At 31.1% G+C, this 144,179-nt stretch overlaps 8 protein-coding genes and 1 pseudogene across 11 annotated transcripts; 4 read left to right on the top strand and 5 right to left on the bottom strand.

Annotated features, from left to right (window-relative positions):
* Window positions 1-25,374: 25,374 nt before the first annotated feature.
* Window positions 25,375-26,175, bottom strand: LOC146886089 (secreted RxLR effector protein 161 pseudogene; annotated as a pseudogene).
* A 31,485-nt stretch (window positions 26,176-57,660) lies between these two features.
* LOC114185787 (oxysterol-binding protein-related protein 3A-like) lies at window positions 57,661-61,318 on the top strand. The gene is made up of 10 exons (XM_028073703.2): window positions 57,661-57,947; window positions 58,388-58,481; window positions 58,954-59,070; window positions 59,183-59,255; window positions 59,334-59,452; window positions 59,678-59,799; window positions 60,027-60,203; window positions 60,343-60,487; window positions 60,564-60,742; window positions 60,844-61,318. The coding sequence occupies exons 1-10, from the start codon at window positions 57,835-57,837 to the stop codon at window positions 61,088-61,090; spliced, it is 1,386 nt and encodes a 461-aa protein (XP_027929504.1). The 5' UTR covers window positions 57,661-57,834; the 3' UTR covers window positions 61,091-61,318.
* Window positions 61,319-76,908: 15,590 nt separating this feature from the next.
* Window positions 76,909-81,668, top strand: LOC114184366 (telomere repeat-binding protein 5-like). Of its 2 annotated transcripts, none has more exons than XM_085672871.1 (11): window positions 76,909-77,094; window positions 78,134-78,298; window positions 78,388-78,665; window positions 78,840-79,213; window positions 79,348-79,518; window positions 79,631-79,693; window positions 79,789-79,868; window positions 80,208-80,446; window positions 80,592-80,906; window positions 80,994-81,057; window positions 81,154-81,668. In XM_085672871.1, exons 2-11 carry the CDS (start codon window positions 78,218-78,220, stop codon window positions 81,301-81,303), a joined length of 1,815 nt encoding a protein of 604 aa, XP_085528997.1. In that variant the 5' UTR covers window positions 76,909-77,094; window positions 78,134-78,217; the 3' UTR covers window positions 81,304-81,668. The 2 variants fall into 2 exon arrangements, with proteins under 2 accessions (XP_085528997.1, XP_085528996.1); XM_085672870.1 differs by having other exon boundaries at window positions 79,348-79,524.
* A 14,235-nt stretch (window positions 81,669-95,903) lies between these two features.
* LOC146886088 (uncharacterized) lies at window positions 95,904-96,986 on the bottom strand. The gene has a single exon (XM_085673301.1). The coding sequence runs from the start codon at window positions 96,984-96,986 to the stop codon at window positions 95,904-95,906; it is 1,083 nt and encodes a 360-aa protein (XP_085529427.1).
* A 3,999-nt stretch (window positions 96,987-100,985) lies between these two features.
* LOC114185246 (GRAS family transcription factor) lies at window positions 100,986-104,779 on the top strand. 2 transcript variants are annotated; one of them, XM_028072866.2, is made up of 3 exons: window positions 100,986-101,113; window positions 101,513-103,855; window positions 103,957-104,779. In XM_028072866.2, the coding sequence occupies exon 2, from the start codon at window positions 101,574-101,576 to the stop codon at window positions 103,785-103,787; it is 2,214 nt and encodes a 737-aa protein (XP_027928667.1). In that variant the 5' UTR covers window positions 100,986-101,113; window positions 101,513-101,573; the 3' UTR covers window positions 103,788-103,855; window positions 103,957-104,779. The 2 variants fall into 2 exon arrangements, with proteins under 2 accessions (XP_027928667.1, XP_085530132.1); XM_085674006.1 differs by lacking the exon at window positions 100,986-101,113 and having other exon boundaries at window positions 101,123-103,855.
* A 2,049-nt stretch (window positions 104,780-106,828) lies between these two features.
* Window positions 106,829-113,932, bottom strand: LOC114185717 (uncharacterized protein At5g02240-like). The gene is made up of 7 exons (XM_028073595.2): window positions 113,489-113,932; window positions 111,798-112,069; window positions 111,675-111,711; window positions 111,477-111,574; window positions 111,263-111,324; window positions 107,321-107,444; window positions 106,829-107,214 (listed from the first exon to the last, which is right to left on the bottom strand). The coding sequence occupies exons 1-7, from the start codon at window positions 113,754-113,756 to the stop codon at window positions 107,095-107,097; spliced, it is 981 nt and encodes a 326-aa protein (XP_027929396.1). The 5' UTR covers window positions 113,757-113,932; the 3' UTR covers window positions 106,829-107,094.
* Window positions 113,933-117,065: 3,133 nt separating this feature from the next.
* LOC114183881 (uncharacterized protein At5g02240-like) lies at window positions 117,066-119,476 on the bottom strand. 2 transcript variants are annotated; one of them, XM_028071046.2, is made up of 8 exons: window positions 119,131-119,476; window positions 118,643-118,914; window positions 118,545-118,568; window positions 118,322-118,358; window positions 118,132-118,229; window positions 117,869-117,930; window positions 117,389-117,512; window positions 117,066-117,313 (listed from the first exon to the last, which is right to left on the bottom strand). In XM_028071046.2, the coding sequence occupies exons 1-8, from the start codon at window positions 119,315-119,317 to the stop codon at window positions 117,194-117,196; spliced, it is 924 nt and encodes a 307-aa protein (XP_027926847.1). In that variant the 5' UTR covers window positions 119,318-119,476; the 3' UTR covers window positions 117,066-117,193. The 2 variants fall into 2 exon arrangements, with proteins under 2 accessions (XP_027926847.1, XP_027926848.1); XM_028071047.2 differs by lacking the exon at window positions 118,545-118,568 and having other exon boundaries at window positions 119,131-119,466.
* A 2,885-nt stretch (window positions 119,477-122,361) lies between these two features.
* LOC114185919 (uncharacterized protein At2g37660, chloroplastic-like) lies at window positions 122,362-123,203 on the top strand. Its single transcript, XM_028073874.2, has 2 exons — window positions 122,362-122,644; window positions 122,861-123,203. The coding sequence occupies exons 1-2, from the start codon at window positions 122,458-122,460 to the stop codon at window positions 123,001-123,003; spliced, it is 330 nt and encodes a 109-aa protein (XP_027929675.1). The 5' UTR covers window positions 122,362-122,457; the 3' UTR covers window positions 123,004-123,203.
* A 10,931-nt stretch (window positions 123,204-134,134) lies between these two features.
* LOC114182996 (Haloacid dehalogenase-like hydrolase (HAD) superfamily protein) lies at window positions 134,135-137,239 on the bottom strand. Its single transcript, XM_028069812.2, has 9 exons — window positions 137,109-137,239; window positions 136,161-136,235; window positions 136,000-136,065; window positions 135,817-135,914; window positions 135,680-135,717; window positions 135,505-135,592; window positions 135,065-135,403; window positions 134,907-134,972; window positions 134,135-134,430 (listed from the first exon to the last, which is right to left on the bottom strand). The coding sequence occupies exons 2-9, from the start codon at window positions 136,219-136,221 to the stop codon at window positions 134,278-134,280; spliced, it is 909 nt and encodes a 302-aa protein (XP_027925613.1). The 5' UTR covers window positions 136,222-136,235; window positions 137,109-137,239; the 3' UTR covers window positions 134,135-134,277.
* Between the last annotated feature and the right edge of the window lie 6,940 nt (window positions 137,240-144,179).

The following is a 144,179-nucleotide window of genomic DNA, read 5'->3' as shown; positions in this document are numbered from 1 at the left end:
CTCCTCCAAAATATTTAACTCGACCAACGTAAAAATATTAACTCAAACATAAATACTTGCAAACAAAATAATCCCAACTTAATCACTTTTCTATTATTATTATTATTATTATTATTATCATTATAAGACCTTAATAAGTTCCTTTTAAGTCATGAAGTTGGTTTTCAACTCAATCTCTAACTATATATTTTGCCTTCTTTATAATCTTTATTTTTCAGGTATATATTTAATTTTTTTCAAACACTTGTTTTTTAATCACTTCTCATTCATTAAAGAAGTATAATGCAATTACCCTCTCTAGTTTATATAGTCTAATTTAGTTTAATATCTAGTTGATAAGAGATGTTTAACAAATTCTTTTACAATGAGATTTAAACATAAAATTAAATGTTTATGGATAATTAGACAGTAGTCTAATAATCATTAATACAATAAATTTAACAAATTTCACTAAAAATAAATATAAATTAGATATTTATAGGTGATACAATAATCGGTAATTCAATAAATTTTACTAAAAATAAATTTCAATAGTATATCAACACATCTCTCATATTCTTAAGAAGTTAATTTAAGTTTAATTTAACTTTATAAAACTGGCTTGTAAGATAAAATTTATATTTGTTTCTATAATATAAATTCATCTTATTTTCGGTCATTGTAGATCTTTAACACATTCCTTTAAACCAAATCATGTATATCTTGAGTCTTGAATTAGATATTTAATTAGTGATTAACTCAACAAATAATGTTTGTTAGAATAGATTCACGAGAACTCGGTATAAAATTAACTTTTAAAAGATATTTACTCTCATTTATATATTCTATAAATTTGTCTTTTATTTATTTAATGTAAAATGTCCAACAAATATCCCGAAAATATGAAAGATAAAATTTGAAAGAAAACAAAGAACAAAGTAATGACAAAGATTAGACACGTGAAGCAAGGAGTTGTGTTGAGGAAGCCATGTAGGATTATTGGGTTGCATTGGCACATTGATTAGGGTTCATTGATGAGTCTCACACATCCACAACGGTGCTAGGGCATCTTCATCTCTCTTCTCATTAAATCCAAAGGGAGGAATGGGTGCACAGTGACACGTAAGCCATGGAAACTTGAAAAGTGACCCTATCACCGACGAACCAGATCTTCCAAATCTTCCACGTCACCATATTGTTCAACCACAAGTTACCAACCTGCATGCCAAGACATGTGAACGTGCCACCAAGATCGCAGCCCCACGTTGTTTTGTGTTAGCCACGTGATGCTTTTTCCCTCCCACACTTTTTTCTCTCTTCTTCCATCTTCTTATTCATTTCTATTTCCATTCAATCTTCTTAAACATAGAAACAAAAGAAAAAAGTGCACCAAACATCTACATACACACCAAAACTTATTACTATATCTATGGAACACCTAATATTTTATTAGAGTTGACTTAATTCATAAGATTCAAATCGTAATAGATATTTACTTTGTATTGCATACCAAGTTTAGTCGAAGCTTTTCACATCTTTTACTACAATGAGACAACTTTCCATGGCACTAAAAACACTAAAGTTTTGTTTGGTTGACTTTGCATTTATGGTCTTTCGATCGAGTAAATAATCGGAAAGACACAATGACAATTACATATATGAGTTTTTTTTTTTTTTTGTTTTTCAGATCCTTTTGGAGTCAATGTAAAAATAGATTCGTTAATTTTCTTTTTATAAAATAGGGTAAAGTCGTCAAGATACAAGACGACATTACAAGTGAAGTCGTCTTGTATCATGCTGGTTTCCTTTTTTTTTTTTGAAAAAAAAATCGACCTCATGAAGGTCGGTTTCAACGTTATGAAAAAAGTAAAGTTGTCAGTATGTATGACGATTTCACTTCAGTTATTGTCTTGAATATGAGTTTCTACAAAACGAAAGAACTTGCTTGAGAGATTTTGTTTATCGTTATATAACATCATATCAATTCTCCCAAGAGTACCTTCTTGATTGCTTAGATAGAGTGCAACAAGATTGCTTCCTTACATTTTTCTCAATACATCTGCAACTTCCTTGCACTTTCTCAATTGCATATATTAAGGCTCTTTGAAAAAGTATTTCTTTTTAGTAAAAAAACAAAATCCCTTTGCACGTTTGAAAAAGAAAAAATAAAAAAATTGAAATGAAGTCATCATGCGTTTTGACGACTTCACTTTTTCCATTCAACTGAAACCGGCCTCCATCAGTTCGACTTTGCTTTTTCAAAAAAAGAAAAAGAAAACCGGTTGAATACATGACAACTTCACTTGTAATGTCGTCTTATATCCTGATGACTTCACCCTATTTTGCAAAAAAAAAAAAAAAAATTCAACAGAAGTATTTTTACAATTTTAACTTTAAAGGGACTCTAAAATACAAAAAAACAGTTCAACTCAATATAGAAAATTAACACCATTTCAATCTAAAATTTTGAAATAATGAATTTATAGATTTTTATTTATATAAGACTATTTCAATATAAAATTTTAAAATAATGAATTTATAGATTTTTTTATATAGTGTTTAACTATTTTTATTTTTATTCAACATATAGATATAGACTTACATTTAGATTGTTAACCGTATGATCTCTTTTAGATCTTCCGTAACGATACTGTTTTTCTTACTACTATATAGCAAAGAACATTTTCCAGCTTCGGTCTTAAGAACATGACTTTGTTCTCAATTTGATTGATTGTGTAATCTTTCTTACCATCATCTAACTTTGTTTCTCCTTTTGGCTACGACAACTTTAGATTCTTAGGGTCTAATTGGAAGAGACCTAACATTATACTAAAGGGTGGTGAAATGTCTCAAATTGTATGATTTGGTATCATCAAATACACTTGATAATTAATACCAATAAAATATTTTTCTGTTAAAAAGTATGAGTAATGTAAATCTAATGTTTTATTAGAAAAATTCAACCACGTATTTCTTAAAGAAAATTAATACATAGAGACAGATACGTTGATTTCACAAATAAAAATTATTAGATGTAGTTCTATTATTCACTTTATCTTTTCTCGTGCTGTAGTTACCGACAGATTCGTTGATTTCACAAATAAAAATTAGAAACTTCTAGCCAATGTTATTGGTGAATGCCAAGAACTAAGCACAAGGAAGAGCAATTAATCTATTTTATTCCCTAGATAAAAATAAATCATAATTAGGGAACATTAGTTCTTTACACATTTTCAAGCATATCCCATCGGTAATTGGTAAAATATTAGTTATAATACATCTCCAATTAATAATAAAATAATTAATTATACAAATATAAAATGGTGTTTTTAAAGTTTGACTTTTGATGTTTGAACATACGAGCCAGCTGCCAAAATATGCTCTTTGGAATCAAAAACCTTAGTTCTGGTTTACGTCTAATATGTTATATATATATATATATATATATATATATATATATATATATATATATATATATATATATATATATATATATATATATATATATATATATATATATATATATATATATATATATATATAACAAATATAGATTTTTCTTAAATTAAATAACTTTTTTTAATCACCGGAAAATATTAAACACAAACTTTGACAACATGAATAATGATTTGTTGGACTTCAAGTCTATCAAATTGTAAGAATTAAGATAAAGTACACTTTATTATTTTAACTGAGGCCAAAAGGTTAACATTTCTTGTATTTCAAGAGTGTAAGATCTATAAGCCTTCTTTTTAATGTGTTAATGTGTTAATGTAACTTATACTTTTCTTCTAATGCGATTTTATAGTCTTTTGTACGGTTATACTGTTAGAATAAAAGTTTTTTATATAGAATATTTTCAACGTTTTATATTGCTTACGAAATTGATATAAATAGGTAAAAATTAAAGATTTTTTCAACATTAATTGTTATACAAACTACACAACATCTATGCTTCGTTTATAAAAGAAAAAACACTAAATATAATTTTTTTTTATATTTGTCAACTAAATCAAGTCTAAAATTTCTTCAAATAAGTAATACTAATTAAAATTCAACAACAATTCAACTTATATTTGTCATTGTCACCATCTAGTTTAAATCAAACTTAAAGGATATATGATAACTAAACACTATATATGTTTTTGAGAAATGTCTATGCGTGGATCGCTATATAAATTTGAGAAATAGCTTTTAATTAAAATAAATTAATAATATCACTAATTTTAAAATGTGGAAATTCAACCCACACAAAAAAATGTACGGAGATTAAATATTCCTTAAACTTTTAATGTTAGACTACAAGGTGATCAAAATTTACAATAATCAATATTTTATACATGGAAGACACATAAAGTTAGGTGTGGATGCATAGATTCCTCCTTTTCTTCAAACGAGACACGTAATTATTATTGAGAATAGTTTATTTTGCTAAATACCCCCAAACACGTGGTGGTTACTTCAATCACATTTATGAGTTGGCCAAACACAAGTTACACCTTTTTCTAGGTTAACAAATTTTATTTAAATAGAAAAAAAGAGCAATTTTGAATGAACCAATTGTAAAAGTGCATTAATTTAATTACTCATCCTATTGAAAATTACATTTGATTATTCTCCACGCAAAAACCTGTACTTTAGGGTCCAAAATTTCCGTACCAAATCATATGAGAAAGAAAAATGTCCATATTTATAACATGGCGAAGAGAGAGATGTGTATATTTATAATGTGTAACCACCTTTGATGAATGATAAGATACATCGTCGGTGATATAACCACACACTATAATCAATCGACAACTGCATGTATGCATCAAACATACTAACATGCAATTGGTTTCTACAATTGACTTTCAATTAATTTCAAGCCAATTTTTTTTTTCTAAATTGACCTTCTGGTTCCCTTTGACTTTGTGTTTGCATTATATATTATTATTAGTGTCCCATTACTTGATTATGTATGCTTCCCCACTAAGTAATCATCTTCATTAGTGTTCATAATAATTAGTTCATTAAAGAATTATAATTTAGTTCATATTGACAGATTAATTATGATGGCTTATCACTTAATTACACGGAGAAGAATTCCATTTGAAGAAATGTTTTTTTTTTTTTGTGAGAAACAAAAAAAATATTAAATAGCGATGAATAAGTTGTCTTCAACTATATACTTAGTATTATATATACATCAAAAAGAAAAATTAATAATTGTTTTATCCTACAAGGACATACATACGTACAAATTTGTTTTCACAACATTGTTCTTACCATAAACATTTCATCACTATTTTTAGAGGGAACTTACCCTCTTCATGTGATGTACTAAAAAAATTCAATCTAGTGAATGAAAATTATCTATAAAAAAATTCATTATAACTATATTCCCCTTTCAAATTTGGATTTTGGGAGTATGACTATGGCACAAAACCAAATATCTATAACACATGCTTTCCAATTGGACTCTACTGCTGTCTGAACCATAAGGTAGAAAACATATCACATCTAAACTTAACCAAAGTATTACTAGGATTTTTCATATATCACATCTAAATTTGTTATAAACTTTTGTAAGAAAAAACTTTTTTTTTCTAAAAATTTTAATTATCAGTAATTTGTTTATAAATAATTATTTTTTATAAAATTATAAAATTCACAAATATTTTCTATAATCATTTATAAGTATTTGTAAAAAAATTGATAAAAAGTTCTTCTAAATTACTATTTATAACAAAATTTATAAGTATTTTTTTAAAAAAAATAAAAAAAATAGTAGAAAATGTGTATTTTTTAGTAGTGAAATAAATGAGTGTTCATCCTCCTTGTACACAACCTAAGAAAAGATGAATAATAGTATACCACTAATAGACAATGTATTCCATGATTGATTATTAAACACCATAAAAAAACTTATACTATCAATACTTTCAGGCACATAATAGGACACAAAAATCAGTTACACTAGGAAAAAATTACTCTAGTACATTTATTGGTGATCTAGCCCAAGCCTTAAGTTGTACTAAGCTAAATACTACCTTTGCATCTAATTTTGAGTTCTTGAAGATAATATTGTTCTGATGACACCAAATGTCCCAAATCATAGTCACCTACATGCATTTCCAAATTCTACTTTGTGTAGCACTCAACCCAAATGAGGAGACAAAAAAAAAAAAAAAAGAAGCCTGAGCACCCAAAATTTTCTCTCAAGTGGGTTAGGGACATGATCAATGTGGACTAGACCTCACTACAAACTTTAAATAACTTTTAAAAGCAACACTTTCAACTTAGATCAAAGGTCAAGAAGAGCTATCTCAGACTAAAGGTCAAGACAATCCAGAGTGAGTAGAAGATCGAGACTTGTCAACCTGAGTTGAAAGTTGAAAAGGCCCATCGGGGCAAAAGGTCAAGACGGGTCAGCCTTAACCGAAGGTTGAGACAGACCTACATGAGCCAACACAGGTCCGAAGTTGAAACAGATTGACTAAGACTTAAGGTTGAAATGACTATCACAGGCTAAAGGTCGAGTATGGCTAAACTAGATCGAAGGTCGAGATAAGGTAGTCCGATTCAAAGGTCAAGACGGACCAGTTTGGGAAGAAGGTCAAGATGGGTCGGCTTGTGCCAAAGGACGGGTCGAGTTGGGTTGGGTCAAAGGTCGAGATAGGTCTATTAGGGTCGAAGGTCGAGACGATCAACACGAGCTGAGGTTGAGATGAGCCTAGTCGGGTCGAAGGTCATGACAACTCGGTTCAGATAGAAGGTCAAGACGGGTTGGTCAAGGTCGAAGGTCAAGCGGGTCGACCCATTCCAAAGTCGAGGAGGGTAAGGCTGAACCGAAGATTGGTACAGGCCGACTAGGTCGAAGGATGAGATAGGTCAATCTAGGCCGAAGGTCGAGCAGTCGAGTCAGGTCAAAGGTTGAGATAGGCAGGATCGGGTTGGTGGTCAAGACAAAGTAGGTTGGGTTGAAGGTCAAGATGGAATGGGTTAGACCGAAGGTCAAGATGTCCAACACAGGCTGAAGATCGAAATAGGTCGACCTAAGCCGAAGGTTGAGACAAGTCTGCCCAAATTGAAGATTTAGATGGGTCAGCCTAGCTGAAGGTAAAGACAAGTCGACCTAGACCGAAGCTAAACACGAGCTAGCTTGGGTCGAAGGACGAGACAGGCCAGCACACGCTGAAAGGCCAGGCTTGGTCGAAGGTCGAGACGGGTTAGACCAAATGTCGAGACTGTCATAGGTCGAGACGAGTCGATCCATGCCGAAGATCAAGATATGTTGACGCGTGTCAGAGGTCGAGATAGACTGGCCTTGGATGAAATTCGTGACGAGACGTCTCGAACTAAAGGTCGTGAGGGATTGACATAGACAGATGGGCATGACAAGTCGTTCCTCGTCGAATGTCGAGGTAGGCTAGATTGGGATGAAGGTTGTGACGAGTCTACTCGAGCAGAAAGTCGAGACAGACTGATCCGAAATAAAGTTGGGACAACCAAGCTCCGCCCGAAAGTCTATTTGAGGTGAAGTTTTGGCTTTCATATTGATGGTTGCTTATATTTTTATTAATATATTTAAAATTATTAATACTTTTTCATGTTAAAAAGAAAAACAAGCGTTAAGCAAGTCCCATAGGGTTTTTTTTTTTTGGGATTTTGGCTGTCTAAATTTTTCCAATGTGGGGCATTCGGCTCCTGTAGTCTTTTTGGCTCCGGTCCCTATAGGTGAAGATCAAACTATGTAAAATTGATGAAATTGGCAGCTCTAGTGAAAAATTGTGCCGATGGTAGAACCTTATTTTTCTAAATAATATTAAATAGATAGTCGTCCTCTCTTATGGTTGTATTGTGAAGGCTTCTATATGTTGATTTGATTGTGTATACTTGGGCTTCCTCGCCCTTCCATTTCCCAAGAGGATCGTCTTCCACCTCTCGCATTCAACCATTGGCATCTCCAAGCCAAATTTCATTTCCACTGCTCTTTAGACCAAAATCTAACCTCACCTAATGTGACTTCTTTTATAAAGGAACTCAAGTAGAGTCTAAGGAATTTCTCCTTTAGCCAACTTTTTCCCTAATCAAATATATTTCCAAAACCTAATTTTATTTCCCGTACTTCTCCCACACACCCTCCTAATATCCCTCCACCACAACGAATCCATAAATGCAATCATTCTTACAATAAATGTATATGGCAGAGATTTAGATAATAATAATTTTCTTAGAATAACAGAAGAATTCACTTGAGTGTCTACAATGAAGGAAGAATAATAAAATATATTTTTGTTTTCATGAAAGTGTTGATAGAATTAGGATTGGCTACGTGTTTTGAATGCATGAGTTTAAGATAAGCTTATCAAAGGTTTTTGGTCGTATGTCTTGATTCGCCTTATCAGGTTCATTTGATGTTGCCTGGAAGTTATGGTGAATCAAGTTTCGAAAACTTGAAGAAAAGCATGCATTCCAAACTATAGATTCCCTGTATTGTGATGACGATATTGTTGGCATCTCTTGCAACTTGTATGCAACTTGACCAACCACACCACACAACTTGATTTTTCGCCACTTAAATAACCCAATAGGAAATTATTCTTTTATAAAACAACATTCCCTTTACTTTAAACTATCGCAATTTTGTTATCATTTAAGTAAATGTTTATGTTTAGTAAAAAAAAGAAAAATACATAAATAAATGAAATTAATGGAATGAAGTAAGTCTAATTACAAACAAAAATAACACAAAATAAAGAAAAGTTATTAGTGAATTTTTTTTTAAAAATATGAATTGAGACACATACGTTATTATTTTAAAATAAAATGTTTTTGTTATAAAAGAAAATAATACATATTTCTCTTATAAAATAACAATCCATCAAAACAATGAATATATCTAAATCCTGTAAGCATCAATAGATTTTTAAAAATGAATAATATAGAATAAAAGATTAAAAATATTTGTAAGAATTACTGTATTTGATGTTGTCTTATATATGTTACTTTAAATATGTTGGATTTATACAAAAAAAATGAATAATTATTAATAAATCTAATTAATAGTAGTATCATTAATCGTTTAATCATTGCCAAGTATCCCCTGAAGATTATCAGTTCATATATATATATATATATATATATATATATATATATATATATATATATATAGTGTTATACAAATTCATTTGAAAATAATAGTAAATACATTATTGGTCTATCACATAGTATTTTACACATTTATTCACTCTAAATAGACTAATAATTTTTTTCCCTTATCATACACATGAATGTTCATGTTGGTGTTGAGTAGTTCGGTTAAACAAACACATCAAAAGGTGTGAAAACAATTTGTTAAATATTATATAGAAGAAAAGAAGACGAAGCAAATCTTGATGAAAAAGACAAGATGAATGAGAAGAAAGAAGCATGTGTGAAGCTCTGAATAAAAGGAGACAACAGCCACCGTTTGAGAGTTGAAATTTATGGTATTTATGATGGGTTTGTGTTGTGGAATGAATTGACGGAGGAGTAGTGAATTGGGATTAGGACGTTGCATGTGCTTTCTCTCTTCTCCGCATACAAATATTTAAGGAATTGATGCAATGTTTGTGACTGTTTGGGCCACTTCCTATTTTCTTTATTCCAACGGTATTCAATTCCATTAACTTTCAATATATCAGGAATGAAAAAGTGTATCAAATGCACCATATCTTCAATAATTTTCTTTTATGTATTTTTTTTTTCTTTAAATCTCATGCTCATGGGTTTAATTAAGTTTTGAGTTTTTATAAATTTAAAAATTTTTAATCGAGTTTCTATTCACTATTTTAATTGAGTATCTACAATAGATTTCACTATTAACTATTGAATATAACGCGACATTTATTTTAATCACTAAATTTTAATATAAACATAAGTATTTAATTTTGTAAAAATATTTGTACTTAATTAGTTTTAATTATATAAAATAATAAATTAAAAAATATACTTCAATTATTAAAAAAAATGGGGTAAAATTGAACCAAAGACACAAAAGTGGGAATTAAATTGAAACAATGAGGTATATATGGGTACTAAATTAAAATCAGTACAATGACATTTGCCACGTGACATTATCTTATCATGTGGCACTAACATTACCATGTGTCACAACATGGACTTGACACATGGCAACCAAAAATATTTGCAAAAAAAAAATTAAAATTTAGAAAAATAAAGAAAACCAGAGAGTGACATGTTGCATGCCGTTAACGGCGTTAATTTTTTTTTTTCTGAAAGGAACCTAATTGAGACACTTTTTTAAAAGTGGGAACGCAATTAATACTTTTTTCCCTCGGGTACCAAATTAACACATTCCTACCAAAGTGATATCATCCGAGTAATTAAACCTTAAATATACTAACTAAAATAAATATTATAAAATAAATAAAATAAAATTTGATTTAATTGATGTTATTCTTATTTATTTTTAATATTTGTATTTATTTAACACTAATTTTATTTATCTTTTTGTTTATTTCAGTTAGTAATGTCTAAGTGTTATGTGAAAAACGACAAGTGCACCGATTACACGTAGCAAGTAATAAATATCGTTATCTCCACATGGACTTGTGCAACACATGACAACTCTCACAATTCACAACTTAATTAGACTCATAAAAACATTAAAAAACTCTTTTTGGTATTTTATCAAAAGGTTGGTGTTCAACAAAATTTTAACATAAAATATTTACAATTGTCAAAACTGTATTTCATTCACTTCATTCTCATTCATTCACAAACATCTCAATTCCATATTCGTCAAAATCAACTCACAATATTACTCAAATCCTATTCCTAGTGACTTTGAGCTTATGATAACTCATCAAGTTTCAATTCCTTGATCCTCAACAAGTGAAATCATGCATTAAGTTCAAGAGTCTTAAGATTACTAATGAATCATGTTCTATCTCTAGATACAAGATCCATTAGGTATTCAATTTTAGTTTTATGTTCAAAAGACATTTTTCAACACCTCAAGAACAAAAAATCATGCGTGGGTGGCCAAAACAAAGTAAGCATTAAGCATGGAAATCAAATACTAACATAGAAATGAAAAAGCATGTGGATTAACATCACACAATACACAAGAATTAAGTTCATTACATCTAATATCAACAAATAGGTTTAGCTCTCCATGGTGGAGAACCTAGGTTTCACAAATTGAAGAGATAGGAAAGAAATGGAAACCAAAGAGAAGATGCAAGCCCTTTCTTAAGGTTCTTGACAACTGCTCCATGCTCCAATTACGCCTCCCATTCGTGTCTCCATCTCCAATTCACAACCATTTTCCTCTTCAACTCCAAAAAGGGGGGAAAACCACCATGAATGGAGGGAGAAGACCCAAGGAGGATTGGGAGAGATTCCAAACACTCTTAGCAACCTCCAAGAGGATCTCCAAGCACCCAAAAGTGTTTCTTTATCATAAAAAATGAGGAATGGTCCAAACCCTCGCGAGAAACCATATTAAAAACCCATTTTTTGACATGTCAACGACGCCACTGCTCACCCTTGTCTCAGCCGCGCTCAGCGCCAGGTTTTACTAATTGAATGACGCTCAGCCCCAATTTCCACCACTCAACCTTATGGCTCTCAACCCCAATTCGCTACCGCTCAACCTTGTGGCGCTCAACTTCAGTTTTTCACTACTCAACCTTGGGCAATTTGACAGCATTGTGTATTTGAAGCACTAGGCGTGATTCCAGTGGCGCTCGACGCAGGTATTTTCTTCAAAATCAATATTTTCTTGTTGAATCATGACTTCTTGAGTTCTTGCTTGTTTTCCTCCACCACAGATGTTTCCTATTAACTTATTTAACATATTTAAAAGAGAGATTAGAGACAAAACAAACATAAAACAACTAAAATACAAAACAAAACACACTAAACTTGAAGATGTAACAAGATAAAAACTAGTAAAAAGTTAATTTATTCATGACAATAAACAAACAAAAGAAATAAAAATGGATATTATCACTAAATATACATCAATCTTTATGATATGAATTTATACATATTCGTAACAACGAATAAAAATCACTAATTATATATAATCCAAAAGAGGCAAATTTAAACATGATAAATCTTTTAACTTACAACTTTTCTTTCTCACCTTTTTTATATAAATCGTGCCACACTCATCTCTTACATTCACTGTCACTAATCACATCACACTCATTTAATTCATCCTTACTTATATTCTTCGTTAGTCTCATCTTCACTGAAAATTTTCTCCTTCATCTACTACAAATATTTTTCTGTTTTCATTTATATTTTATTTTATTGAAGACGAATTGTACGAGGCATTTTCTTTTAAATTACCGATACTAATGTCAACCAAACCATTACAAATTAAATTAATATTAAAAATAGATTATATATTAATTTCAACTTAATTGACACTAATACATTTTTATTTCAATATTTATTTAATTTAATATTGATCTGACTAACATTATAATATTTTAATTAAAAATCAATTTAATACCTGATAAATTGGTGACTTTGACATTACTTAAAGTAGACGTTAAAAAATCAAATACTAATAAATTAATGACTCTAATTTGATAGTCACATGTATGATATAAATCCGGACAATATATAAATATATTTAAATATGTTGTTGGTCGTTTAATATTAATTAAAGATCGAAATTAGTTCATTTTTAAAATTTTGGTACATATTAGTCTCTCAATCTTGAAATATATGTATTTAATCATTTTAATCAAATTTTGTTAAATTTATTTCACGTTTCAACCGTCTTTCACGATATCATTTAGGTTGTTGACACATATCCATTTCAATTAGTTAAGAAACTATCACGAAACACGTTTGAAATGTCAAATCAACTTAACAAAATTTGATTAAATAATTAAATGTCTGGTTTGTCGATTTCAAAATCCAGTGGCTTGCAAGAAGATGCATGTATAGTTTTATTGAAAATCACGTTAAGAAACGCGACAAATGGGTCTGTAAGGAGTTAATGCAATGTCTACTATTTTAGGGCATTGCGCCGCAACCATATCTCTTTCACCATTTCACACCAACCAACCATTTCCATCACTTCTAATAATTCAACATATTTTAAACCTAAATACAAACATTGCATTTTTATTCTTTAAAGCTAAATATTTTAATGAATTTTTGTTCAAATTTATTTAAATTATCATATAACATGTAAAGGTCTTTCATAATCCCTTTATCCAATAAAAAAAAATATTAATCGGATACCTTCCTTCTTTCATTTCTTGTTGATCTGTTATCTTTCCAATGTATTATTCGTTCGTGAATGAGGCCAACCAAAACCCACATTAGGGTGTTTGGACATTTGCAGATAACAAGTGCAAATTGTGTTTGATGTCTAAGAAAGCTATTGAGACAAACTAGTGTTGTTTTGTTTGAGGTGGTCACTCAACCCCAGATATATCATGGGATGGGAGTCCAAATGTTGAGTCCAAAATTATGACCTGATATATAAAAGTTTAAAATTTTCACATGTATAGTATATATACAAGAATTTTAATATATTTTGTGAACAAATAAAATATATAACTATGTTGAATATAATAAGGAAGTACATGAAAAATGTGTTAAAAAAGGAATGTTTGTATTTAGGTTTAAAATATGTTGAATTATTAGAAGTGATGGAAATGGTTGGTTGGTGTGAAATGGTGAAAGAGATATGGTTGCGGCGCAATGCCCTAAAATAGTAGACATTGCATTAACTCCTTACAGACCCATTTGTCGCGTTTCTTAACGTGATTTTCAATAAAACTATACATGCATCTTCTTGCAAGCCACTGGATTTTGAAATCGACAAACCAGACATTTAATTATTTAATCAAATTTTGTTAAGTTGATTTGACATTTCAAACGTGTTTAAAGGGATTATGAAAGACCTTTACATGTTATATGATAATTTAAATAAATTTGAACAAAAATTCATTAAAATATTTAGCTTTAAAGAATAAAAATGCAATGTTTGTATTTAGGTTTAAAATATGTTGAATTATTAGAAGTGATGGAAATGGTTGGTTGGTGTGAAATGGTGAAAGAGATATGGTTGCGGCGCAATGCCCTAAAATAGTAGACATTGCATTAACTCCTTACAGACCCATTTGTCGCGTTTCTTAACGTGATTTTCAATAAAACTATACATGCATCTTCTTGCAAGCCACTGGATTTTGAAATCGACAAACCAGACATTTAATTATTTAATCAAATTTTGTTAAATTTATTTCACGTTTCAACCGTCTTTCACGATATCATTTAGGTTGTTGACACATATCCATTTCAATTAGTTAAGAAACTATCACGAAACACGTTTGAAATGTCAAATCAACTTAACAAAATTTGATTAAATAATTAAATGTCTGGTTTGTCGATTTCAAAATCCAGTGGCTTGCAAGAAGATGCATGTATAGTTTTATTGAAAATCACGTTAAGAAACGCGACAAATGGGTCTGTAAGGAGTTAATGCAATGTCTACTATTTTAGGGCATTGCGCCGCAACCATATCTCTTTCACCATTTCACACCAACCAACCATTTCCATCACTTCTAATAATTCAACATATTTTAAACCTAAATACAAACATTGCATTTTTATTCTTTAAAGCTAAATATTTTAATGAATTTTTGTTCAAATTTATTTAAATTATCATATAACATGTAAAGGTCTTTCATAATCCCTTTATCCAATAAAAAAAAATATTAATCGGATACCTTCCTTCTTTCATTTCTTGTTGATCTGTTATCTTTCCAATGTATTATTCGTTCGTGAATGAGGCCAACCAAAACCCACATTAGGGTGTTTGGACATTTGCAGATAACAAGTGCAAATTGTGTTTGATGTCTAAGAAAGCTATTGAGACAAACTAGTGTTGTTTTGTTTGAGGTGGTCACTCAACCCCAGATATATCATGGGATGGGAGTCCAAATGTTGAGTCCAAAATTATGACCTGATATATAAAAGTTTAAAATTTTCACATGTATAGTATATATACAAGAATTTTAATATATTTTGTGAACAAATAAAATATATAACTATGTTGAATATAATAAGGAAGTACATGAAAAATGTGTTAAAAAAGGAATGCATTAGATAAATGCAATATATTTTATAGGATAAGGTACCTAGAAAATAACATTAATATATGTGTTATATAATAATGAAAATAAATTTGAAAAATTTAGGAATGGCGATGACCCACTTAGGCATAGTCACAAACACACCACGTGCATTCTGAATTGTGCATGGTGAATCTCAGTGTTTGTCGAGACCAACCTTTCAATTCAAAACTTGTTTTGGCTTACGCAAATCTCGTGAGAACCGTGGAATTGTTAAATGCAAGTTCTAAAATCCCAATCCTCTAAATTCCTTCACAGGTAACATGCGTTTGGTAGTAAACAGAAACGGTACTTATCCGATGGATATAGATTGTAGCTCAACACATATTTTCACAATCAGAAAATATTCAGATAAAACCAAGGTTAAAGATGAAAGGAAACAACTTTTATAGGAAAAAATTATTTGTACAAAGGGAAAAAGGCACATATATAAACCACACGTACAGAAGCTAAAAGGAATAAAAATTAAGGAAAATTAATCTTAAAACAAATTAACAAACCCATAGGCTCCTCGAGATGGAGATTTTTTTTTTCCATCTAGCACACTTTTTTTAAAATATAACCTAGATAGCATAGTGTGCACAATATTTATATGGTTAGCACACTTTTATTTTATGTTCAGAATTCGGTTTGCGGGCAACCGAATTCTGAGTTCAATTTTGTTTTTTTTTTTTATACCAGTCTGAATTCGGTTTTAGGGATCCGAATTTTGTACTGAGTTTTTTTTAAATAAATAAGAATTAAGAATTTTTATTTTTTAATAAAAAATACTTTTAAGAGTTAATTTTTTTTATGAAAAATATTGCATTAGAGGTTAAAATTATTTTAAAAAAAGTAGATTTAATAGTGTATTTTTAGTTATTTTAGGTACTATTTGAAACAATGAAAAAATAAATAATTTTTTTGTCTTTTTCAATTTGTTGATTTTAAAATAGATTTTGTATTGTGTAGTAAGTTATTTTATGCGCAATTTGAAAATATAAAAGTCAATTTAATTTATTTTTTTACTTTATTGATTAATTTTCTTTTTATAATAGTGATTTTGGAAAAAAAATCATGAATTATAATAGAGGTAACTAAAGTAAAAATAATTAATATATAATGTTTAATGTGGTGAAAGGATGTGTGAAACCACTATGCAGTATTTTTGCTTACCCATGACTACATAAGTGCTAACCTATGGTATACATTTTGAACATGTGTGAAAGGATGTACAAAACTTATTTCAATCTCCACTCTCTTCATTACCGGTGGGGAGTATATGTTGGTAAGTCAAGAAATAAAATTTTTGTAATTTAATTAACAACATATGAATTAATTCCCTTACTATGTGTCAACCCGTGACTTAATAAATACTAACCCAGGTGCAATGCTTTGCACATGAATTTTTTCTTTCTTCAATAACTTCAATAGTGGCACTTTCATGCCTTGAGTTCATATGATAAAGTTAAATCTTCATACTCATATTTCTTCAAGTGAGTCTAGTTTGTCCCTCTTTGTTGTTTGGAAAAGGAAAATAAATGTGTCTATATTTCTTGTTCACTACCAGTGTGCAATATTTTGCTTACCCACTGTTACATAAGTGCTAACCTGTGACATACATTTTGAACATGTGTGAAATGATATACAAAACCTATTTCAATAAATATAAACTTCATTCAATTCAATGGCACATCTTTTCTTATTATCTTTTATTCTTACTTATTTTACATAAACCAAAAACATATAAAAAATTAATTTCATATACAATAATGAAATCGTTTTAAATTATTTTAATTATTTCCTTCATTTCTAAATTAATTTGGACAAATTTACAATGTTTAAAATATAAAATTTTTAACAATTATCCAAAATTAAAAGAAGCCTATAATTCCAATTTTTGTTAACACATATTACAAAAAAAAAAAAATCATATTTCACAAATTATGAAACAAAATTTAAAATTAAATTGAATTTTATATTCTGAAATTACACATAAAATCACTTACTATACAATACAAATTCATTTTTTTTTAATTTACAAATTCATAAACACAAAAAATTATTCTTTATTTTACTATTTTTTCAAATAACACCTCAAACAACTAATAACACATTACTAATTCTATTTTTAAATTTTTTTTACTCTTATCTATTCTTAAAAAAAAAAAATTAATTATACCAATTTTAAAATCAACAAATTCAAAAACAAATAAAATTATTTTTTATTTCTAATAACTAATAACACATTAATAATTCTATTATTTAAAATAATTTATTTAATTATTTGTATTTTATTGATAACAAAAATAAAAATTAATTATATTTATTTTTAAAAAAAACTTTATCTTTCCCTTATTTAAAAAAAAAATAGTACAGAATTCGGGTCCCTAGGGACCGAATTCAGACTAGTATAAGGAAAAAAAAAACAAAATTGAGCTCAGAATTCGGTTGCCCGAAAACCAAATTTTGAACATAAAATAAAAGTGTGTTAGCCATGTAAATATTGTGCAAAGACAGTATGCTATCTGGGTTATATTTTGGAAAAAGTGTAGATGGGAAAAAAAATCTCGAGATGGAAGGAATGTTGTTAGCGCCTGTCTTGAAGATAATTGACAGAAAACTAATTTTGGACAAGACTTTTTGTAAAGACATAAGCAATTTGGTAGTGCTTTCAACATCAAGTCTAAGATGTCTTTTCCAACTTGTTCTATGATGAAGGATTGTTGACAATATATATATATATATATATATATATATATATATATATATATATATATATATATATATATATATATATATATAATGGAAAATGAAAGAATTAGAAATATGAAAGTCAGCTAATAAATTTCGTAACCAAATAATTTCAATGGAAACATAAGCTAATGCTTTGTCCTCATGCAAAAGATTTGTTGATAGTCTTTTGACGTTCTGCAATCCAGGAGATTAAGGAATTCTCTAAGGAAACACAAAACCCAGTTGTAGAATGTTTATTGTTAAGGCATGATCCTCAATCAGCATCCACATTGGCATGAAGAGTAGTGCGAGCTTTAGATTTGAACATAATGCCTTGGCCAACAATGTGTTTTTGGAAGCAGAGTAGGACAATAGTGTTGGGAATTTTAGGGCTTTTGATAATATGAGAGATATAAGAGATATATGTGATATGTTATACGGAGGAACATGTTTTTGTATTTTATTGATATACTCTATATATAGAGCAAAATATAACAAATATCAAGTATAAAATATTTATAATATCTCACTCCTAATCTAAAATAATAACAAATTTCTAAAACTGACACATATCTCTAAAACTGAAATATTTTCTAAAAACTAATTTAAATAAAAAAAGATATTAAGTAATATTCTCAACATTCCTCCTTGCTTAATATCTGTTTATTTTATATCTTCAGATTTGATTCTCCATCTTTTGATGCTTGATTTTCTCCTCTTTTTGTGTTTGCAATATTTGTTTTTCTCCTTCTTCCATGGCATCACATCTTTCTTCAATTTGGCATCATCCTTCATATTTCTTCTTATATCAGCATCATCTTCTTTTTCTTTGTTCGGTGTGGATTTCATTGGAGTGGCATTGGACCTTTTGTGAATATTAAAATGTGAACCTCCATCTACTTTCTTCACTTGGACATCTACTTTCTTCCAAAGATATTTATCTTCTAATTTTGATCCTTCTTTCATGTTCACTTTCTTTGTATCAAATTCCTCCTTCATAAAATCCAGCGCAAATCTTTTGTCTTTCATGTGGACTTTAAATACCTCTATGTTGTTTGCATTTTTGATCACACATACTTTATTTTCAAAGGAGACCTTATAACCTTTCTCTAACAATTGAGCAACACTTAACAAATTCTGGGTAATCTCAGGAACATATAAGACATCAAAAATTAATTTGATACCTGAATGAGTTTTAATTGAAACTGTTCCTGTACCTTTCATAGCAAGTTGTTCTCCATTCCCAATTCTTACCTTGGAAATATTTGATTTATTCAGCTCCTTGAAAATTTCTCTATCATGAGTCATATGGTTTGTGCAACCACTATCTATAATCCAATCTTTTGAAGATTGGTTGGTTGTGACACATGATGTTGTAAAAAGTAGATCTTCCTCTGATTTATCCTCATCTGATTTATTCTCCACAATTTGAACATCTTCTTCAGAATCTTTAGATTTGCATACCTTTTCCACATGTCCCAATTGACCGCATTTGTGACATTTGACATCTGGCCTCCACCAACACCAATTGGGTTGATGACCTTTTCTCTTGCAATGGGGACAAGATGGAAAAACCTGTGTGTTGTTGTATTTGCTCCTTATATTTTTCTTGACTATGAGAGCATTATCTTCCGTGTAATTTAAATCACCTTCAACCGCCTCATGATCTTCTCTCATCAATCTTCGTTGTTCTTGTGCTTGCAAGGCATGTATCACCTCTGTAAAGGTGATTGTAGACAAATCTTTTGTGTTTTCTAAGGAAGCAATAGATGCCTCATATCTTTCCGGCACCGTCACCAGAATTTTCTCAACGAGTCTGGAATCTGAAAACTCCTTTCCCAACAATTTTATCTTGTTGGCAATACCCAACAATTTGTTTGAGTATTCTTTAATCGTCTCTGACTCTTTCATTCTTTGCATCTCAAACTCCCTTATCAAGTTCAAAACTTTCATGCCTCGAATCTTCTCGTTCCCTTCATATTCTGCTTTCAAGTATTCCCATATTTCTTTGGGAGACTTTAAAGTCATGATCCTGGTCATAATCATTTGTGAAACACCTGCGAACAAGCATGATTTTGCCTTTGCCTTTCTCGTTTTCTTTTCTTTATGCGCTTTCATTTGAGCCATGGTGGGATTTTCAGACAAGGGAACATCATCTTCCTCCACAACTTCCCATAGATCTAGCCCCTCTAGATATGTTTGCATCCTTACCGCCCATAGATCATAGCTTTCACCATCAAAGAGTGGAATAGCGACGTGCGACATATTTCCTTCCATTCTATCGGCAGTAAGAACAATGGCTCTTGATACCAGTTGTTGGGAATTTTAGGGCTTTTGATAATATGAGAGATATAAGAGATATATGTGATATGTTATACGGAGGAACATGTTTTTGTATTTTATTGATATACTCTATATATAGAGCAAAATATAACAAATATCAAGTATAAAATATTTATAATATCTCACTCCTAATCTAAAATAATAACAAATTTCTAAAACTGACACATATCTCTAAAACTGAAATATTTTCTAAAAACTAATTTAAATAAAAAAAGATATTAAGTAATATTCTCAACAAATAGCTACCATGTGTTCAGAGTGAGGGTTGGATATATATTGGCTTAATTTATGAACAAAGAAACATATATTAGGAGAGAAATAGTTAAATATAATAAACATTATGTAAAACGTCTATAAATTCCAGGGTCAGAAAGGAGATTCGGCGACTCTTCATTTCGGTAATTCCTTGGCAACAAAATGAATAGAACCAAGGAGAATGGAAATCATCGAAGATATAATGTGTGTCGTGAGTAATAATCTTCGCAAAGATAGAATCATGAATGTGGTTGTACTAATACTAATAAAGGATACTCTTTTGATACTTTTTTAATAGATTAGGAATTTATTTTCTTCAAAAATGGATTTGACTTTGCTTTTCAGATGCTTAGGTTCAGGTGCTTATCCTCGTTTTAGTGATGTACAAGCCCACTTGATGAAACGAAAACCAAATTCATTATGTAAATTTAGATTGAGAAGCATGGGAATGGATGATGGTTCGCAAACAAGCATGCCACAATCTTCAAGGAGGGATAAAATGTAATGACGTTGAATATTAAATCCCCAAGAATGTTTCAAATTAAAAGTGTTCTGAAGTTGAATATTAACATGATTGATGTTATTCATGTTAGGGCCAACTATAATAATATCATCCACATTAACAAGAAGAACAATAAACGTAGTGTCAAAACCTTTTATAGTAAGGGAATAATCATATTTAGATTAGAAAAAACCAAAAGAAATAAAAGTTGTAGGTTTGAAATGGTGATTTAAGCTAAGAAGGGGGGATTGAATTGACTATTAAAACTTTTTCGAAAGCTTAAAACTCTTTTCAATTGAATCAAATAGACTGGAAAATTATGATGTAAAAATTGCAAACCTGTACTCTTTCAATCGGTAAAAAATTAAAACAGCAGACTAATTTATTCCTGAGCTATGAAACAATCGATTAAAATGACAAATCAGTCAGCTAAAATACTGGGAATTTATGCAGAATGCAAAACTCGCAAATTTAACTCAAACAAAAATCTTTTACATACAAGACTTGTTCCAATAAATATTTCTAACAATTATACAACCTCAGATTACACAAGAATGCATTAAAACACAACAAAAAGTGGATTACTTGATTTTCTTGAGATTTTAAAGTGACTCAAAGTGAGTGAGATGAGGGAAAGAGAGTTGCACAGTTGTTTTTATACTAATTCACTCAATCACAGAGTTACATCCAATTTACCTGGACAACTTGAGCCTGGTTTCCACTATATTCAAAAGTTTTACAAATCAAACACCAAGATTTGACTTTTGAACAAAGAAACTCATAAGACTTTTGACTCACAAAAATCTAGACAACTTCCCTGCAAGAATCACACTTACAGACCTGAAATCACATTAGGCAAAACAACTAGAGGCACAAGAACATCCAAACCTGATAGTGGCTCTCCCTAGCCAACCATACATGTGTTCTTCAAGCTACGCACAAGCCAAAATGCCTCCAATATTAAACACGATCTTCAAACTTCACGTTGTAGTTGTGTATTGTAGAGAGAAAGTTTTCCAGAGAAGAATGACAAGATTTTGCGCTCAAAAACTCAGAAACTTAACTCTGCTCTCGAAAACACAGCATATATAGTCTAGTTTAATTGAAACCAGTCGATTGAATTTTTTGTACAGTCAGCTGATTTCACTTAACTTAAGTGAAATCAGTCGATTGAAAAATAATTCAATTAACTGAATGCATTCATATTAGAAATTATATACTGCAAACCTTTTAACCTGCTAAAACTCATTTTAACATATTAAAAGTGACACACCAAGACTAACAAGGCATCTAACCTATGTCATATAGCCTACCAACATGATATAACACCAAAACATTACATTTAACATATTATTTCCAGACTTAACACACTAAAAACTTAATCTTCAAGCGAATCTTCAACAATCTTCATCAATCACATGAGATCTTCATGTACATGGATTTATCAATTCTTTGCTCCAAGCTTGCTTGTGCCAACAAGAGTATCATGAAACCTATCACTACAAGAAAATGTTTTATTAATAACTACTTTTAGTGACCAAAAGTTGTTAGTCACTATAGTCACCAATTTATATACATATTTGTAAAATAAAAATTATGGGTACTAAAATAGTCACTATTATGAAAAAAATTTATAATTGGTTGTTAAATTGGTTACTAATTAATTATAGACTAATTTAGAAAGTAATTCTTTTGGTAACAAAAACATTGGTAGCAGCCATGGAAACAAGAAGAAGAAGAGAATGACAAGAATGCAAGAGAGAAAGAAAAAAGGAGTGGAAGCTTTTAGATAAAAAGAATAGTTGCTCTTGATACCATATCAAATAAAACAAAGGTTCAAGAAGAAAGGAAACAACTTTTATTAAAAGGCAAAAATTACTTGTACGAAGGGAAAAATGGCGTATATGCACACTTACAAAAGCTACAGGTAAAGAAAAGAAAACAAAAACCGAGGAAACTCATCTAAAAACAAACTAACAAACCTAACCAATAAATATGCATTAATAACATCAATTAAAAGCTGACACTATCAAGCAAAAGTAGATGCTAGATAATTCGTAGTGTCAAATTTGCATCACACCCGCGTACAATTCTAAAATCATGAATGGTAATTCTTTTCACCAATTTCTAATTAATGTTTTTATTAAGGTAATTTAGCGTTGTGTATTTTTATTTTAAAATTTATTTAATTTAACATCGACTTGGCCGATGCTAGCGACAATAAATTAAAAAAAAAAGGATATTGTAGAGTACCTCCATATTCAACAAATATAAACAAAAAAAAAAGTTATAATGATGAAAGAAATGAATGTCTATAAGAGAGATAAATGTCGATGGAATAAATGAGTATGAAATAAGAAGATGAAGAGAAAATGTGGATGAAGGAGAAGAAATATGAATGAAGATAAGGTAAAAAATGCAGATGAATGTGTCTAGATGAAAAAGATAAGTTTGGATGAAGGAGATGAATGTGGGTGAAGGAGATGAATGTGATGAAAGATATGAGTGTGAGAAAATTTATAAATATGAATGAAGAAGATAAGTGTGATGAAATTTATATAAAAAGTGAGAGAAGAAAATTATAAATAAAAATATATGTCATCTTTAGTTGGATTATTTAAAAATAATATACAGTTAATATTCAATATGAAAAAGACAAATTCAAAATATGTAATTTAAGACTAATTTAATTGATGCTAACCTAAAATAAATATAAATGTTATAAATAAATAAAGATAGTGTGTAGTAAGTCCATGTTAACATAATTTCTTTTGTTTTCTTTTTTTGTTATAGTCAGTGTCTTCTAAATTAACGCTAACATCAATTAATAAAATATAAAATAAATAAAGTTAGCGTCCAATGAACCTATACTAGTCTTATTTATTTAAATTTTTTGTATTTAGTGTTAGTCAATACTAACCTTATCTTTTTTAATATTTATTTTAATTTTTTCTATAAGTAACGTGTATTTAATCAAAACTATAACATAAATAAATATAAATATTAAAAGTAAATAAGGTTCGTGTTGGATTTATTAACACTAGTCATATTTCTTTTTAATATTTATTTTAATTAATATACTGACGCTAATATAAGTATTTCATTCATAAAAAAGTTGAAAAAATAATTTTATATCTTTTCAATTCGTTTTAAAATTAATTATTTGTGTCATACTGAAATTGTGCGTACTTTTTTTTAAAATATTTATAAATTATTTAAATTTTAGAAACAGTAGTTATTAAAATGGTAAAATTGAAAACACAAAAATATGTATATAGTTATGGATGTAACTATAGATAAAATAATTTTTAGTTATTAAAAAGTAATATTGTGTAAATAATTTTTTATTATGAATAATTATTTAAATTTAAAAAATAATAATTAAAAAGATAAAATTGGAAAAACAAAAAACACTAAAGAAGTGTATATATATATATATATATATATATATATATATATATATATATATATATATATATATATATATATATATATATATATATATATATATATATATATATATATATATATATATTATAGATATACGTGTAAGCATAAAAACGCAGAATGTGATCATATTATTAATATTCCATACTGATAATCATACGATATTCCATAACGATGATATTATAGAGAGCACTAATGATACACTGATCTTCCTCCTGTAGAGCACTTTTATTTTCCTTTGGTTTTCTCTCTTGATAGGTATAAGGAGAAAGGAACAGGAAAAGTACGTTATGACTCTGTGTGTGCTCTCAGAAGGGGACCACGACCATTTATAATCTGAATTACTTAAGTTTTAGTATTTCTAATTTGGCCCCTCATCAAATTAGAAATTACTAACTGGTCTCTACACAATATTTATTTTCATGACATATGCCTTTAGCCAAATCTTTAATTTAGTCAGATCACTTTATTATTTGGCTTTATAAATAATGGCCCTAACACATTTAATTATGTGTCATATATATGCATGACCCAAAATTACTAACAATCACCCACTGGTCACAAATATATATGTCCTTACAACCTTATAAATGTGTTAGACTTTATGAGCTCAAAATTGCCATTATATTACTCGAGCATACTCCAAAAGTCCCGTCCATTGATTATATCAGTATGTAGAACCAAACCAGTTTTTCATTGCATCAATCGCAACTAAAATCAACAATGATCACTAATCCTGACACAACCAAATGACATGGATTCATCATGAAATGTGTAGTATGAAAAATTATGTGAAGGTGATCTATATATACACTTCTATTTTCAACTGGTCCAAACTTTAACTTAATGAGATCAATATAAAAACTTAATGTACAAAGTGTAAAATTAAAACCACATATATAAATAACCAAATATATCTGAAAGTTTAATGTATGCATACAAGAAATTAAACATAGAACATAAAACATATAAAAATGACTATCTCCCACTAAACCTTAGATTCCTCAAACTTAAAACACCCATGTGAGCAACATGCTCATGAAAGACCTTGGGTGGAAGTCCTTTAGTTAGAGGATCTGCAATTATGGAGTTTGTCCCTAAATGTTCTATGGAAATCTGTCCACTCTGTACTCTTTCTTTAACAACTAGGAACTTAATGTCGATGTGCTTCGACTTAGTCGAGCTCCTATTGTTGTTGAAATACAATACAGCTGATTTATTGTCACAATATAACTTAAGTGGTCTTTCAATGCTTTCCACAATTTTCAGCCCTGTGACAAAATTTCTCAGCCATATCCCGTGATTAGATGTCTCATAGCATGCTACAAATTCTGCTGCCATGGTGGATGAAGCTGTAAGGGTTTGCTTGACACTACGCCAAGAAACTGCACCACCTGCCAACATAAAAATGTAACCTAAAGTAGATTTTAAGCTATCTTGACATCCTGCAAAATCTGAGTCAGAAAACCCAGTGATCTCTAACTGGTCTGACCTCTTATATGTGAGCATATAACCTCTTGTTCTCTTTAAATATCTCATGACCCTCTTTGCTGCTTTCCAATGGTCCATTCCTGGATTGCTTAAGTATCTGCCTAGAACCCCAACTATGTTTGCTATGTCTGGACGCGTACATACTTGGGCATACATCAAACTCCCTACAGCTGACGCATAAGGAATCTTCTTCATTTCCTCAATTTCCAAATTTCCCTTTGGGCACTGATTGAGACTGAACTTATCTCCCTTAGCAACTGGAGTATCCCCGGATTTACATTCATGCATGCAAAACCTTTTAAGAACTTTATCGATATAGCTCCTTTGTGATAATCCTAGAATACCCCGAGATCGATCTCAGTGTATCTGAATTCTTAATACAAAGGAGACGTCACCAAGATCTTTCATTTCAAAATTCTTTGACAGAAATTTCTTAGTTTCGTGCAATATGCCTATATCATTAGTGGCAAGCAGAATGTCATCAACATATAAGATCAGGAAAATAAACTTGCTCCCCTTAAACTTGTGATACACACAATCATCAACAAGATTCATCTCGAAGCCAAATGAGAGAATTACTTGATGAAATTTATGGTACCATTGACGGGATGCTTGTTTTAGTCCATAAATGGATTTAGTCAATTTGCAAACCATATTCTTTGGGTCTCCCGACACAAAATTTTCTGGTTGCACCATATAGATCGTCTCGTTAATGTCACCATTGAGAAACACCGTTTTGACATCCATTTGATGAAGCTCCAAATCATAATGTGCAACAAGAGTCATAATTGTCCTAAAAGAGTCTTTTGATGAAACTGGAGAAAAAGTCTCTTTAAAGTCAATCCCTTCTTTTTGAGTAAATCCCTTAGCTAAAAGACGAGCCTTATATCTCTCCACATTACCATTAGAATCCCGTTTGGTCTTAAATAACCATTTACAACCAATGGGTTTCACACCTTCTGGTAATGGGACAAGTTCCCAAACCTTATTGTCTTGCATGGATTTATACTCTTCCCTCATTGCTTCAATCCATTTTTCTGAATTAGGATTCTGTATGGCTTGATGGATGGTGATTGGATCATCTTCCATCACACCATTGTTAGGATCTTTATTTTCTTGGAGAAATACAACATAATCATCTGAAATGGCACTTCTCCTTTCTCTCATGGATCTCCGCAAAGGTGCTGGCTCATGAAGCATAGGTTGTTGAGGATCTTGAGTTTGTTCTTCACGAACAACCAAATCATCTTGAGTATGAGGTTCATCAACAATGTTTTGTGGAGGTTCCGAACTTACTTCATCAAAAGCAATTGTTTGAATCGATTCTGGAATTATTACCAATTCTTCCTCCAAAACAAATTTCCTAAGCTGATTCTTCCCCCCAAACTCAATATCCTCAAAGAATGTAGCAGTCCCTGTCTTAAAAATTGTCTTTAATATGGGATCATAAAATTTATATCCCCTGGATCTCTCAGAATAACCAATAAAGTAACTACTTACTGTTCGGGAGTCCAATTTCTTTTCATTTGGCTTATAAGGCCTTGCCTCAGCTGGACAACCCCACACATGGAAATGCTTTAGACTAGGCTTTTGCCCAATCCAAAGCTCATAAGGTGTTTTAGTATCTGCTTTAGTTGGTACTCTGTTTAGAATATAAGCTGCCGTCTTTAGTGCCTCTCCCCAGAGTGACTCTGGTAAGGTGGAATGACAAATCATACTCCTTACCATATCCTTAAGAGTCCGGTTTTATCTCTCAGCTACACCATTCATACTGGGTGATCCCGGCATGGTGTACTGTGGGACAATTCCACACTCCTCTAGGTACCTGGCAAAAGGTCCTGGACGCTGTTCACCTGATCCATCATATCTGCCATAGTACTCATCACCACGGTCAGATCTAACAGACTTAATTCTTTTGTTGAGTTGATTTTCAACTTCAACTTTAAAAGATTTGAACACATCCAAAGATTGTGACTTTTCATGTATAAGAAATAAGTATGCATATCTTGAGTAATCGTTTATGAATGATATAAAGTATTGTTGACCATTCCAAGAAGGTGTAGGAAATGGCCCACAAATATCCGTATGAATCAACTCTAAGACGTCTGAAGCTCTATATGCACCTAATCTCTTCGCTTTGGTCTGTTTGCCCTTAATGCATTCAACACAAAGATCAAAGTTTGTGAAGTCAATGGACTCTAAGATTCCGTTTGACACAAGTCGTTCAACTCTATTTTTAGAGATGTGACCTAAGCGCTTGTGCCATAATGCTCCTGATTGAGTATTGTCAATTTTACGTTTAGTACCATGAGATTCTGTATTGAGGGTTTCATTATAGGTGATCACAGTATTAAGCAAATATAGATTATCATAAGCCAAAAGTGAACCAGTTCCAACAATATTTGAATTAAAAGACAAACTAAATTCATTGTTTCCAAATGAACAAGAATAACCGGATTTGTCCAAATAAGAAACTAAAATTAAGTTCCGTCTAAATGACGGCACAACAAAAGTGTCTTTCAAATCCAAATAAAAACCAGTACATAATAATAATCTGAAATGCCCAATAGCCTCCACCTCCACCGATTTGCCATCTCCAACATATATCCATCTTTCAGAATCAGTTGGCTTCCGGTAGTTCAGGCAACCCTTCATAGAAACACTGATGTTAGTAGTAGCACCTGAGTCTAACCACCAAGTGTTACTAGGTACTGACGCTAAATTGACCTCAGAACAGACCATAGCAAGACTATGCTTTAGACTGATGCAGTTGAGAACAATTTCCATGTTCCTTTTCCAGTCCTTAAAAATTGTTCCGTTGAGGATCAGAACAGAATTCATATTAGCAGATACAGAAGCAATTGTAGCTGTATATAAAACAAGAGGAATTAACTAATTATGCTCACATAATAAAATAAATCATTATAAATATATATTCAAATAATGGTTTAACCCATCCCAAAACACCCAATGCACCATTAATATCAAGTCTTTGGACAGTAATATCAACTGTTAGGGGATATCTGGTTGTAATGATCAAACATTGATAATAAAGCACGTCCAACAACAAACCCATCTTTGGATTAATTTATCATCGACAAAGCAAATCCTGATAATTATCACACGTTTATCATCACATGTGTGTATGCAATTCGGCCAAATATTAATCTTCCTTTGGGCCGATCAATACCCGCATGAACGTACATAAACACCAACATTTAACATTTTTCATGAACTATCTACTCAAGAGAGGTCACTTTGGTGACTTCTTGATTCAATTAATTCATTTAAAATATTAAACAAAACCAAAATTTGATTATATATTTATTCCAAAACCAAATATATTTAGTCCTTCATCTTTAAAAATATGTGAATTTAGTCCTTTTAACCAAATTTTGTTAAGTTTATCTAACGTTTCAAGCGGTCATGATAGTATTTAAATTATTTACACCTTTAATGTTAACTCAAATATTATCATAAAATGCATTTAAAATGTCAAATAAACTTAACAAAATTTGGTAAGAAGGATTAAATCTACGTATTTCTAAAGATGAATGACTAAATTGATATAAAGTTTCAAAGAGGGACTATTTCCAAAATTCACTTAAATTTGAGGGACAAAAAAATATTTAACCCTAGAATTAATTGTCCCAATTTCAACCACTTTATTAAAAGAATGTGTTTGACTTCTTGCTATTAAATTTCACCCAATACATCTGCTTTCATATTGTTAGACTAGGTGCGGACCTAAACCTCTAAGTTAACGGACAATTAAAAATTATTTAAATCACAATCTAGGAATCTTTTAAATTAAAAATAAAAAATTAGCGAAGGTAAAATTAGGAGAAAATATATGATTAAGAGAGGCAACATAATTTTTTTTCCAAATATTTGATAATAATTTTAACAAAATTAAAAATGTGTTTACAGACTCTCTCATATACAAGAAAGATCCATCATTGAGTACAATGATCATCATTTTTTTCATTCTTTGTTTCAAGATATCTTTTAAAAAAAACTTAGTATGTTCTAAGTGTGAATTAGAAATCAAGAAATAAAGACCTTTAGTCACATCACATGTCATGACTAAAACAATAGAGGTAGCACAATTCAATTATGGAATTATCATTTCTCAAAGGAAGCATGTATTAGATATTTTAGAGGAAACTAAAGTAATGAATTGAAATCTCATTGAATCGCTCATGGATTCCAAATTTCTAGCTAATTAGGAGAAGTCGTTGCTTGGTCCTGCAAAATATAGAATACTAGTTGGGAAACTGAACTATCTCATAGTTATACATCTTGGCCTTTTTCTTGCAGTCAGTGTGGTAATTTAGAAATTCTTCATGTATAGGATATTGAAATGTAGTTATTCGCATTTTGAAGTATATTAAAGGTGTCCTTGGAAAATGTCTTGTTATTGTTGGTTCTCAAGTGGGTAGTATTAACCAAAGTCTCACATAGAATAATATGAATAAGAGAGCAAGAAAAAAATATTATAAAAATAAAGAGTTGTTTTTTGAATTGTCACCACATCTCAATAGGTCACTTGTGGGGCTCAGGTAAAGTGTGTTATTGAAGTGTTTTCAATTTTTGTCAAAAAATTACACAAATTTGTATTTTGGGTTATTAAGTTACATATTGGCCTACATATGTGATAGAAAATCTCCACCTTTAGATATTGTGTCTTTATTTAAGACAATTTTATTTTCTAGAAAAGCAAGAAATTGTAGTAGCAAGGTCTTTTGCAAGAGGATGATATAAAGTTACGATCTTTTATTTGGTTTAATGACACTTATTTATGATAATCAAACTATCCTGCATATTTTCCCAAACCTAGTATTTAAAAGAAGAAAATATATTGAGGTGGTTTTCACTTTATTTAAGAAAAAATTGCATCTATGATAACCAAACTATCCTGCATATTTGGTTTAAATAGTTACATAAAGAATTGAGATTTTGGATGTTCATGCAAATGACACTTATTTATGATAACCAAACTATCTTGCATATTTCTCAAAACCTATAATTTTTAAGAGAAGAAAACATATTGAGGTGATTGTCACTTTATTTGAAAAAAAAAAATTGCTTCCGGAAATATCACCACAATTTGTTAACATCAAAGATTATATTTATAACTACACAAACTTAAGTTAAGGAATAGGTCAAATATAACTAATACATGCTCCTATGTAGGGGTGTCAAAACGGGCTAGCCTGACCCATTTTAGCCCGCCTCACCCTTGACCCGCCAAAACACAGGCTAGGTTGGGTTGTCCCGCCACAACGAAATAGGTTGGATACTGCAACCTGCTCCGCCTCAGGACAGACCGACAAGCTTGGCTGCCACTTTTTTTTAAAAAAAATTAATATTTTTTAATTTTCTTTTAACTTTTTAAATATTTTTGTTTGTAAAAATATATATATATATATATATATATATATATATATGTTTATATAATATAAAAAAAATATTTTTTAATTATTTTTAATTTTTAAACATAAAAAAAAAGGGTTGGCAAGTTAGGATGGGCTGGTCCGCCTTTTGCCCGCTAGTTTGACGGGTTAGATGGACCTGACCACAACGAGTTGGTGAGTTGGAAACTCTAACCCTACTCGCTCTCTTCTTGACAGAATGACAAACCAGTCGACAGACCTGACCCACTTTAACATGGCTACTCCTATGGTAATATTGACAGTGTAAAATTATTTTGTATCTCTTCACCATACTTTAACAATCTTAAATAATAATAACTAAATTGTATTATTATACAAGTTTACTAGATGCGATGTTTCGTTAACAAACTTATCTTCTATATTGAACACACTTAATATAATCGAAGATAATCATAAATATGCAAATATTTTTAAATTACAAAATAACAAATCTATACAAAATGTGATTTATGCTTGCCAAATTATTCGTTATTAGAAAAGATAAAAGATGAAAAGAAAAATTATGCTCTAACTGTATAAATAAACTAATTTTATATTATAATCAAATCACGATACCTACAATAAATTTGTTAACTTAATTATTTCAGAAAATATATTATTGATATGACTACATAGGGCTGTTAGTAAAACTCGTTTCTATCTGGGCCAAAGCCCTTTATGGATTTGCCTTTAGGACTACAGTCTTTCCAAACTTTTTCATTCTTTCAATTTCTTTTTAAATTATATATGCTTAAAATTTGTTAATTATTTATTTTTAATTTTTTTTAAATGCATATCTTCTTAAATTAGATAATAGTATATTGAAAAGTTAATAAAAATAAAATTAGGTATTTTTTATTTTTATTATAGAGTATAACATTTAATGTTAATAAATTATAAAATATATAATCAAATATAATAAAGAAAATAAATTATTAAGATAATTTTTATTTTTTATTTTAATTGTCTTTTTAGTTTTTCACATGTTGTATTTATCTTTCATTTTTACCTAATTTCATTTTGTTATGTTGTGAAGAAACAAAAGAAAGTTAAGAAAAAATTTATTATCTATGTCCTCATTTTTTGTATCTTCTCCTTCCATTCTTAAAAAGAAAAAAAGTAATTTTCTCCGGTCTCACTTGGCATTGAAATATGTTTAATATTTACCACTATCTTTTTATCTCATGACCCTTTTATATATATATATATATATATATATATATATATATATATATATATATATATATATATATATATATATATATATATATATATATATATATATATATATATATATATATATATATATATATATATATATATATATATATACACACACACACACACGTATTTGAACAATACTTGATTTAGTGTGTTCCGGAAGGTAAAATATGAAAATTCACTTATTTGATGGGGTGTAGGAGGAAATTTTCTGGGATACAGAACGAAATAGCCCACTTTTTTTCTCTCTTTTTTGCAGGGTCTTTTTTCATGCACCTCCAAAATTTCTTCTACACCTCCAAACTTTCTTTAAATTCCCAAAAAACCCTTTGACCCGCAGACACCACACCCCCAAAATTATGTCGACTTCCGAAAGTCAAAATATATAACTTCCGGAAGTCAAACTATATAACTTCCGGAAGTCAAAATATATCACCGGAAGTCGATTTCCGAAAGTCAAAATATATCACCGGAAGTCGACTTCCGGAAGTCAAAATATATCACCGGAAGTCGACTACCAGAAATCAAAAATCATCACCAAAAGTCAAATTTCGGAAATAAAAAATATTACAGAAGTCGACTTCCGTATATAAATATATATATATATATATATATATATATATATATATATTATTTTATTTTATTTTTAAAACACGTATTAAAATTTATAAAATATATAAATTTAAAAAAAATTACTTTAAAAAATAAAAAAATAACTAATAAAATACTAACTAAAAAATTAAAAAATAGTTTAAATTCAAATAATAAAACTTTAAATTAAAAAAAATAATATATATATATATATATATATATATATATATATATATATATATATATATATATAAAAGTCTGACTTCCGGTTTGTATATATATATACAAAAGTCTGACTTCTATTTTTATATTTATATATATATATATATATATATATATATATATATATATATATATATATATATATATATATATATATATATATATATATAAAGTCAGACCTCTGTGTATATATATATATATAAACGGATTTTGATTTCTGTTTATTTATATATATATATACATATATATATATATATATGGAAGTACGACTTCCGGTTATATATATATATATATATGGAAGTCGATTTTAGTAGTAATTTTTGAGTTTCGAAAGTCGATTTCTGGTGATATATTTTGATTTTCAGAAGTCGACTTTCGGTGATATATTTTGATTTTTGGAAGTCGACTTTCGATGATATATTTTGATTTCTGGAAGTCAATTTCTGATGATATATTTTGATTTCCGGAAGTCGTATATTTTGATTTTCGAAAGTCGACATACGTAAGTATTTTTGTGGTGTGATGTCCGTGAGTTTTTTTAAATGGTCAAAGGGTATTTTGAGAATTTAAAAAAATTTTGGAGGTCTAGAAGAAATGTTTGGAGGTGTAGGAAGAAAGACCCTTTTTCCATGGGCCCAAAACTCCATATTTAAAGTTAAGTTCATTCCTATTATTTGACCTCGTTTGAACTCTTTTAATTAAATGTGAAAAGCAATAAAACTGTTTAAGTGGATATTTTCATAGTAGTCTTTTTACATTTGGAAAAGTACTTTTAGAGCTTTTACTTATTTATTTATTTATTTTCATTCTCCAATCGTTGAAATATATTTTATTATTTAAGGTTATGGAAATACCTTTTACAATATATTCTATTTTCTTTAACATTCATAAAGGTGGTTTACAAGAAATGAAAATGAATTTTGAAATATGTTTCATTGTTTAAGGTTATGGAAAAACCTTTTACAATATATTTTATTTTCTTTTAACATTCATAAAGGTAGTTTACAGGAAATGAAAATGAAAAAAATATTTTAGAGAGCACCTTTAAAAATGCAAAGAGCATGTTTGAAAAAGTACTCAATTCAACATTTTGTTTTTTACATTCTAAAACGTGCTTTTAAAAAATTGTTTTCTTATTAGTATTTCAAAAGGAAATATCTAGTATACGTTTTATTTTCTTATCATTCTACAAAGTCCTTTCTAAAATTAAAACATGACATAATAAAAATAAATAATTTTGTGCGGTTTTATTCCAGTAATTTTTATTAATTTATAAAAAAGTAATGTTTTATTAAAATTTAGAGAAAGAAAGTGAAGACATATTTAAAATATTTATAAAATATGAGAGTTTTTTGTTTATAATTTTTAAAAATACTTTTTAGTTTTATCAATTTAGTTTTATTAATATTTATGAATTTAATAAATATTTTTATTCTCATAAAATTTTGTTTGATATTTTTTATTTTAAAATATAAAAAATTATAATTTATTCTTAAAAATTTGATATTAAAAAAAATATTAAATATTTGATAATATTATATTTATTTTATTATCTTTTATAAATTTTTATAAAAATTAATTAATTAATATTAAAATAATAAGAAAGCCGATATCATAATGAATACAGGTATTTTCATTATTATGTGGAAATATGGATGGAATAAAAATGTTATACATATTGGATAAGGTGTGAGATGAGAATGAATTTCTTCTCAAAATGAACTAGTGTAAATATAGGCGTTATCGTGTCTGTGTGTATGCTTTTTTTTTATATATATGTGATATTATATTAATAGGTAATAATATTGTAATGTTATTAAGTTAATATATAAACTAAAATTATATTTATTAAAAATAAAATAAAATATATCAGAAGAGATGAAAGAATAATCATTGATAAATAAAGAAGAAGAGAAAAAGAGAAGAAGTAGAGACAACCGATTTTAAATGATAAAATTGGTATTTTAAAATATGGACACAAAAAAAGAAATCTCCATTTATATATTGTTATATATATATATATATATATATATATATATATATATATATATATATATATATATATATATATATATATATATATATATATATATATATATATGACGATGAAATTTGTTCCGATCTATCCGCAATATATCTGTACAAATACTCATTAACGATATTAAGGATTTCCTTTTTTCCAGAAGTATATATTACTTCTCCGAAAACACGAATCTGGGTATCTAATTCCCACCCTCCACCCTATCTCACACCAAAACTTCTGAAAGTCTATATTTTCATGACAGGGTGCATGAAAATATTTGATATAGTGTAGGAAGAAACAATCGAAAAAGAGTTGTCCATGGATTTTTCGAAGTACAAACATGTCATTTTTGTTCGCACTCTCGCTCTTATCAAATTATTATTCAAATTATCCTATTTTTTCCTTTGATATAAATTTTGAGGACAGGTTCTAAAAGTTTTGTGAATTGAGAATAATTTTGTTAAACTTTTTTATGTTTAAAAATGACACGTTTCTTTAATATATTTGAATAAAACTAATTCTAAGTTTAGTTTTAAAATATCATTTTTTTAATATAAATTAACTTTTAACGTTTTTTTTTCACTATAACAAAATATTTAAATAATGATCAATTTTAATGACAAAAAATAATTAGTAAGTATAGTAACAAATTTAAATATTAATTTATAACTAAAAGTTATTGGTAACAAAAAATAGTTTCTATTATAAATAAAAAATTATAATGGGTCTCTAAATTGGTAAATAAAATAGTTTCTATTATGATTTGGTCTCTAAATTGGTCACTAACATTAGTTACCAAAGGTTAATTTCTTGGATCATGAGCATACTGAACCATCGTTGCAAATGATTATTTCGCGTTTGGAGGTTGTACAAGATCTTTGGATTTATCTTCTTATTGACAAGAAAGAAATTTCAATGTAACTGTGACAATTTATTTCCATGGCTAAATCCAATTTCACAAATAGTTAAAAATTATTCGAAATGACAGTGATACAAAATGTTTCTAAATGGGAACATACTTTCGCGATCATGGTATAGTGCTTGAAACTTCTTGTATAGGAACTTTGCAACAAAGCAGGCAAGTAAACATATTCTAAATGTTGCATGTGCCTTGTGCTTTCAAGTTAACCTTCCTATTCATTTTTGGGGAGATTGTGCTTTAACTACATGATATCTAATCAACTGTACTCCCACAATTGTGTTAAATCAGAAATCTTCTTATGAACTCTTGTATGGTACACCTCCTGCTCTTAATCATCTTCGAGTTCTTGGGTATGTACGACCCAAGAAAAAAATTAGAAAAAAGGAAAACACATAGAAAAAATGATGGCTTGTTTGAGATTGTGGATTTATTTAGATTAAGTATTTTATTTAATTTTGATATATGATGGAATAATTAATTGATTGATTTAAATTAAGTGTTGTTTATTTATTTTAATTACTTACTTAATTATGGAATGTAAATTATATATGTATATAAATAATTGGTGCGCTTTATGTCATGAGAATGCATCTAGTTCAGTGGCTAGCGCTATGAACTTGGATGGCGAAATTTATTTAATATATATTCTTTTTCTTTCTCATTTAAGTGGTGGGGCCCGTTAATTTTCAATTAGTTTTCTCTCTCTTCTTTCATGTTAGGTCATGTGTTCAATTTTATTTTCTTTATCTCTTATACATATATTTTTTTTTTCTGTTTCTTTTGAAAATATGTTATTGTCATATATTAAATAAAATAGAAAGGCCAAACGACCAAGACTTTGGTTTTGTTTCCAAAATTTTAACAGAAAGATTATGTTAGGATTAGTAGAGGAGAGTGTGATATATATATCCTAAGTTATTTAGGGTTTGGGGGGTTAGAAAAGGAGGAAAGAAAGTGGCAAGGCAAGGAATCGTGAAGGTGAGGCTACGGGAGAGACGTAAATTTTGGAGGGACTTCTACACAAAGTAGAGGAAGTTGACATTGTTTTTTTCTTCTTTTATCTGTTGTATTTGGTATATGAGACTTGAAAGAGTATGCTTAAATGTATGGGTGTTGTTCCTATTGTTGTTTTTGAAACTGAACTTGTATTCTTTTTCTCTTTTGTGATTTAGTGCATGGTTAAGTATTTTTGGTTGTGTTTTACACTGTTGTGAACCTGATCAATGGTTCCCGGTTTACGTAAACAGTGTTTGCATGTAGATAGCAGGGTCACGTTGGGTTGGGTTCACGGTTCTCCACGTTTTCGTTCAAGGGCGCATGGTTATATGTATGTTTGTACATGGTGAATGCATGGGGTTGTATACCTTACATGGGGTTTTATTGTTCTCTCTAACTCTTCTTAAAGCTTGATACATTGAGTGTTTTATTTGTGTGAGAGCTGCAACGTGTGGAGTAGAGTATAGGTTCAGTTCTTTATTCAATTTTATTCATAGAAGTGGTGCAGAGGTTGTTTTCATATAAAGTTTTGAAAGGTGCGGTTTTCATATTTTGTTTGTTACACTTTACGTGATATCTATTCACTTTTCTCTTTCTCCAAATAGTTAAGCTTTTCTCTTCATTCACGTGAGTGTCACCAAGGTTTTATAGAAAAGTGTTTGTGGGTTCTCTTTCTTTTGGTATTGAATGCATAACCATATAGTGAGAGGGTTATCTTGGAGTGCGTTGAGAGGGTAACTGGAAAGGGGAAACTACATTGCATAGGCATTCTAGTTTTTTTTAGGTCTCAGTACAACCATGTTAATGTTGATTGTTTTACCATGTTGCAGTCCTTTGTTTTCACAAATATTATCCATCAATGGTTCTATAATTGTTTAGCACTTTGGGCATAAGAAACTATGATGGTGTGCATGTTTACAGTGTAGAGAGAATTCCAAATTGTTGGTCATGCATCTAAGGGTTAAAATATAGTAGTAAGTGATTGGACAACTCACGTTATGTAAGGGTTGGTGCAACCACTTTATTTTTGGTTCTTTCTTTCTTTTTGCAAATTTCATGTTAATTGGTTGGTAGAATATTTTAGGGCCCACATGCTTTTTATTTCTTTTTTTTAACCACACATGATATTACTTTTCTATTTCCTTGGGTTGTAGGTGCAGACCATGCAAATGCATAGTATAGTATAACTTAGTGTTTAGTGCTTTGTCTTAGTTTGATGTGATACTTGTACTTGACCACTTTTATGTAACGTGCATTGGGTTCTTTTAATGAGTGGCTTTGTTTGAAATTAGAATGAGCCATGGCTTTAATATTGAGAAGTTTCTTTTTCCGTGAGAATTAGAGGAGGTTGCGTTAGTTTTTTTTGTTGTTTCAAACTCTTTTCGTTGATTGTTTTTGTGAAATATTTACCTTGGCATGGTGCATGTTTTGGTTCTTGCTTTATTGCTTTTATATTTTACTATGATATATTACATGAAAGGGTTGCATAGATAGAAAAAAAGAAGAAGCAAACCAATAAGGTTGGAGATTTTTTTCACGTGTTGTAGCTTGGTTCTTAAGGACAATGCATGGTTCTATTTTAGATGGGTACAAATTTTAGTTTCATTAACATTTCATACCACATGCTTTTTTCTCTCTCATCACATGTGCTTGGAATAAAACCAGGGGGGCCACATATGCATGCCTTTTGTTTCCATTCTTGATGTTTTCAGACTTTACATAAAAGCTAAGTGCATATATATTAGTGTTTTAATTGTTGCAACTTTGATGTGCCAACCATGGCTCACTTTGACTTTATAGTTTTTGTTTATTTTCTTGGATATGTGTGACTCACTTGTGGCTTTTATGAATTCATATTGCATGTTCAAAGTCACGTTTAAGTTATGACAACTTTTGGTTCTCTTTAAATTCTTATACCATTGATGAGATGAGTGCGTTGTTTGGCTTTACTTTGTGCCTTATTTTATGTGCTGATTATTTTGTTGAACGCAAGTTATAAAGCCATAGTTGCAATGTCAATATTATGTCTTTTGCTTGGTTACATGTAATATTCTAGTTGCATGGTTGTACAAGTAAAATGGTGGCTTCGTGCTTTAGTTGCTTGTTGTTTTATTGGGGTTTGAAACCACCCGTTGAGTTCATTGTTGGAAGGTATTGGTTGGTAAGTTGATGAGTTTTTGTTATGGAACTTTATTTTCTATGCATGATGTAATGGAGTGTATTTTGTTGACAATCTGTAATTTTCATGTGTTGTGTGTTGAGAGTGTTTTGCCTATCTTGAAGAGTCTTGGTGGAATTAAATGTTGTGTGAGGTTTTCCTTATCTAGGGACCTAGTTATGACTATTTTGCCTGTGTGAAGCAGTGAAAATGGGTCCTCTTCGCATGTGTGAAGCAGTGGTAGAAGATTGGTTCGAGTGTTCTACTTTCTTGCCTGTGTGAAGCAGTGAGGAGAGGAAAGATGTTTTACCTTATTTTGGCTCGTTGCGAGTATAGTGCCCGGTGTGCGATGCATCGACGATTTTACTCATAATTCCTTGAGGAATAAGGGAGACAGTCTGGCTGCGATAGTGGGACACGTCGAACCATCTATTTCTAGGAAACTAGATGTTGTTGTGGGGTAAAAGGTCGTGGAAAACAGAAGCTTGATTATGATTACTATGTTTAAGAATTCTAGATGAATGTGATAGTCTCTTGGTTTGATATGGTTGTTTGGATGTTGGGGGTTGTGTGTTCAAAATAAAGTTTGATTGTGATCTTAATGCTTAAGTGTTACTTGAATGAGATGTTGAGTATTATTGTCGTGTTTTATTTACAAAATTCTTTTATATATCATTGTTTATGGTTAGTTTACCCCTATTTGGTTGTTTGTGTGTTTGTTGTATGTGCGATGATCGTATAACGTGTGTGTTATATGGGAGCAAATGATATTACAGATAATTTTGGCATGAAGTAGATTGACGAGAGGCTGGGGTGGACTCAGGAGTTTTTATAATTTATTTAGTTGTTTTAAATCAGATACTACAAACTATGTAATTTACTTTTGTTCGTAATTGTTATTTGAATTTTTTTGACAAAGTGACGTTTTGAACTATGTAACTTAAATCAAATTAAAAGTTTTTTTATTAATACATTTTCAATGATAATCCTTTTCCGTCAAACGCATTCGTTTTCTAACTTTCCATGACATCCCAAAATTGGAGTGTTATGTAAAACTAATTAAGGATCTTTAGAATTTAGGATTCTCACACGATAAACATAATAGAGCATTAACCTTGATCCATGAGAGATCTTGTGAATATGCGTTCTTCAACCTTTAATACTGTGTGCTCTTCAACCACTGTTACCCAATCTATCTCTTTGCCTTTCTTTCTCTTCTCACAGGTTTTTGATGGGTTACTGTGAAAAGAACCTTATGGCCAGAGACAGAACCCCAATCCCTTTTTAAACCAACGTCCATCAAGTTGGTTTTTATTTTATCTTATCTTTATTTTATTTTATTATCACTTCTCATAATAATAACCAATAAGTCTTTAGATTTTATTAAATCACAATTGGGCCCATCATAATATTTCAAATGAGTCACTAATAGAATTAATTCGTCAATTAATTCTAACATTCTCCCACTTGACTCATATGATGTCATAACATTATGTGATTTAATACATAAACATAATGCACATTAAAAGACCTTATAAATTGGTTCCATCATTATTCATAATTAAAGATACAGAAATAATAAGAGTCATGGCGGTTACACATTATTCGGTCGACATGATCCCTTCCATGTACTACTATATCATCCATTTCTCCTTAATATGACCTTAAAAATGAGAAGTCCATAATGAGTTCAAACATAATGTCATTTTACAAAACAATAACATAACATAATTTGTTTTTTTCATCATAATTTGCATGCATAAACATAAAGAAGAAAACAAAGATTTCAGAAATTTATACATTAGGGAGCTTAGAGTGTCACATAAACATTAAAAACATTAACATTCAACATTTAACATTCACTACCCATATTCTTTACATAGCCAGCATACAATTTGGGCGGTAACCCTTTTGTTAAAGGGTCAGCAATCATAAGATCTGTGCTAATATGTTCTATTGACATTCTACGTTTCTGAACTTCTTCTTTAACGGCAAAATATTTCAACTCCATATGCTTAGCACCTTTGGAATACTTGTCGTTTTTAGAAAAGAAGACTGTTGCGAAATTATCACAATAAATTTTTAGGGGCTTGGAAATACTGTCGACTACTCCAAGTCCTGAAATAAAGTTCCGCAACTAATTAGCCAAAATTGTGGCCTCAAAGCATGCCACAAATTGAGCTTCCATGGTGAATGCAGCAATGACAGACTGCTTCGCACTTTTCCATGAAATTGCTCATCTGGTTAAAAGATACACATAACCAAATGTAGACTTTCTTGTATCCACACAGCCAGGAAAGTCTGAATCTGTATAACCTATCACCTCAAGGTGATCAGATTTTCTATAAGTAAGCATGTGATTCTTTGTTCCTTGTAGGTATCTTAAAACTTTCTTTGCAGCTTTCCAATGCCTGGAATACTTTAGTATCTACCAAGCATACCAACTGCAAAGCTAATATCTGACCTCGTACATGTTTGAGTATACATCAAACTCCCAACAACAGATGCATAAAGGATATTTTCCATCTATTTTTGTTCCAAATCATTCTTTGGACATTGCATGAGACTAAACTTGTCTCCTTTCTGTATTGGAACTTAACCACGAGATCATTAATTTATTGTTCTTCTTGATTTTTTTGAGTTTTTACAACATATGGAACAACAACTCTTGATAAAGAAGTACTAGTTATAGGAACTTGTACTCTAACTTCCTTAATCTCCACATTTCGTGAAGCTTCACTCCCACTAGTTTCACCATTCTCAATGAACCGAACATTTTAAGTTTCAACGATTCTTGTACTATGGGTAGGACAGTAAAACATATACCTTTTTTATTTTTCTGGATAACCAATGAAAAATCCACTGATTGTTCTTTCATCCAGTTTCTTTTCTTACGGATTGTATATTCTTACTTCTGCTTGACAACCTCAAACATGCAGGTGTCTCAAACTGGGTTTCCTACTCGTCCATAACTCAAAAGGAGTCTTTTGAACAGCTTTACTAGGAACCATGTTCAACAAATACATGACATTCTTTAAAGCATACATCCACAATGATACAGGTAAACATGAATTACTTAACATACTCCTAACCATATCCAGTAAGGTTCGATTACACCTTTCTGATACACTATTTTGTTGTGGTGTGCTTGACATTGTGTATTGAGCACAAATACCACGTTTCTCAAGGAACTTAGCGAACAAACCAGGATGTTGTCCACTTTCATCATATCTTCCATAATATTCACTACCTCTATCAGACCTTTATATATCGGTGTGTATGATTTCAAGAAGCTGAGTGCTTCTCGTGACTCCTTTCTTTGTGTGTTTTGTTTGTTTGCCTTTAATACAATCCACACACACATTCAGATCTGCAAAATCTAAATCCGGAAGGATTTCATTCTTTACTAATCTTTGCATTCTTTCTTTGGAAATATGTCCCAAACGTTTATGCCACAAGTAAGCAGATCGTTCATCCACTAAACTACGTTTAGTGCCAACATTGTGATGCAAAGTCATAAGAGTTTTAGCATATAAATTATCCAAATTCAATTTATATAAATCATCATAAAGTGTACTAGATTCAATCATAAAAGTACGCTTAAACAAACTGAAACAATCATTTCCAAACTTAAAAGAGTATCCAGCAACATCAAGCTTAGACAAAGAAATTAAATTCCTAGTGATACTAGGTACATAAAAGGTATGCATAAGGTCTAACTGATATCCAGTGTTGAGGATTAGACGATAAGTCTCGACCGCTTCCATTGGAACTTTCTCTTTATTGCCCATGAAGACAAACTTCTCATTTGGGTTTATAGTTCGGGTTTTAAGAAATCCCTACATCACATTAGAAACATGAGTCGTACATCTAAAATCAATTCGCCACGTATTATGGGAAACTTCGGTTAAGTTTGATTCAAAACATACGTAAGCATTATGTTCACCTTTCTTTTCGAACCAAGCTCTACGCTTTATGCAGTCCTTTTGGAAATGTCCAGACTTCCCATAGAAATGACATTTGTCATTTTTCTTTTGGATTTTGGTTGAGGACTCATCAATCTTTAGTAGTCCTTTACCCTTTTTCATGTTTCTTAATAACTTTCTTTCTAACAGCTCCTTGATTCTTCACATATTGAATAGAGTGACTTCCTAAGTTCTTCAATCGGATCTCCTTCTGAACTAGCATATTGTGCAATTCATGCACATTTCACTTGTCTTTCATGGTGTTATAGTTCATCTAGAACAGACCATACTCAGACGGTAATGAGTTCAGAATGAACTGCACGAGAAAACCTTCATCCACTGCCATTCCTAGAGTCTTAAGTCTTGTTACGATATTTGTCATCTCGATCACATGCTCATGCATGGTACGTGAACCAGCAAACTTCATGGTGGTTAACATACTCATCAGTGTCACAACGAGAGATTTATCAGCAGTTTGGGAGCGCTCTTCCACAAATTTCATAAATTCTTTTGCGTCATCGGTTTTGGGAAGAGCTGACTTTATATTGCTTACTATGCTCATTCTCATAAACATTAAGCTAAGTCTGTTTGATCTTGCCCAAGCTTTGTAATGGGCTTTCTCTTCATTACTACTAGCATCCATGATAGCAACCGACTTTTCAACTTGAAAAGCTAGATCAAGATCCAACACACCTAAGTGAAATTGGACTTGCTCACTCCAGTCAGGAAAATTCAACCCATTAAAGACTGGAACAGACGAAGCATGCGAGTGTAAAGATACCGAAACAGAGACTGCAATTAACACATGCCTAGCGTTAATGCTTTGAGTCATAAAACTAAATGTAAAAACAGATTCAGATATAAACAATCATACTAATGTTCTCCTTTGGGAGATCCACTAATACACAAACATAAGCATAATGATGTTAATCACATTATAACATTATTGATAATTAAAATATGCATCAACTAGAATCACCTACTACCTTTGGGTATATAAATAAAACTAGTGACACATACAAAATTATCTACAATCATGCACATTAATTATAAGAACAATTAATTAACCTTTGGGCAATCCTAAAATGTCTTATAATTAATGAATTTCAATTAACTCATAAATTTAATTATTCATAAATTAGCATCCATACTAAGGGTAATTGAAATAAAAAACATTAATAATTTGAAATCACAAAAACTTTAAAATTTTAGCCACTTTGGTGACTAACAAATTTATCATACTTAATTTCAAATAAATAAATACACATTTAATTGCTATAAACTTTATATAGCATCTTCATTAATTTTAATTTAACAATAACAAACATAAATATTATTGCAAATTAAAATAAAATTATTAATTATTTATATAAACAAAATAATTAATATTAATTTATTGGTGACATAAACCAATAAAAAAAATTATTCATCTTAACTGATGCGCGATGCACGTTCACACCAATAAAACTAAAACTTTCAATATCATTCACTTTGCCATTCACACAGTAACGGTTTTAAGCCATTTACACATTACTGCATTCATTACTTTATTCCAAATTAAAATTAAACAACTTTAATACTACAAACGTAACAGTAACGACACACATGATTCCAATTAGTGGCAGCAGCAAAACGGGATGCGGGGATGCGATTGTTAATGGCAGCAGCAGTGTTCATACACAACTTAAAAATATTCATAAAGGCATTACAATTATAAACCCTTGAGTAATAATTAGAGTTCATGAAGATTGGGGATAAAATAAATTAGGGTTTATAACATTAAAGGAAAACATCATAAAGGAGAAACATCACATAATAGAAGAATCATAAATCCTACAACCTTGCTCTGATACCACATGTAAAACTAATTAAGGATCTTTAGAATTTAGGATTCTCACATGATAAACATAATAAAGCACTAACCTTGATTCATGAGAGATCCTGTGAATATGCATTCTTCAACCTTTCATACTGTGTGCTCTTCAGCCACCGTTACCCAATCTATCTCTTTGCTTTTCTTTCTCTTCTCACACGTTCTTGATGGGTTACTGTGAAAAGAACCTTATGGCCAGAGACAGAACCCCAATACCCTTTTAAACCAACGTCCATCAAATTGATTTTTATTTTATCTTATCTTTATTTTATTTTATTATCACTTCTCATAATAATAACCAATAAGTCTTTAGATTTTATTAAATCATAATTATGTCCATCATAATATTTCAAATGAGTCACTAATAGAATTAATTTGTCAATTAATTCTAACATGTTACACTTGTGTTATGCCCATAATCAATATCATGGAGCAAGAGCAGGAAATGTATTTTTATGGGTTATCCGTATGGTAAGAAAAGTTGGAGATTGTATGATATTGAGTCAAAAATGTATTGTCTCATGCAATGTTATGTTCTATGGATATGAGTTTAATTTTGAATCAATCATATCTCTTGAACATGATTAATCCTTATGCAATGTTCCCTCTCCTTCCCTTTCTACAGATGTGATTATTGTAAGACCCGCGAATTTAATTAATTAAATTAATAATTAATTAATAAATGCGGGAGGCTAGTGCATTTATGACATTAAATTATGTTATGTATGATGTGGAAAAGTGCTAGCTCATGTGGTTGAGAGTACTTTGATTGTGTGAAAGGACTTGGGTCCAAGTCGTATGGATGCCAATTGTGTTTAGTTTTGTTATTGTTGTTTTAATGGTATGTTGCGCCGCATTTTGTACGAGATAATGCTTGAATAGTGTGTGGTAGCAAGAAACATAAGTTGGCTTGGTGGTTAGCTTTGACTTGGCATTGGGAAGGTCATGGGTTCAAACCTTGGTGAGTCAAATTTAACTCTTTTTGGCTTAAACTTTAGTTGTGGGCTGAATATGAATAGGTGGAGAAACCTAGCAGAAAGTGGGCAGCTAAAGGGCTGAGAAACAATCAAGTCATAGCCTTGAAAAGCAATAAAAACCCAAATTAAATCATATTCCCGTTTTTTTAATTTACCAAAAATCATATTCCCGTTTTTTTAATTTACCAAATATTAAGACCTATAAAAGGCACTTTTTGAGAGGAGAACAGGGTTTGGAAAGTTGTTTTTCTGAGAGCTCTAGAGGGAGGACGAAATTTGAGAGTGAAAGGAGAATTGGGAGTGAAGTAGAGAGGGGAAACGAACGTGGTGGTACTGTCAGCCCTTGGTGATCAAAGGAAATCCTTTAATTTCAAGCTTAAAGCAGGGAAGTTTCAGGTTAGGGGAGCTGAACCTGAATTTTCGTTTTAACTATCGTATGCTGGTGATTCTGATATGTTTTGTACCCTGAATTTGGGGTTATGGGTTTTTGGGGACTGTTTCATGGAAATTGACCTAAATGCATGCATATAATGGGGTTGTGTTCGGGGTATTCTGTGATTATGCAAAGTTGGATTGTTGGGGCATAACTTCGTGTCCAATTATGTTCATATGCCTATCTAAGTTATGCTGAATGAATTGGTATGTTTGTGTTGTGTTTTGAGTCTCTAGTGCAATGCTGTATGCGTGAATCAGTGCCAGAACCTACAATTTTCGCTCAGGCGAGCTAGGCTCGCCTAGGCGAGACATGCAGGGACTCATAAACCTCTCTCTGCTCGAGTAGTTCGCTCAGGCGACGTGATTTGGTTTTGGGCGACAGACCAACTCGCTTAGGCGAGGGTGACTCGCCCAAGCGAGAATCCGTGGGTGTCTCGAGTGCATTGGTTGCGTAACTCGCGTAGGCGAGGTTTGTTTCTTAGGCGAAATCGCATCTCGCTCAGGTGAGAGACTCTCGCTTGAGCGAGAGTTCGAAGAGCATTCTGATGGGAGTTCACTTGCAGCCCAAGCGAGAGAGGTGAGTTTTGGGCAAAACGTGATCTCGCCCAGGCGAGTGTGACTCGCCTAAGCGAGGGTACATGGTTGGTTTTGTGTATGGTGCTCGCTCAGGCGAGGTAACCTAGCCTAAGCGAGGTGAACTGGAATGCTTAGGTGAAAGTTGGATGTTTAAGCCCAGAGATGGATGAATGATAGGTTTAGAAGCAATAAATTTGTAACATTGGATTGATCGAAGTTGAATGGTGATGTGTGATCTATAAGGCTTCTAAGATATCTAGATGGTGAGCTTGTTGGTGTTCCATGGGTTGTGGCCCGGAACGTATCCTTGAGTTGTGGCTCGGGATAGGGGTTAAGCACGTGGCATTCTATGGGTTGTCGCCCGGAATGACTTCCCTTGAGTTGTGGCTCGGGATAGCGAATGAACACGAGGAACCTTGAGTTGTAGCTCAGGTTGGCGAGTGTGCCGGTGTGAGTGTGCTAGTTGTGGCCAGTACGGATGGGTCCAGATGGATTGCCCTCCTCAATGGTTGCTGACGAGTTTGGTAGTCCTGGGACGTTACGGACTATGTTCGTATTTGGGAACTCCACCTGGCGTTACGGTGTGTGATCCGTAACATGGTTTCCGCACGTGCTCTATCAGTTGTGGCCGGTAGGTGTGGCAGCAAGACACCTGGAGATACTCAATAGAAGATATAGAACACTGCTTGCATGGTTATGGCCATGAGAAGAACTCAAGCGAGGTTTCCTTATGTACTTATTATGCATGGTGGTGGCCATGTGGAGGGAAGGTAACGTGACTTCCATTAAGTGCACCGGTGCACATGGTGGTGGCCATGTGATGGAAATAGAGTAAGATTCTGTGGGAAGAGAAAAGATACTTGATATGGTTGTGGCCATGCAGTATAAAGAAGAATTGTGTTGTTGTTATACTATTTGTACTGGTTAACATGTATATGTAAATGTGATATATATTTTGTATGTTTTAACTGTTAGCTCACCCTATCTGCTTGTGTTTGGCGATGATCGTGTACGCGGTACACGTGAGCAGGTGATGATGCAGGTGGAGCTGGTGAGGCTTAGCTGCGGAGAGGGGCTGATTATGGGGATTTTTTTATGTTCATGTTTTTTTCACTCTATTTTAACATATGATGTAAAGGCTCATGGCCTACTTGACTAAACTCACATTTTTGTATGTATAGACTTATTGGTGATTTTAATGAAGTTTTTACTTTTCCCGTGTTTTGGGAAATGAGGCATTATTAATAAATGAGTTTTTACATAAATGATGCTGATGTATTATTTTTGTTTTATTTTTGTTAAATCCGTAATATCCGGTAGGGATGTTACAATTATTGATGATGATCTTCCTCTTATATCTCAATCGCACTTGAATGCGCCACTAAACACTAAATCTCTCTCAACATCAGATAGTCTCTCATCTATCTCATTGACTCAGGAAATGCTACAGGGGGTACACTTGAACACATAACCACAAAGATGCTTTGGCTCGTGGTCATCACACAAATATACCTTCAAATATTTTACGTGACTAAGTTACCAATACCGTTCACAAGATTGATCCCTCACCCCATTCAATCACTCTATCAAGCTCCTTTGGTACGCCTTATCCTATAGCTAATTGTGTCAGTTGTACTAAATTCTCTTCTTGTCACAACTAGTTTTTGGTAGTTATTAATAAAGAAATTGAGCCCAAAACTTTCGTTGTTGTTGTTCAACATGACCATTGATGGCATGCAATGCAATAAGAAATTCAAGCTCTTGAAAATAGTTAGACTTGGTATGTAGTGCATCTACCTTTTAGGAAAAGGGCTATTAGATGTAAGTGGGTCTTTCAAATCAAATATCATGCAGATGAATCTATTGAAAGGTTTAAACCATGCCTTGTTGTTTTAGGGAATAATTAGGTTGAAGGTTTAGATTTTCACGAGACCTTTCCACCATCTGTAAAGATGGTTACATTTCGTACTTCATCAAATGGATGTTCATAATGTTTTTCTACACAGTGAACTTGATGAGGAAATATACATGAAGTTGCCTCCTGGCTTCCAAATCTCGTGATTCCACTAAAGTCTGCAAGTTACGTAAATCTTTATATGGCTTGAAACAAGCCCTTATTGTTGGATTGGTAAGTTGAAGAGTTTCCTGCAACAATATGGATTCACATAATCTTACTCAGACTATTCTCTCTTTACACTCCATCATGACGACCTTCACCTCAATGTATTGGTTTATGTTGATAATCTCGTTATCTCTGGTAATAATGAAGCACTTATTACATCTTTTAAAGCCTACTTAAGTCATTGCTTTCACATGAAAGATCTAAGAATCTTAAGTACTTTTTAGGCATTGGAATGGCTAAAAGTCCTATTAATATTTTGATTTAATTAGTCGATTGATACTCATTTTCATTCGGAAAATTTTGTTTGGTACCCGCTTTTAGAAAAGTTTCAATTTCATCCCAACTTTTGAAAAAATGTTTCAATTAGGTCCCTTTCAGAAAAAAATTATTAACACCGTTAACGACATACCTAGTGTTAGCCTCTGATATTTCTTTTTAATTGTTGAATTTTATTTTTGATTTTTAAAAATTTTTTTTGCCACGTGTCAGATCCTTAGCGTGACACGTGGTATTGTCAATGCCACCTGGCAAGGTACTGTCACGTGTCAGTATCTTTGCCAAGTGTCAGTATCTTTGCCAAGTGTTAATATCTTTGCCAAATGTCAGTCTTGATTTCAATTTAGTCCCTACATATGTCTATTTGTTTTAATTTAGTTCTCATATATGTTTATTTGTTTCAATTTAGTCCGCACTCTATTTGTTTCAATTTAGTCGGAATACTTTTTTCAAAATAGAGAAATATTGTATCTCTTTTAAGACAAAATTTATTATTTATATAAATGTTATATTGATATTTGTTATTAAAAAATGACTTACAAAATTAAGTATTGATATTTATATTAAAGTTTAGTGATAAAAGTCATGAATAACAAAACATGGATTAACAATTAAGAAAAAAAGTAATATGTTATGACGTTATTTTTAATAAAAAAATGAGTATTATTGAAATTGTTATACTCATGTTTTGTTATTTATAACTTTTACTACTAAATTTTAATATAAATATGAGTAATTAATTTTATAAGTCATTTGTAATAACAAATATCAATATAACATTTATATAAATAATAAATTTGGTCTTAAGGGAGACACAATATTTCTCTATTTTGTAAAAAAATATTCGGACAAAATTGAAACAAATAGAGTGGGAACTAAATTGAAACAAATAAACATATGTGGGGACTAAATTGAAACAAATAGAGATATGTGGGGACTAAATTAAAATCAAGACAATGACACTTGGCAGGAACACTGACACGTGGCAGACATTCCAACGTTGCATTGACAACGCCACATGTCACACCAAGGATCTGACATGTGGAAAAATTGTTTTTTTTTAATTCAAAAAAAATTTAGAAATAAAAAAAACAAAAAAAAAACAGAGGCTGACACATGGTACGCCGTTAACGGTGTTAATCATTTTTTTTTCTGAAAGGGACCTAATTGAAACACTTTTTCAAAAGTTGGGATGAAATTGAAACTTTTTTAAAAGTGGGTACCAAACAGAAACTTTTGAACGAAAGTGAGTACTATTCGACTAATTAAGCCTAATATTTTCTTGTGCCAACAAAAATGCACTCTTGATATCGTTACCAAAGTTGGTCTCTTAGGTGCCAATCCCATTAGTTTCCCTTTTGATCAAAATCATCATCTTCCTCTGGCCATAGGGACTCCTCTATCTGATTCAGTTCAATATCGAAGACTAGTTGGGTGTTTGATTTATCATTCAGTAACTCTGCCATATATTTCTTTTAATGTCCACATGCTCACTCAATTTATACAAACTCCTACTTAGGAACATATTATTGATGTTGCTCTTTGAGTGGTTTATTATCTGAAGGGTACTATTGGTCAAGGGCTCATGCTCTACGTAGATTGTGATCTTCAACTCTACGATTGGTGTGATGTAGAATAGGCTACTTGTCTCTTACAGAGACATTCTCTTACAGGTTGGATTGTCGTTCTTGGGAATTCACCTATTTTTTGGAAAACTAAGAAGCAACACATTGTTTCTCGTTCTTTTGTTGAAGTTGAATATCTCTCAATGGCCACCACCTAGTGTCAGGGGCGGATGTTTGTGGTAGCAAGGGTGCCATGCCCCCCCCCCCCCCCCCCCCCCAAATTTTGAATTTTTTTTATGTATTAGGTATTTTAAATTTTTTTATATTATAGATATTAGGTAATATATTATAAATTAATGATGATTAAATCAAATATTTTATTTCTTTCATAAACTTAATAATTAATGTTAATAAATAATAAAATATAAAATCAAACATAATAAAGAATAAAAAGATTTATCAAGATGTTTTTATTATTATTTTTCATTATGGCTTGAGCTTCTTATAAATTGCTTTCATTTCTCATTCTCACATGTTTCCTTTTATTTTTGAAGAGAAAAATATCTATCTTTTTGCTCTTATTTCTCTTCGTTCTCCTTCATTCTCGAGGAGGAAAGGAAGGAGGTAATTCTTTCATCTCACTTGATAGTGAAATATTAGTTTAATAATTTATTTCATGAGTCTCTTTTATATTAATTTTTATTTTATGAATATAGAAGTAAAAATATTGTACTGTGGGTTTTTTTATAACCAGATTTTAATTGTGGTTCCATTATATGACTTGAGTTTCTCACGAATTGTTCTCATTTCCCATTCTCACCTATTTTCTTTTGTTTCTGAAGATAAAAAGATCTATTATTTTTGTTCTCATATCTCAGTTGTTGTCTTCTATTCTCGAAGAAATAAGGAAGAAGGTAATTCTCTCTTGTATCACATAATAGTGAAATATTAGTTTAATAATTTATTTAATGAGCTTGTATATTAATTTTTTATTTTATGAACATAGAAGAAAAAATATTGTACTGTGTGTCTTTTATAACTGGATTTTAAGTGTGGTTTGATTATCATCGAATTTTCCTTTGGCATTTTCGTCTCTCATTTTTTTATTAGATTATGACAAATTATTTTTTAGTCTTTTTTTTAAATATGTATATTGATGAAGAATAAAAGAATAAATTCATTTTTTGAAAGTGATAAAAGGGAAACTACCCGTGAAGATGAAAACAAGACAAATTAACTCTTCCAGATATTTAGTTATAGTCTTGTTTCTTTTTTAGTTATCGTTATACTAATTATGTATTCATTTTTATTGTATTAGTGACAATAATTAAATGTATAAATTTTGAACGTATTATTTTGGTTTTCCCAACAATGTCGGTCAAGATCCGCCACTGCCTAGTTTGAACTTATGTGGTTGAAAGGTCTTCTACACTCTCTATGAATTTGTCACCTTCGTCCTATGTAGCCGCACTGCATATTGCTGCCAATCCAGTCTTTCATGAGCCTACTAAAGACATAAATATTGATTGTCATTTCATACGTAATGCAATTTTGAATGGTACTTTTGCAACTTGTTATGTTAACACTTTCAACCAACTTGCTAATATTTTCACCAAAGCACCGAAAAAACGATTGATTGATTTCTTTCTTCCCAAGTTGGGCATCCAAAATTTGCATGCACCAACTTTAAGGGAGTTGTTAGGCTAAGAACTAATAACTTGGGCTTATTGGTGTTATAGTTGATTGTTGATATCTAGGAAAATTAAGTGATTGATGATATCTTAAGAATTTATGTGGTTCGTCGAGAATCATGAAATCCATTTGTGGAGTTGATATTCTTAAGCAAAATTTGTGGAAAGGAATTCATGAAAATAATGCACCCACTCTACAAACATAATTTATATACCAACTTGATCTAAATGAGTTAAATGAATAAGTAAGTTGATTTTTCATTTTAGTTACTAATAATTTTTAGTTTATAAATTGATATATAAATTATTGAAATGACTAATTATTTTTAGTCACTTAATCTTTATTTACTTTAACCTCATTATATTAGATAATATTTATAATATCTAAATACAAAATAAATTATGATTTTGTTGTATAGAGAAATGTGATCACGATTTAGATAAATACTTTTGTTTTTTGATATAAATAGTTTATATTATATAAAGTATTTTTGTTTTCTTAAAACATTCTTGTTTTTTTATATCATATCTCATTTTTTCTAAGATTGGGAAGGGTAAAGTGAAGTTTTTATAAAGGCTTTTTTGACATTCAAATCAGTAGAAGTTATAAGTGAGTATATTAAATGCTCATAAATAATAAGCTTAGGTCTACAAGTTTGGGCAAACACTGATTTGTTGTTTTATGTTTTATTTTATTTCCAATAATATTAAGATAAAAGTATTAAAAGGTATAAATGAATTCAAAAATGTTATTCATTATTTAACATACAAACTTTATTACTATTAAATTATTTAAATTAAAAAAAAATCTAAGAACAATATATTATAATAATATTTTTAGTTTAAATATTTTTAGAAATATGATTTGTCGACATGCAATATGATTAGTGAAGCAAAAACCTGTAAACAAAATACAAGATATTTTGTTAATTTCAATGGTTGATTTCCTGTCAAACCTCTTTGACACGTTGGTTTTAAATTCTTGAGTCAATGTAAAAGAAGAAGAAAAACTCTTTCGAGAAGTATCACTCTTCTAGAACAAGTAGAAGAATTTCAATTTCATAAAAATCTGCGTCATTTTTATGACCCCACACACAACAATAAAAACAAAGACAAAAACGACAGAGCCATTGCTACAGTCTAAAGTTTTAAATTAATTCATGATGTTAATTTCGATAATTAAAATGTTTTTTTATGTCAAATTAACATCTTTTCGGTAAAAAGTCAAATTAATATATTTATTTCTTAAGAAAAAAAAAAGCAGAAACGGTGCAATAATTGTAGTGTGTTACAGTAGAAACAAGTGCAATTGAAAATCAAACTCGTTGAAGAAAAACCATTACTTTATTAATGCAACCTATTCAAACAAAAATAGTAATAAAAATGAAAATTTATAAGCTAAATATAGATAATATCAATTTTTTTAAATTCTTTAAGAGATTTATAGAAATTTATTTATGCATAAATAAATTTAAACTTATAAAAACTAATTTTATCTATTTATATATTATTTTAAAAAAATATATATAGAGAAATTTATCTAAATAATATATATTTAATTAATAGATAGTTGATTAATAGGTTGCGTTATGCATTTCTTAATAAAGAAGTATTTGTCCAAAATAGACGGAAGTGTTTAATTTAATACACGTTGGAGACGCGGAGCAAAACTCAAATCCTATATATATATATATATATATATATATATATATATATATATATATATATATATATATATATATATATTATAATATTACTTTGCTTCTTCTTTTTTTTTTCAATTCTTTCCAATAATTATATTATATATTATGGCTAACTAGGTTTGTTATTTGATTTTTTTTAAGTAGTCCCGTAATTTTTCGAATTCTCAATTTTGATTCTAATTTTTCTAAATATTAATTTTAGTCTTTTTCATTTAAATTGTTGTTAGCATTAAGAGAGAGAGAGAGAGAGAGAAAATTTGACCTAATAAATTCACAATATGTGGCATTTGTTATCTAAACACACTTGTAATAAATTCAACTATAACAATACTACCAATGTAATATTATTCTTCAATTTCTAATTGTTAACGTCTTAATTTATTATATCACGTTATCACTTTCTCACACTGGTAACACTACTTTAATGGAAGCAATTATATAATAAAACTGTGATTAAATTAGAAACTCAAAAGTCGAGGATTACATTAAAAAAATAAACAAATATGAGAAAGAAACCTATTAAACCATGTATTATATATCCTCCTTGCTTTTTTTAGCACAAAAATAGAAAACGACATTAAAAAAAAAATAGAGATATACATTCTTTCTTTCGAAAGAAAGAGAAAAACATGTAGTTACTTAATTACATTTGAATTCAAAGGCTTTATTGAAGCATGTAAGGTTTTGTTTGAATATTTTGAAATTGTTTTCATGACTTAAAAATTCTTTTAACGTTAATGAGAGCATTTTCTTTAATTTTATAATAGATTTTACATTAAGGCTTAGCCAAAAAAGAGATAATGATGGAGCTAAAGGTGAAAACATTTTATAGTTTAAGAATATATTTATTAGGGATATGTCTTATAGTTTCTCTTTCTTTCGTACTAGCAACCTAACCCTATAACTATTCTCACATGCTACGTATAACTAAATTTTTTTAGACGAAAAGGTGAATTGAAGAATAAGTCATGGGAATGTTATCCCAACTTTCTTGTTATATGGGTATGATTTGTTAGAACTATTTTGATATTGTCTTTTCTATTTTGTACCGAAATGTCTATGATAATTTTTCATAAAAAAGAGAGAAAGGAAATACAAATGAAGTTCATAACTATTGGTAAAAAGTTCATTGATGTAATTAGAGTTACAAATAATTTAATGAGATGATTTGGTGATTTTGTTAGAATGGAGAAAGGGAAGAATATTTCAATAGTGATCTAGTATATTTGGAGGTGAATGTGGAATGACTAAAGGAAGATAGTAAATGTTTGGTGGATTCAAGAAAAGATCTATGGAAGTTAGGAAAAATAGAAGAGTATTTGTAGTCAACAAGGAAGCTATAGTAAAGATGTTGTATTTGAGTTTTTTAGGAATTTATCAAGCAAAATTCCCTTATCTAAATGTAGACCTAATTGAGTGTTGACATGTTAAAAATAGTAAAGATGTCATACTAATTGTTATTTTATCATGTAGAGAATGTTTATGAATATCTTAGCAATTTTTTCATTATCAATTTTCTTAGAACATTTTTAGGGCAAAATCTTACTTTGAGATCTCATACAATTTTCCTTCTAGTAATAGATCCAAGTTTAAATTCTTGAATAAATTTTTGTAACATCTCATATTGATTTCTTTTGTAAGAATTTTAATTATTTTGAAAATATTATGTAGAAAATTGTATTTTCCATGAAGGAGATATTATCTTTTCCTTTAATATAAGATATTGTAAATAATAAATTTTATACTTAAGATCTTTGTCAAGGATCTACCATCAAAAATTACTTTTATAAGAACTAAAAATCATTTACAAATCTTGTATATTATCATGTCACTATTTATTAAGAAGTTAACCTTTAACATATCAATTTGATCATAGTTTTTTTCTTTCCAAAGAAAACTTTCTTAGTTTTGTAACATAAAAAATTCATATACAAATATATGGAGATTTTTCCTCTAAGATATTATTGTGTACCTAGAAAGAAGGTGTGTGATAACTTCAAAGTAATTAGTTGACCATTTGACTAAATAATGGATAGAGTTGCAAGTTGATGTTACCATATTTCTAGGATCCTTAGTTTATAATTTATCTACTGACTTTGATTATAAGATTTACCTTTTAGAAAGAGTTCTAACAAAGAAAAATGAGTAAATGTACATTAATTATTTTGACAAAACCTAATATTATGGATGACAAAAATAATTGATAAATATTGATGAATAATATATCATGCATTAAATTTCCAAATTTTATTAATTATTTAATAAATACATTTAATACACTCTGTAAGAATATCCTTGTTATCATTCCGTATTTATCACAAAAAGTATAATTTTATTAAAAAAATATACATTTTAAAAAAACATCTTTACTGTATGTTTGAGAAATATTAATTTTCCTATTTTAGTTCTTTTACATACAAACTCTTTCTAATTTCAGCTACTTATTTGAAACAATAATTAAAATTTGTAGAATATTTTTCCAATATATAATTATTTTATGAAATAAAACATTTATAACAAATGGTTATTCCTTTACAATTTACAAAAACCTTATTTTTAATTTTCAAAAGAAAATTAATTATTCTAAAATGATTCTTTTACCAATTTTACTCAATGAAAAACTAATTCTTATCAATTATAACAATAATTAATTGTTAAAATAATTTACTTTCATACTTATTTCAAACTAATCTCATTGTTACATGTACGTAATTCACATGATGACACAAACAAAGAAGCCGGCAAGAGTTTGTGATCCTTCTCATTGCACTCTCAAAACAGCCTCTCATGTTCCTCGTAAAGCCGCCAATTTGGATTTTCTGAACTCAACTTAATCCATCACTCGCACGCGCTCTATAGGCGCGTGCTGAACAAACTCTTCTTTGATTTGTATTCTGTTCTCACTTCAACGAAGAAACATCCCCCCACTTTCCATTCGGTCTGGTTGGACTTTTCAAATTCGAGAACCGCCAACCAAAATCACTGCTTTCTTTGCTGTTCTCTACATATTATAATAATATTACTATTGTTTTTTAAATATTCATTATTCACTATTCCTTCTTTTCATAAATAAACCACATTTAAGTGCAGCATACCCTTTTTTATTTGTCTCAGTAGATCGGGTTTGCTACTATTTCTTTCTCCAACAATCTTCTCTTCTCTCAATTGGGTTTCTTTCTTTGATTCAATTTTTACCATGGCTCCAAATGATCCTAAGCAAGCTGCTGCTTCTGGTGGTGGAGGCTTTTTTGCTTCTATTGCTTCCAGTTTGTCCAATTTTGGCAGTGCTATGTCCAAATCCGTTAATGGGTATGAATCCTTTGGAGTCTGGATTTTTGAAGTTGTTGAATTTCTCTGTTTTGATGGTGTTTTTCTGTAATTCGTTCATCTGGGGTGTCTCAAGATAATTGATTTATCCTTTTATTGAACATTTTAACACTGCTAGATGCAAGAGATGCTTGCTTTGGAAGATCATCTTTCTTAATTAATTTTTGATTGTTGGGTTGTTGAATTTATTATGATATCACTGTTGTGTTTTAGCTTACGGATGTTTCACACTTATGGATGCATGGATTGATGCAAGAGATTATTGATTGTTTTAATATATTCTGATCTAGTTCAGAATTGTGCATTCGAGTTTATCTTTCGGTTTAATATGTTCTTGATTTGGCTGTTGTTGCTTCTAGCTGCCTGATTCGATTTCATGGTCTAATAAGTTTTTTTTTTTTTTTGTTGACACCATTATTCAGTATGATGGCCTATGAGGGACTGGAGGTTATTAACCCAGAAGGAGGGACTGAAGATGCTGAAGAAGAAGCAAAGAAGGGACGTTGGAAACAAGAGGTATACCACTTATTCTATTTCTGTGTTTGAATTTGCATGATGAAGTGAAAAAAAAGTAAAGATCACTAGCTTGCACACATACTGTCTAAACAAAATATGGAGACAGTTAGGGGATGAAAACATATCTGAGTCAAAGAAAATTTATCATGCATGGACTTATTCCTTTATAAAAACTGAAGTTAACTGAATCTAGGTTTATTGATCAAATTGCTGCTTGTCATCTTTTTTCTAAAAGAGAGATGAGAATGGACTTATTGACCGTGATGTTTTCCGCTTTAGCAAACATATGTGGTCTAGTTTGCATGTTAGGGTGAGCTTCTTATTGGCATTGTTGACAGATAATATGCAGTGTAAACCAATTGCATTTTAATTATCTGAATGAGTCTGTTTTTATCTCAAAATGAACTTTGGAGATTTTTTCCACCCTTTTGTAGTTTTGTCATCTCTGGATGTTATGTCCTTTACTTTACAGGAGAGAGATAGTTACTGGAAAATGATGCAAAAGTATGTTGGGTCCGATATCACATCAATGGTGACACTCCCGGTTATCATTTTTGAGCCAATGACAATGCTGCAGAAAATGGCTGAGGTATGAGTCATTTGTATACATTGCTGTATTTCGTTGCTACTACGTTGACACAAATCATATTTTAGCAAGTTTCCTGCTGGTTCAATTTCATTGATTGCAATAAATTTCACAGCTTATGGAGTACTCTTACCTGTTGGATATGGCAGACAAGACTGAGGATCCATACATGAGACTTGTATATGCTTGTACGGATTACTTTCACCCTGTCTCTGTTATTTCTGTATACATTGCATGGAATATGAGCTTACAATTGATTTTTGCAGCATCATTCTTCATATCTGTCTACTATGCATATCAGAGAACATGGAAGCCATTCAATCCAATTCTTGGTGAAACTTACGAAATGGTTAACCATGGTGACATAACATTTATAGCAGAGCAGGTGCATTTAAGTTTCTGTTTATTTTTGTCAGTTCTTCAAACAAAATGCTGAACCAACAAATTTTGTATGCCTCTTCCTATTTCATTTTGCGGGGTGGGGGTAAGGCATGGCCTCCTTGATATGCATATTGTAATAGGAGTATTCAAAATTTTCAGTTACTTTGTGAAGCTTCTGTATTAAGTATGGTTCTGACTTGTGAGTACATGTAAAATTAAACTGCTGCAGGTCAGCCATCACCCCCCAATGAGTGCTGGGCATGCTGAAAATGAACATTTCACTTATGATGTGACATCGAAATTGAAAACCAAATTTCTGGGCAACTCAGTTGATGTATATCCTCTCGGAAGGTGATACTTCTCTACCATTTTTCACATATCTTCCTTTTTACTTATATTTGTGGAATTGGATTCTTCACTGAATCTTATGTCAAAGGATGTTTCATATCAGTTTATTACCTCAATTTATTGTGTAGTTTTTTTTTGTATGCCATAAGTCTACGGCAACTAACTTCATTAGTGAACATTTTTCTTTCTTACATTGTAGTCATTTGTAACATACTTTTACATGGATGCAGAACACGTGTTACCCTAAAAAAAGATGGTGTGGTTCTTGATTTGGTGCCTCCTCCTACAAAAGTTAGCAACTTGATTTTCGGGAGAACGTGGATTGATTCACCTGGAGAGATGATCTTGACAAATCTGACCACAGGGGACAAAGTGGTGCTGTATTTTCAACCATGTGGTTGGTTTGGGTATGATGACTACTTTCTCTTGCCATTAAATCTTCACTTTTAACCTATTACTTGCTCATCATACCATGTTTTTATTCCATAACTTCTTCGCTGCTGCTGTCACACATTATCTAACTTGAAAAGATTTTTGCATTTACAGTGCGGGTAGGTATGAAGTGGATGGATACGTGTATAATTCTGCTGACGAGCCCAAGATACTGATGACTGGAAAATGGAACGAGTTTATGAGTTACCAAGTTTGTGACTTAGAAGGAGAACCACTTCCAGGCACTGATCTGAAAGAGGTTCGTTATTCAACCTTCTACAGTGAAGTTTAATGCATCTCTTTTTTTCTAAATGATGTTGCTCCACTCTGCACAGGTTTGGAGAGTTGCAGATGCCCCTAAGAAGGACAAATTTCAATACACACATTTTGCGCATAAGATTAATAGCTTTGACACTGCTCCCAAGAAGTTGTTGGCATCTGATTCTCGTCTTCGTCCTGATAGAATGGCCCTTGAGAAGGGTGATCTATCCACATCTGGTTATGAGAAGAGCAGGTAACAAAGACGAACAAAAGTTTTAAAATTTGTAATGTTTTCTATAAGGACCTCAGAGATCCTAATTTCTTACCTTGCATGTGCTTAAACTTGTTTATCAGTTTGGAGGAGAGGCAAAGAGCTGAGAAGAGAAACCGAGAGGCCAAGAACCATAAATTCACACCAAGATGGTTTGATTTGACAGATGAAATAACTACAACACCTTGGGGTGAATTGGAAGTGTACCAATACAATGGTAAATATACTCAACATCGTGCTGCTGTAGATACTTCTGAGTGCATTGATGAACCTGATAGCAGACCAGATTTCAACCCTTGGCAATATGATAATTTGGAAGCTGCTGAATGATAAGCTTCCTTGTGGAATTCTTTCTATTTTTTTTTAAGTACCATATTGTTTTTGAGATTGTAATGTATCATGATTTGAATGCTTGAAATTTGGTTTTGCTTTTGGGGTTGTTTTGTTATACTAGATATTGTAGTACCGTTTGATTAATGAATAGGAGCTTTGTAATCATCAGTCCACTATTCATGGATAAATTTTAGTAGAGAAATTGGATAAGCACCCTTAATTTTCCTTTTCTTTTCTTGAATTTGGGACTGAAATGCTATTTTTTCATGCTTGATAAACCTTGAAGCTATGTTGCTTGTACAGGCAAAATTTATTTTATTTAAATAATTTTTTATATATTTCAATTGACTGATATTGAAATTGGTATTTCGACCTTTTTTTTTATGTCTAAATTGAAAAAAATTTCATCACTAAATCAGTTTCTAAAAACATGTATCGCAAATGTGACAATACATGGAAGGAAATAGATGTGAAGATATTTTTCGTACTTTTGGCATTAGAAATTAGGGTAATTACTCTTGGTATTATTTCACCCGTGATTTTTATAGAGTCAAAATTGATCCTTACATTTAGAATATATTAATTTGTTAGATAATGATATTTTGATCAATTTTTTTTCACTCACTTTTAATTTATCATTCTAATCGTCTTTTAGTTATCTATTTTTATTTTTTCTAGTGGTGTGATGTAATAATTTAAAGGTGATTGGAGTAGTGAATTAAAAATAGATAAAAAAGCGGGTCAAAATATCATTACCCTAATTTGTTTAATTTGGTTTTCTCACTTTTCACTTTGTATTTTATTTGCCCTTAATCTAAATATATCCAGGAACACTAGACGATTGTTACCGGTTGGGATGCTAAATGTATCCCTTATTTCCCTATTTTGTTTTTTAAATCACTTGCATTTTTTAAAACAAAAAAGAGTAAAACGATGTGGCATTCAATATATTTTATCTATTAATTCTTACTCTATTTATTAACATTTACTTAATCTTTATAACTATTCTTATTGTAAAATATCACCTTTGGAATCTCGTTTGATTTTAAATATTCATTTGCAACCAATGGATTTTGTGTCTTCTAGTAATGTGACGAGTTTTCAAACCTTGTTACATTCTTTATTCATTGCTTCATTCCACTTTTTTGAGTTGGAATCTTGTACGGCTTGATAGAAGTTGATTGAGTCATTTTCTATCATTCAATTGTTTTTCTTGTGTTCTTGGAGAAACATCACGTAATCATTTGGAATAGAACTTTTCATTTCTCTTATAGATCTCCTTAAAGATATTGGATCATAACATAGGTTCTTGAGGATCTCGAGTTTTATCTTGAGTTTGTTCTTCACAAACAAAAAAATTATCCTGAATAGAAATATTTTGTAAGGTTTCAAACTTGCTTTATCGAAAGCAATTGTATGAATTGGTTCTAGAACTGTTATCAATAGACAAAGTCTTTAATCTTGTTGTTCATCCCAAACTCAATATTTTCAAAAAAATGTGGTAGTTTATGTCCCAAAAATTGTCTTCAATTTGGGATCATAAAATTTAAAGCCTCTACACTTTTCAGAATAATCACTAAAATAATTGTTTATTGTCGAGAGTTCAATTTATTTTTTATTTGGTTTAAAAGGTCTTACTGAAGCTAGACATCCCCATACACGAAAATGATTCAAACTAGGCTTTCAATCAACCCAAACCTCATAAGGTGTTCAACAGCTTCCTAGGTTAGAACTCTATTTAGAATGTAAGTTGCAATCTTTAATACCTTTCCATACATCTATAGTAATCTTCTATGAATTGTATAAAATTATATTGACCATTCCACAAAAGTCTAGGAAATGGACCACAAATGTCTATATGTATCAATCCTAAGATGCTTGTTTGTAGTTCTATATGCACCTAATTTCTTTGTTTTGGCCTGTTTGTCTTTAATGCATTCAACACAAACATCAAAGTTTGTGAAGTTAATGGAATCCAATATCTCATTTGACACAAGTCGGTCATCTCTATTTTTAGAGATGTGACATAGGAGCCTATACCATAACGCCTGTGAGTTAGTATTGCCAATTTTACGCTTAGTACCACGTGATTGTGCATTAAAGGATTCACTATAGGCAATTACAATGTCAAGCAACTATAGATTAACATAAGCCAAAAGTGAACCAGTTTCAACAATAACTGGATTCTAAATGAACACAAATAATCATATTTGTCCAAATAAGAAATTGAAACCAAATATTTGTCTAAATGATGGTACAACAAAAGTGTCTTTTAAATCCAAATAAAATTTAGTGCTTAATAATAATAATAACAATAACAACAACAACAATAATAATAATAATCTAAAATGTCCTATAGCTCCCACCTCATTCGATTTTCCATCTCCAACATAGATCTATCTTTCAATATTAATCAACTTTTGGTAGCTCAAGCAACATTCCTTGAAACCCTAATATTAATGGTGTTACCAAAATCTAACCACTGAGTGTTTTGAGGTATTAAAGCTAAATTGACCTCAGAATAGACCAAAATAAGAAACATACCATTCTTTGTATGTCAAGCATGATATTTGGTACATTTCTTCTTTATATATGTTCAGGCTTACCGCAAATTAAAAAAGGAAAACCAGTTGTGGCCCTAATTTTTTTTTGTTGAACCCTTACTAGCTTCATTCTTACAATCTTCATTTTTATTGTCCTTGTCTTTATAGGTGTTTACAAAATGAACAATTATTAGATGTGTGCATGCAATTCGGTAAAGTATTAATCTTTCTTTAGACCAATTAATACTCACACAGATAAACATGGATAGAAACATTCAACTTTTCTATGAACAAACTACCAAGAGAGATCGCTTTGGTGATTTTTTGATTCAATTACCTCATCTAAAAATGCTAAACTTTTGTACAACATATACCAACAATAACTAAAATTTTAACATTATTCTAATGGAAAAAACAAAATGTTCAAACAAAGATTTTATACATAACTGTTTAATTTAACTTATTTTTGTTTTTGCAAAAAGGATTGTATATTGCAAAAGAGAAAAGGGAAAATCGACAAAAAACTTATATGGTATGTCCCTCCTTTCCCAATGGAGATATATACAGCTTGATACCGATCTCCATGTAAAACTTTGCAGTTTAGTAGATTTGTTGGTTCTGGTACGATTATCTTCTCTAAAAGGTACAATTTTATTACACACACATAAGAGGCTTGTGTAACATCCCTATTTTTAATAAACTGTATTATTTATTTTAAATAAAACACTTAGAAAATATTCTATTTTTACTAATGTTTTGTATTTTATTATGATGTAGTTTAAACATTAAAAATATATTTTATCATGATGTAGTTTTTACTTATTGAAAATAACAATAAAAACAAAACAAAAAAATAATATATATATATATATATATATTAGGTAAAAGTATTTTAATTAAATAAGTGTGTGTAAAAAAAATAAATATGAAGAATCTTGTAAAAGAGATAAAAAAAATATAGAAAAGAAAAAGAAAAAGAAGAAGAAGAAGAAATAAGAAGATAAAAAGAAAAGAAAATAAAAAGAAAAATAAAATAAAAAGAAGATAAGATGAAGAGATAAGCATTATCTCTTCATTAATGTAGGTAATGATAGTTTTGAAAGAAAAATCTAAATAAGCACATGACTTTCTTTTATATATATATATATATATATATATATATATATATATATATATATATATATATATGAATGAAGAAGTCACGTGAAGGAAAAAAAGTAACAAGGAAAGAAAGAAAGAAAGAAAAGGAGAGAGAGAAATAGAAAGAGAAAGAGAAAATAGGGTAAGAAAGTTTAGAGTAAAGATTCAAAGAGATCCTAGTCCTGTTCAAATATTATCAGTGAGTTTGCCCTTCAATCAATAAGGTAAGGGGGACTGAGGTTAAGCTCTTTTTATATTAATCTTGATAAACTCATGGGTTTTATATTAATCTTTTATTTATTTTGACTCATATATTATTCTATTACGCACTGGTCCTATTTATTTATTTTATTTTATTTACCTTCAATTATACACTGGTCCTGTTTATTTATTTCAATTAATACATCTCCAGTTATGCACTGGTCCTGTTTATTTATTTCAATTAATATATCTCTAGTTACGCACTGGTCCCGTTTAATTTATATTTTTGTTATTATATTTATTTATAATGTTATAATACTTATCTAATTATTTATTTAAAGTTCTTGCTTTGATTCTTATTTTATCATTATTTTATAATTAAAAAATAAAAATAAATGTGAAGTGAAAGTAAATATTATTTTATTCAGTAAGCTTAGATAGAAGAAAATTGTATGTACATTTTATCGTTGTTTTATATTCTTTGTGTATAGTTTATACAATGACATGATTTGATAGTCATCACATTTTATGACCTTTGAAAATATCCAAGAGTATGTCAATTAAGTAAGCGTTAAGTATGGTTTCAATAAGTTGAGATTAAACCAGTGTTTATATTTTGGAAGTCATAGTTTGGTACACTGCGGGATGAAAGGCAGGGACCATGGTGGGGTCTAAGGAAGTTTTACCAAGTAGGTGAATATCTGGATAGTTCAGAATAGCGCACTGGACTAGGATATTCATAGGCCAAACTTGGGACTATCTGATACCTGCTTGGCATCACCAAGGTTAGGTAGTGAGTATATATCTCTTTTGTGAGCCGATGAATGGCTAATATTCTCGAGAAAGAAATAATTATGATTGTACCAATGTTTTATGAGAAATACTCAACTACCTAATCACTTCCCAAATTAACTTTTGATGTTCATAATGGATCATCAGAAGTGGAATATGGATCCATATGTCTGGTAAAACAAGATCAAGTTTTATGGTTGTAGGTCCAAATCTAGGCCCCCGGTGTTTGCATTGTTTGATGAGTTTATTAAGATCGATATTCAAGGCTTATAAAGACCTCACTCCTTTCATATTTTTCTTTCATATGTACCTGTTGCATTAGCAGAAGAGGAACTTGCTTAGTGAGAGTTGTTCGGGATATTATTGGTTGATCTTCTAAAGATTGACTCATGGATCATTTCTATTAATATCTTTAGGAGATATTAAAAATATAGATAAATCTTCTATTCTGATGTAGGACTCTTAATATTTTACAAATATATATTTTTGTAATATTTCATGAACAATTATAGAGATGTAAACTATATATATGAATATGAAGTTATGTTATCATTAATGTTCTCTCAAGGATAATCTTATGGTAAAAAAATAAATAAATTCCATATTTTTTTATCAAATAATAATTATTTAGTATAGTAGTCGGGACGTCACATTTAGTGGTATCAGAGCAGTTCCTTCTATCAAGACTTTGGGTATGGTGTCTTCAATGTTTGTAGTCTCTACTAGTAAGTAGAGGTGCAAGTTTTTTGTTCTTACATTTTTCTTGTAAAAGAGAAATGCAAGATAAGTAGACTAATAAAAGTAAGTAATAACAACAATTAATACTTGTAGTAAGGATAAGTTTTAACAATAGTTAAAAAAAATCTAAAGAAAACTAAGGAAATTGTTCATTCTTTCAGGAAAAGATGGATAACAGACCAAACATTACCAATGAGTTATTGGAAAGAATGACAATTGTCCTGGAAAATATGAGCCAAAAACAAAATGTTGTACCCATGGAAAATCAAGGATTAGAAACCTTTCGTAGGAACAATCCACAAAAATTTAAAGGAGGATTTAATCCTGAAGGTGCTCAATCATGGATAGCAGAAATTGAGAAAATTTTCATCGAAATGACGTGTGCGGATGCAAATAGAGTCACGTTTGCTACATTTATGCTCGTTGAAGAAGCTGAAAACTGGTGGAGATTTACAAAACAACAATTGGAGGATGAAGGGAGACAAATTACTTAGGAAGCCTTTAAACAAAAGTTTCTTGAAAAATATTTTCCAGAGGATCTTAGAAGGAGGAAAGAAGTTGAATTCCTTAATCTTCGTCAAGGAATCATGTCTGTAGGAGAATATGCAGCAAAGTTTGACGAGTTGTCAAAGTTTTGTCCTTATTTTCATGATAGAGTTGATGAACGTTCTCGTTGTTCCAAGTTTGAAAGTGGACTGAGACCTGATATTAAACAAGCAGTTGGTTATTTAGAGATTTCTTCCTTTCCTACTCTTGTAAACCGTTGTAGGATTTATGAGGATGATACTAAGGCAAGGCAAACTCAGTGGAGGCAAGGAGGGCCTTTGAGGCATAAAAGAAATGATTTAAATAATAAGAAACCCTACCAACGTCCATCTCATGCTTCGTGGAACTCTTCAGGACAAAAACATTCCTATCCTACCAATAATTCAGGCATAACCAACCTTATCAAATGTTTCCACTGTGGAGGACCTCATCTGTCAAGAAACTGCACCACGAGGACTATAACTTGCTTCAATTGTGGGAAGTTGGGTCATTATCGTAATGAATGCAAAGAGTTAATTAAGGAGCAAGGAAGTGGGGGAAGCAACAACATAGGAAAGAATCAACTTGGAAGACCAAAGACAACCGGAAGAGTCTTCACAATGAATGGTACTGAAGCTGTTCAATCTGAAGATCTAATCCAAGGTAAATGCATCATAAATGGTCACCTCGTTAATGTACTATATGATTCAGGTGCTACTCATTCTTTCATATCACATGAATGTGTCAAACATTTAAAGTTACCTGTCTCTTTATTGCCATATGATTTAACTGTGTCTACTCCTACCAATGTTCCAGTCACCACTTCACTTGCATGCACAAATTGTCATATTTGTATAGGCAGTAGAAATTTTTCTGTAAATCTTATATGTCTACCCCTGTCTCATTTGGATATTGTTCTTGGAATGGACTGGTTATCTTCCAACCATGTTCTCCTAAACTGTCACGATAAGACTTTAATTTTTGAATCACACATAGGTAAAACTTTTGACTCAAAAGAATTAAAACAGAGTACTACCAACCACAATGAAATCCCAAAAGGATCTCAAGTATACATGATCTTAACTTCTTCAAAAGTCAAGGAAATTCTAGACATTAATAAGTTTCCTGTTGTTTGTGAGTATCTTGATGTTTTCCCTAAGGATGTTCATGGGTTACCCCCACAAAGAGAAATAGAATTCACTATAGACTTAGTACCAGGATCAAGACCTATGTCTGTAGCCCCTTATAGGATGTCACCTCTAGAGTTAGTAGAGTTGAAAAAACAAATAGAAGAATTGTTTGATAAACAATTCATCAGACCTAGTGTCTCTCCTTGGGGTGTGCCAATATTGTTAGTCAAGAAAAAGGATGACACTATGAGGTTGTGTGTGGATTATTGTTAGCTTAACAAAATCACCATTAAGAACAAATACCCTCTACCAAGGATTGATGATTTGATGAATCAATTGAGAGGAGCTGTGGTATATTCCAAAATTGACTTAAAATATGGCTATCATCAGATTCGAGTCAAGGCGGAAGATATTCGAAAGACAACATTTAGAACAAGAAACGTTATCCAAGTGGAAGAATGTTATATTTTATATAATTTTATTATATAAAATTATTATTCTCTATGTTGTTATTATTATGGATTAGCATTAATCAATAAATTAAGTTATTGTTAATGTTAATTATATTGCACATAATTAATTATTGTATGAGTAATATATATAATTTTGGGTTTTTTGATAAACGATCCGTGATGGGTTGGATTATTTAGTAAACGGTCTGTGATGGGCTTGAATAATCAGATACATTTTGAGAGGTCCTTGGTCTCTGCTGAGAGGTTATAAAGTTGATACCTATTAGTCAGTTTTAAAAATAGTAACAAGGTAAAACACTCTTACGTTTTTAGAATACCTATCAAAAAGAGAACAATACAATCTCATACTACGTGCTTCCATGGATCCTCCATTAATTCCAGGCACACCATCTTTTCACTCGTCCTTGAATATATTTTGAATATATTGTATTATTGTATTTTATATAAATTTTATTCCTATCATTTGAAACCTATCTACACCTAGAAATAAGTGTCTTCTTCTCCTCCAAAGATACACAATTTCACACATATTCTTTCATTCACATATGTTCTCTCATTCTCATTTTCTTTATTTTCTCTTTTCTCTTAGATTATGTATTATTTACTCTTTTAGAGTTTCTTGCTAGTTATGAGATCTTTAAAAATGTCTAAGAAGTTCTTGTTGTATACAAAAAGCCCACTCATTCACAACTACAAAAGTGCAATTCTACAAGGACAAAAATCGAGCACTAAATAAGGTAAATCGGTCGCTAATACAATTTGTGACGGAATTAGCAACCAAAATTGCAAAATGACTGGTGATCAATTTTTCATTTGATCACTAATGAGTGACCAAAATTTTGATTATTAATTGGTCGCTAAAAAGGTTGGTCGCTTTAGGAATATGGGACCAATTTAACGATCGATAAAAGACACAAATGTTGGTTGCTAATTTGGTAGTAAAATTTAATAAATTTTGTGATCAATTATTTTGGACGCTAATGGATGAATGTGTTTTGTAGAATGGAATATTTTTTGGTTACTAAATTGGTCGCGAAATTTCTATGAATGAGTTATTGATATATTTTAGTTGTTAAATTTCAAACTCGTGTACACAAATAACGATGAAAAAACTGATCCCTAATTGTTGCAACAATAACCATTGTTTTTGTCATATTTTCCATTTTTTTTCCTACATATAAACAATGTGTTGACTAACTTGTGAATGCTAAAAATTTAGTCATGCTAAAGTGTAATAAACTACATTGCATAATATAGTAAAAAGTAATGCATACATTAAAAGTATTAAATAACATGATCTCAAATAACAAAACAAAAATAGTTTTAAACAAGTGTGAAATATTAAAAATCACTATATAAATAAACACAAAAAACTAATGGTCTCCTAGTCTATCATCATTGATATGATCTAATATATCATCTCTGTTAATAGTACGATCACTAGGACTTGGCATGAGATTCTTGATATTCATATGCTGCAAAACTAGTTCATTTGCTCCTCATATTGGTATATGCACTTAGTTTGTTGCTCATGGTTTTTCATCAAGTGCTCCATTTTTTCTTGTAAAGTCCTCTCCCTAACATTATGTTTAACATTCAACTTCTCAATAGTCTCATGCATTTCATCCTTTTGATGTGTCACTAAAGCTTGGTTGGTAAAAGAGCGAGCACATGAAGGATTAACAAACTTTTTACTTAGTGTACCAAGTCCATACACATTCCTTTTCTTACTTTCTCCTCCAACAATATTAAAATATATTTCATTCTCATTAATGGAGACAATTGGAGATTTTGTGAAGAAGAGCCTTCAGGCATGTGATATAGTTGGGCTTCTTCCCTATATTTCTTATATTTCTTTTGAAAATGAAGTCAAATATAATTATTGTGAAGAAAACACGTAACAAAGACTAAATTATAACTTAAAAGTTAAACATATCACATAGTCACAAGTCTTGTCATTAACCCATTCTCTAATCTTTAGTTTCTTTGTTCTTTCCACAACTTCTCAAGCAGTTAATTCTCGTTCTAGCTCCTTAGACTACGTATATTCAACATCTTAAGTTTAAGGCATAAATATACATTTAGTCTCTATTTTTGTTGATTTTATTCAATTTGGTTCCTATTTTCGTTTTATGTTCAATTAGGTCCTCATTTTCGTCAAATTATGCTCAATTTGGTCCTTTTCACTGACGGTGTTTAAATAGTTAATGTTTTTGAACAATACATGCCATGTGTCAGCTCCTGTTTTTTTTTTTTGTTTTTTTTTTTAATTTCTTTTAACTTTTTTTAATTTCAAGAAAAGTATCCACGTGTCAAGTCACAATTGTGCCACGTGTCAATGCTAGTGCCACGTGTCAGTTTGTAGTTATATTATTTATTTTTGTTCAATTTAGTCCCGATATTTGTTATTTTTGTTCAATTGAGTACTATATTCGTTATTTTTGTTTAATTTAATCCCAAATTTTGTTAAAATAGAACCATTTAATTTTTAAAATTGACATTATTATTAGATATTTTTTAAATTTAATTATAAATTATAATATTTAATTATTAATTGAATATAATTCTTAGATTCAATTTTTAAATAGAATATAATTATTTAAATATTATTAAAATATAATTATTAAAATTTTAAAAATATATATTAACATTTGTAAAATTCACATTTAAATTTAAAATATTTAATATTTTTATTGCATTTTAGATATTAAAATCTAAAATATTTTATATGTAAATGTTAATTTTACAAATATTAGTTTATTTTTCTAAAATATTTTGAATATTTAAAATATTTTTATATATCAATTTTAAAAATATTTTAGAATATAAATATTAGAAAAAAAAATTAATAATTATATTCTTATAATATTTTAAATAATTATATTCTATTTAGCAATTAAATATAAGAATTTATTCAATTTATCATTAAATTTAATAATTTATAATTGAATTTAAAAAATAATAAATTCAAAGGTGAATTTTATAAAAGATATTAATATAATTTGTATAAAAGATATTAAATTTAGTATTAATTTGAAAGGGATAAATATGATTTATTTTAACAATAATTGGGACTAAATTGAAGAAAAATAACGAATATAGGAACTAAGTTGAACAAAAAAAATAATACTACTACAAATTGACACGTGACACTAGCATTGACGCGTGGCACAATTGTGACTTGACACGTGGACCATTTTTTTGAAATTAAAAAAATTTAAAAAAATTTAAAAATTTTAAAAAAATTTTAAAAAAAAATTTTAAAAATTTTAAAAAAATCAAAAAAACCAGGAGCTGATACTTGGCATGTATTGTTCAAAAATGTTAACTATTTAAACACCGTTAGTGAAAAAGATCAAATTGACCACAATTTGATGAAAATGATGACCTAATTGAACAGAAAACGAAAATAGGGACCAAATTGAATAAAATCAACAAAAATAAGGACCAAATGTATATTTAAGCCTAAGTTTAATATATCATATTTAAATTAAGTATACAAAAATGTAATAAGAGAGAGAGTAAAGTTTCACGAGGAAGGAAAGTAAAATTGGTGACCACTTTTTTTTAATCTTCATAAAAAAAATCATTTTAATTTTCATAACCGAAGACCTTATATTACACTCATTTTAAAATGATATATTAAAACATTAAAGCAAAAGATAGCATAATATTCAATTATTAGTCTTTGTTTTGGTCCAAAAATGTCAAGTTTCTCTAGTTTCTTTTAGCCTCAATTTGGTATCGACTTTTAAAATATTGATGCAATGTGATCTTTTTCGTTAAATTTCTTCAAATGGATAAAGAATTTGTCATCAAAATTTGAAGTTTTTAATAAGAATAATTTGCTTTGTTGGTGTAATTAACATAATCCTAGTATCAATTTTAATGAAAAACCATTGGTCTGCTTCAAGAAATTTAACGAAAATGATAAAATTCCACTAATTTTTCAAAAATCAAGACCAAATTGAGACTAAAAAAACTGAAGGATCAATTTGACATTTTTAAACAAAAACAATGACTAAAGTAGTAATTAAACCAATTAATAATAACTAAAAAAATTTAGCCAATGGAATAAATTAATAATAACTAAAAAAATTTAGTCATTAAAATAAAATAAAATAAACTAAAAAATAATCTCTAGTCATATCTTTTCATATGCTACTAATACAAGTATATATCATGCAATTGCTATTAGATTTTAAAAAAATATCTCATTCAATTTTTATTAGATTTTAAAAAAATAAAACTGGTAAATATGTATTTATGATGAAAAATTTAGTTTGTAAATTGCTAATTATTTTTTATAATTTAAGGGAGCAATACCCATGATACTTAATGGAAAGAAGGGAAAATAATACAAGATGAGATATTAAATGATCATGAAAAAACAAACAAAAAAATTAATGATAATTTTTACATTAACACAAAAATAATATACAATTAAAAATTAAAAACACAATCATAAATATTTTCATTGACTAATACAATACTTAAATCGGTCGTAAGTTCAATAGCAAACATAAACTATTTACTTTAACCACCAAATTCAAATTGATCACTAATATAACATTTTTTTCAATCGGTAAATCGGTCGCTAAAAACATTATATTTAGTGAACCAAAATTTTCGGTTGCTAATTATAATTTTAAACATATTTAGTCACCAACAATTTTTCGTAATAAATTTGGTAGCATAAATAAACTTCCTTTTTTGGGACCAAATTTAAACAAGTCGCTAACTTAATATATTTTTTTTCAATTGCTAATTCAGTTGCTAAGTACATTACTTCCAATTTTATAAAAATATCCACTGATTTAGCAAGTAAACTTTGGTACGGATATTTTTGATCGTGATTTCAATCGCTAACCAAGTAATTTTCACTAAAAAATAATTTGTCACTATTTTGGATTACATATTTGCAACAAATTTCATTTGGTGGCTATTTCACACTTGTTTATTTCTTGTAGTGATTCTAGAATTGAAATTGAAATAGATGAGATACCCAATTCACATGATTTTTTGAGAAAAGTGAAAGGATTTTTTGTAATACTAGTAATGTGTGAAAGAAATCTTAATTTCAAGTTTCCACAATCATACATGATTAGATGATGGTGGCTCTAATACCACTTGAAGGAATTTTCTAACTGATATTAATTGTGCATAACAACATACTTTTACCCATATAAGTATAAAATTCATAGTACAATCATATGTTAATTCTTAATGTTCTCATACCTTGATTCATGATGAAAATAAAATGCAAAAGCGTATCTGATGTGGATGATGACATTAACAAGGAGTATGTAATCTTTCAAATGTAGAAGGTTTAAGGTATTGTTTTTGTTTTCTCTCTTAATGGGGATAAAAAAAATACATCAAGTAGAGTACATAATATTATCTTCTCTACAAATAGGAAACATAACCCATTTTGTAATTTCCATAAGTTATATTCTAGATTTTAATAATTCCTATTGGTCCCCTCATCAAATCAGAATACTACTTTATGGTATCTACACAATAACCTTTCATGACAATTATGTCATTATTCTTAAATTTAATATTAACAAACCACTTTATAATTTTAACTATAAACAGATAATTATCCAAACATATTTAAATTTTATATATGTGATCCAAAACATTCTAACAAGAATGCAACATGCAACGAGAAAGTTGGTGGATTCAACTATGATTTTCACAGGAAAGAAAGAAGGAGAAGATAAAAAAAAGAAAATTCCACTTTTATTGTGTATGTGTGTGTTTTTAAGGGTCTAAATGGACATATTTAATTTGAATTGAAAAGAAAAAGAAGGGAAAAATATATAGAAGAAAAAAGAAGAAAGACCCAACATTTAGTTATGACGGGCTTAAAAAAATGTGAATTCATAATTTTTAAAAGAAAATGTAAGAGAACATAATGAGATAAATTTAAATTGTTATTATTCATAGTAAATAATAATAAAATAGAAAAAAAGCTAAATGTTCACTACTTTATTAATTAGGTTTTTTTGAGCTTATTTAATAGTTGTTTGGTATTTAGTAATGGTTACATATATTTATTATAGGAAAATTAGTGTTTATATACAAATAAGTAACTCTCTTGAAGGTTAATGTTAATTTTTTTCTTTAGTAAATGCGGATGATATATTTAATTATCTCAATCACTAACATAACTAAACACATTAATTCTATTACCCCAATCATTAGCATAACTCAAACAAAATTAACATAACTAAATTTGTTATACTAAGGCCATAATGTTTTTTTTTACTATACTACAAACAAAATACAAAAATACTTATTATATAGAATTGATTATTTCGTTTTATTTTATTTAAATGGTACCCTTTCTTCTACAAAAATTTCTCTCTAGGGAACCCAGGCAAAGGAAGAAAAATATTCATTCGATTCTAATTTTTAAATTTTCACAAAAAAAAAAAATCTAAATTATTTTTTGTTTCCTTAATGGTTTAACTTCTTTTGTCTAATTTATTTTAACCAATGATAGAATAATTAAAATATTGTCATGTATTATTCGTGGTTCTTCCATTCTTATTGTACAAAACTTACATAACAACAAATTAAAATGATTTCATTATTATTGAATTATAATGTAACGATACTTCACCTTGGGTCACATATCCATGTCTGATACTTTAGGATATTTTATTGATACTTATTAATAAAGTATCAAATTTATTAGTTGTAGTACACTACAAAAATATATTTGAATAATGACCAATTTTAGTAACATCAAATAATTAGTCATTGTATAGTGACCAATTTAAAAACTAAAAGTTATTGACAACTAAAATAGTTCCAAAAAAATATAACTGGTCTCTAAATTGATAATTAAAATAATTTTTATTATGAATTAGTTTCTAAATTGGTCACTAACATTAAATACGAAAGTTTTGACTACCAAACTAAATGGTTTCATAATTGCTCACTAAACATTACCTACCAAGATTTTCACTACCAAAATAATTGTTCTCCAATTAGAAAATTGGTCTCTAATTAAGAAATTTGTCTCTGACATATTTTTTGTTACTTGATCATTATTTAAGAATTTTCTTGTAGTAGTACTTTTATGATGATAATATTTTATATTTTTATGGTGACAACTTTAGTAATATAATTTTTAATTTGGATTAATAATAATCATATATTTATTATGTTTTTAAGAATTATTGTACATTTTTCAATATTCATATATTACGTATTTATCACGTATCATATCCTATTATTTTTAAAATTAATATATTAACATATCAAATACACACCATATTTGATACACGTATCGTATTTGTACATCATAATTAATGAAATATCACTATTGTGTTGTCTTTTCATTATAATTTAAGAATTTTGTTAGAAATCTTATATCGATAATTAGATATACCACTAAATTATTTTAATATATAAATGTATACAAAATTTAATTTATTAAATACATTTTTTAAAATTGAATTAAATGTAAAGTTCGCATTCATAATATATTACTAAAACTTATCAATGATTTATCCTAAAGATTGACTGAATTTATCAATCCTTTTATCCTATTTTTTACGTGTGTATTAGAAATTACACATTAATTATAAATATTACCAAATTATAACATAATATATCAGTATAAATCTCACTATACTGAATTAATTTTATGAAGTTAGGTTGTGCACTCTTATAATATACCTCTTATTTTTGTCATTACAATTTGGAAATGTGGTTTAACGTTCACTTATGTCACCTTTAAGAATAAGTGTACAAACTTATTGTATATGATACTTTTTAATTGAATAAAAACACAGTTTTCTTTAACTTGGTTAATGGATCTCCCGTTTATATTTTGTGACATTAAGTTTTTATCTTAACCCGACATTCCTCAACTGTCTTTAAAGCTGAAAAGAACCAAAGCTCATTGTTTTGATTGCCAATAACAAATAAAAAGGAATTAGTCACGTTTTTATATTAGTTTTTAAACAATGATTTTGAAGGTTTGGGTTGGGAAATAGGGACAAGGAGTGGCTTATGTTTTGAAACTCATTCAATCATTTGTTGTTTTTTTTGTTTTTTTGTTTTATGTGAATGAGATAACAAAGGAACCCAAATGAGTGGAGAATGTTCCACGTGGTAAGCAAAGAAGTGACATGGAGAGAGGAGTGAGTGGATCACCCGAAACGAAGGAACCGTTCCATCCAAAGTGGTTTTGCTGACACAACCTTCTATAGCCAATCTAACATCATGTTACAGGATGGTCCCTTCCTAGGATATGAGTGGTCAAACATTTGCATATAGTTTGTTGGGGTTGTGAGGGGTTTAAGAACAAACACCAGTTTGGGTGGTTTTCAGGAGGTTTTGCTTCTTCAGACAATATCCCAACACTATTATTTATTGCCTTTCATCAAAACTTCTTTACACACATTCATCTTTTGCTGCAAAGCTTTTTTCATTCATGGGTATTTTACTGTTTTTCATCACTTCTTCAATACACTCACTTTCATCATTTTTTCTTCCTTAGTATTGGAATTTGCATTGCTCATCTTCCTTCTACAATTCTTTTTTTTTCTGGGTCCTTTCTTGTTTGATTCATTTCATTGATGTATATATTCCTAGCTTTTCTGCTTTTTCTATCTATATTTTTCTTTTAATAGTATAATTTATCTCTCTCTCTCTCTCTCTCTTTCTCTCCCAACATGCAAAGTGCAATAAATTTGTAAAACCTGACGCATGTTGTCTCCTTAAAAGATCTATTTCATCAATGTGTTTTGTTCGCTGGTTGTTTGTGTTATTCTTAAAAAAATTTCAATAAGAATATGTTTTGGATGATTATAATCCTCGTGCTGCAATTGGCTTTTGCTTTTCTGTGTTTGAAAATTAATTGAAAACATCTTCGTTCTTTTAGTTTTTGTATTTCTTTCTCTTTTTTTGAAGGGTATTTTATATTTTATCTCCTTGATTTTCAAACTAGGAAAAAAAAGTTATTTCAACATGGGTTGAAGGGGGTGTAATTCTAATGTCCATTTAAGTGCAGGTGTTTCAATACCTTCCTTTTCTTGTTGATATATTTCATTATGATAAAAGCTTGTTTTCATTCGGAGTTTCAAGAATCTACTAACTTCTAACGTCATTATCATATAATCCAATCCCAAAAAAGTTATTTTTATGCATGTCATCATGTCCTATTGTTATTCCTTTAATTTGGGCATTGATATTTAAAGCTTCTTTCTTTTTTTTATTGCCTATTTTTATCTCAGTGTCATCTATCCTTGTTACTTTGTAAATTGTTTCAGATTTTACGAATTGTAGAAAATCTCTTGCTTGTTAGCTTTCTTAATGAAGAGGCACAATAAGAAAAATGTTACTTTGCTTGCCTTTGCATGGACTAGTTTCTAACTAAATGAATTAATGAATTAAAACCCTTTAACATTTTGCACATGCAACTAGGTATAACGAAGACTCGTCAAACTACTGACTGAAATTTGATTATGCTGACAGGTTCATTTCTTGGTGTTTGCAAAACCAAAGGAAGTCAATTACATTTTATCTTATGACTTTTCCTCATAGGAATGATTATCTAAAATGATGTTGCAGAAGAAGGTGAACTATGGTTTTAATGGCTATAAAGGGCCTGCCATTCCCAAAGCTTCAAGATCAATTAGGGTAAGAAAATGAACTTTTTTCTCCCTTTTTTTCTCATGCTTCTTGTTAGTTCTGTTTCAAAATCTTGATAATTCTAGTACATGGTTCAGGGGAGGGGCACAATCAAGAAGAAACCTGAAAATAACCAAATACAAGCTTTTGAAATATTGGCTAATGTAGCTGGCAACTTTTTGCAAGAGAGTGAGAATTCTGGTCTTGACAATGTAGCTTCTGCAAAAGATCCTCACACTTTCTCTAGTGCTGACATGAAGGATAAGCTAGAGGATGAAGGTGGATCATTTAAGAAGGACCTATGTGAGCATGGAAATTGCAGTGAAATTGTCTCAGCCTGTGTTCCTAACAGGCAAGGGAAACATGAGAACCTTAGGTACATTTGAAAAGTTGTTTCTCTTGATAATTAAAAGTTTAAATTCACTAACAATTGATCAACCAAATGTCTATTACATAGTGCAGTAAAGCTTTTGTTGTTTATGATCAATTTAATCACTTTGAAAACTTGTCATGACTCATCAGTATTATGTTCTATGAAAACTCTTATCAGAGTTGTGGACAATGCATCTTTTCCTGGGAACCATCTTGAAGGCCAAGGCCAAAATATCCTTGAAAGGGAAGATGAAAGGGTAAAAAGAAGAAGAGTAAATGAGAAAAACACTCACATTAAAGGCTGCTTTGAGGGGCTAATGGAACCAAGTTGCAAAGTATCTAAAGATTGCAGTTCAGAAAACAATGTAGCAAAGTCGTCATTGGAAGGCCATAGGCATCTTGATTCCTTCCCCAGCACTTCCAGTGGCAGGAAATTAGGTAGAGATGATGATGAAAACTTAGTTAACAGCACTCAACTAAACTCCAGGGATAAGATATCTAGCACACCACCAGATATGCAAAAATTGAAGTATGCAAGTTCTCTTATGAGTGGTATGTGTTGGAATTCGTACCAAGTTTCACATCACTTTATAGTCTTCCCAAGTGTGAAACAAGAAATCTATATTGATGCATATATTCATGACTGTTGAATAAATATTAATAATCAGTAAATTGTGTTGACATAGATGAGAACAATAGTAGGGACAATTCTGAGCTTGAAAATTTACAAAGGATGTATCCATTTAAGAAAAGGAAGTTTTTCAACCAGACCTCATCATCCACTTCTGATAGGGGGTCTCAGTGCCAAGGCACGTTTGATTCTTCTGATACCACAAGGGTCAATGACACAAATCATGGTACAGGTGCTACAGTGTTTGGTTTTCTACCTTTCATTTTTCGTTGTAATGTATGTTTCCTTTTAGGCTTTCACTCAACTTTGGTTAAATGGTCAAAATTAATAACATGCAGCAATTGAAGAATCATCCTCTAGAGTTGGTCAACAAGTGCATTCTGGGTCCAAGGGTTGTAACGGTAAGAAAATCAATGTTACCAATTAACAACATCTGATCCTAATTTAGTCTAACTTGTTATACAAGGTTTTAACGATTTTTATTTTTATTTTCCAGTGAAGCTCAGTATAAAATCCTTTAAAGTCCCAGAACTTTTCATTAACATACCTGAAACTGCAACTATCGGTTCGTTGAAAGTAAGCAATTGAGTTTTTTGTTTCCAAGTAACACACATTACTGACAAGGTTTATATATTCCATTTTATGTGTATTTCTATCATTTGTGACTAAAGCAATGAAGTACAAAACAAACTGAGAAACATGAACAAATTTACTTCATATCTGAACCTTAAACCTAACACCAAACCACCTTTATAGTATGTTCTCATGCCTACCAAATGAAAATAGATTTCAAGTGTAGAAAGTAAGTATAATAACTATAGTAAGTGACCCATTATACCTTTTTTCATGCTCACTTTGTCTACCTTTATGATTATTATTAATTCTTCTTCTTCTTGTTATTGTATTATTTTGTAGAGGACAGTAATGGAGGCTGTGACAACTATACTTGGAAATGAACTACATGTCGGAATTCTTCTTCAGGGAAAGAAAATCCGAGATGATAGCAAAACTCTAATCCAAACAGGAATATCTCAAGACGACAAACGTCATAGATTAGCATTCATGTTGGAGCCAAGACATACTTCAAACTCTCCATCTTCATGCAATGATAACCCTTGTTTTCTAACCACTGGTTCGCAGCAAAAATTATCCAAGTAACCTTTAACCAGCCATTTCTGTTTACCGTATTCAATTATTCTTTTATGTGATATTCATCTATCTTTCTTAGTCCTTTCATCCACGGAATTACTTTTGATGATCCTATTACCAGTTACTAATTTGACAATATTCTATAAACAGGCAATCCACATCTTTAATGTTACAACAAGGAACATACAATGTATCCCAAGAACGTTCCATGATCAAAATCGAAAGTTGTGTGGAGGGTGATCTTAATGTTGTCTCCTCTCCAACAGATACTTATGCTAACAATAACATGTCAAAATGTCGCACCCTGGTGGCAGTTCCGGCCATTAACATGGAGGCATTAGCTGTGGTTCCATTCCGACGCAAATCTGGGAACCCTGACTTTGCACAACGCCGAATTAGAAGGCCATTCTCGGTTCTAGAAGTAGAAGCATTGGTTCAGGCTGTTGAAAAACTTGGAACTGGAAGGTTTGTTGATGAAGTTTTAGTCTTTTATGTTTTTGGTTAATGTGTAGCTATATCCTCTTTGTACTATTAATTGCTTGTGTGTTGTAGGTGGCGTGATGTTAAACAACGAGCTTTTGACCATGCAAAACATCGAACTTACGTTGATTTGAAGGTCAGCAATTCATGTGACGCTTTATGCATTGTTTGGGTGAAACATGCAATATTTTTGTGTTGTGGTAACACTTTAGTGACTATGAGAATGTTGTAGGATAAGTGGAAGACATTAGTGCACACTGCTAGAATCTCACCTCAACAGAGAAGGGGAGAACCTGTTCCTCAAGAGCTTTTGGATAGGGTTTTAGCTGCTCATGCTTATTGGTCTCAACAACAATGTAAGCATCAACTCAAACCATTATGAGAGATTTCAAATATTGAAGGATGCAGAAGAACAAGTATATTGATTGCTGCAGAAGTACATCTTCCAGGGTGAAGTAGTGTAGTTATTATAAAAAGTTGACAGTATGAACGTATAAGTTTCCAAAATATACTGATATACATGTGATTCCGCAATTTAACCCTCATAAGCCTTATAATAGTTTGGTTATTTATACATGATTGTTTGGCCCAAAGGGAACACTCATATAATCTCTTGTGGGTAGTTTGTTGGTATGCTATGAAATGCAAACCAGAACAATGAATTAATGTATAGATTTTAAAGCTCTTAGAAATTTTGCAATTTTGCTAATGCTACCTCATTATGTCCACCGTTGCATTATCATATACAAAATGAACATTTCCTCATGAAGCTTTCTCAAGTACAAATAGTTACATGACAGTTTCCTTTACCATGATACAATTCAGTTGCAGTAACATTAAGGGTAATTAGTTGTATCAATCACAAAATTTAATAACAAAATTATTAAAATGAAAAATCAAACTTTTGAAATGTAAAAAATAAATCTTTTTTATAAGACATTAAATATTCATTCTTGGTTGAAGTTAATATGTTTTAAATTCTAATGCATGTTCCTTGCACATGTCAAACCATTCTTTTGTATGTGTGGTGGTCCCATGATATATACCCATCAAATCCCAAAAATTAAGACCATGAATAACGAATACTCTAGAATTTATGGAGTCACACTAACATCATAAAATTTATTTTTATTTAAGGATAATAATTTGATCATGTTTCCATTTTCATCTCTTGTTACTTTTACTTTGTCATGGATATTCTTCAATCTAGTGGTAAGAAAAAAGAGTTAATTGTGTCTTGCTCGCAAGAATACGATAATTGATTTTCTGAGTTTTTGTTCATGATAAGAACTAAACATGAAAATAAATCATTTTTATTACTTGAAAGTGTTGCCTAGTAAGTAAACAAATTCATGGGATTTGTCCACACATTGTAAAAGAAGTTCAAAAATTAAAAGACATTTCTCTCTTCGAGGAATCTGTATATGTAACTTTTAAAATAAACCCTAGCATTAATTAATAATTAGTGGGGCACAAAAATCATAAGATGCAACATATTATATTGAATAAAAAAATTAAACTAGCAAGTTCTAACGTGATAATGTCAGAGGCTGATTCTATCTTTAATTAGGTCATCCTTGTTGCCATGCTTTCTATTAATTAAGATATTTACTCTTTATGCAAAAGTTCACTTTCCATTAAGTATAATATATATATATATATATATATATATATATATATATATATATATATATATGAACTTCATTCGAATTAAAAAAAATTATATAAACTTGGTCTACCTTGTTGGATCGAAAACACGCTAATTAAGGTAGTATTGTCAGACAATTATGTTTAAATTAGAAGATAAGATTGTTAGTAAAAATAAATTTTAAAATATACATTTAAGATTTAAATATGAGACTATTGGTTGTATTAGAATAATTTAGACTAAAATTATTATTTTTCTTTCAAAAGTTAATATTCTTTTTATATTATTTAAAAATAAAAGTTAGATAACTGACTGTTACCATGTGAAATAAAAGTTTGTAGTAAAATGTGTAATGTCTTCTACATGGATATTTATATTTGTGTGATTTATTTTCTATAAAAAATTGTTATTTTTTTCTAATTAATAGTAAATTATCAAACTAAAGAAATCACAATTATATTGACACTCAAATTGAAGAATTTACTAAATTATAATTATCTAAATGTCGGCTTCAAGTTGTTAAATCTAAGTAATTATACTTGGATTTAATTAGTGAAATATTTCACTAATTAGTAGTACTATCTGGATAAGAACAAAAAATATTAGTTAAATTCAAGTAGTACTACTAATGAATTTACATGATATAATTAGTTAAATTATAATAAAATATATTAATCTTTAAATAATTAGTGACTAATTTAGTGATTAATTATAATTTTTTATTTATAGTAGTAATTATTTTAGTAATTAATAATTTTTATTTTATAAATTAGTATTTAAATTATTTATTATAGTGACTAACAATTTTTAGTCACTAAAATTATTACTAATTATACGTTATCTTGTAGTGGGTAAAAAGAAATGGATAAGAACAAATATTTTTGATTTCCTACTCTCTTTTTTCTCCTTTCCTTATCTCTTTTTTTCTTTTTTAAGTTTCTTCCCCCACTTTTTTTTTTTGGAGTATTTTTTTATTATTTTATGAAAAAAGACAAGTTAAAAAGTTATTAGTATAGGTAATTTTTAATTAATTAAAATTTTATTTTGAATAAGCGTTTTCATTTAATTTAAAGTATTTTTTTATCTTTGCTTTTTTTATTCTCTATATGAATATCTCAAAGTTAATTTAGTTAATTGAGAGAGTCATTCTCTCAACGGTTGATTAAGTTTTAAAGAGATTTGGGTTGTTCTCAATTTATTTTTTGTTATTGCTTGGAAAATAAAAGAAAACTATTTTAAATTATGAATAAATTTTATTTTATTTATTGAAAAATAATTAAATATTATTGATATTGAAATTGCTGAGATCATAAATTAGTAAATTTGGACTAGTGAAGTTATTGTTATTATTGTATAGGAATGTGATTTTTTTTTTAAATGGTTAAATTGAGGAAAAATGATTGTAGTAGACAAATTATACATTCAAGTGGTGTAATCATTTAGTTAAAACCTATTAGAATTGATAAAATGATTAAAAGAAGTTTGGAAATTGCTTGATGAATCTTTTAGTTTTGTGTATACTTAAATGTTAAGTTGTTGATTAAGCGGTATAGATATAGAGTGTTATTATTGCTCAAGCACCCACTCTCCTTGGTTACTCAAGTCACAACTCTCTTCTAAATGCATACTGCTCAAGCAACAAAGTTGTAGTTTGAATGGGGTAGAGACCATAAATTTTGCTCTATTTCAATAATGAGTGTTACTCAAGTGATAATTTCTTCTTCTTTTTGAGTTTGGGTATCATTGAACTCATTTGATTTAACTATTTTTAATTTACTAAACGTGTCAATCTCACACAATTTATCTTTCAATAGTTTTAGGAATGTTAAAGGGAATCCATCTATCAATGATTAGTGGATTAAATGAGTTTACTCAGTTTAATAATGAATATTTTTTTAGAAAACTTTTTTTTTACAAAAATTCTAACAAAATTAGATAATAATTTATCACTAATTTTTAATTTTTTAAATGCTCATAAAATATAATTATTAAACAAAATATTAGTATCAAGTCTTTATCATCAAAATTAAAAAATAATAGAAAAAATAATTTTATAATATTAGAATTCTTTGTCAATCAACATTAAACAAAAATTAGAATATCGACCGTATAAACTTATATACAAACTATTTTTAAATAATCATGAAAGATAACACATCAAAATTAATTTATCCAGATTAATAGAAAATTAATGTATATTTTTATTTTTTTCAACACGGCTCAAATCCATGAAGAGGATCAACCCACAAATTTTGATATACTTTAATAGCTCTGAAAAAGTTTTCGATTCACAACAAAAAACAATTATTTACTTTTATTGAAGTTTCGCTATCAAAACGACTTCACATTTCTTAAGAAAAAAATATTGAGAGTTGTTTATAGTTTTTTTTTTTTTTTTTTTTGCATAAGAATAAAATTTAAGACCTAAGTGAGCTAAATGCAACTACGGAATGCTCTTGTGCTTGATTGATTATAATACACCAAAAGGTCTTAATCAATATACTCTAAATAACTTAATTTTATACTTATATATATAATTATATTTAACATTGTTTGTTAATTTTCTTGTGAACATATTTAACATTTATGTTTTGTTTGAATTCAGGAGGAAATGTAGAAAGAAATAAAGAAAAAAAATAAGATTTGAATTAAGGGGAGTATGTAAAAAAAATGGAAAAGAAGAAAGGTGAAAGATGAAAGATGAAGTTATTTAGATTGAGAGAAGAAAAGTACACACACGAGAAAGAAATATATTTTTCTTATTAAAAAAATAAAGTGTATTTGACAAACATCTTAAAAATATAAATATATTTATTTGGTTAACTAAACTCTCATCATAAAAATTAAGTAGAAAAGCAATGGTTAGAATAAACGTTGCAAGGGATGATAGAGAATAAACATGTTTTGGTATATGCTTCGTAGGAGCCTTTTGTCGTTTTCCTTTTCAATAGCAATCGTAGGTAGATAAGCATCACCACTTTTACCAACTTTATCTAAAATAGGGACCTTCTCCATCATTTTCATTGAATAAACTATTTTTATATAAAAAGAAAATAAAAATCGACAATTTTAGAAAAAAATATCATATATAAACAATCAAGCAGGATTTTTTTATACTCAAATAACTCTTGGATGAAGGAGCTTTTAGAATCCGAACTTAATATAAATAAAGGTTAATTATGTTTTTTATCCTTCAAATTTCAAATTTTAGTGAATTTTGGAATTAATTTTTTTTTGAAATTTTATACTAATTTAGTCTGTCATCTTTAGAAATATGTGAATTTAGTTATTCTTACCAAATTTTGTTAAGTTTATTTAATATTTTAAACACATTTTATTATATATTTGAGTTAACATTGAAGCGAAAGTATGTCAAATGGTATAAATAATTCAAATACTATCATGAAATGTGCTTGAAACGTCAAATAAATTTAACAAAATTTAGTTAAAATAACTAAATTCACGTATTTTTTAAGATGAAAGACTAAATTGGTCAAATTTTTTGAAGAGAGACTAATTCTAAATTTTACTAAGACTTGAGAGACCAAAAACATATTTAACCCTATAAATAATGAAGTAGTATATGAGAAAAAAATATCTTTTGGCTATTATCATTAATTTCATCCGAGATTATGTATTTTTTTTAATTTGAATCAAAATAAGTCCCTGTATGTTTCATTTGCAAATAAATAAAGTAAATAACAATATATATCCTAAATATTTTAAAATTTATTTTCTCATGACGAATTGCATGCTGCAATTTTTTATGATTACTTCAATTAAAGGTTTGAATTTTTTGTATCTGATAATGAAAAAAAAAAAAACATTTCGCAGTTGTTTTCAAAACATTTTTTATAGTTTAATGAGTAACAGTTTTTAGTTTATTTGTTTAACAGTTTTACAAATATAATGTGCAACGTAACAAATTAATTGCTACTATACCAAGCCTATATATAATAATATAGGATTTTTTACCAACGTGGGTAAATTAAATTTCAAAATTATAGATCTAGATTCATTTTTAAAAAGAAAATTACGTAAAGATCAAGTCGTACCAAAACAAATACAAATTTATTGAGAAGAAGTCATTATAACACTGGACGACTTTTAACTTGTATAAATGAAACCATTTAATCATTGGATGACCTTTGTGTTAATGTTGAAATCATAATGGTTAAACACTCCTTCAATTTAGCTAAATTACAAATTCTCCAAAAGGTAAAGTCGTGGAAAGGGAATACGACTTAAGCTAAATTCAGAAACTCAAAAATGGTACTTGGAAGTTACACTCTTGCAAAATTGTTGTTTGAATTGAAAGTGTTAACTGTTTCAAATATTTCTTCATTTCTGAATTTTCATATTTTTATTTTATACTTTTTTTTTCATTTTTTAAAATTTTGATATACACATTTTTTATTTTTAAATTATTTTTTTATTAATTTGATTAACTGGTTCTAAAATATTTTAGTATTTTAAAAAAATTATATAATCATATATTTCTTAATTTTAAGATATTTATTTTAATACTTTAAAATTTTGATTATCTTTCATATATTATTTTTTTTTAATTATATGATTAAAAAATTTAAATTTTTTAAATTTTTTGTGTAAACAGTTCTTTTTTATATTTTCTTTAACTTTTTGTGTAAATATTTTTTAATTTTTTAAATATATTCAGTAATAATAAATAAGATGTATACAAATTTAATAATCAGATTATTTAAAAAGTTAAAAATATTTACACAAAAAAGAAAAACAAAATAGTAGAAAAAAGAGAACTTTTATTTTAATTTGTAGATAAAACTATTAAAAAATATTTCAAAGAAAAAAAAATTACAGAAATATTTAAAAGATTCCAAGTTATTTTTAATCAAATTATTAAAAAATTAAGATATAAAAGATTATCAAAATATTTTAAATTATTAAAATAAATATCTTAAAATTAAAAATATATGATTACATAAATATTTTAAAAATATTAGAATTTGAAAACCAATTAATTAAATTATTAATATATATATATATATATATATATATATATATATATATATATCAAAATTTTAGAAAAAGTATATACGTTTGAAAAAACAATTGCAACAAGGAAAGAGAAGTCACGATTAGGGATGTCATCGTACAATGCGGGTATTTGTGGATAAAACCCGTAATGAGTAGGAAACGGATATTAAAAATGAATACTCGCAGGTACAGATATTTTTGATATCCGCATGTTATGGGGCGGGTACGGGTATCATATTATTCGTACCCGTGGATACACATACCCGCTAAACTTTAATTCACAAAAGTATCCATATATATATATATATATATATATATATATATATATATATATATATATATATATATATGAGTAAAAAACATTATGTGGGTGGTTGGATTCTTACCCCACATCGGAGTAGATTACTTCCAGATACTGTGGAGGCATTGATGTGTCTCCAAGACTGGTTATGGATCAACACGGAAGGTAATAAAATTAACACTTTTACTTAGATATTTTACTCAAGTGATTGTTAGAAATTTTTTTAATGAACTTTTTATGTTTTCAGGCTCTTCTAGATTAAAATTGGACAACATGAAACTTTATACAATGTTGCAAGATGTGGACATTGATGAAGTTAGTAATTTCTTTAATATTGCATTCAAAAATAAACTACAATATAAATTATTAGTGATTTTTGATTTGTTTGTTTTTTAAGAATTAATCGGAGAAGGTAGACTTGTTGATCCAAGCACTAATTATGGTTAAATATTTATTTTTTAAAATATTTTTGTAAATACCCGCGGGTACCCGTGGATACCCGCGGATGTGAAAACAATAGGCGGGTACCCGCATAACGAATATCCGATGGATATGAGTACGGGTACGGGGCGAATATTTATCCAGTGGGTAGGGTACGGGGGAGCTACTACCCGTACCCTACCCGTCCCGTTGACATCCCTAGTTACGATCTTACCGCACAACTTCTACATAAATCAAAAAATAATAAAATAAAGTTAGCACCTTTTACACCAAAGTCGTAAATTAAAAAAATAATAAAATAATGTAAGCACTACTCTTCAATAATGACAATTTTTTCCAATCATCAACTCTCACCGCTTTGCATATCAGACTCGTTGTCGGAAACTTCCACATCATTGTAACTAACAATTCACTGATACTCAAGGGGAATCCATCATCAACGCCACCTTGGCCAAGCCACGATACCGCCACAACACAACGACACAACACTCGTTGCTGACGAAGCATCACATGAACCATGCAAAACACCACCATTGGAGATCTCGAGGTCCACCCTCACTAGGGATGTCAAAAAAATCCGTACCCGCGAGTATCCGTAGATAAAACCCGCAATGGATAGGAAACAAATATTAAAAATGAATACCCGCTAATCGCGAGTACGGATATTTTTCATACTCGCATGTTAACGGGGCGGGTACGGGTATCATAGTATCTGTACCCGTGGATACTCGTACCCGTTAAACTTTAATTCACAAAAATACCCTTTTATATATATATATATATTAGTAAAAAACATTTTGACCTAATTTTTTCTAAGCTAAACATCTTGTCTTCTGTCTTCATTCTTCCATATTCAAGTATTGGTACGTTATCTTCTTCTAAGTACACTCCTTAACATTCTTCTCTTTCCTTTCTTTGAAATTGGGCATATACATCAAATCATATATAGACAATGATGTTTATGGTATGTTTGTTGTCAAATGATGGAATCAAAATAAGAATATTTGACACGTGGTAGTTGAGGTTTATTATTTATTTACTTTTTTTATTTTTCAGGATTCAATCGGAGAAAGTGAGTTTGTTGATTAAAACACTAATTAAAAAAAATTTCATTGTGTTAAACGTCATTTTATATTTATTTTTATAATTATTTGGACTTGTATGAACTTGAGTTTATTTGAACTTTATTTAAAATTTATGACTGTGATGTATTTTATTTTATTTTATTTGAATTTATGATTAAATATTTATTTTTTAAATAATTTTGTAAATACCCGCAGGTGCCCGTGGATACACGTGGATATGAAAAAAATATGCGAGTACCCGCATAACGGATATCCGACAAATATGGGTACGGGTACGAAGTGGATATTTATCTAACGGGTGTCTACCCGTACCCTACCTGTCCCGTTGACATCCCTAACCCTCACCACGCAGATCCAATGTTAGCCAACATCGCAGTCCACCGAATGCAACAACCAGAGCAGATATGTAAAGCGCATAACATTTCCTCCACGTACATGTCACAAACCACAACTCAGACAAATCAGATGGTCAGTATGTCAAATTGCTCATCTTCCTCCCTTAATTAGAAACCCTTGGTCAGAACCAAACTTTGATACCACTATTGGAAATCATGTACTAAAAATAATCTCTTCAAGCGGAAGCACACCACAAAATAAGAACAAAAGAATAAATAAAAGCACACAAGAAATTTAATGTGGTTCGGCACCTCAAGACTACATCCATGAATACTCAACAAAAAATATTATCACTCAAAGTGTACTTTTTTTGTGGACCAAAATTGCAAACCCTTCATAATGAAATTTTTTGTGGACCAAAATTACAAACCCTTCATGGTGCAATTTTTGTGGCAAAAATTAAACCTTCCAATGACACACAACTACCCAAATCCCCATACACCAAAGAGACCTATTGAGTTATGATGACACTTCTAGAAGCAACTATTTATTTTTATAATATTTTTCTACTGCTCTCTTCTTCATGTTACTCGATGTGAGACTTTGATGAATACTTACTTTAGAACCAACATATTCTATCAACATAATTCACAACCTATTTAATCTTTTGATCACCTAATGTTCTGGTATACACATACATGATTACACACATGTGCACATACACAAACATACATAGAGTTTGTAACTGGGGAAGATTTTCTTACTTAAGATCTTCCAACTTTTGGGCAAGACTAGTCCAAAAAGAGTAAAATTGATTTTATTTTTTCCTCACTCAAACGCCAATTAATTCTACACTTGTGTGTCTATCACTTGAGCATTCTCACTACACGTGAGTGACATGCTTCTTATATCTCTTCGAACAAATTTCACAATATACAACATTGTTTCATCAACAATTGAGTGATCATATACTTTCTTGTATCAAAATGTAACTGAAAGGTCTCTAATGTTCTAATAAAATCCATGCACCATTGCCATGATTTTTACTCAAACGTCAACCCTTTTATAAGAGAGAGAATTTTTTTGACATTATTTGAGTATTACTTAAGCTATAAGTTATCACTTAAACAATATATTGCAAGTTTGTAAACATCATTTATCAAAATCATAAAAAGTATAAGAATGAAAATAATACCTCCTTACTGATCAAATCTTTCTAAAACATAATTTATGTAAAAATTTCCAAACTAAACATCACTTCATATGCTCCAAAGGACGTACTCCAACTTCTTAACAATCAATGCAAACTTGTTCAATCTTCAATTTATATAAGATGCATACCAACATCATCAACATATACTTTCCACATCTAAATAATTTCATGTTATATAGACTATCATTAATTCTTATTATTTGGAGGTATCATGTCTACTAACAAAATCTTCCTTTAATACTTCCCAATACTAAAAAGCACTCAAGAAGAGACCATTAAATATCAAATTCAACTCCAACAATATTCTTTTCACAAAGTACTCAAATAGAACAAGAAAATGAATGAAAATATAATAATAAAGATTAATCTACTTATTTATATTACATCTTTAATCAATTTATTGTACTCTTTATCTTGCACGTTGTAATTTGATAAAAAAAATCAAGTTTTAATTATTTTCTAAACATAAAAAAGTAAAAAAATAAATGAACATTTAACTATATTTATATATTTTTAGCTTAATTAATGATTTGTTTTATATATTTAGACTAGGGATGTCAACGGGGCAGGTAGGGTACCGCTGGATAAATATCTGACCCGTACTCGTATGCATATCCTCTTGGGTATCCGTTATATGGGTACCTGCACAATTTTTTAATATTCACGGGTACTCGCAGGTATTTACAAAAATATAAAAATAAATATTTAACAACATATTTTAATCGTAAATTCAAATAGAAACAATACATAATATTCATAAATTTTAAACAAAGTCTAAATAACCCATTCAAATAGTGTTGAATGATAGTTTACAAAGAAATGATTTTTTTTAAACTAATTGATAAAAAAAATAACTCATTCAAAATCAAAATGTTAATATTTTAATCATGTTTTTTTATTTTTTTAATTTAAATTAGAGTATAGTGTGTAAGGGTATCCACGGGTACGGATACTATGATACTCGTACTCGCCCCGTTAACATGCAGGTATTAAAAATACCCATACCCATTACTTGCGAGTATCCATTTACAATATGTTGTAAAATATTGACAAAACACGAACAAAAGGGTACTTCCTGAGGTGTGTGAATTCACTGTCCTTAAGGACTTATCCGCGGTGTGTTGCGCAAGCCCCCCAGGATACAACAGGAACTTCTCGGATCTTCCGAGGATCTCATAACTAGCAAGAAAGTACTCTTGAAAGAGTATTTAAACCAGATAGTAGAAGAAAGAAATATGAGAGAGAAGAGAGCTTGAAGAATGAAGGAGAAGAATGAGATATGGTGTGTTTTGGAGAGCACCAAAGCCACCTATTTATAGGTGTGAAGGAGAGAATGGAAAGGGCTGAAATCCCATATTGCTTACCAACGTTCAAAACAGATTTGCAACGTACAAGGGTAGCCATGAATTTCAATAATTATGGAATCAAAACTGAAGAATCTTTACACCATAAGCAAAACTGCAGCAGTAGAAAAATTAAACACTGGAGGCAACGTTCAAAACTTTTGCAATAACCGTTATTATTATAACAATCCCCCACATATTGCAAAAGATAAGAAAAAGAAGGAAGAAAATACTAGGTCTCATATAAGATGTAATGCGTCAGAGCTGGTATAGCAAGCTATATGAACCAGTCTTAGACAGATAAACTTAACACATAGTGTAGTTGGTATAGCAAGCTATATGAACTAAATACACTTGATGTGTGTTAGTGGTTTATCAATCACAATACACCCCCACAATCCTTGCTGTTAACGTTGTGTTGCGCTTACTAGGCCATGCGCGTGCCCGGTATTCATGAGTGCTCTAGAGATCATGCCAAGATCTCATATAAGCGGCCCCACTTGACACTCATATAGGTAATTTCATCAAGTGTATGCTGCAAATCATACACAACCTGTAAGGGATATGAAAATCATTAAAACTTTGTTTAAACTAAAATTCTTATACCACAACGAATTTTAATTTACAAAGTTTAACCTCTCAATAATGCAGTCTCTAGAACTTTCACATACACCATAGGAATGGACATAATTGATTAAAAAAAAATCAATTTAGTGCTATTAGAACTAACAAGTGACTTGTTTTTACCCATATGAACCTTATTCATGGGATCTCCAATCACAAAGGTTAGGTTACCATCACTTGTTTGTTTGCAAGTGGCTTAAGTCACATTCCCCTCGATATTTCTAAAATCATATTTCTTCCCAGGGGTTTTGTCAGAGGATCTGTTAGATTCTGTTCTGACTTCACATAATCAATGGAAATAGTTCCACTCTTTAGCAGCTGCTTAACCAGATTATGTCTCAATTGTATATGCCTATTCTTTCCATTTTAGTTTTTGATTTTAACTATAGCTATTGTCGATTGGCAATCACAATGTATTGATACATATGAGGTTGGTTTCATTCCTATAGGAATGTTTGCTAAGAAGTTTTTCAACCACTCAGCCTCACTACCAGCCATTTCAAGAGCAACAAACTCAGATTACATTGTTGATCTTGCAATAATTGTTTGTCTGGCTGATCTCCATGTAATGGCACCACCCCCAAGTGTGAATACATATCCATTAGTGGACTTTGTCTCATCTGAATCAGAGATCTAGTTAGCATCATTGTACCCTTCCAGTACAGCGGGAAATCCACTATATTCAATGGCATAATCCATTGAACCTCTTAAGTATCTCATAAGTCTTGCTAGTGCATCCCAATGTTCTTGATTAAGACATTGAGTGTATCTACTCAGTCTACCTACTGCATAAGCAATATCAGGTCTTGAAAAGCTCATTAAGTGCAATAAGGTCCCAATTATCTAGGCATACTGAGGTTGAGAAATATATTCTCCTCTATTTTTCATTAATTTAGAGTTAGCATCATAAGGGGTACTCACAGGTTTAAAGTCATAATATCCAAACTTCCTAAGAAGTTTCTCAATGTATTGTTCCTGGGATAGTGATATACTATCTCCCTTTCTTATGATTCTAACACCTAAAATCACATTGGCTTCATCCATGTCTTTCATTTCAAACTTAGATCCTAGAAACAATTTTGTTCTAGAGACTATATCAATGCATGTACCAAAAATTAACATGTCATCCACATACAAACATATAATGACACATTCACCATTTTCATATTTAGAGTACACACATTTATCAGCATCATTAGGTGAAAAACCATCACAAATTAACATATTATCTAGTTTTTCATGCCACTGTTTTGGTGCTTGTTTTAACCCATATAAAGATTTTAAAAGTTTGTACACCTTATTTTCTTGACCAGGGACAACACACCCTTCAGGTTGAGTCATATAAATTTCCTCCTCTAGATCACCATTCAGAAAAGCAATCTTAACATCCATCTGATGTATCACTAGCTTATGGGTAGCCGCTAGAGCTAACAAAACTCGAATAGAGGAAATCCTAGTCACAGGGGCAAAGGTATCAAAGTAATCTATGTTGGGTTTCTGAGTAAAACCTTTCGCTACTAATCTTGCCTTATATTTATCTATGGATCCATCAGGGTGATACTTTTTCTTAAAGATCCACTTACAACCAATGGGTTTTGCTCCTTTGGGCAAATCTACTAAGGTCCAAGTATTATTTTTCTCAATTGATTCAATTTCAGTCATAATAGCCTTACCCCACTGTTTTGCATCAGGAGCACTAATAGCCTCTAAAAAACTTGTTAGATCATTTTCAACTAGATAGATGTAAAAGTCATCTTCAAAAGAAGTTTCCTTCCTCTATCTTTTACTTCTTCTTAAACCCTCACACATGACATCACTATTATTATCTATAGGTTGTTCAATTGTATCACTAACCTTTAAAGGAAATATATGTTCAAAAAATTCAACATTTTTTTGTCTCTACAATAATATTATGTTCAATCACATCACTTTTGAGAACAAGAAACCTATAGGCAGCATTATGTTCAGCATAACCCAAGAACATACAATCAGAGGTTTTGGAGCCTATTTTCCTTTTCTTAGGATCAGGTAACATTACTTTAGCTAGGCACCCCCACACTCTTAGATATTTAAGATTAGGTTGATACCCTCTCCATAACTCATAGGGAGTTTTACCCGTTTTCTTATGAGGTATTCTATTTTGTAAAAAACATGGAGTAAGAAGGGCTTCTCCCCAAAGGTTATCAGGTGCATTGGAACTAATAAGCATGACATTCATCATTTCCTTAAGAGTTCTATTTTTCCTCTCAGCTATTCCATTAGACTCAGGTGAATATGGTGGGGTTACTTCATGGATAATACCTTCTTTTACACAAAAGTCATTAAATAAAACATATTCACCAGCTCTATCTGATCTAATCCTCTTAATTTTCTTATTCAATTGATTTTCTACTTCCGCTTTATAAGTTAAAAACACATCAAAGGCTTCATCCTTACGTTTGATTAAGTACACTTTGGTGTATCTAGAATAATCATCTATAAAGGTTACAAAATAATTTTTACCACCTCTAGACATGGTTTGTTTTAAATCAGCTAGATCAGTATGAATTAACCCTAACAAATTTGTTTGACGTTCTACAGGATAACATGTTTTCTTAGTTATTTTGGATTCTACACATACATCACATTTACCACTTTGTTTATCATGCATATTAATTAATCCTAGTCGTTGCAATTTCATAACATACGAGGAATTCACATGTCCTAATCTAGCATGCCACATATCATATGAGTCAACGATATAAGCAGAAGAACATGATTCATTTATAATTTCTGAAATATTGAGTACAAAAAAACCTTGATCACAATATCCCTTCTCCACAAAACATTATTTTTTGTCATTACAATCTTGTCAGATTCTTAACCCCCACTTTTCCCAGTAGTGCTACAGAGATTAGATTAACTCTGATAGAGGGCACATGTAGCACATCACTCAAGGCCAGAGTCTTCCCAGATGTGAGTTTTAGAAGAACCTTTCATTTTCCAAGGATTGGAGTTGTCCTGGAATCACCAAGATAAACATGTTCTTCTCCATCCCCTACACTAGTGTAAGAGGTAAAAGCACTCATGTTTGCACAAATGTGCTTGGTAGCACCAGAGTCTATCACCCACTTGCTCACATTGGTCATCAAATTTACTTGAGAAACAACCGCAACTATAGTATCTTCCCCTTGGACTATATTTGCCCTAGGATGATTGACGTTTCTTACTCTGCGCCTACACTGAGGTGCATGATGGCCTGGCTTCCCACACACGAAGCAATTACCCTTTTTCTTAAAGACGAGGTTAGATCCATTAGGACGAGACTTTCGAAAGTTATTTTTCCTTTTGTGATCAGGTTTGTTCTCGTACCTTTTTGAAGCAGGTTTGTCTTCTACCACGTTTGCCTTTGCAGATAGTGCTTTGGCCCTTGCAGTAGCACTTTCTTTCCTGTTGGTGTCTTCTATTATGATGTGTGTAATGAGCTCTTGAAGCATCATTTGCTTGTGTCTATGTTTCAATTGTTTATAGTCCGTCCAGGATGACGACAATTTCTCAATCAAAAGTTCTGAAACAAACTCATCAGACAGAAGTATGTTCTCTGCTTTGATATCTTCAAGTAACTTGTGATATTCGTTGATTTGAATCTTTATGTCTTTATCTTTGATCATCTCCCAACGGTAGTAATTCCCTATGACGAACCTTTGTCGAACGACGTCCTCAACAGTATATTTGAGAATCAACGAATCCCAAATTTCTTTCGCTTCCTTATATGAGCAATACACATCGAACAAAACATTAGACACGGCGCTAAGTAAAGTGTGTCGGCATACCTTGTTTGCATAAGTCCAATCTTCAACTTGTTTGGTACTGGATTCGTCAAGTTTCGAAGTTGAGAGAGCCATAGCTACTCCATACATGTCTAGAAGAGCAGACACACGTTCTTGCCAACGTCGGAAGTTTTGCCCAAAGAATACCTCAATTTTTGATACATCCGGAAATGGTTTCGCAAAGACGATCGAAGTTCTAAAACTATTTTGATTCTCCAAAGTAGTAGAGTTGTTGTTGTTGTCAGCCATAAGTCCTTAAGATTGTTGTAAAATACTAACAAAACATGAACAAAAGGGTACTTCCTGAGGCGTGTAAATTCACTGCCCTTAAGGACTTATCCGTGGTGTGTTGCGCAAGCCCCCCAGGATACAAGAGGAACTTCTCGGATCTTCCGAGAATCTCAGAACTAGCAAGAAAGTACTCTTGAAAGAGTATTTATCCCAGATAGTAAAAGAAAGAAATATGAAAGATAAGAGAGCTTGAAGAATGAAGGAGAAGAATGAGAGATGGTGTGTTTTGGAGAGCACCAAAGTCACCTATTTATAGGTGTGAAGGAGAGAATGGAATGGGCTGAAATCCCATATTGCTCACCAACGTTCAAAACTGATTTGCAACGTACAAGGGTAGCCATGAATTTCAATAATTATGGAATCAAAACTGAAGAATCTTTGCACCATAAGCAAAACTACAGCAACGGAAAAATTAAACACTGGAGGCAACGTTCAAAACTTTTGCAATAACCGCTATCATTATAACACAATATTCATTTCCTACCTGTTGCAAGTTTTATCCGCGGATACAGATTTTTTTGACATCCCTAATTTAGACAGTTGATTTGATGTTGTCTTTATATTTGTTTTTTAGTCAATTGGTTCTATTTTTTTTTTTTTTGTAAAAAGAGTTAGAATGTCTTTTTTGGTAAATTGATGTTAACTCCATTTATAAGTGCCACTTGTTAAAATTTGGGTATGTTAAGTGTCAAAATCTGGATGATCTTCTACTTTAGAATCCCTCTGATTTTGACATGTGACATTTTCAAGTAGAAATGACTCAAACTTTGACACATGACAAACATAAATTTTGACATGTGATACTTCCAAACGGTAATAACGTTAATCTAACAGAAGATGGCACATTGAAATTTTTTACAAAAATAAAAACTCAATTGAGATTAAAAAAAAGAAGGTTAAAATACATTTTTGGTCCCAATTTTTGTTAATGTTTGTCAAATCGATCCTAATTTTGTTTTTGTGTTCAATCAGTCACAATTTTTGTCAATTTTTTTTCAATTTGGTCATTTTTTCTAACATTGTTTAAATTATTAACGATAATAAAAAGTGATTGCCACTTGTCAATTCGTAATTTTTTTGATTTTTTTTTTAAATTTTGTTTAATTTTTTTAATGTCCACGTGTCAACCCAACAATGTGCCACATGTTAGAGTTGATGTTTTATATTCAATTTGATCATTATATTCATTATTTTTGTTCAATTTAGTTCCAATTTTTTTTTAATATGAAGCAATTTTGTTCCTCTCCAAATTGAGACCAAATTTACTTTTATATTAAAATTCACATTTTTATTTAGGGTTACAATTAGGGATGGCAACGGGTCGGGTCGGGTATGGATAATAACTACCCGCAAAAAAAAATGTTTGTTACCTGCCCGTTTACCCGTTGGGTATCCACTTAAAAAAATATGCGCGGATTTTTTTAAAACCCGTGGGTACCCGTTGATACCCATATACCCGCAAATATTTTAAAAAAAAAATATATATATATATATATTATAAATTTTTTAATATAAAATTATAAAAATAAAATATAGTATAATTAAATTAAATTAAATTTAACCTAGTAAAATATAATTTTAATTTTAATTAAATTTAACTTAATAAAATATAAATTAAATTTTAATTTTAATGTTTTACGGGTAATGAGTACCCGTGGGTACGAATAGTATGATACTCGTACCCGACCCGTTTATAAATGGGTATTAAAATACCCGCTACCCGCGGGTACTAACTACCCGTCGCGGATTTTATCTGTGAATATCTACGGGCGTGGGTATTTTTGTTATCCCTAGTTACAATTAGTTTAAAATTATAACGAAAATTTAAAGGATAAAAACTAATTTTAGATCAATTATGTTAGTTTTCATCCTTAAAATTTTTGTTCTAATTTTAAACAAATTGTAACCTTAAACAAAAAGTATTTAATAAAAATGTGAATTTTAACAAAAATATCATTATAACTTTTATATAAAAATTAAATTTGGTCTCAATTTCAATTTCAAGAGGACAAAATTGCTCAATTTTAAACAGAGGTTGGACTAAATTGAATAAAAATAACAAATATAGGACTAGATTGATTATAAAACATTGATTCTGATATATGACAGCTTCTAGGTTGATAAGTTGGACATTTAATTTTTTTTAAATTAAAATAAATTAAAAAATATAAAAGAATACGAAGTGACACATGACATTAATTGTTCATTATTGTCAATGATTCAAACTATTTTAGCAAAAAAAAAGACCAAATTGAACAAAATTGATGAAAATTGGAATCTATTTGAACATAAAAATAAAAATTAGAACTAATTTGATAAAAATTAACGAAAATTGAAGAAAAAAATATTTTAACAAAAAAAAACTCAATCGAAAAAAGTATAAAAACAAAAAAAATTAAATATATAAATATAGAAAAGAAATTACTAATAAAATCTATATTTTTATATTCAAAACTTTATTTTAAATTTATATTTTCTTATAAGATTTTGAAACAATATATATTTTTTATTCGGTGAATGACCAGGTGGACAAGAAATTATATATGGTTGATATTTTACCAAACAGTTGTTTGATTAAAACTTTTATACCCATAATAAAAGTAGAAAACATGAAACAAAGATAACTACTCTCTTCAGCAGCTCGGGCACGGTAGATCACTACTTGTTATAATTTATAATAGAAAAGCATGAAAAGTCAGAAGATGACATTATAGTATGGTAGTAATGAAAGGAATAATATTAATGAATAAAGTATTGATGAAGGTTATAGTGAGAGACAAGAACATTGGAGTCCCCACACTTTGCGCTATATGTGTCTCCCTCTCATAGCCTTTCAACCTCTACAAACCTCCACAACATCATCTTTCACTTTTCTCCATTTTCCTTTCATCACAACAATCAACGGCTATCATTCATTCTAACATTTTCCCTACCCCATCACATTTTCTCTCTCTTACTCTCTATATACTTTTCATGTGTGGTAATGTAGAGAGGAAAATACAAATGTGAACAATAAAATAAGAGCAAAAGGTATTTGATCAAAAAAAGAGAAAAAGACAAAAAATAAAAAACAAGATAAAAGTGAATAAAAATAATAACACACTATGTCCAACAAATATTAAAATTTAGTTATTTTCTTATCCATCAAATTACACATTACCAATTTATTTTCTTCATTATAGACACTAAACTATGTTAGGTTAGGATGAAATAGATTAAAGGAAAGAATGAGAGAGGGAAAAATAAAAATAAAAAAATAATTAATTTTAATAAGGTGACGTGTAATGAACTTTTAAAAATATACATGAGATTTGAAAAAAAAGAAACTAAAATCTAAGAGCAGAAGAGCTGACTTGTGTGGAAATCTGCTACCTTGCCTAGCTTTTATGATGCACATAATTGATTAAGGTAGCTTCTCTCCTTGTTCATTCTATATTAATGTTTTTTATTGAAGTGATGAAAAAAGAGTAAAAAAAATTAGTTCCATATTTTATTTTTATTTTTTCTTCTGTTTTATGTTATCTTTACCAAATATATTTATATTTTTTTCTAATTAATTTTCTCCTCTTTGACCAATTATTTTTATTTGATAAAAAGATAAGGAAGATCAAACGAGATAAGAAATAAGTAATTACTAAATTAGTGATAGACAAGAAAATGCTTATTATCCGGTAAGTTATTAAATATAATCAATTTTATATATCATTACTGAGAGGGAAAAATAAATAAATCCAAGAATGGAATCAAATTAGAACTATATGACTGTAATTAATATATCACGTGATAAAAGAAAGAGCAAAGGAAAAAAAATGAAATTTATTAGTTAAGTCTTTAGATCGGTCAAAAATTCACAAATCAATAAATTTTTGGAAGAAAAAGTACTTTTTGTAAGATTATATATATATATATATATATATATATATATATATATATATATATATATATATATATATGTGTGTATGTATATGTATATATGCTTCCTTAACATAACCTTTTCGCGCTCTCATTTCCTTTCTGTCTCTCTCATCTTTCTCCCCCTCTTATGCTTTCTCTCGGAACTAGTGTTCTGGTGGGTCTCCAACGAGGTAAACAAGTTTGTCTCTGTTCTGGGTTGTAGCTTCTTTGTTTTTCTGCTTTTTGTTACACCTTCACCATTTGAGTATGTCTTTTTTATTGTATTTTTCTATTTTTCGCTTCTCTCTGTGTTTATCTGATTTTCTTCCGATTATCGAGCCTCGTGTTTGAAACGCAGCCTCTTGGTCTCGTCTACTGTGTGGTGACTTTTTTCCTCTCTTTTTTCTTTCGTGTTTGTTGTTTTCTTTTGCCTTGTTTGATGGTTTTGGTGAACTCTATCTGTTTCTCCATTTTGTTCTGCTTTTCTTGTTCTTTTGTGCATAGACTGACACACTTGAAAGTCATGACACGTATTCAAAGGATTTGGTTTAAAGGTTTGTGTTTTGATGCTTCTGTTTTGGTTTCTGAAGGACTTTCAGAAGAGACCAGAATAAGGGTTGTTTAGTTTTGAGGACTAAAGTTTGAGCTTTTATGCAAAGATTGGTCATAATGGATCCACGTCTTTATGGGTTTAGTGGTCCCCCTAATGAAGTCCGGTTAGGAAATCAAAGATTTGAAAATGGTTTCTTTGATCAAAGTAGGGACTTTGGTTACCTTCAGTCCAATCTAGTGACAACTAAGACGCCTTCTTCATCCTCGGTTTTGACTCATGAGGAACCTTCTCCGGAGGAATGTGAATTTTCTGATGCAATTTTGAGTTACATCAGTCAGATCCTTATGGAGGAAGACATGGAAGATAAGACATGTATGCTGCATGACTCTTTGGATCTTCAAATTGCTGAGAGATCATTCTATGAGGTGATAGGTGAAGAGTACCCTTCTTCGCTTTTAGAAAATCCAGGTCCTGCTAATCCAGATGGTGGGAATGGGGATCATAATTTCTCTGAAAATTATGGTTCTTGTTCTTACAATGATGGTGATCTCAGTAGCATTTTTACTAATTTTCGTCAAAATTTGGGGGAACTCCCTAACCATAATTTACGAGGCAATAGCATTTCACAGTCATCTTGTAGCTCTTCTAATAGTGTGATAAGTAGTGTGGAAGGACCTGTGGACTCTCCAAGCAGTATTCTCCAGGTTCCTGATCTGAACAGTGAGAGTCAATCCATTTTGCAATTTCAGAAGGGTGTTGAGGAAGCTAGCAAGTTTCTTCCAAGTGGAAATGGTCTCTTTGCTAATTTGGGTGTGGCTAATTTTTCAAAACTAGAGCCTAAAATTGGGTGTAATGAATTGTCAGTTAAGGTGGAGAAGGATGTGGGGGAGTCTTTTCTTGCTGGGTCCAAAGGAAGGAAACATCATCTGAGGGAAGAAGGGGATGTTGAAGAGAATAGAAGCAGCAAGCAAGCTGCATATTTCTCCGAACCTACATTGCCATCATCTTCTATTGATGTAATCCTGCTTCATAGTTTAGGGGATGGTAAGAAGGTTTTGACGGCCCGTCGTGAGGCTTTGCAAACTAAGAATGACAAGATAGTACTGTCAAATGGTAAATCAAAGGCTTCCAACGGTGGTAAGGGACGTAGTAAGAAACAAAGTGGGAAAAAGGAAGTGATTGATTTGAGAACACTTTTGGTTCTTTGTGCACAAGCTGTTGCAGCAGATGACTATAGTGGCGCACAAGAGTTTCTAAAGCGAATCAGGAGGCACTCAAGCCCTTTTGGGGATGGAAATCAGAGGTTGGCTCATATCTTTGCTGATGGTCTTGAAGCGCGCTTGGCTGGGACTGGTAGCCAAATTTATAAAGGACTTGTTAGCAAAAGAACATCAGCTGCTGATTTTCTGAAGGCCTATCATCTGTATCTTGCTGCTTGCCCTTTTAGGAAGATGTCTAGTTTTATCTCTAATGTCACAATAAGGGAATCTTCCGCAAATTCAGCAAGAGTCCATGTTATAGATTTTGGTATCCTTTATGGTTTCCAGTGGCCTACTTTCATTCAGAGACTTTCATTAGCAGCAGTTGGAGGACCACCTAAACTTCGAATTACAGGAATAGACTTCCCACAACCTGGTTTCAGGCCTGCTGAGAGAATTTTAGAAACCGGACGCCGCTTGGCAGCTTATGCTGAATCATTTAAGGTGCCATTTGAGTATAATGCTATAGCAAAAAAGTGGGAAACAATTCAGCTTGAGGAACTGAAGATTGACAGGGAGGAGTACCTTGTTGTCACCTGTTTTTATCGTGGTAAAAATGTGCTTGATGAATCTGTGCTCGCGGACAGTCCGAGGAACAAATTCCTCAGTTTGATAAGGAAGATCAACCCGGATTTATTCATTCATGGCATTACTAACGGTGCCTTTAATGCGCCTTTCTTTGTTACTCGATTCAGGGAGGCACTGTTTCACTACTCTTCACTTTTTGACATGCTTGAAACTATTGTGCCTCAAGAGGACTGGGAGAGGATGCTGATAGAGAAAGAGATTTTTGGCAGGGAAGCATTGAATGTCATAGCTTGTGAAGGGTGTGAGAGAGTAGAGAGGCCAGAGACATATAGGCAGTGGCAAGCCCGGATTCTTAGGGCTGGATTTTCGCAACAATCTTTTGAACATGCTTTAGTAAAGAGGGCAATAGAGAAAGTATCAACTAGCTACCACAAGGATTTTGTTATTGATGAAGATAGCCAGTGGTTGTTGCAAGGTTGGAAGGGGCGGATTGTTTATGCCCTTTCTTGCTGGAAACCAGCATGACTAACCAAGATGGTACAAGTGCATCTCACTAGGGCTTTGCAAATTGGTTTCACTCTTGAGGAGCTCAGGTACTTCTATTATCCACTTTCTCAGTTCTGTCCAAAAATGCTGGTTTATCTCATTGTTGTTTGATACATCTTGAACTAACTTGAATTTCATAATTGTTCAGGGTGTGTCCAATACAGGGTTCAAGATAAAAAGTAAGGGTTCAATCTGAGTTCAGTTGGGGAAAACAAGGTTACTGAATAGCCTGGTATGACAGTAGATAATCCATGTTATTCTCCTATAGATCATTTTGAATTCTGTCTTATGATCATGATCCAATCTAATGTGGCGGATGAATGATGTAACAAGATCAATTATTGCTGTAACTCATTTTGAGCTTTCTACCTTAATATTTCTGATAGTTTACTACTTAACTGAAGATAATGGCTTGTGTATTTCCTCCGAACCATTAATGGAATATTTAGTTTGGGAGAAATACATGTTGCACACCAGATGGCATGTTGCTATTCCAGCTGTGTCAAGGGCAAAAGTTTGACTAGGTCCACTTAGCTTAGATGCTGCAATTGGTCAAGTCTGGAAGTGATGTGCAAATTGTAGATCTCTTGACATTTGCTTTTGAAGACTTGTTTCAACATTTGACTCATAATGGGTAGTGGTGGGGGCCACTATTTAGAAATTTGAACCCTATTACTGGTACATATTTTCCTTGTTAAATTATTACTGGAGAAACATTTTCTCAATGTATGATTTCATTTGAGGTTTACATTTACTACTTATTTGGACCTGTACTCAAATCTATAGTTGGTCACCATTCATCATTCACAATTCACCAGTTGGCTTTCCCTTTGGTGGATATTCTATAGAACAGTGATGGCACGATGATTTGAACACGTTCCTAGGACGCTATTGAAACCTTTCACCACTATAGCTCATTCTTGTAACTTGTAGCTATTGAAAGTGCATCAGAAGAAATTCTATTTAAAACATTCTGCTTTCACAATTTGTTAAGGGCTTAGTTTTGATTCCTTGTTTTCTTGTATATAACTGTCTGAACTATAATGTTGCACCTTGTGTTGTCGTCTCTTTGAAAGTGTTTGAACGTTTTAAACATAATGTAGAACGTTTACTTTAAACAATCATAGTGGAGTCAAAAGAAAGCTATTGTTAATGCATGTATAACCTAATAGTATAGAGCATTTTATAGTGGCGGACCTCGTAGTGGGGACCTCATGTGTTTGATGCGGCTTTTGAAGATTCACATGAGGAATTGAACTTTTTCCTTTTGTCTTTGGAAAGGTTCTTATAGATTTTACGAACAATTTGGAAAGGTTCTTATAGATTTTACGAACAAGGTGAGTGGAATGTGTTGCAGGAATCATAGCTGTTTTCATAAGAAAAATTATAGACGTTCATTTCTTTTTGAGTGGATTGAAGGTGAAAGTTTTTATTTCATAAGGTAAAAAATCCTAATAATGCGTAAAAGTTAGTTTTTACACAATTATAGAAAGTTAAACTTGCTAAAGTATGTTGAAGTTTATCTCCAACACAAGAAAAAGTGAAGGAAAAGAAATTGATGTTCTCCTTCACAGAGACAGCAGAAAACTCGTGATGCACGCATAGATAGAAAGAACAGTAAGATCACAATAATTGAAAGGTGTGGTGTAAGTCAACATTCAGCGTGGTTGGAATTTATATACCAGGAAAATTCTTCAATGGAAAAGGTTTTACTATTCTTTGGACATTTTTATGGAACAGAAACATGTCTGATTGATTGATAATTTATGATGTTATGATAAGATTGAGCTCGTTTCTCATTTCATCTTATTTATTATGTGAACTAAAATCAGTTTTGAAGTGCAACTATGCCTTGGTGAAATTTAGTAAATCCTCCACTAAAATCAACTTTATCAATAGAAAAACTTAATGTAATCACTCCTTACAAAGTCAACTTTTATTTGAGATAATGGCAACTAAGATTCTAACAGATGCCACTCAAATTGGTGGGCACATGTGCCCGGTGTTGAAGTGCATGTGCTTCCAAAAAGGAGATCAAATTGCTATTATCTTAGTAAATAATGTTAGGAAGAATAAGATTTACCTATTTATTTACTCCATCAGTTCTCATTTTAAAATATATCTCTGTGCAAAAACAAAACCTCTATTTTTTTAATATCTACATAGTTTATTAAAATTACAGTGTAATTATTAATTCAACAAAATTTAACAACAGAATTTATTTGGTGTATGTCTTACAGCACCTCAGACATTCATAGACCAAATTCACCATTTTACCCATAAAATTTTTACCAGGTATCAAAACCTAACTGCTAATGGGGTCTGAACTTACACAAAACTTATTCACAAATTAAACCTTTAAATAAAGGCTGATGGTGAAAAAAATGAAAAGTTTAATCTAATAATAATAATTATTATGGTTAAATATATTTTTAGTTTGTACACTTTAACACGAAACTATAATAATAATGATAATTATTATAACACGAAACTATAATAATAATAATTATTATTATAACACGAAACTATAATAATAATAATTATTATGGTTAAATATATTTTTAGTTTGTACACTTTAACACAAAACTAAAATTAATTTATGTTTAAAATTTTGGTACAATGTAGTCCAAAAAATTTAAAAATAAATAAATACAATCCTCTGATCAAACTGTTTTTGACCTTTGTTTTTGACCTTTTTAACATAGCAAATACATTTTGAGAAGACATTCGAGTGATTTATATAGTTTTGACAAATTTTAACTCAAGTACTGATCTAAAATACTGTTTAACAAATCAAAATAAAAAAGTTAACATATTAACTACATATATATCTACTGACTTTTAAAATTTGAGAAATAAAATATATTAAAATTTTGGACATTTCTAATTTCACATCAAAATTTATAAATTAAAACATATTTAACTCTAATTATTATTATTATTAAGACCATATTTTCTAGTAGGTTCGTGAGTGTTGTAAACCAGGAAACATCAGAAGACTCGAGATACAGACAGTTCAGTTTTGTTCCCAAGAAAACTACTTTTATAATTTTATCATATCATGCAATTGAAACATTCAGCAATATACATGATCCGCTGAAAGTGACAGCATGATCCTCTGATTACTAGACATTTGTTTTTCTCAAGGCCTGCAGTAGCAGTGAAGTCTATAATTTGCATTAAAACAATTCTTTAATAAATTGCCAAGAAATAAAGTAAATATGATTTGGTTCAATCCCAAATGCAGACAAGAAGGGTCTATGGACCATGATAACAACATTCAAAATTAAAACCTAGTAGTGATCTGGGAAAATAAAGCCTTGAAGTCCTTTGTTGGTGAACCAGCCCCCTCAGGTTTTGATGACAAGTCAAATGCCTTGAATTTGGCCTCCTCATAGTTTAGTGCCTGTTAAACCAATTCAATGAAGGGACATCAAAATCTGAGAATTGAGAATTAATTAAAAAATGGTGGAATATTTTAATTTGCAAAGTTAATGATATAAATAATATACCTGAATGCAGACTTCAGCAACATCAGCTCTACTTATGGTTCTGGTTTCTGTCTTCAGAAGCTCATCATCCTTCCCTACAAGCAGTTCCCTAAGCCCTCCATCCTTGTCTTGCAAGCCACCAGCCCTGACTCAGTACACAAAGTGTGAAAATATTGTAAAGTTAAAAAGGAAAAAGAGAAAGAAAAAAACTCAGTATGTTTATAATAACTAATATTCTCATTAGAAAGGTGAATAGGGAAAACAAGTTTCATCTAAATATCAAAGTGATATTGAAGATAAGTAACCACGTAATTGGAAAAGTTCAATGATCTTAAGATGAATTAGTCTTCAGACTTGTTAGATTGTGAGATAATATGGTATCTATTTAGCAGCAATCCATATCAGTGTTTAGAACAGTTGTTGCTCCTATAACCAAATGCTTCAAAGGAGAAACATTTAAGGGAGCTCAGGCATATAAGTTTCAAATTGATTAAAAGAGGAAATGATAGAAGCACCCATTCTTGCAATATTCGACTTCAACAAAGTATTTAGATCATATTTGTGAGGCTAAAGATTCAGGACTTGGTAATGTTTCAAGGAGAAATCATTTAATCTATGACAAGGAATTCTATTCTATCAGACAAGTATTGACAAACTAGAGGCATGATTTCATTCAAAAGCTGTTCCTCTTATTATTTTCAGGCCATGAGATTAAATATATATGAACAAACAACACAAGATCAATAATAGTTATGAAAAGAGAGTAGAGTCCCCTCAAGCCCATTCCTTTTTTATCAACACAAGTTGTTGATAATGCTTAGTTCCAGTGGTTACATTAGTGTGGGTACTAAAAATCATGCTTAGTCAACATGGTGAGGTGAGGGTTTTCGTACAATGTAACTACCAAAACATAAGCCCCTAGTCAAGGGCTAACGTATTCGCTTTTGAACCTCCTTTTCATTCCGATAGTGAGAGTCAACGTTTCAATTTCATGTTCGCTAATATAACATTGTTAGTTTCAATTATCACATTTTAAGTATTGTTTGTTTTAGAGCTCAATGGCAAAACCTCCTTTTCATTCCCATAGTAAGAGTCAATGTTTCAATTTCATGTTCACTAATATAACATTGTTAGTTTCAATTTGATCATGCCTTGTCAAAATTGGTGAGGTAAGGGTTATCTCACACTTATGTAAATACTTCTGCCTTATTATTAGTTGATGAGATTTCTAACACACTCTCACTTAAGGATTGGGCATTTTGAGCACAAAATTTGCAAGACTGGATATCTACTGGTGGTCGTGGTCCTATAATGATAGTGGGTTATAATGACAGCAGGTGGCCTGAGAAATCACTAGAATTGTTCTAATACTATCTTAACATTTGACTTTGAGTGAAGGTTTCCCTAAGCCGGTTAACCAAAAGGCGATACGGAAATTGTCGTACAAGCGCAATCCCATAACCTACATCGACCACTTTAGGAATACGTGTTGGGTGGGAAGACTAAGATCGAGTTGGATTTCGGGACTAGGGTAAATAGGTAATCGACTCCTTTTCATACAACAATATACCAACCGGGCTTACTATACCGAATATAAAACCTCAAGGCAAAGCCAATTTACCCGAAAGCTTGGAAAGCATTCCACCTTACAATAATACTCGTGTAGGAAAGAAAGCAAACAAAGTCCTATCTTAGGGTGACGAGGGACAAAGCAACAACCAAAAAGCATTGAACCTTAGCCGACTTCAAGCACTTAGAAAGAGACTAGGTGCTAACCGATAGGATTCGAAGGATTGATTAGGCGATGACTAACTAAAAGGCGGATACGATTTCACTCTTTGGTGAAGGATTAGGACTTAGGTGGGCGTCTTAGCTTAAGGGAAGGAGCATATTCTCCTTGATTTCATCGATTTATGAGTGAACATCCTATCCTGGCGCGGATGAGCTTCTCCCAATTATGTCTGGTAATAGAATAGGACGGCTTGCTCTGACCAAGACTCCACTTTTTGCTCCGTCCATGGAGCGTATGAATTTCTTGGAATGTAAATAGACCAAAAGAGGGAATGAAGGGATAAGAATAGGAATTATAGTCCCATTGGAAAAAGGGGCACCAGTGGGAACATCTCTACTGACGAACCATTTCAATAGTAAGGACGAGGCACGACCATAGAAGTAATGAAAAATAAAAAGTTATGTAGTTGGACCATATGCTCTATCCGTTCGAGTTTCGCTTCCTTAGAGAAGATGAGACACTAAAAATGAAAGTGTTCACAACGCATACCGAAAAGATACCAATGAAGCCGACCATTAATGACTAGTTTGAACACCAGCGGTCTGATCCCTGATTTGATCAAACAGACTGCTCTTAGAAAGATGAAAGGAAAGCAAACTCTCCAAATTGTTGACCAAGCAACACTAGCGGAACAATCTCAACTTCTTACCAGCCGGATGGTGCGCAATGAAGACCAATCCGCGAGCTAAACTATAACATCCAATAGCAGACAAGCTTGCATCTCCGTTGTCCCGAATCCTTATTTTCTTTCTCCTACAAGCCAATCATGCAGTCTTTAGCTCTACTTTACTACGATATATCTTGCTATTGTTTTTTTCTATCACAAACAGTCAAACCAGCTACCGAAGAAGAGATACTCAATTCGTTACCATGACTGATAGGATAATCAAGCAAGGCAGTCCATAGAGAGTTCCGCTTCTCCTCTTAGTTAGAGAGGAGCAGAGACCGCTCGATCTTATATTGTTGGTTCTGTTGGAAGTCTCACATCGACTAGAGATAAGGCCAATTCACAATATATAAGTGAGGTGCAATCCTCACCTTACAAGCCGGTTTTGTGAGATTGACTTAGGCTTTAAAACTCACTTCTAACATGGTATCAGAGCTAGGTTAGAGCCTATCCTAGCGAAATTTCTTGGACATTCTGTTCTACCTGCTATCGGGCCGCTAACGGACTAACCACAAAGTGGGGTGCAATCCTCACCTTACAAGTTGGTTTTGGGGTTGATTTAGGCTTTAAGCCCACTTCTAACACATACACTACTTTAGCCTTATTATTAGTCAGTCAAACAGGAATCTCCAACTAAGTTCTCATGGAACTCTTGGAGGACGACCTATATTTTTATGAGATTTCGAGTGAATGCTCTAAAAGACTTTCCAAGGATTTCTCTTTACAAAATGTCTTCCTTTGAAAAATAATGGATTGTTTGTTCTGCAACGTTCATCATGTGAAACAATAATATAAACAACACATAATGGAGTTCTTGAGGCCACTTTGAGCTGTTTGTTTTTCAAGCAAAATCTTATTGGCCTAACATGGTTTTTGCTATTATTAGGCACAGAAAGTGATATCTTACTCATCACATCCAAAGCTTGTGCCCAAAATACAAGTGTATATACCCACGTCTAGTTCCTCTTACACCATAGGAAGATGGCAATATTGATTTCATGGTAGGATGCCAAAAGCTCAAAGCAACAAAAATTCAAATATGCTATGAATTCAAATATCCTATTCTATGTAATATATACTACAAAAGAAGATACTTCTATCATTTGTGATTTATGAACTCTTTAAAAGCAAATGCAAGGTACACATTGAATACTTCTCAACAAAAGCTAAAGATCATAATTTGATGACATCGATGTTTGCAATTAACACCAAAAATTTGGCGACATCTAGATCACATTTTCTTTCGTTGTCAAGAAACTAACACCAAAAATTCAAAAGTGTTCTGCCAGACAACCAGGTACCAAGAAACATTAAAGTGTTGATTGATAGTGTTTCTGGCGCAGTTTAGGTTATGGGAACTAAAGGTATCAACATTTTATTTGAAATACCATTCCAAGGTAACAGTCAAGCAGTCAATAATTTTATACATTATTCCAACTAAAAGGCACTCATAAAGAAGAAACCTAGCTATCATATTTCTCAATAAGGACAAAAAATGGTGTACCTTATTATTGTATATGGGATGCCAGAATCAGCCAGATATTGCTCTGCCTTCCTTTTCCAAACCTGCAAATCAATACAGGAGAAGTAAAAAATGCTATACATTTACCAAACTTGCATTTTGCATTCAGATGAATTGCAAGCTCTGGTCATATAAAAGCAATGCCAGAATTTATGGAAGAAGGTAATTCAGAAATAAAGGAGAAAACATTACTAACCAATATATTTCCATTACCCAAGCTATTCAAAGGATTGTTAAGGTCTGTTCCACCCATAGACCCTACCAACACAATATGCTTCACTCCAGCAGCCTTAGCTGTACGTTCAATATTGTAAGCATGTAAATTTATCACAAAACTTCAAAAAATGTTTGCATTACAATCTATGGCTAATGGAAAGTAGACATGAGCTCTCACCAGAATCTATTTGATTTTTCTGCCCGATCCAGTCAACCTAATAGGTACAAATCACCAACATACGAATAAGAAAGGAGATAAATTTAAAAGTAATTGTGAGTTAGACAGAAACTGCAACAGTACCTGTTCGGGATATGCACCATCTTCAAAATAGAACTCTGGTCTTTGTCCTGTGGTTGGATCAAACCCAGGTTTTATCAGTGGCACTGCACTTGTGAGGATTATGAGAGCATCTATACCTTGAATTGCAGGAACAAGACTTCCGGCATCCCTTATATCCCCAACATAAACGTCCTCTGCAGCACCAATGTTCTGTTTGCTTTCTTCTGTTCTAACCAAACCTCTAGCCACATACTGGTTTGGCCTCTCTTTCAATTTTTTGTAAACTATTTGTCCTGAAAAGTAGCATCAATTCTCAGTTATTGGTAAAAATCACAGTAACTATCCTATTTCAGCAACTGCCCACAACTGCATATAGTGTTGAATTGGTTGTACGATGTTTTGCACAATCAAGACATGCTTGGTGCTTGCCAAATTAACACATATATCGGACAGAACCATATGGTGGTATAACCCACTCATATCAAAACATTCTGGTCTAATAGATCTGTTTGCAGCCCCTTCAAAATGCAAATACCACAATGTTATGATTGTCCTTGTTTTTGTGCTATTCAAGACAGAGAATTATGGTATGGCCACAACTCAGAATATAAGTCATAAATTACAACTGTTAGATACGTTAGAGTGATTTCTGTTACAAACCTAGAAAGTTGAAACTACACATCTCCATAGCGTGTCCAGTCAAGAAAAAATGTGTAATCTTACAAGTAACAACATGCCAGAAAGAATCATACATAATTTACCCAACAGGCCAACATCAGCCAACAATCTCTTAATCACTTGAGTTGAGAATAGTATAACAGAAATTTTATATTATGTAACATGTAGATCACACCATAGTCCATACACAATCCCTATTCAAATCAGAATCGTGCATCAAAATCAAATCCAAATACTGTAATCTTCTTCTATGAAAACAAAAACCTTTGAAAGCCCATTTTAGCATAGAGTACTCTATGTACACTTTGTCTATATTTCCTACTTACAAGTGCCATTACTATATATATTTTTGCACATTGTATCCTAACTTTAATTTAATGAAATACAACAAGAGCCAAACCATATCATCCTGTATTGGTTGCTTTGCATCCTTATCCCTTCACGTTGAGAATATTTTTTATAGAACAGACAAGGGACGGTTTAGTTTTAGTTTGAGAAAATGTTTATTTCTTTTTAATTATAAAAATGTCACTTTATTTTCATTTTCCGATGTTTAAATTTTATACAAGAGACAATGAAACGAATAAAATTTTTACATAAGAAAATAAAATGGCATTTTGGGGTTAAAATAAAAAAAAAATCATAAGTTTATCTCAAAAAACCACATTGTAAACAAATGCCCAATGACACAACCCATAAAACAAAACCAGCATTTTCTCAGTTGATGATAATTTTGCAACATTAATCCTGAGTGAGAAAATACTCAATCCACCAAAGGCAACGAAACTTACATTCCATTTTAATTCTCTCTCCTGAGCAAGGAAAACAAAAAGGAATCTGAACAATACCCATGAAAGCATATAACATACCGTTAAACTCCACATCTTTCATTTTTCATAACAAAAAAAAAAAAAACAGAAAAAGCAAAACCCGAAACACCATTTTCTGGTCCAAAATCCAAATTCTTTCCATGCCAAGACAGAAAAACAAGAATTCAGAGAAAACCCATCAAGCACAAACCAAAAAGCCCTTACCTGTGCGACCACCAGCTCCAGTGACAAGCACAGTACTATTGGGACTCTCCGCCATGGCCACAACACCAAACTGTCTCGTCACCCTCTTCACAGCCTCCTCGTTCCTCTTCTTGGCAAGAGAAAAGAAACCCAAAGAAGAAGAAGAAAGAGAGATAGCGCGAAGCCTTAATGAAGAGGAAGAAACCGGTGGCAGCGCGCAGTATTTATGGCATTGATTAGGGGAGGTGGCAGCGCAGAAAAGGGGAACACGTGTTGCCATACCCATCATAGTAGTTGACACAGTTGCATGGTGGCGAAGGTTAGAGAAGAAAAGAATGGTGAAAAGTTTAGAACTTTAGAACAATGGATGATGCAATTACGGTCACTGCGGAGACCAGACACTGTTGGGGTGGTTGTCGCGCCTCAGTATTCGTTGAGCTTTAATGTGTGTTACATTTGTCATACCTTTCAAGTGTAGTTTCCTTCTATTACAGATTTTCTTATCCATTTACCTTATCTCCGGCCATGACGTCACCTATGTAATTTCATTTTCTTTTTCTAATTTTTACGTGTTAAGTTAAGAATAAATATGTTTTATTTTTATATAAAAACCATTATATATATCATATTAGGTTTAATATTCAATTTAATGATAAATACTTTTTTATTTACATATTTTATTTTATTAATAAAATAAATAAAATTAGAATCTTAAAATTTCATCAATAGTTAATATGTTTAAGTATATGTTTTATTTTTATTAGTTGTCATGTATTTATTAAAAAGAAAATTAATCTTGAAAAATTATTAAAAAATTTAAATTTACAAAAGATAAAAAGAAAGGATAAAAACATCACTCAAGATTAATTCTATGTTAAAATTGATCTTCCATTTAATAAACATATATTACAAATGCTAATTATTAAATACCGAACATGTATTGAATTATCTCAACTATTAACAGAACTTAAAAAGAACTAATTTAATTAAATTTTGTTATTAAAATTATAATTACTTTTCTTACTATATTAAAAATGAAATATATCAAATAATTATTACACTCAATAAATTATTTACCATTTTCTTATAATAATTTCTTTAATTATATTTTTATTAGTTGATATCATTAAAATTTTAGATTTATATCTTTTAATAAATTATAGACTAATATTAATATTTAAAATTATCTCCAATTTAAGAATTTTATAATATCTTTTGATAAAATTTATTTTGTTTTAAATATGTTTCATCATATTACATATTACATAAGGATAAAATAGACACTTAACATGTTTTGGTCAGAAACCTGTGCAACAATTGAAAAGTCCACGATAATATGATGATTGTGTCGGGGCAGCGATGACAACGTGATCCACACCCATTACTTGAATGCAAAGTTCATTTGTGTCGGCTAAATAGGGACGCATGGTTGCTTCCTTCTTATCATCGGCTAAATTCACGAAAATGAATAAGAAATATAATAATAATTTTGTATGTGTGGGTCAAGCCCACGAACAACCGAAACATTCTTCTTCTTTATGTGTAGGCCAAGCCTACAAATAACTGAAATGGAGATCTGAAAGAGGTTCTTTTCATAGGTCTAGCCGACGCAAACAATTAGAATTTTAATAGTTAACGTCGACCTAGTGTCGGCTAAGCCTGCGCGAATGCTTGGAAATTGAAACCTCTTTGCTCCTCTTGTTGGCTCGTGAGGTGGCTGGAACGGAGAAACGTGAATGTCGCTAGAAGGAGCTTTGAAGGTGAGCGCGGAGGCAATGCTCTCGGGCCAATGCGGTGCACGATAGATTGTGGAAGATGCATAGTGACTTGAAGAAGCCTTGACGGTGAATGCAAAATCAAACTCACAATGTTATTCACAACTGCTGTTTGCAATCACAGAGAAAGGGGTAAGGAAATGTAGCTCGTTTGAAGGCTCACTTCTGCCTTTGATTGAAGCTTATCGCAAAGAAAAGGGGAACAAATTGGTTGCTCACTTACTCGTTGCCATTGAAGCTTCTCCCACTTGTGGCAAAAAAGGGGAACGAACTGGCACTTCACAAAAACACTTGATTTCACTTAACCAATCCCAAACCCCTAAACTCGCACTTGTGGCAGAAATGAGACGCAAAACATTCAAAAATGAGAGGCATTGATTGTGGCACTTGGTGTTGGAGAAAAGGAGCACAAAAGGTTTATCGCGAGACAAAATGGGGCCAATATGAAATTGGGAAAGGGGGAAACATGATTGCGAAAGATAACCTAATAATTTTTTTTTTCTTTTAATTAAGTGATGTATGTGTGGGTCACCCGATGCCAACAATTGAAGGACAATGCGTTGGCCATCCGATGCTTTAATTTTGTAAGTTATGCGTGACGACAAAATCACATATACTTATTTTCTTTTAATAAATACACTTAAATATGTATAGAGTGTGTTGTACATTGGTTTAACTGATACCTTTTGCATCTTCATTATAACCGACGCTATTTTTGAAAGCTAAACAGTAACATTTTTATAAATTTTTATAATAATATATCATTGGTCTAATCTCTCAATTAGTAATATATATATGAACAAATCAAATTAAGCTAACAAGTTAAAAAGATAAACCCAACTCATCAAAGAGATTAATGAACGTCTTAACCCTTAGTCCACTTTCTCACTCTTAATAGTTGAAACTTTTTAACCCTTTTTTTCAAGTTTTACTTCGAACTTACAAAACATACACTTTTATAGTTTTTTATAATTTAAATAATTTGATTATTATAATTAAATATTAATATAATAAGAATACCATTATGCTAACAAAATAAATGGAAATAATATTATAATACTGTAAAAGAATTACATAAATTTTGTTTCTAATTATTTAAATTTTATTTTATCATAAACAGTTAATGTTAAATACTTTCACAATTATTGTTAAAGTTGAAAAATGTATCTTTTTATTCTAGAAACTCGTGTTAACAACCATTTCAAATTCTAAGTTATCATGAATTGACATAAACATTATCTGGCACGATATTTGATAAGATCCTGCCTAAGACCATATATATTATGCTGTATATATGATGGACATGAGTATGTCATTGTGAATATATAATCTTTGGAGATTAATGTGTATCATGAAAGAATCACTGTCATATATATACTCTTTCTAAAACTAACATTCCAAGCTACCTGCATTATAGAATAGAGGTCCACAAGGTCTTAAAGAAGAGAAAATAAAAAGAACAAGCCATGTGAAATGTTTTATACTTTTTTGGAAAATGTAGCTTACAGACTCGGTCTAATCTCTGTGCAAAATGTGAGTGAATGAGGACTCTTGAATAATCAACACAGTTCAAAAAAATAAATAATTTTAAATGATAATTATTAAATATATTTAGTTCAGTTCAACTTTGAGTCATGCCTCTTGAGTATCTTTTATTCAGTTTTATATTTTAAGTATCTTTAACTTATTATATATATATATATATATATATATTTATTATTTACTGTTTGATTTTATAATTTAAGGATTTTTAACTTAATTTTACATTTTAAGTATATCCAACAATTTTTCTTTATATTATTAATTCTGCACTCTAGGTGTGATGGCAGAAATGAAGTCTATATTTTATTTAAAACAATACTTCACTAAATTTGGCAAGACACTGTATATTTCACATAACACTAATAATCATCTGTCACAGTCCAGAACATCATGAACACAACATTGAAATTCAAAACGGAGTAGTGATCTGGGAAAATAAAGCCCTGAAGTCTTTTGTTGGTGAACCTGCACCCTCAGGTTTTGATGCCAAGTCAAATGCCTTGAATTTGGCCTCCTCATAATTTAGTGCCTGATGAGTTGAGTTGTGCAAGAGTTAAAAATGGTAGAATTATTTTGAAGTAGGGAGTGTGTTTGAAAGGGGTACCTGAATGCATGCTTCTGCAACATCAGCTCTTGGTATGGTTTTGGTTTCAATCTTTAGCATCTCATCATCCTTCCCTGTAATCAGTTCCCGAAGTCCTCCTTCCTCGTTTTCAAAAGCTCCACACCTAAATATGGAAAGTGAATCAAAAAAAGGAGGAAAAAATGAACCAATCTTGTTCATCAATAAGACCCTTGTGAGGCAAGGGTGTGAAAACATCATATTCTATAAATTGCAGAACAGAAATGATTTAAACAAATGATTTTGCATGTATGGCAGAAGGCATCGGTGGAAAAACTTTCTGGTTTTGGAAGAATTTGTTGGGAATTCAACATATTTGGTATAAAATGAAAAAAGTTGAACACAAAAAACCCATAAATCTATTATTTTAAGGTTTTGAGTTGAAAATTGTATATATAGATTGTTGGTATTATATCTTCTCTATGAATTCTCTCATCAATAGTTCCATGAGAATTGGTGTACCTTATAATTGTATATGGGATGCCAGAATCAGCCAGATATTGCTCAGCCTTCCTTTTCCAACTCTGAAATCAGTACAAAAACTACATTCTTTCTATCAAAGGGGGAATGGTAGAAGAATACAGAGGAAACAAAAAGTATTATCCATTTACCAAAAGTACATTTTGTGTTCAGATGAATTCCAAACACTAATCATGTAAAATCAAGGCCACAGAGTGCTGTGGAAGGAGATAGTTCAAAAAGTAAAGAAATCATTCATAACTAACCAATATATTCCCTTTGCACATTTTGTTCACTGGATGGTTAACATCAGTTCCACCCATAGACCCCACCAACACAATCTGCTTAACTCCAGCAGCCTTAGCTGTTCATACATATACATATCAGTATCCGTGTTTCAAGCCTTAGATTTTGTCTTACAATCTATGATTAATGGAAAGAAGACATGATTCTCACCAGAATCTATTTGATTTTTCTGCCCAATCCAGTCAACCTAACATGTAAAAATCAGTAAAATGTAAATACAAAGGAGATATACATTTAAAAATTAGTGTTCAAACCAGAGAACAGTGTCCGAGGTTTGGGCTAGATTGAGCAGTTTTTCCTCAACCAACCATGGCCCATACCTCAGTGTCCACAACCCTTAAAAGCATCAAACTTGAAAGATGTAGACAATTACTTCACAGTGCTCCGAGCATTGAGCCTGAAATACGTAGGCAATTACTAGATTGGATGGTCCAAAATTACATCCGCATAACACAGAAAATGTAATAGCACCTGTTCAGGAAATGCCCCCTCTTCAAAATAGTACTTTGGTCTCTTTTGCTTGGTTGGATCAAACCCAGGTTTTATTCGTGGCATTGCACTTGTGAGGATTATGAGAGCATCTATACCCTGAAATGCAGCAACAATATTCTCAGCATCTCTTATATCCCCTACATAAATCTCATCTGCACCACCAATCTTCTCTTTGCTTTCTTCTCTTCTAACCAGACCTCTTGCCACATATTCATTTGGCCTCTCTTTCAGCTTTTTATAAACTATTTTCCCTGAAAAGTAACACCAATTTTCAGTTAGTGGTAAAAAGTATAGTATCTATCTATCGTATTAAAATATTCCCCTTTTATAAACTAAAATAAGTTTAATTGTTTATCTGTTCAATCTATAGTCACATAATCATTTCTTTACTCAACTTTTTCATTTCTAAATACTTGTTTTCTTAACATAAACAAAACCTATTAGAGTATAAAACGAAAAGACCACACCTGTGCGACCACCCGCTCCCGTAACAAGGACAGTGATCTTCGCGGCCACAACACTGATTCTTGTTCCAACGCCCTTCGCAACACTTTCTCGGTTCCACCATGTTAGTGACTGCAAAAATGAAGAAGAAGAGGAAGAGAGAGGAGTAGTGGCAGCGGCGACAAAAGGAACACGTGTCACCATAGCCATTACAGTAGTTGGGTGAGTTTCATTGTGGCGTGGGTGAGAGAAGAATGTGGGAATGCTTTGAGATTCGGAAAGTAATATTTGGACATATATATTTGACACAGTTCTTACACATCCTAAGTGTAAATTAGTTTTTTAATTCAAAATTCATTTTTTTTAAGTTTGTGGGTTGGTCTTGCACGTGTGGGTTTTAAGAAAAAATGACATTGTGACCAACACAGAGAGAAGAAAAAAATTAAGGAGCAAGAGAACAAAGCAATGTGAAAAGTGAACAAGAGAGGAAATAAAGCAACACCATTCAACGAGCAAACGAAGAGAATCATCATACAACCACCATATTTACCCACAGAGAAGCATTTTGTGGCGCCACTCCAGCGATAAGAGAAGCAACGATTGTGTTTTAGGGTTTTCGAGAGCCATCGTTGGCTTATCATTGTGCTTGTGAGTTCATTTTTCGATTGAACCTTTTTTCAATTCGTTTTTTGCGTTTGTGTGTGTTGAGCAATTGTTAGGGCATTCGTGTTTGGAAATTTTAATTATTTCGCAACAGTATCACGTTTGGGATTTTTGGTAGAAACTTGGTCTACGATTGAATTTTTATATTTGATGTTCTTATTGTGTAATTTTTTATGTTGATTTGTTTCTGCATTTCGTGCAGTGCAAACAAAAAATAAATTATGCAACCAGCACAAACTCATAAGTGGGGATTCATGTGAACATAAGTGGGGAGCTGCGTTAGGTTTTTCGAACAATAACTTGTCAGCTTTATGTAGATTTGTTTCCGCCATTCATCCAAATCCAAGTATCTTCGAGAATATGACTTATTAATTAGGACTTAGAAGTTAGTCATGTACATTTATTGTATTGTGGACCATAGTAATATACTTGAAATTTGAAATGAATTGTATTTGTTGGACTAATTGTAAATGACATATGTATTGTAAATGGATTTGGTATTACATATGTGCTGAACAATATGGTTTGTAGATCATAGATATTCTGTATAAATTTTGGAACTTTAATAGATTACATCACTGGTGATACCTAAGTTGTGAATAATGTGTACAAAAACCCCAACGCAGGTCCACACTAATTTCCACATGGCTCCCCACTCTTTATGCAGATTTGTTTCTACCATTCGTGCAAATCCAAGTATCTTGGAGCTGTCAATAAAAGACCAATTGTGGAACAACGATGATATATTGAAGGAGCACTGTTTTGGTGGTTGGCGATGTTAAATGATTCGGTGAAGATTAGTAGGAACATCTTAGTGTTCTTATGGTCTAAATAGGTTCAAAGAAGAGGTGAATTTGATGTTGGTAGGGAGGAAGTTAAATTTAATTTATTAGATGTTTGTTTAGAATTATAGCTAAGAGTAATGGGATTAACATTATCCCATTACATTATCCTACCACAACTACAAACAAATGTCCATGGTTGACAACATTGTTTGTTTATTTGGTGCAGGGCTTACAAATTGGTTTTGCCGACATCATAAGAATGGAGTGAAGTGCAAACTACTTTTGTCAAAGACTAGGAACTCAACCAAATTTGGAAAGGACTAGAAGCAATTGTGCATTGAATGACCTTAAGGAAGGAAACATCTTGGTCTTTAAAGTTAACAATGTTGAAACCGAACAAATAATATATGTCCTTAGAATAATATGATGTCTTTTGTATTGATGAATTTTGTTAGTTTTAATTATGTTGTGTGTTGGAAAACAATGTCTATAATGTCCAATGCACAAAATTGACTTCTCATGTCCATTACTCTTAGCTATAATTCTAAACAAACATCTAATAAATTAAATTTAACTTCCTCCCTACCAACATCAAATTCACCTCTTCTTTGAACCTATTTAGACCATAAGAACACTAAGATTTTCCTACTAATCTTCACCGAATCATTTAACATCGCCAACCACCAAAACAATGTTCCTTCAATATATCATCGTTGTTCCACAATTGGTCTTTTATTGACAGCTCCAAGATACTTGGATTTGCACGAATGGCAGAAACAGATCTGTATAAAGAGTGGGGAGCCATGTGGAAATAAGTGTGGACCTGCGTTGGGGTTTTTGTACACATTATTCACAACTTAGGTATCACTAGTGATGTAATCTATTAAAGTTCCAAAATTTATACAGAATATCTATCATCTACAAACCATATTATTCAGCACATATGTAATACCAAATCCATTTACAATACATATGTCATTTACAATTAATTAAAAAAATACAATTCATTTCAAATTTCAAGTACATTACTATGGTCCACAATACAATAAATGTACATAACTAACTTCTAAGTCCTAATTAATAAGTCATATTCTCGAAGATACTTGGATTTGGATGAATGGCGGAAACAAATCTACATAAAGTTGACACGTTATTGTTCGAAAAACCTAACGCAGCTCCCCACTTATGTTCACATGAATCCCCACTTATGAGTCTGTGCTGGTTGCATAATTTATTTTTTGTTTGCACTGCACGAAATGCAGAAACAAATCAACATAAAAAATTATACAGTAAGAACATCAAATATAAAAATCCAATCGTAGACCAAGTTTCTACCAAAAATCCCAAACGTGATACCGTTGCGAAATAATTAAAATTCCCAAACACGAATGCCCTAACAATTGCTCAACACACACAAACGCAAAAAACGAATTGAAAAAAGGTTTAATCGAAAAATGAACTCACAAGCACAGTGATAAGCCAACGATGGCTCTCGAAAACTCTAAAACGCAATCGTTGCTTCTCTTATCGCTGGAGTGGCGCCACAAAATGCTTCTCTGTGGGTAAATATGGTGGTTGTATGATGATTCTCTTCGTTTGCTCGTTGAATGGTGTTGCTTTATTTCCTCTCTTGTTCACTTTTCACATTGCTTTGTTCTCTTGCTCCTTAATTTTTTTCTTCTCTCTGTGTTGGTCACAATGTCATTTTTTCTTAAAACCCACACGTGCAAGACCAACCCACAAACTTAAAAAAAATGAATTTTGAATTAAAAAACTAATTTACACTTAGGATGTGTAAGAACTGTGTCAAATATATATGTCCAAATATTACTTTCCGAATCTCAAAGCATTCCCACATTCTTCTCTCACCCACGCCACAATGAAACTCACCCAACTACTGTAATGGCTATGGTGACACGTGTTCCTTTTGTCGCCGCTGCCACTACTCCTCTCTCTTCCTCTTCTTCTTCATTTTTGCAGTCACTAACATGGTGGAACCGAGAAAGTGTTGCGAAGGGCGTTGGAACAAGAATCAGTGTTGTGGCCGCGAAGATCACTGTCCTTGTTACGGGAGCGGGTGGTCGCACAGGTGTGGTCTTTTCGTTTTATACTCTAATAGGTTTTGTTTATGTTAAGAAAACAAGTATTTAGAAATGAAAAAGTTGAGTAAAGAAATGATTATGTGACTATAGATTGAACAGATAAACAATTAAACTTATTTTAGTTTATAAAAGGGGAATATTTTAATACGATAGATAGATACTATACTTTTTACCACTAACTGAAAATTGGTGTTACTTTTCAGGGAAAATAGTTTATAAAAAGCTGAAAGAGAGGCCAAATGAATATGTGGCAAGAGGTCTGGTTAGAAGAGAAGAAAGCAAAGAGAAGATTGGTGGTGCAGATGAGATTTATGTAGGGGATATAAGAGATGCTGAGAATATTTGACACGTAGGATGTGTCAAATATATATGTCGAAATATCATTTTCCTTGAGCTTCAACGATATCATGGGTTTGATGCTTAGTAGTAAGATAATTTTCTGAAATTTAACAGATTTCCTTATCTGTTTAGCTCATCTTCTCGGAACAACCATGATACTTTTAGTATATGTTTTGTAATGATATTTGGTTCAGAATTGTCTCTTTCTTTTTTTTCTTTTTCTTTTTCTTCTTTTAATTCTTTTGTTGTTTTTATGTACATTTATTTATTTTATTTTTAGGGTGTGTTTTTTTTAGGAATAATTTTTAAAAATAGAGTAGATTGATTTGAATGAATTTGAGAACGAAGATTATGTTATTTTTTTTTAAAAAAAAATTGGAATGATGATAAAAATATATTTTAAGGTAAAATTTGTTAATTTTAATGAAAGATTTGATTGACATGATTAATTAAAAATAAAATTTAATAAATGATAAATAAAAAATTACTAAATTGCCTTTGTTAAAATTAATATGAAATGATACAGGAAGAGCTCACATCATTGCCAACTTTATAGTTTTTGAAAAGATATTAGTTACCTAAATTAGTTTTTGAACAAAAATATGTTATAGGATGCGTCAAAAATAAATGTGCACAAAAAACAAACAACCACTAGGAATCTAAGCCATCCATCCAACAAATCATGTATCCTTCACTTACCAACACATGTGACTCTTCACTTACCAACACAGGTGACGCAGGAGAGCTCACACACAGCCGCATACTATGATCTCCACCAAAAATAGCAACATGATTCACCACCTCCATGGACCACCACAAATGAAACATGTGCAGATGAAGAACAATACCACCTCCACGAGCTCCACCATGAGAACAACCCCAAGATTCGACAACTCTACCACACACGAGAATGACCCTATATGTTTTGTGCATTCATGGTAGACCTGGTTGGAGGCTGATTGGTTATCACAGTATAGCAGAGTAGGTAAGGAAAACGAGGCATGAAGGTCTTGAAGAAGATATATGAGCCACTGGATTTCGCAACTGTGGAGGCTAAAGCACATTATTCAACTTCAGAGGAGCTTCATGATATGGTTTGCTATTTTTTGATTTCCAAGAAATAAGCGATTGGCCAAGGTAAATGGAGAATCTAGTAATAGATTTGCGTGTTTCTGGGCAAGTTGCCCAATCAGAGTCACTATAGGCCTTGAGTTCAATAGGTGTGTTGATCGGGAAAAATAGACCATTTCCAAGGGAGTTTTTGAGATATCGAAGGACACGAAAGACGGCTTGCTTGTGAGAAGGAGTTGGAGCAGCAACGAATTGGCTTAAATTATTGACAGAGAAGGAAATGTCAGGTCGCATGTTTGTAAGGTATATGAGACGACCTATGAGCCGTCTGTACGATGAAGCCTCGTCTGGATCAAGAAGTTGGCCAATGTGTTGGAGACAGGATGTTTGAGCCATAGGAGTAGGGGCAGGGAAGGAATCCAACATGCCAATGTCGTGAAGAAGATCTAAGGTGTATTTGCGCTGGTTGAGATGAAGGCCAGTGCTATTGCGTGCAACTTCAAAACCTAGAAAATATGCGAGGTTGCCTAAGTTTTTGATACGAAAGGCAGCATGTAGAAGGTCTGCAATGTGATTAATCTCGACAACATTGTTTCCCGTGAGAAGAATATCATCGACATACACAAGGAGAATGGTAATGGAAGGATTAGTATAATTAATAAAGAAAGAATGATCAGCAGAGGAACAAACATAGTTGTGTTAAGTTAAGAACTGAAAGAGTTTAGCATACCATTGTCGGCCAGCTTGTTTGAGGCCGTAAAGAGAGCATTGAAGTTTGCAGACGTGATTGGGTTGAGAGGATGGAAAGCCAGGGGGGCGTTTCATAAAAACTTCTTCATGGAGATCGCCGTGGAGAAAAGCATTGTTCATATCGAGCTATTTTTGAAGCCAATTCTGAGAGGTGGCTAAGGCAAGAAGAAGACGAAGTGTAGTGAGTTTGGCGACAGGAGCGAATGTATCCGTGAAGTCGAGTCCTTCAAGCTAATTGAATCCCTTAGCCACTAGTCTGGCTTTGAAACTTTCAATTGACCCATCAGATTTATGCTTAACTTTATAGATTCACTCATGTCCTTTCTTGAATCGGTTCACCTCATCCATAGCCTATTCCCTTCTCCTATGTGAAGTAATAGAATTTGTTCTACCAACCCAAAACCAATTTCCACATTGTTCAACGCTCAACCATGTATTTGTTCATGGACCAGCATGCACGTGATATGAACACTTTTATCTGAATGAGGGTAGTTTGTTCATTGCAACATTATCACCTCAAAATCTCTTCATTGATGAGAAGATTAGAAAAGCGGTACATCTTGCAAATTTGTTTCGTCATTCCCTCTCAAATAATTGAAAACAAACGGGAAACGTAATTGCAAATTAGCTCTTCACGTTCATCATGAATAGGACATCCATTCTAAAGAACACGCCTTTAGTGTTCTATTTTGTATAAGTTAAAAATATTAAAATTTTATCAGCATCTTATTTTAAATTTTAAAAATGAATATCTTTACAAAGGTTGTTAAATTTTGTTTAGCTTTTAAACAACATCTCAAACTAGCATCTAAGTGAGAACGCATCAAATGGTATAAAATGGCTCAATTAACATAAAAATTAACCATTAGAAAGATTGTATGTATTATCAATGGATATTTGCCGACAAATTTATCGATGAATTTATGGTCATCGTTAATTACCGATGGATATCAAGATCCATTGCTAAAGTTTATCAACAAACATTTACCAACATATTAATGATTGTTGGTAATACATTGGTAAACTCAAATTACTAATAGATTGTGTCTATGGGTAATACACAATTTTTTCTTTTGTAGTGGACACTTGGAGAACGATGTGATAGATGAAATTATTAAGGCTTCGGTTGAAGATGCAGTGGAAGCAAGGGAAACTAATATAGACCATCTTGATCAAAGTAGTCTTTAAGTAGAATATGGTGATCAATTAGAGACTTGATAAAGCAAATAGTTGTACAAATTTCAATGTCCGTCAAATTTAAATACTTTAATAGTTATCATTCCAAAAACTATATAAAGGATGCCAAGTTGATCAAGAAAAAGAAGACAATGAGAACAACAATACTATACATTCACTAGTGCACAATAAAGATTTTAGATCAACATATTAGATCGGTTGTAGCGAGACCGAGCAAATATAAGATGCGGTGGCAATTTTGAAAATAACGTGAGCTATATTAGATTGGGTGTGAGGGGCACCGATCTTATATTTACATATTAGATCAGTTTTGGGGGGAACTGATCTAATATTACTTTTTTAAATTTTAAAAAAATAATCAACATAGTGTATTAGATCGGTTATTATTAGAACCGATCTAATATGAGTGTTTTTGAAACCCGCGAAACCCTTTCTTTTCTTCCTTCTCGTGCCTCAATGTTCTAAACTCATTGTTCACCTTCTTCTTCGTCGTTCTCGTTGTGCCGTTGAGCCATTGTTGAAGCTGTAGACCACCACCACCACACTGTTCTCGCCACCTACGAACCACTATCGTTTTGGCAACATTGAGAACCACTGAAGTTTCTCCGCTCCCCGTTGTTCACCACCGTTCTTCTTCCTCCCTTGCCTCCTCTACCACGAACCATCATTGAAGTCGCACCAAACCTTTATCGTTTTCGCCACACTAGAAACCGCTGTCTCGTCGCGTGATTGCGTTCTCCTCGTGGTGTTGTTGACGTTGTTGTTGTCGCTGCCCCGTTCAGGTCATCGCTGTCGTTCAGTCGTCCACAGTCCACAATCGTCCACGGGTGTTTCGCTCAGTGGAAGGTGCTCCACTTTTGAAGCCATTTTCGCTACCTCTGTGAGCCTCCAAAGGTAGAAGTTCTTCTTTGTAGTCTTTGTGAGCCTCCAAACGTCACTACCTCTGTGCTCAGAAGAAGATTACATCCTCTTCTTCGTAGCAATTACTCCACTGGGCTGTCGTCGTCACTGTTGCATTGATAGAGGTTAGTTCGTATGCCATTGTTAGCTGCTCTTGTTTGAATTTGAAATTTACATTGTAATTGTTGGTTGGTTTTGTTTGTAATTAAATTTATTGGCTGCCGTTGTTGATTGCCCTTGATAATTTTTATTGTCGTCATTGCAAACTTCATTACAATTGAAATTGTTGGTTGTGTAACATCCCGATCGGATATTACTAATTTAAGTAATAAAATTAAGAAATATGATGAAAACCTCATTTATTATACTTTGCTTCCCAAAAACGCAAGATTTTTTTTAAAACATTTATTACATCGGAAGTTATCCAAAAATCCATAATTTATGAAACTCCAATACAATATCCAAATTCACAAATAAGTAAAACATTGTTTACAAAGTTCATAAAAACAACAATGATAAAACTCCAGTAAAAGCTTTTCCTAGCTAACCCTCTCTTCGATGCTATGCCTCACCAGCATCAACTGCAACATCATCTGCTCCCATGTAACCCATTACATGATTATCGCCAAACACAAGCTGATAGAGTGAGCTCATAAACATTTAACATATAAGTTAATAAAAATCAAGATACACCTATCTATTTTATTCTAGTTAATTCTTGACCAAGACCTTAATTTCCCAAGGTTTTTCAACCTTCAATTCACACAAATAATTGACCATGGACTCAGGATATATGATGTTCCCACGAACCTGCCCGTTCGTGGTCCTACCTCTACGAACCTCCCTGCTCGTAGTTCAACTCTACGGACCTCCCCGCCCATAGTCCAACACACGTGATCCACCAACTACAAACCTCCACGCTCACAGCATCTCTCAAGTGTGAGCACGGAACATACAAACCTCCCCGTTCGTATCCTCACACGAGAGTATCAGGATATGAACCTCCTCGCTCATATCATCACATGTTCACCACCATCCATGAACCTACCCGTTCATGGCACAACATCTCTTGATCCAAGTCTCACATCACAACTTGATAACGAAAACAAGAAAAGCACACTACGCTACACAAGGTATATACTCAAGCTGGTCTTAGGGATTCTAATGCTTCCACGAATTTGCTCACTCGTGGTCCAACTCTACGAACCTCCTTGATCGTAGTCCAACTCTACGGACCATCCCGCCTGTAGTCTAACACACGTGATTAACCAGCTACGAACCTCCCTGCTCGCAGCATCTCTCAAGTGTGAGCACGGAACATGCGAACTTCCCCGCTCGTATCCCCACACGAGAGTATCAGGATATGAACCTCCCCGCTCATATCATCACGTGTTCATCACCAGTCATGAACCTACCCGCTCATGACCACACCAAGTATATCCCAGACCAGGACCAACACAATAAGCCATGAAAAACATATCACAAACGCACCCTACCACTGCACCATCGCCTAGCGTAGCCTAAGCACCACTAGGCGAAATGGTAGTGCAGACTGCTTGGCGGTTCCACATCACCGCTGGGCGCCACAACACACAAGACTTTCCTGTTTCATACTATCGCCTGACAGTCCACTCTGCACCGCTAGGCCCTACACCAGTAATGTGACACTACTGGTTTTAGGTATTATAATTCAGTTCCTAGCATTCAACCATTCAATTCTCAAACATCCAGAAATCAACATACACATTCATATATTCCAAATTACAACATCACAACACATATGCATCTTTCAAGTATAAACACACATTCCTCTCTTTTATAATTCATATATACTCACATCTTAAATCAATTCCAACACACATTTTATTTTCCCCTATTCATTTTCCCAACCCATTGCATGCTTACAATTCACATACCCCACATAAAACACAATCAAAGCTATATACTTATTCTGCATGCCCTCACAATTCTATTACATTTAAAGTATGATTATCATGTTCCCATATTTTCCAAAAACCCGTCATGATCATGCAACACTTGGTCATAGTGATATCATCAATAGTGGCCTTTTTCACACACTTATAACATCATACATTCGAGCTAACATATATAGGTTCATATATTCAACATGGCTCAGCAAGCACTACAAAACATATACTCATTAATCACACATACACACACACACACACACACACACACACACACACACATATATATATATATATATATATATATATATATATATATATATATATATATATATATATATATATATATATATATTCACCAATCAAGGTCATACCAACACTTAAGCACACTTAATCATCTATTAATAATCATACTATTAGGGAATTCAAACAACTAATCATGAGTGACGTATATCTCCCTCTGCAGACATCCAATTCAAATCTCCACCGTTCAAAGTGAAGAACAACATGTTGTGAACCACCTTACAAAATTTCACCTGAATCAGACGGTTAACGAACCAAGAAATGCATTTTACAAAAATTGCGCAGACCAGAAAAATCGGTGGCGCCTAACGACATAAAACTAGCACCCGACGATACCTGCTTCGCAAAAACATGAAAAATAGCGTTTTTCGATAACAAAACACCACACTCATCGCTTGGTAGATCTTTACTGCCAGATGGTTCTTAACAAAAACCTAGAAAATGGGCTGTTTTAACATGAGTCGCCTGACGACAGTTCACACGCCATCAGGCGGTGCATACAGTTCTTGAAAAATCCCATATTTTTTCGCACCCGTGAAGAACCCTAATTCCCAAATCTCATTCCATTCAATTACACACATAAAGTTACAGCCATTTGGTTTCTTCCCATGCATATTCATCCAGTACAATTATATAATTATAATTTCCTCATGGTTAAAACCCCCAAATTCATATTAACAGTTTCGGCCATAAACTCTAACATGAACCCTTCATGATTTGCAACCCATTCAATGATTCAAGTATCATAAAACACATTAATGATCAACGATTATACAAGATCACTCATTCAACATGCATAAGATACTTTCGCAACAACCCAAAATATCATAAAGTCCATAAAAATATCACACTACTATTCGTGCTGCCTGGCAGAAGCACGTGTCACGCTCATACATCGCCTGACGGGCCTTCAAAGCCGCCAAGCGATTTATGGGAATTTTCTAGAAACTCAAAACTAGTGGAAACAAATAGATAACACACAAATGGCATACACTAGACTCGAACCTAAGTCTTTTCAACATAATTAAGTACTCTTAACCATTTGAGCTAGTGCTCTTCCACATCATAAAAGCTAACATTAATTGTCATAAGGACTCATACTACCCACATTTATTAATTAATTATTTATTTATTTAATTAAATTTCTCGGGTCTTACAGGCTGCCCTTGTTTGAATATCAAACTTATATATGTTTAGTGTTATTCCTTGCTTAGGCCAGTGGCATGTGTCTTATATATCAAAATTGAAATTATTTGTTTTAATATTCTACTATATACAATCTAGTAGAAAAGGAGAATTGGAAGGTTAAATGAAAACTTTCTAGAACAATATTTTTTTGAGAATGAGAACGTATTAGATTACATATGTAAGCAACATGATTACTTCATGTCATTTAGGTCTATGGAACATTTTTTTAAACCAAGTTCTCATGTTATGTAGTAATGGATCAAAGTTGGATGAATGCAATTCGAATAAATTATGTAAGATATAACTGGGTTGTGATGAACATTATATTGAAGTGAAAAAAGTTATCAAGAAAATTATAAGTGAAAATTTTGAGCGTATATAGTCAAATTTATAGAGAAAGAGTCTTGTGAGATATAACTAGGTTATGTGCTTAAACCATTTTAATATTCTTCACTTTGTAAATTTTACCCTATGAGTTGAAATTGATCTCTCGTTTTCCGAAAATGTTTCTCACATATTGTTTAAGAGTTCTTAATCTTAGTCATATATTTAAACATAGGATAACCAATCAAATTAAGAGAATCAAAAGAGTCTTAATACATAAAAGAAATTCATTAATTGGATTAACTTCTTTTTCTCATATTACATAATATTGTGTGCAACTATCTAGCACATAATATATATATATATATATATATATATATATATATATATATATATATATATATATATATATATATATATATAACGCAACCTAAATCGTGACGAGACGACGACAAAAGGATAAATGGTTGAAAAACAACGTTTGGAATCGACACCATAGTTTATTCGGAAAAACTATAAAAAAAACCATAAAATAAGACAAGGTCTGCGAAAATCGGATTTTAAGTTCGGGAGTCGATTACGCGTAGGAAATGTGTTAGCATCCTACAACATCTATCTTATGATTGTACCTTTAATTAAATATGAAAAATGAATGTGATTTTTCAAATGTGTATTTTCTCCAAAAATAAGAATAATAGAATGCATAAAATAAACAAAAATAAATTTTTATTTTTCAAACTTGATGAGGATTTACCTCACTCCTACGTATTTTCATTGAAAATGAAAAACCAGAGATTACATACCTCTAGGTTAAATTACTCTTTTGGTCCCTTTATTTGTCAAGAAATTTTAGTTTGGTCTTCAAATTTCTCGTTGTCTCAATTTGGTCCTCATTTTCTTAAAAATGATTCAATTTGATCTTCGCCGTTAGTTTGACCAAACAGTGTTAAAGTCAACGTCACGTGTCAATTTCTGATTTTTTGATTTTTTTGATTTTAATATTTTTTACACGTGTCATTTCATAGTTGTGCCACATGTCAAAGTGACTCAATTTGGTCCCTATATTTGTTTTTAGTTTCAATTTAGTCCCATTTTTTGTAAAAATGAAGTAATATTGTCCTTCCTTAAATTGACACTAAATTTACTTTTTTATAAATCTTATGGTGATATTCTTACGAAAATTAACGTTTTTATTAAATACTTCTATAAATATTTTAAATTAACTTTAAATTCTATACAAAACATTAGACTTTTGTTTTGTTTTGAACTTTAAATTTAGTTCCTAAACTTATGTGTGACAAGTTATTTAATTTTTAATTTTCACTAAACTTGATGCCTTTATATATGATGACAAAATTGTTAATTTTTGAAATTAAATTTGGGGTTTAACTTTATCTAATAATAAAACTAAAAAAAAACTTGTTTAAAAATATTTCAACAAATATTTAATAAAAATGTCAATTTTATTAAGAATATCATCATAAGTTGTATACAAAGATTAAATTGAGTGTCAATTTAAGGAGGGACAAACTGCTTTACTTTTACAAAAATTGGGACTAAATTGAAACTAAAAACAAATATAGGGACTAAATTGAGTCATTTTGACACGTGACACAACTGTGAAGTGACACGTGTAAAAGATAAAAAAAAATTCAAAAAAAATAAAAAAAACCAGAAACTGGCACGTGGCGTTGTATTTAACATTGTCTGGTCAAAATTAACAACGAGGACCAAATTGAGTCATTTTTAAGAAAATGAGGACCAAATTGAGACAACGAAAAACTTGAGGACCAAACTAAAATTTCTTGACAAATAGAAGAACCAAAAGAGTAATTTAACCAAAAAACTATTATGAAAATGTTTATGGAATATTTTGAATTTTTTGGGGAGTGCACTCGAGAAGGATTGACCTCGGTCTTACGTATCTCCATTCACAATGGAGAATCAGAGACTACATAATTTCTTATGAAAATAATATTGGAAAAATGCTTTTGGAATATTTTGGATTGTTTGGGAAGTGAACCCGACAAGGATTGACTTCGGTCCTATGTATCTCCTTTCACAATGGAGAATATAGTTCTTTAAAAAACATTTTGTAGATAGAAAAAAAATAATTTCTTTTTTTCTTTTTTAATTTTAGGGTTAAATAAGTTTTTGCTCCCTTAACTTTCAGTAAAAATTGAAATTAGTTATTCTTTGGAACTTTGAATCAATTTAGTCCACCATATTTAAAAATACGTGAATTTAGTCATTTTAACCAATTTTTGTTAAAGGACCAAAAACATATTTAACCCTTAATTTTAATATAATTTTTAAACAACTAAATTAAAAATATCCAAGGCGATTTAAAATATTAAAATAACCAAATTAGAAATGCATCTAAAATGATTTTAAAATTTTGAAATAACCAAATTAATTTTAGAATATTGGAATAACAAAATTAGAATTACATATAAGGTGGTTTTAAAGCCTTAAAGTAACTAAATTAAAAGTGTGTCTATACTGATTTTAAAATCTTAATAATAAAATCAGAAGTGCGTCTAAAGTTATTTTAAAATCTTGAAATAATCAAACTAGGAGTGCATATATAACGATTTAGAACTTAATACCTCTTAATAATTTTTTTTTTTTAATTTTGTTCAAAAGTTGAGATTGCTTACACTATATATATAGTAGACAAGAGGCCATCAGCTGAACTAATTATAAAAAATAATGCATGATGAATTTGATGATGTTGTATGCAACTTGCGTATCAACCATCTCTTTTATTGAAGTACGTTATGCATTTAAAACACTAACCTACTTAACTTAGGTATTTTGTTTTTATGTTAATAGCGTGCCAAGAATGTCAAATATGTAGACAATTTAATTGTCTTCTAATTATGATTGCTACGAATAATTGATAAAAAATTAACTAACCGTCAGACAATTCATGTTAATGATTAGCTCTTAATTAATTCTTGCAGTCGTCAAAAACTTTTGACAAATAACTGAAACAAGTTTTATTTCAAGGGATAGTTTTTCCAAGTTATATGAAGCGTTTCAAAAGTTAATTCATGATGTTTTGTTGTATAGTAAAATTTAACAATATATATTCTAAGATTAATCATGTTGCCAATGAATATTCATATAATAAATTTGTATGACAGCTATCCATTTCTATATATTTATTTCTTTCTCTCTTTCCTTCCATCTATGGGTGACAAAGCTCTTGAACATTCCACTATTTTTTTCTTCTTCAAGTTATATGTGTTGTTTTATACTATAATTGACTTAATTACAAGATGACAATGGAGTTTCTATTCACTTTACAATTTTTTTTCCCTTACACTTTAATGTAAAACGAATCTTCCTCACTTGATGGAGACGAGGGAGAAAAATAATGATTCCTCATTTTATATATATAAAAAGTACGCGAGGCCCAAAGGGGGAATTTAATATTTCATATGAATTTTATTATTATGTTATGAAAGCATCTACGTGAAGTGCATATATTAATTTATTATAATATGATCAAAGCATCTACATCAACTACAGTTACTAGGTCCCAACTTGGGAAATTCACAAAGGACTTCTCTTTTGTTTTGTTTTTTTTTTTTTTTTGTTTTGGTTTGTGATTACTAAGCAGTCACAGATGTCTCCACAGCAAGGTTTCCAGGGTAAGCAACTTCTGATTTTATGTCATCTTCCCATAGCTCTGGCACAGCCTCTCTAAGGTTGTGGATGCTCTCTAATGCATAATCTGCTCCTTTAATTCTCTGAGATTTTCCAACCTGCAAGTTTTAATCAACAATTACAGGCTCATATCAGTTTCCCACACAATCAGGTTTGCCTTGTGGGGGCAACACACAAATATTCTTGCTTTTTATCTTTTTGGACCACTAACATCTACATTCAACTATATGGATTTTTCTTTTATCTACAAGACATTATGAAAATTCCACAAGTAAAACAAACATTATAAATCATGGAATGAAATAAGTTATGAGGATTTATGACGACTTTAAAATGAAAATACTAAAGACACTACACAGTTTTTGTTTGAAACGATTAGTCTTCTGATTTCAGGATATCATCACGGTTTTGTTTTTAAAAAGGATTTTAGTGAATGAAAAGAGGAAGAAATATTTAAACTGGTTTAGAAGGATGTAGGATTATTGGGTGCTTTTTTTTTGTTGTAATGTTGGATTCCTCTTCATGATTAGTTTGGCGGTGTTCCTACTACTGAACAAAATTGCTAATGACTTACCAGCACAGTGTGAAGACCCACACGTTTTCCAGCTTGTATGTTGCGGACACTGTCCTCAAAGAACAACTGAAAGTGACACATAGGAAAAACCAAAATGTGAGAAAAGAGTCAGCAAAACTAAGAATCTAGAGTGAAATATGATAATGGTTTTTTCTTACAGTTCTTTGGGGGTTAAGGTTGGCTATCTTGAGAGCCAACTCAATGGCATTTTCTGATGGTTTGCAAATAATTGGTGTCTTAGGCAAAATTGTGTTGGGATTGGGTTGAGAAAAGTGGGCAATGATGTCAAAGATTTGTGAGGCTCCAGCATCCTTTTTTGTGGTTGGATTGGTTGTGTTTGAAACCCCCACAAACTCAATGTCATCTTCATCATCAGAGACAGTGCTTTTATGGATGCGATTAAGCGTCTCAAAGCAAATGATTCCTTCAAAGCAGTCCTCTAATCCAAGCCTGCTAAGTGCCTTAACTGCATGGACTTTGTCTGAGTTTGTGAAGATCTGAAAAGGAAAACACAAAAAGAGTTCTCATCAGATTATTTTCATTTTTTATAGGTTGAATCTTGAGCAATTTGTATTTGGGTTAAACATAAGGAACTTACTAGTTTCCTATAGGGCAGGCTCAGCAAAAGGTTCCTCAGAACTGGGTCTGGTTTCAAGTTCTCATAAGGTAATCTTCCATGAACAAAACTGTAACAGCAAGAGTTTAAAAATCAGTATCACCACTACAAAACACGCAAAGATATCAAAAACACAAACAGAAAAAAGATCATGTACCTGTGATATTCATCATAGTCAAAGTCATATCCAATTGCCTGCATTGACAATGAAACAAAACAAACATAAGTTATCAAAGATTTCTGAATTCAACAGTCACTTCCAATTATGAGCAAGGAAAAGAAACTTAATCATACCCTTAAACCAGCCATAGTTGTTCCATAGTTCTTGTAAAGGAGGTTGGACAAATCATCAATTTTGCTTTTCTCTATGCCAAGCTTTTCCACCATGTAGTCTAGATCAATGGTACCACTCGTGTCAGCAACATCCATAAAGAGTAAACACATTACCGAGAACACTATTCGCAAAGAGACTCTCACCTTTAATATTTTGTCCACATGCTTTTGCAATACCAGTGCTTAGTGGGTACAAAGTATCATCTAAATCTGCAGCACAGAACAAGAGTTATAATCTTAATCACATCCAAATGTGGTTTCAGAATTTGTGGTTAATCGATGAACTTTCTCACGAGAAAACTCACCAAAAAGAAGGCAATCATATTTTGGTCTCTGGTTCTGTCTGAAGCGGTCCTCGTACTCCATTTCAGGCAGAAAACCTTAAAGAGACAACAAAAGGAAGTGAACACTGTGTTGCATGAAAACATGAACCAACCAAAATTTATATAGGGATTCGTTGTGATTCTCAGCCTACAAATGTTGATGGCTTCTCTTATTTTTAAAAAAAAAAAAAATGCTCTTGTTTACTCGGATTAGCACTGATATAAGCTAAAGCATCATAAAGGAACACAATCATAGTATTGATCCAATCCATTGGAGATAAAGCTTTGTTAAGATTCTGAGTGGACAATCCACAACCAAGGAAATAGATTAATTTAAAAATAAATGTTGCAACAGTACCCCTTTGGGGGCACAGAATTTAAAGATACATGAGAGGGTTCATAAGTTTCCTTCAATTATTATAACCGTAAACAATGAAAAAAAATGAGGACCCTCAAGAAAAGAGGTCAATCATGAACAGCTGAAAGCCAAAAACCCATTATTATAATCGTTTGAACAGAGTTTCAGACACAGAAATTTTCTTTCCAAAGTGCTTAAACTTTTGGAGTCACACAATCACTCATTCATCAAACTTTCTGGATTCAACACTCAGTGTTTTATTTTAAGCCTGGGAATAAAGGGGGAAAAAGAAAGTTAAGACGTGTCCACATATTGACATCACCAAATAGATTGGTGCGTTCACAAAAACAGAGGTACGGTTCTCAATTCCGAACATTTGTTCATATGACAACGAATTTTGAGGATTCAAAAGGTCAAACCTCAGGTATGCACTCATGGTAATAAAGGGTCTTTGGTAGAGTGATTAAGAGGCCATGGTTTGGAAGGAATATGGGCAATGAGTGCAGAGTGAAACAGAAAAGTTTAGTGTTCTAAGAAAACATGCATAAGAAGAATTGAAGGAGTTGGCTTACCAGAAACAGAAAAAATGAATAGGGTGTGGATTAGGAAGAAGCAAAGCTCAGAGAGCAATATTGTAGTATAATGGTGTTGAAGGATGCAAGGAGAAGGGGGAGGAAAAAGCAAAGGCTATGATGAGTATTTATAGAAGCAGGTGCAAGGTATCACTATTATATTTATTCATTATTTATTGTTTATTATTTATGGAGAAAGCTGAGTAAATTGTATGTCTATTTCTAAATTTAAGTCAAATGTAAGAAATTGAGATTTGGCTTATCTCAAAGGACTGAACTTTACAAAATAAAGTTCAATAATAATAAATAATAATAGTTAATTATAAATTTAGTAGTTTAAAATAGTGATGAAAATTAATATAATTACTCGCAAAATATACAAAATTAATTATTACTTTCTAAATCGTATTTCTTTAAATATTTTCTTAGTTTATCATTTTTTAAATTAAACTAAAGTATACATTTACTGTAACTAATAAAGTCAATTTTTTCTAATTAAAATATTTAATATATTACTTCGCTTGATTAAGATGGAATTCAACTTGCAATATTAAATCACTTTTGAATATTCTTTAAAATTGGTTATACTCTATAATACATGAATGCTTCAAAAGTGATTCTATCGTCACCCGTTATTTCTTTTTTATCCTTTTCTTTACCGTCACTGATGTTATTAGTATGATTCATCTCCTAAATTATTTTTTAGTTTTCATACAATAATATTTTATTATAAAAAATTATTATAGGATTTTTATATTCATAATTATTACATATTCATATACATAAATTATAATAGGATACTAACCTTGATCTATGAGAAATCTAATAAAAATGCGTTTTTCAATATTTATTCTTTAATCTCTTCTTTCGGATTTATCTCTTTGACTTGGATCTATCTCTTTGACTTCGTTATTCCTTTCACACCCTCTTTTTTTATAGTTTATTGTAAAAGAACCTTATGACCATAAAGAGAACTCTAGTACTTTTTATAAATAAATTTTCATCAATTTGATCTGAACTTTATTTTATCTTTATTTTATTTTATTACGACTTTTCATAATAACCAATTTATCTTTATATTTTATTAAATCATAATAAAATTCATCATAATATTTTAAATGAGTAACATAAGATAATTAATTCATCTATTAATTCTAAGATCATGGTGAGAAAAGCTGCTTTATACGCAAAATATATTTTTTCAAATATCACTTTCGAAAGTTATCTTACTTTTTAACTTTAATTATTTTTATTAGAAAGTGCACCTAATGTTTTTGAATTGATCTGACAAATAGTGATGTACTACAGAAATTTGTTAAGAAGATAAAAATTTATATTAGTGTAAAAATAAATAAGAGATATAAGTAGGGAATAAGTATTACTATTTATGGTGAGATGTTAAATTTATATATTTTCTATACAATAAATAAAAAATTTTGTTATAAAATAAAGGTAATAAGAGAGACAAAGGAGAGGAAGAATAGAGAATGAGAGAGTAGGGAGCAACTTCTGTTTTTATGTGTGTCTCATTACTGATAGGACGAGTCCTATTTATAGGTACAATATGGTAACCCAGAAAGGATATAAAATCAAATAGTAAATACAAAATATTACATCATAAAGAGTAATGAATAATATGATTATCAATCATATGAGTAATTGTATAAATCAATGGACGACCATTAATTCATAACACTCCCCCTTGGGTGTCCATTGATAAAAGAATGTGCCTCGTTAAAACCTTACTAGGAAAAACCCTTTGGGATAAAAACCTAGTGAAGGAAAAAGAGTACATCATTCTATATAATATTGTTCTTTGCATCTTCTAATTTCTCCCCCTCATGTAAACTTACATCATTAAGATGGCGGAGTCCAATCCTATGAACCAATTGCTCAAAAGTTCTCCTTGGCAAAGACTTTGTAAATAAATCTGCTAGATTTTCACATGAGCGAATCTTTTGGATCTCTACATCACCATTTCTTTGAAGATCATGAGTGAAAAAGAATTTTGGAAGAATATGTTTTGTTCTGTCTCCTTTAATATATCCTTCTTTCAATTGAGCAATGCATGCACTATTGTCTTCATATATCGTTGTTGGTTTCATTTTTCCCAAGGATAAACCACAAGTTTGTCGCACATGTTGAATTATAGACCTTAACCAAACACATTCACGACTTGCCTCATGTAATGCTAAAATTTCTGCATGATTTGACGATGTTGCTGTTATTGTTTGTTTCACAGATCGCCATGAAATCGCTGTGCCACCACATGTGAACAAATATCCTGTTTGTGATCGACCATTATGAGGATCTGATAAATAACCTGCATCTGCATAACCCATTTAGATCTAATTTTGAATCATTTGGGTAAAACAAGCCCATATTCATAGTGCCTTTAAGGTAACGGAGTATTTGTTTTACTCCATTCCAATGTCTTCTTGTAGGTGAAGAACTATATCTTGCTAACAAATTTACAGCAAATGCTATATCGGGTCGAGTATAATTAGCAAGATACATTAGTGCTCCTATAGCACTAAGATATGGTACTTCAGGACCAAGTAGTTCTTCATCTTTTTCTTGAGGTCTAAAAGGGTCTTTATCAACATCTAATGACCTCACCACCATTGGAGTGCATAGTGAATGTGATTTGTCCATATAGAACTTTTTAAGCACTTTCGTTATATAAGCTTCTTGATGTACAAGAACACCTTTGTTTAAATACTCAATTTGTAATCCCAAACAAAACTTTGTCCTTCCAAGATCCTTCATCTCAAATTCTTTCTTTAAACAATCAATTGCCTTTGTGAGCTCATTAGGAGTTCCAACTATGTTTATGTCATCTACATAAACAGCAATTATGGCAAATTCATTCTCGGATCTTTTCATATAAATACAAGGACAAATAGGGTCATTTTTATACCCTTCCTTTAATAAGTACTCACTTAGACGGTTATACCACATACGTCCTGATTGTTTCAATCCATAAAGGGACTTATTCAATTTTATTGAATAATCCTTTTTAGAATTTGCTTTGTTGGGCACATTAAATCCTTCAGGGAGTTTCATATAAATATCATTTTCCAAAGAGCCATACAAATAGGCTGTAACAACATCCATGAGGTGCAAATTCAAACCTTCTTGTGCAACAAGGCTAATTAAATATCTAAATGTTGTTGCATCCAATACTGGAGAATATGTCTCCTCAAAATCAATACCAGGTCTTTGTGAAAAACCTTGAGCAACTAACCGTGCTTTGTATCTAACAATTTCACCATTCTCATTTCGTTTTTGTACAAAAACCCATCTGTACCCAATAGGTTTTACACCCTCAGGTGTGCGAACTACAGGTCCAAAAACCTTTCGTTTAGCAAGCGAATCTAATTCTGCTTGGATTGCATCTTTCCATTTTGGCCAATCATTTCTTTGCCGACAATCTTCAATTGTCATTGGTTCTTGATCATCATTGTCACTTATGACATCCTTTGCTACATTATATGCAAAAACCTCGTCAATATTGACTTTATTTCGATTCCATATTTTATGATTCATGACATAATTTATTGAGATCTCATCATTTTCAACAATTTCAGGTACCTGAGGTTCTTCTGGAACCGAATCATTGATTATGTCAAAAGAATCTTTTGGGACTTTTACCCCCTCGATTAGGCCATCTTGCCTTTTTTCCCTTTTTCTCACACGAGGATTTTTATCTTTGGAACCCAAAGGCCTACCACGCTTTAGGCGTGTTTGAGATTCATTTGCTATATTAGATTGTCCAACAGGAATATCAATTCTGATTGGAGTATTAGCAGCGGGTATATGCGACTTAGTTACCCTTTTTGTGTCAGTAAAAGCATCTGGTAATTGGTTGGCCAATTTTTGTAAATGAATTATCCGTTGAACTTCTAGTTCACACTCTTTTGTACGAGGATCAAGATGAGATAATGATAATTCATTCCAACCAATATCTTTTTCCAGTTTCTTTCTTTCTCCCCCTAACGTTGGAAAAATTGATTCATCAAAATGACTATCAGCAAATCGAGCTGTAAATAAGTCACCTGTTGATGGTTCAAGATATTTTATTATCGATGGAGAATCATATCCAACATATATTCCCAAACGTCTTTGAGGACCCATCATAGTCCTTTTTGGTGGGGAAATTGGGACATATACAGCACACCCAAAAATTCTTAAATGAGAAATATTTGGTTGTTGACCAAAAACCAACTGTAAAGGAGAGTATTTGTGATAACTTGTTGGTCTGATGCGAATCAATACTGCAGGATGCAGAATTGCATATCCCCAAGTAGTCATTGGAAGATTAGCTTTCATAAGTAAAGGTCGTGCAATCAATTTTAGACGTTTTATCAATGATTCTGCAAGTCCATTTTGAGTATGAACATGTGCTACTGGATGTTCAACTTCAATTCCAATTGACATACAATACTCATTAAAAGCATGAGATGTAAATTCACCAGCATTATCAAGACGAATTTTCTTAATTGGATAATCTGGGAAGTGGGCTCTTAACTTGATCAATTGTGCTAATAACTTAGCAAATGCTTGATTTCGAGTTGATAGTAAACAAATATGTGACCATCTAGTGGACGCATCAATTAATACCATGAAATATCTAAATGATCCACATGGTGGGTGTATTGGACCACAAATATCACCTTGTATTCGTTCTAAAAATGAGATTGACTCATTTCTAATTTTTTCTGGTGATGGTCTTATTATCAATTTTCCCTGCGAACATGCAGTACATGAGAAATCATTGGACTGAAGAAGCTTTTGACTTTTAAGTGGATGTCCACATGAGTTTTCAGCTATTTTTCGCATCATGATATATCCAAGATGACCCAACCGATCATGCCAAACAAGAAATTCATTCTTATTTGTAAGCTTCTGGCTTACAATAACATGCGTCTCAATCACATTAATATATGTGTAGTACAAGCCATAAGAGAAGGCTGATAATTTCTCCAATACACATTTTTTATTTGACTCAATTTGAGTGATATAAAGATATTCAACATCTCCTTCATTATTTGTCTCAATATGATATCCATTTAGACGAATATCCTTGAAACTTAATAAGTTTCTATTGGACTTAGGAGAATAAAATGCATTTTTAATATGCAATCTTGTACCTCTTGGCAGAAGTACTGTAGCTCTTCCAGAGCCTTCAATTATATTTGTAGTACCAGAAATAGTACTAACATTGACTTCTCGCATTACCAAAGTAGAGAAAAATTTATTACTCTTGAGAATTGTATGAGTTGTTGCACTATCAGCAAGGCACAGATCCTCATCATTGGTGTTAATGCCAATATTCATTCTTCATATAAACATAAATATCAATATTAGAGATTACTTTGTAAGAGGAGAGAAAGAAAAAAAAAATAAAATAGAGGATTTTATTCATAAAAACATAAAAACTTGTACATATAAAAGCAACATGAATTAAATATAAAACATTGTCTTAAAAATTAATCATAAAATAAAACTATTTTCTAACACTCCCATCACCAATAAGGTGATCAATGCTTCCATCGGGTTTAGAAAAGAAATCACCAATATCAATATGAGTAGTATCCATATGACCATAATCAGAATCACCATCTTCATAAGCAAAGTGTGTTTCTACATTCTTCTTTTTAAGTGATTCTTGGTAGAGTTCAACAAGATGCTTTGGTGTATAACAGGCACGGGTCCAATGACCTTTACTACCACAACGGTAACATATATTTTCAGCCTTTTTGCCATTATTTTCACCCCTTTCTTTTTCCTTTTTCGCATTCTTGTTCCACTTCTGTTGATGAAGTTTCTCTTTGAAAATTTCCTTTATAACCATGTCCACGACCATGATTAATAGCACGACCACAACCACGACCATGGCTACGACCACGGCCAAAATTACGACCACGATTATTATTATGGTCTTGACCTCGTCCATGATTATATGGATCAGATGTTGCTGCATTCACTTCTGGGAATGGAGCAGAACCAGTTGGTCGGGCCTCATGATTTTTCATCAAGAGCTCATTATTTTGTTCAGCCACAAGAAGGCATGAAATCAATTCATAATATTGATTGCTCCATTCACTTCTGGGAATGGAGCAGATTAGGCGGATCTCATGATTTTTCATCAAAAGCTTTATTGCTTTGTCCAGCCAGCCATGCATAGGCATGAAATAAATTCACAATATTTGTGAAGTCTCTTTTCACAATATTTTTGTTATGAGCAAATTAGTTGCTTTATTTCTTTATTTAATGGTATCCCAATATCCATTGCATCTAAATATATTTCAACATTTAAAATCCAATATAAGGAATTCTTCCTTACAATATCAAGGGTCACAAATCCAAATTTTGCAACGTTTCGCGTGTTTAAAACTAACACATAAAATAATAATATTAATAATAATCATCATCATCAAAATAATAATATTAATAATAATCATCGTCATAATAAAAATATTATGACAGAGAATTTTGCAACGTTTCGCGTGTTTAAAACTAGCACATAAAATATTAATATAATCAAATTTCATGTATGAAATTATTAAAATCAAATAATAATAATAATAATAATATGACAGAGAAAAATAAATCAAACAATTATCATTACACAAAAAAAAGAAAATGAGATAAAGTTTGTGAATGAGAAAAAGATTAGAAAGAACCTCGGTTAAGGAATATAGAGCGTTGTTCTTAGGGAGAAAAAAAAAATATGCCTTCACGCTCAGTTGGATAACCCTCGTGCTGATAACGTGTTATAAAATAAAGGTAATAAGAGAGACAAAGGAGAGGAAGAATAGAGAATGAGAGAGTAGGGAGCAACTTCTGTTTTTATGTGTGTCTCATTACTGATAGGACGAGTCCTATTTATAGGTACAATATGGTAACCCAGAAAGGATATAAAATCAAATAGTAAATACAAAATATTACATCATAAAGAGTAATGAATAATATGATTATCAATCATATGAGTAATTGTATAAATCAATGGACGACCATTAATTCATAACAAATTTAAATTATTTGAAGATAATAACATAACATATC

The sequence above is a fragment of the Vigna unguiculata genome, chromosome 5 (assembly GCF_037176805.1).
Source record: "Vigna unguiculata cultivar grain cowpea cultivar isolate G323 ecotype 2 chromosome 5, ASM3717680v1, whole genome shotgun sequence".
NCBI classification, from domain to species: domain Eukaryota; kingdom Viridiplantae; phylum Streptophyta; class Magnoliopsida; order Fabales; family Fabaceae; genus Vigna; species Vigna unguiculata.
This window is presented reverse-complemented; position numbering and strand designations above follow the sequence as displayed.

Bases quoted from the DNA above. Each gene is read 5' to 3' on its own strand.
- LOC114185787 (XM_028073703.2), top strand. From the start codon at position 57,835: ATGGCTCCAAATGATCCTAAGCAAGCTGCTGCTTCTGGTGGTGGAGGC. The intron at 59,071-59,182 runs GTATGAGTCATT...TAAATTTCACAG, and splicing joins TGCTGCAGAAAATGGCTGAG to CTTATGGAGTACTCTTACCT. The intron at 59,800-60,026 runs GTGATACTTCTC...ACATGGATGCAG, and splicing joins GATGTATATCCTCTCGGAAG to AACACGTGTTACCCTAAAAA.
- LOC114184366 (XM_085672870.1), top strand. From the start codon at position 78,218: ATGATGTTGCAGAAGAAGGTGAACTATGGTTTTAATGGCTATAAAGGG. The intron at 79,869-80,207 runs GTAAGCAATTGA...ATTATTTTGTAG, and splicing joins CAACTATCGGTTCGTTGAAA to AGGACAGTAATGGAGGCTGT. The intron at 81,058-81,153 runs GTCAGCAATTCA...AGAATGTTGTAG, and splicing joins GAACTTACGTTGATTTGAAG to GATAAGTGGAAGACATTAGT.
- LOC146886088 (XM_085673301.1), bottom strand. From the start codon at position 96,986: ATGGCTGACAACAACAACAACTCTACTACTTTGGAGAATCAAAATAGT.
- LOC114185246 (XM_028072866.2), top strand. From the start codon at position 101,574: ATGCAAAGATTGGTCATAATGGATCCACGTCTTTATGGGTTTAGTGGT.
- LOC114185717 (XM_028073595.2), bottom strand. From the start codon at position 113,756: ATGATGGGTATGGCAACACGTGTTCCCCTTTTCTGCGCTGCCACCTCC. The intron at 112,070-113,488 runs GTAAGGGCTTTT...GCTACTTTTCAG, and splicing joins TGGAGCTGGTGGTCGCACAG to GACAAATAGTTTACAAAAAA. The intron at 107,445-111,262 runs GTACACCATTTT...GTACTGAGTCAG, and splicing joins ATCCCATATACAATAATAAG to GGCTGGTGGCTTGCAAGACA.
- LOC114183881 (XM_028071046.2), bottom strand. From the start codon at position 119,317: ATGGCTATGGTGACACGTGTTCCTTTTGTCGCCGCTGCCACTACTCCT. The intron at 118,915-119,130 runs GTGTGGTCTTTT...GTTACTTTTCAG, and splicing joins GGGAGCGGGTGGTCGCACAG to GGAAAATAGTTTATAAAAAG. The intron at 117,513-117,868 runs GTACACCAATTC...TTCCATATTTAG, and splicing joins ATCCCATATACAATTATAAG to GTGTGGAGCTTTTGAAAACG.
- LOC114185919 (XM_028073874.2), top strand. From the start codon at position 122,458: ATGGCTATGGTGACACGTGTTCCTTTTGTCGCCGCTGCCACTACTCCT. The intron at 122,645-122,860 runs GTGTGGTCTTTT...GTTACTTTTCAG, and splicing joins GGGAGCGGGTGGTCGCACAG to GGAAAATAGTTTATAAAAAG.
- LOC114182996 (XM_028069812.2), bottom strand. From the start codon at position 136,221: ATGGAGTACGAGGACCGCTTCAGACAGAACCAGAGACCAAAATATGAT. The intron at 136,066-136,160 runs GTGAGTTTTCTC...TCTGTGCTGCAG, and splicing joins ATATGATTGCCTTCTTTTTG to ATTTAGATGATACTTTGTAC. The intron at 134,973-135,064 runs GTAAGAAAAAAC...TGTCACTTTCAG, and splicing joins ACCTTAACCCCCAAAGAACT to TTGTTCTTTGAGGACAGTGT.